General features: G+C 42.6%; 2 protein-coding genes across 7 annotated transcripts; one reads left to right on the top strand and one right to left on the bottom strand.

Annotated features, from left to right (window-relative positions):
* Positions 1-3,387: 3,387 nt before the first annotated feature.
* Positions 3,388-69,141, top strand: KIAA0930 (KIAA0930 ortholog). 3 transcript variants are annotated; one of them, XM_044450830.1, is made up of 11 exons: positions 3,388-3,581; positions 3,683-3,951; positions 44,755-44,903; positions 52,183-52,287; positions 53,795-53,872; positions 54,327-54,428; positions 55,142-55,282; positions 57,334-57,528; positions 58,597-58,759; positions 59,691-59,846; positions 62,137-69,141. In XM_044450830.1, the coding sequence occupies exons 2-11, from the start codon at positions 3,804-3,806 to the stop codon at positions 62,175-62,177; spliced, it is 1,278 nt and encodes a 425-aa protein (XP_044306765.1). In that variant the 5' UTR covers positions 3,388-3,581; positions 3,683-3,803; the 3' UTR covers positions 62,178-69,141. The 3 variants fall into 3 exon arrangements, with proteins under 3 accessions (XP_044306765.1, XP_044306763.1, XP_044306764.1); XM_044450828.1 differs by having other exon boundaries at positions 52,180-52,287; XM_044450829.1 differs by having other exon boundaries at positions 3,562-3,581; positions 3,703-3,951; positions 52,180-52,287.
* A 3,276-nt stretch (positions 69,142-72,417) lies between these two features.
* Positions 72,418-94,849, bottom strand: NUP50 (nucleoporin 50). Of its 4 annotated transcripts, none has more exons than XM_044450827.1 (9): positions 94,831-94,849; positions 94,003-94,089; positions 88,386-88,466; positions 87,421-87,504; positions 84,494-84,683; positions 78,881-79,534; positions 78,387-78,465; positions 77,597-77,715; positions 72,418-76,888 (listed from the first exon to the last, which is right to left on the bottom strand). In XM_044450827.1, the coding sequence occupies exons 3-9, from the start codon at positions 88,452-88,454 to the stop codon at positions 76,686-76,688; spliced, it is 1,398 nt and encodes a 465-aa protein (XP_044306762.1). In that variant the 5' UTR covers positions 88,455-88,466; positions 94,003-94,089; positions 94,831-94,849; the 3' UTR covers positions 72,418-76,685. The 4 variants fall into 4 exon arrangements, with proteins under 4 accessions (XP_044306762.1, XP_044306760.1, XP_044306761.1 ...); XM_044450825.1 differs by lacking the exon at positions 94,831-94,849 and adding an exon at positions 94,753-94,815; XM_044450826.1 differs by lacking the exon at positions 94,831-94,849 and adding an exon at positions 94,454-94,562.
* Positions 94,850-110,943: the final 16,094 nt, after the last annotated feature.

The raw sequence follows: 110,943 nt of genomic DNA, 5'->3' as shown, positions 1-110,943 counted from the left end.
GCAAAAGTTGGCTTGAAACTCAGCATTAAGAAAACTAAGATCATGGCATCCGGTCCTCTCACTTCCTGGCAAATAGATGGGGAACAAATGGAGGTAGTGACAGATTTTATTTCCCTGGGCTCCAAGATCATCGCAGATGGGGACCACAGCCAAGAAATTAAAAGGTGCTTGCTCCTTGGGAGGAAAGCTATGGCAAATCTAGACAGCATACTAAAAAGCAGAGACATCACCCTGCCAACAAAAGTACGTATAGTCAAGGCTATGGTTTTCCCAGTTGCAATGTATGGCAGTGAAAGCTGGACCATAAGGAAGGCTGAGCCCCAAGTAATTGAGGCCTTTGAATTGTGGTGCTGGAGGAGACTCCTTCAAGTCCCTTGGACCGCAAGGGTATCCAACCGGTCAGTCCTAGAGGAGGTCAACCCTGACTGCTCTTTAGAAGGCCAGATATTGAAGATGAAACTCAAATACTTTGGCATCTAACGAGAAGGAAGGACTCCCTGGAGAAGAGCCTAATTCTGGGAACAACAGATGGCAAAAGAAGAAGGGGATGGCAGAGGATGAGGTGGCTAGAAGGAGTCATTGAAGCAGTTGGTGTGAGCTAAGTGGACTCCGGGGGATGGTGGAGGACAGGAAGGCCTGGAGGAATGTTGTCCATGAGGTCGTGATGGGTCGGACACGACTTCGCAACTAACAACAACAACTATAGCAAGGTGCTATTTAGAGGTTATTGCAACAGAAAAGCAGGAAAAGAAATGCTCCTTGTGTATAATTCAGTTCTACAATGAAACTAAAAGTAGTGATTAAATAAAGCTTCATGCAGAAAAGTTCAAACACATCTGGAGGATACCAGGCTGGGGAAGGCTGATTTAAAGCTTAAAAAAAAAAAAGAATTATTGCAAAGGCCCAATTGCTCTGTTTTCCTGGGAACTAACTCCAGAGCAAAAGAAAAGAATGGGGGACCTGTCAGGCTAAATTGTTCCCAGACTGGTGATTAGGCAAGAGCATGAATACAATTGTCCATCATGTTCACTATTCAGAGGTAGATTGACCCAAATTATGCAGGCACCATTCCACTATCAAGGCTATGAAGTATGAAAATTCCTCTTACCTGAAGGTATCATCACCACCACTAGTCTATATTACATAGCTATCCTACATTACTTTCTCTTGCATCAAACCCAAGATGCCTTATAGGTTTTCCTCCTTCATTATAACCTTAAAACAAGAACCCTGTGAGGTAGATTGTCTGGGAATCTGCAACTGGCCCAAAGTCTCTAGGTGAGTTTCATAGCTGAGTAGGGACTGGAACCCAAATCTCTGGAATCCCAATCTAGTGCTCTTAACCACTAGACCACCCTGGCTCTCAGTCCCCTTGCCAGCCATCTATGCCAGTGGCTGTTCTCAACATCTTGGGCAACAAATTCAATACACTGTATGTAGTTTCTGAAAGTATTTCCTTCGCCTTTCCTAAATTGGTGAAATTTAGTTTCAATTGGTGCTTCCAAGCAATCACAATACCACCTGTAAGACCATAATACTAGGGCCAGTTTCCAGCTATAGCTGTCCTTCCATCAGGTATCTATCACCTGGGTCTTATATAAATGCCCTGCGCAAAAGTCCCATGGACTGTCATTGTGCACTATTTTTGATGTGCTATAAGAAATTTCTGTGACTGCCAGAAAGATGAATTATGTGGATCCTAGATCAAACCAAGCCAGAGCTTTTGCTAGAAACAAAAAAGACAAAGCTGAGGATGTTGTAATTTGAACACATCAAGGTGAGGCAAAACTTCCTTACAAAAACAGTCATCCTAGGGAAAGGTCAAGAGCAGGAAAAGAAAGGAAGACCAATTACAAGATGAATTGATGCCATAAAGGAAGCTACAGTTTGGAATGTACATGGGCTTAACAGGGCTATAATGGAAAGTAGAAATTGGAGAGCTTTGGCACATTGCAGCAGTGTTATCAATTTACCCCTGCCCTAAACAAAAGTAGTTGTGTTATGCATAAAGACCCATTTAAATTGATAAATGTTACAAATGTTAATCAGGTGGTATTTGTGTTCCAGCAAAATTTGTTTACAACAAACCATTAAAACACAAACTAAAATGCACTGCAGAATAAAAAACGGGTGGGGGTGGAAATTGACACATTAAAAAAAATAAAGCCACACTTTAAACACATTTATAGTTGCTCCCTCCCATCAGGTCACTTCCAACTTATGGTGACCCTATGAGTGAGTGCCTCCAAAGTTTCCTCCCCTTGACAGCTCTGCTCAACTCGTGAACTCAAGGCTGTGGCTTTCTTTAATGGAATGGATCCAGCTTCTGCCTCCAACTTTCCCTAGCATGTCTTCTGCAGTGACTCTTACCTTCCCTTGATGTACCTGAACTACAACAGGTTCAATGCTGTTACGTCCACTTCTGGCTTGACTTGATCGAAGATGTACTCGTTCATTTTAAATACTGTGTGGAGGAAGTACTCTCAGTGTTCTCCCTAAATGATGGCCCTGGCTTATTTACTCAGTTACAGTACTCAGGTGTTCCTGACTATTAATGTCCTCCTTCCTTGGAGACTCAACAAAGCCTGAAGCAGTGCAACATCCCAAAATGTGTGAGCCCTTTTGAAGGATTCAAACTGAGCCTTGGTCGTTAGGGAGAATATAATACAACGCATCCGTATGACAGAACCGTGCGTGTGTAACGGCGATTCACTGCGTTTCATGTGGTTCACAACGAAAACAGACACCTCTCTGCCCCCAAGCAGTTTAAACACAACTGCTGCTGGTGACAGTTTGGAAATGAGGATGATTACATGGGTCAAGCGGGCTCGCATTATGCCTGTTCAGAGCCAGCAGTTCTATTATTACGCTAACAATCATATGCAGCCCATTCTGGGCAGGAGGCGACCTACACGTTCAGCCGCAGATACGGGCGCTCGGGGACCGGCGCTCAGCAGCCGCTCAAGGGCACTCGCGACTTCCTGGCCCGGAGTCTGGATACGGAATCCGAGGGGTACCAGGAGAACGCGCGGCCCTCCGTCAGACGCAGCGCCTTTGTCTCGCTCCTGAAGAGAGAGCGGGGAGGGCGCCCAGCCTCCAGGAAAGGTCCGGATGCAATGACTTCAGAAGCGGGGCCTCCACGCCCCTTTTCTTTGTAGAGGACTAGCGCCGCTCCCCCATTGGCTGGGAGAATCGAGGCTGGTGTCTCTTTAAACCGCCTCTTAGTGCTGCATCCTGCCCGTGTTGCAGGAAGTGGCATTGATTAGAAAGAAAAAAAGCCAGAAAGAAAGCAGTAACAAGCTGCTTCTCAGCTGATCAGCTCATGATGGGAGGCGGAAGTACCTCCTAACCACGGACGCTTTGCACACAAACGGTGTTGCCCATTCAGTTGCCGCTGCGCCTGATTGCAGGCAAGAAAGGGGGCGGTTGGGCTAATTTCTTGCTTTTTGCAATTATTTTAAAGGGCCTACCCCTGCACCGCTTCCCTTAATTGCTATGCTGGAGTACTTTGATCGGAGAAGAAATAGCTAGCCGATCGTGTCTGCACCCCAGTCCCGTATAGTAGTGCTCATCTTCAAAAGGTAGTTAAAAAAAAAAACCTTTAATTTAAAGAACTGTATAGCAGCATAGCAACCCTCAGCCTCGCTTTATCTCGCCATTCTTTATTTTTATTACGGAAAAGGACAAATTAATGTTTTCCAGCATCGGGAGAGGAGAGAGGAAGGGGAAGTCGTGCAGCCGCCGCCTGTCTGGCTCTGTCTTCCCAGGCAGTCTGAGATGAAATTATTTTCGGGGGCGTTGGCATGGCATCCTTAAAGACTTTCGGGCAGGCTGGACAGAGCGATGCCGAGGAGAATGGAGGGGACCTGGATCGATCGCTCCAACAGATGCTAAGGGCGATAGTGGAGGAGAGGAACCGTATTACCATCCGTCACGAGATCAGTGGGCTTGGTGAGTGGGCGGTGGCTTTTCGGGTGCGGGGTGGGGGGCCAGGACCACTGCAGGTTCCTTAACAAATGAGAGATCTCTGCCCCGATGCAGTAACGTAGCGGAGCACGATGCTGACATGGAACGGTTTTAAAGTGTTTCTCTTTGTCTGAGGCTTCCCTCCTTTTAAAACGGGCCCGGCTCTTGTCTTTAAGAGTGCGTTCTGCTATACACAGAAACTTGGTAGCGAAGCTTGATCATGTTATGGTCGTAAAGGGAGGGAGTGGGGGACTTTATTACGTTTTTTGTGTGCTAGAGCAGAAGCAAGATTAGCTTTTTAAAATAGTGTACCGGGTTTCTTCAGACTTATAGCTTTTATGGTGAACAGATGTTTGATTTATAGAAAAAGAAATACAAGTGCCCGAGTCTGTCAAGTACCAGTACTCAACACCATCCTTTCATATGGAAGTGCTTTCCCTGATAGGGGGATCCCCAGTGCACTCTGTGCCTGCTTAAGGGCATGAAAATTTTTCCTAATTCATATGTGTTGGAGGTTAAACTAGCATTAGAAACAGTCTACAGACATTATTCCTGATACAAAGGAGAACCATGCAGCTTGTACTTCCTTTTTATTTTTGAAATTTGTTGGGGATTTAAAAAAAATCTTAAAAATTTCAGCAAATCTTGCTTTATGGCAAAGTGCTGCTTCCCAAATTTTCTGCACAGCTGATAAAGGTTCAGCCACACTTTCCATCTCTTTTTCTATGAGGTTTAAGTTGCCTGTATCCAGTATGCCTGTTTATCAAGTTCATTTTTTTCCCTTCAGGGTCAATTAATTCTTTCTAATGACCACCACTTGTAAGCTATCTGCAGTTGTTAACAACTGCTAGAATATCCACTCTCCTAAAGTGTGGGTTGAAAGGAAAAAGGTGAAATCTATTCTGTAGCTGTTGGCAATTAGTGAATGACAGTAATAAGTGCTAAGTAACCCATATGAAATACTTTTAAGTATGTAAACTTGATAAGTTTTCAGTGTGCTAAGTGAATCTTAGGAACCCAGTGTTTGTCCAGAAATGGCTACCAGGCCTAATAGTTTGCAAGTCTGGGGTTTCAGTATTATTCACAGCTTCTCTATTCCCAGTGATACTTTTTGCAGTACAGCAGTATGTGAATCACTCAAAGCCTTTGAGTTGTGCTGGCAACCCTAGATGTGAAGCAAAGTTTGTTTTATTTGCCCATGCTGTGATCAGGTGCTTATTCTTTGGAGGGCTCAAATGGGCATTTCACCCATGGCAAGGAAGAATTCTCTCCAGTAAGCAAGACCTATGTAAACTGTGAGGGACTTGTGGTTTTTCTTTTCCTTTCAGTCTGTCTTTCTGTCCTGATGGCCTGCATTAGTATGTTCGAGCTACTAAACATTTTGCTGGGCTAGTAACCAGGATGAGAGAGAGAGATGGAAGGAGACAGCCAAGGAGATAGGAAATGGTATAGCTATGTCATTCCGATGGCTTACTGGAAAGCACTGCAGTATGGTACTTCAACTAAAATCCACACAGCTTGATTTTTACCCTTTTGTTACCACTGTTCACTTGTACTGACTCCACATAACTTGTATTTCTCCTTTTCAATATCCTTTTCATCTTGTCATGAAATATCCTGTCTTGTCATGCTGATTGCCATAATATATGGTGCATGGGTCCTATTGTCAAAATAGCTTGGGAGCAGGTACAATTTGTATGTGTGGACTGTCTTACAGCAGAGATCTTGCATCATGTTGAAATGATTCATTGCCATCTGTGAGGGAATTTGTTAAAGTACCATTGACTTCATTTCTTTGGGGAAGAACCCACAAATGGAATCTTTACGCAGAGAGAATAAAGCTTGCTGAATCCTTCGGTTTCTAGAATGCAATATGGGCAAGGGGCTCTTCCCCCCTCTCCAGAAAAGATACAAGATCTTTGCACAGCAAATCGGAATCCTTTGTAGGTTGTCCCTGTGTTCATTCAACACCTGTTATACATGCTGATACTTTGTGTTGCCACAGGATCTAGTCTAATCTTGGTGTAATTGGGTTAAGAGCTTAAAGTAATCTGTTCTTTATTTTGGCCAATGCCCTTTGAAGAAATTGGTCAACCTCATAGCAGCATTCTTTCTTTATACCCAGGCTTTATAAATAAGTTGTTGTAGAAGACCAGTAATGGCAGGCAAGCAAACTTGAAAAGAGAGCTTGCCTACCCTTCTGATATTCACATGCAGTGGGCAAAGTTTGGTGAGTTCTGGGCCCTTAATATTCACAGAAGTTGACAGTGAGGCCCCATAACCTACATGAGATGAGTGTGTGCCCTAGAATGCTTCCCAGAATGTTTGGTCATTTCTAGGCAGCCTTTCATAGAGTGATTTGTTTGGAAGGTATTGGCCAAAGGTTGAAAATTTGAAAACCAGTGATATAGAAAATCAGTTTGTCTAATGTTTCTGCAACAGTGTTTTATTTTAACACTAGAGGAGCAGTCTGTCTGTGGTTGGCAACTTTTTAAAAATATGTGCTTACTACATGTGCAAATATTTTCATAATTTAAAAAATCAGCCATACTCATGCAACCATGATCTACTTTTGATGTGAAAAATGGAAGCCTCAGCTGGGCAATGCCCTGGGGGTACCTTATGTCAAAGTGCAGCAGCCCCCAACACCTGACATTGACCCAGCAAAGCGTCAAGTAGGCCTTAAAAAACAAAAACAAAACAAGTGTCCAAAGGCAAGCTGTCAAAGGGGATGCAAAACTGAAAAGTGCAAAAGTACATCCTACTTACCTTCTGGGAGAAAGCTATTTTGACAGCTAGCTGTCAAACTCTGTCTCCTTTTTGACAGGGTTAGGGTTGACAGGACAATGGGCATTTTTGGCAGGGACATGTATCTCTCCTTGCAACTTATTTTCCCTTGACAGCTCAGTTTTGACAGCTCTTAAGAGAAGCAAGTAAAAAAGCCTTGGTCAACATGGGTGCAAAAAAAGAATAATAAGAACAGTTGGCTGCCAGGAACTGCCCCCTCCTGTGTATTGCTTCAAGGGATTGCTAGGGGGTGTCAAACTGGAAATATTTCTGAACAGGGATGAGCATTGGTGTGCATAAACAGCTTGCAGTAGCAGTGGAGGACACCCAGCCTATGACAGTTGCCCCAAAGTGCTGTTTTGGCAATTGTGGCATAGCTAGTGAGGCTCGCTTACCACTTCACTGGCATTTCTCTTCACCTATGATGGGAATTGTAATTTTTGCATTTTAACTTATGTTTGTATTTTTAATTTAATGTTATAATTATTTTTTAACTTAATGTTGTAAGCCGCCCCGAGGCTTCGACGAATGGGGCGGCATAAAAATGTTTTAATAAATAAATAAATAAAATGATAGACTAACTCATTCTGAATGAAACAGAAAAAGGCATGGGTTGTCAGGGTGGCTTGTTGCCCATGAACAAACCACCCTGCAAGAAATAATATGGGTTAACAGGATACAATAATCCATGGTGACTTGTTCTTGTGTGAACCCTGTCCCTTTCTGACCAGTGGTAATGGTTCTTCCTGCAACGGTAATTTTAAGATAACATCCTAGCTTACCTTTCAGTTCTTATACAGCAGTCCTTGTCCCCAACCCTGTGCCATTGTTTGCCACTGCAGTTTATTGTAAGGGCTGAGATTTCTTTTGCATATTGTGAGGAGTATAATAGGCTATGGACCTATGGTGTCTTGAACTCACATATTTGTTACATTATATGATCCTCTTTTCTTTAGCTGTTCTTCTCACCCTTACTTCTGCCCACCTCATTTGGACCCGCCATGCTCTGAATCGGGGGCTACATAGTGCCTGTCAAGATCTAAGAGCCCTGTGGAACTGTCTTTGTGTGTAAATTGATACTACATATTATTCTGTGCCTGTTTCTCATAGTGGTTCATATTAGGAACTCTGTTAAAGAGTACTAAAAATAGTAAGAAGAAATGTATGTGGCCTAATGCATTTCTTTTAAGAGCATGTTGGGAAATAACTGCTAAGGAAGCCAGTATGAGTAAGCTGGGATTCCGCATGCAGTACTGTATTTTTCACTGTCAAAGTGGCTCAGAGCATAAACTTGTTGTTGCTCTAGCTTTAGGATGGCAGTTTTCCAATGAAGGCATATATGAATCTGCATATGATTACTTGGGTCAAATATATTCAGACCTTTCTTTCAACCTATTTCTTAGACATTCAAGATCATGGTCTTCCCAAGATAGCTTCCACCATAAAAACAGTCCAGTCCAGTATCTGACAAACTATAAAAGCACCTTAACTGTAAAACAAGCCAGTTAGAATAAAATTCAATTGTAAATTAAAGTTGTATCTTAAACAGGATATGTTTATGTGTTTTTTCACCCAAAGACTGGCTTTCACCCAACTTCACATGTCATGTGGCAGATGTACATTCTGTCATTTTATTTATTTATTTATTAAAACATTTCTATGCCACCCCATTCGCCGAAGCCTCGGGGCGGCTCACAACATGAAATAAAATACAAAAATAACAATATAAAATAAATAACAATATAAAATAAATAACAATATAAAATAAGTCGCCCTGGCCAGATAAAATAAGCAAATACTGTTAACAATTAAAATGACGCTTAAATAAAAAGGTCTTCGCCTGGCGCCAAAAAACAAATAACGACGGCGCCAGGCAGACCTCTCTGGGGAGCACATTCCATAGATGGGGTGCCACCGCAGAGAAAGCCCTCCTCCGAGTACCTGCCCTCCTAATTTCTTTCACGGAGCGTTCCTGGAGAAGGGCCTCTCCCGCAGATCTCAAGGAGCGGCCGGGCATATATGGATGTAAGCGCTCCTTCAGGTAACCAGGACCCATGTCAAAGTCTGAGCTAACTATCAGCTTTACATTTTTGTTTAAACTATGTACCCAGAGAGAGGTAGCATGAAAAAGACTTAAAGTATTGTGAGAAATGAATGTTCAACTTTTATTCTATGTTTGCTGGTGGCAGGTCAAGAACTAAGTATGCCCAGGGATATTTGAAGATATACCTACAGGTGGGAATTTCATTTCACCTTTTCCCCACAGGGAGAAAGCCTGCCTTTTTCTCCCACCCTTGCAATACGTTCAGCTGGCACACTTGCTAGTGAATGGAATGCCCTGTATTGCTTGCTCCACTCATTTTTCAGGAGGGCTGTTGGCTTTTCAAAAAAAAAAGGGTGTTTGTGGAAAGCTTCACATCATAGAAAAGCAGGCAGCACTGTGACCAGTCTTATGGCAGAGCCAACTGCACTCAGGCCTCTTTCTGTCATGCCACTGAGCATCACATTCCCCACACCTTTGCAGTTCTGTGGGTTAAAATTTGCTCTTATACAAGGGGTTTCTTCTGGATGCCAAATTCAGTGTCCAGTGCCATGTGCATATTGCCTTTATATGTAGCATACAGGCCTTGGCCTGTAAACCTGGCTTTACTACCAGAACCTTGAGCCAGATGGGTGACTTCCTGTTTTAAAAGGCAAATCTGTTGTGCTTCAGAGCAGGTGTGAGTGGACTTCATTTTAAAGGCAAACAATGGGGGGTGAGCATTGTTGGACACTTCACCCACCATGGGCTTGCTTATTAATATAAAGCTTCTATATGTTGCCTTAGCAGTAATTTCAAGGCATACAAAAGAATAAGCAGACAAAACACCAGCTTAACAGTAAACTACTTAAAATTATGATTTTTCTGATATTTTTATGAATTGTGTAAACCTCCCAGAACTTTGGCTGTAGGGGATATAGAATGAAATGAATACTACTAGTACTACTAATAGTTTTACAAATGTGTCAAAACTGTTTTAAAGAAATTTTTGACTAGTGTCTGTCCCTTCATGAGGACATTCCAAAGCCACCTCTGAAACTCACCTCTGTTGGAGATGGTGTTTAAAGAGTACTGGTTGATGATTTTAAGGTGCAGGCAGCTTGGAATGGGAGGAGGTACTCCTTTCTGGACTTGGCCCCAAGCCATTTAGGGCTTTAAAGGTAAGCACCAGTACTTTGAATCTGGCCTGGCAGCAATGACTAGGCAGTTCTCTCCCAATCACTGTGGCATGATGTAGCTGGTCAGCCTTGATCTATAGTTCCAATAACACAGGTGGCTCAGAAGTTGTAAAAGCCGGGGGACCAATCCTAGATTCTAGCAAATGTTTCCATTAGATATATTGCCCTGCAGTTTTAGCTAGCAATGTAAAGTTAGCACACTAAGCAGAAAATGGCAACAAATTATCATCTGGTCCAACAAGCTGATCCAAGGTATACATAGAAACATAGAAACAGAGCGAGTCAGAAGGGCCTTCCCGGGCCATCTAGTCTGACCTCCGGCACCAGCCGGCTCCGCTCATGACATGCCCACCATGTGGACGTCCAGACTATCCTTGAACACCCGCACCGATGGGGCCTCAACGACCTCTCACGGAAGCCCATTCTACACCCTCGTGGTCCCAACTGTCAGGAAATGCTTCCTGTCATCCAAATGGAACCTTGGCTCCCTGAGCTTTGCTCGGTTGGAGCGCGTCCTGCCTTCCTCTGCAGGGGCGAACAGGTCTCTACCCATCTCTGTGTGACATTCCCTCACGTACCTGTATGTTGCCAAAATATCCCCTCCGAGTCTCCTCTTCTCCAGGCTGAAGAGACCCAGTTCCCTCAGCCTCGCCTCATACCCCATACCCTGCAAACCAGCCACCAACCTTGTGGCCCTCCGCTGCACTGACTCTAACCTGGCTATATCCTTTCTGTAATGAGGGGCCCAAAACTGAGCACAATACTCCAGATGCGGGCACACCAGAGTTGTATAGAGTGGTAGTAATACCTCTCTTGATCTAGAAGCCACAATTCTGGCTATGCAACCAAGGGTGGCGTTCGCCCTCTTGACCATAGCATCACACTGCTGACTCATGTTTAGCCTGCAGTCAACCAGTACCCCGAGGTCCCTTTCACAAGTGCTGCTCTCCAGCCACTTGTCACCTAACCTGTACTTATGACAGCTATTCCTATGCCCCAACTGCAAGACCTTGCACTTATCCACATTAAATGCCATCCTGTTGTCTCCTGCCCATTTCCATAGTCTGTCCAGATCCTTTCGGATCTGGAGTACCTGCTCCTCAGTTGTGGCCACTGCCTTGGTTTTAGCATCATCTGCAAATTTGATCAGCAGACTGTTCACCCCTTCTTCCATGTCATTGATGAAAAGATTAAACAAGATCAGCCCCAGGTCAAAGCCCTGTGGGACCCCGCTTGTCACTGGCCGCCATCCCGATGATTCCCCACTAATGGTTACCTTCTGCTTTCCGTCAGTCAACCATGCCCTAATCCATTGGACAGTACATTGGTCTATCCCAAAACTCCTCAGTCTCCCAACCAGGATATCATGGGGCACTTTGTCAAAGGCCTTGCTGAAATCCAGGTATACCACATCCACTGCATCCCCTCCATCTAGCCATCGCAAAACCTTGTCATAGAATTCCACAAGGTTTGTCTGGCAGGACCTGTTATTGTGGAAGCCATGTTGTGTGGACGCCAGCCTCCTTCCCTATCTAGCATCACTAGATCTCTTGCTGTTATGAGCCTTTTCATTGTTTTTCCTACAATGGACATAAGGTAACTGGTCTGTAATTCCCCATGTCCCTTCTACTACCCTTTTTGAAAATTGGGACCACTGATGCCACCCTCCAGTCCTCTGGAAGTTCACCTGTTCTCCATGAGGCCTCAAAAATGGAGGCCAGTGGGTGTGAAAGAACCCCTGCCAACTCTCTAAGTACTCTCGGGTGTAACCCGTCAGGGCCTGGCACCTTTGTAATGTCCAATGCCCTGAGGAGCCCCTCGACTTCAAGGGGGTGACTCTAATCTGTGCCCCTAAGTCCCCAGACTCATCTAATCTCCTATGTGTATATCCCCCATCCTGCTTTGGGGAGAACACAGAGACAAAATAGTCATTTAGCATCTGTGCCTGTTCCCTCATATCAGTCACTGGATCTCCTTCCTCCTTATTTAGTGGTCCCACCTCTTGTCTCTCCTTCCTCTTCCTATTTACATGCAGAAAGAAGCCCTTTTTGTTGCTCTTGATATTCTTGGCTCATAATCAGCCTTAGCCTTGCAAAGAATCCTTCTGCAACAGGCCTCCTCCTCCCAGTATACCCTTTTGTCTATTTGCCCCAGTACCCATTTCCTGCGCAGGTTCCTCTTGCATCTAATCCCTCTAACCACCTCCTTTCGCATCCATGGTGGCACTCTCCTCCGCCTCCCACCTTACTGACTAAAGGTATTGTCAAGGTTTGCGCCTCCAAAACCTCCCTTTTGAGGGCCATCCACCCCTCCTCAACTCGCTTACCTTCCAGTAACCTATCCCAGGAGACATTCCCCAGTCTGGCCTTCAGTTGGCCAAAGTTGACCCTCTTGAAGTCCCAGCTCCTATGCTCGACCTGCCGCATGTCCCCGGTCCCCTGATCTCAAAGCAAAGGATGGAGTGATCACTCGCATCCAGGGCTCCCCTAATCTGTACTTCACCTATCAGCTCCTCCCTATTGGTCAAGACCAAGTCAAGGATGTTCCCCCCCTCGTTGCCTCTCGGACCCTCTGTGTGAAAAACCCTCCCTCTATAGCTTCTAGGAAGCAACGTGACCTGGCTGTCACTGCTGAGTGAGTCTCCCAACTAATATCTGGGAGATTGAAATCTCCCATAATTACTGTGTCTCTCCCCTGAGATATCCTTAGAATCTGGCCTGTCAGGACATCATCCAGGGTCTGAAGGTGACCTGGAGGGCGATAACATACCCCCACTGTCAGGTCTCTTTCCCTGTCAAAACCCCTAAGTTTCACCCAGACTGCCTCTACCGAATCCCCAGCTGTGCTGCATTCTATCTCACTGCATCCTATCCCTTTCCTGACGTATAAAGCCACACCCCCATCCCTCTTTCCCTTCCTGTCCTTTCTAAAAAGGTGATACCTTTCTATGTTCACATTCCAGTCTTGCCTTTCATCCCACCAAGTTTCTTTGATTCCCACCAGGTCATACCCTCCTATTCCCAGGAGAGCTTCAAGCTCTTCCTGCTTATTTCCCATGCATGCCTCCCCAAGTGGCCTCCCCAAGTGGAGAGAACCTGTTTCCCAGCTCTGGATTGGTGCCAGGAGAAGGAGGAGTCTGTGCTGGCCTCCTCCTCCTGTGAGTGACATACTTCCATGTCTCCACGGCTGCTCCTCCTGTGGCCTCTCCCTCAACCCTCTGTCCAGAGTGGGGCTGCTCCCGGGTGGCCTGGAGAGCTCTCTCGGCCCTCAGGCACCTCACCTCCTCCTCTAGTAGGGTCACCAGCTTGCACCGAGGGCAAGTGTAACCCTGCCTCTCCCATGGGAGAAGGGCGAACGTGTCGCAGCTGTCGCAGCGGACAGCAACACCTGTGACTCCTGCCAAGGCCATCTCCTGGTCTGCCATTGGGATCCTTTCCGAGACCTTACCTTGGTCCCCTGCCTTGTTAGTCCTGCAGTTCCTCTCACTCGCCCAGTTCTCCCAGACAAAAACCCACTTGCACGCACACACAAGGATAAAATAAACTTACATTTATAAAATAAACTTAAATTTAAATTGGAGGAAAAACAAAGCACAGCACAGCACCAAAAAACAAAACAAAGCAAAGCAAAGAAAGAAGGAAGGAAGGAAAGAAAGGAAGAAGGAAAGGAAAATAAAGCAAAAAAAAAAAAAACCCTCTGTGTCCCAGGGAAGGGAGTCCCCAGACAGCCCGGACCACAGCTAAGGGATGCAGACAAGGGACAATGCCTTATCGGCCCCTCAGGCTGGTGGCCCTGCCTGTCTGCTTCCTCCTGGCTCCTCTAGTCTCTCTGGCCCTGCCCCCTTCCTCTCTGCTGCTCCTGGCCCTCTGCTCCTCTGCCCAGCTCCTACCTTGCCATCGCCAGTCCCCTGGCCACTCAACACTCTCTCCCAGCCTGTGCCTCTGCTGCTCTGACATCAGGCTATCCATCCAGTTTTTCCAAAGAAACATATTCTTGCCAGTTCTTAGATCTGGACTTCCCCATGACATTAATTTTGCATGTGAAAATAAACCAGAGAGCAACTGTTGTGGAAATATAGCTGCTTCTCAAGCTGCCGCAAGTGGAAGAGGCACTTTATCTATTTTGGTGTAATAAGAGCCCAACACAATCCATTTGGGAAGAGGATCCAAACTTGAAGCTTCTAGAATTGACTAGGCAGAGGAACTGACCAAAATCTTGTGCAAGTCAACTGACTGACCCAATGTTAGAGAAAGAGATCAAGGAAGCCAAATCTGCCCTCTTTGATTGAAAGTTGCATCATCTGTGGTAGAGAAGAATACAAATTTACAAAACAAAAGATTAAGCTTCTGAAAATACTTGTGAGGTATGAATAAAGAAAAAAATAAAACCGTCTGAGGCATTACATTCATTTTAAATATATTTACTCTACCCATAGACTTAGCTTCAAGAATGCCCCTCTGTCAATGTCCCTTGAGATCATATTAATAAGTAATTATTCAAATGAGACTTCAGACACCTTAAAAGGTAACACATTTATTCCAGCTTAAGTTTTTGTGGACGTTATCTACCTCGTTAGATGCATGAAGGAATTACTTCAATCTGATGATGTGTGTGATATTCTACAACTATTTATTTCAGAATAATTTTGCTAGTCTTTAAGGTGGCACAAGTCCCTTAGCTGTTTCCACAGCCTTGGGTAACATGGCCACCCCACTGGATATGATTCAGATGGCTAGCAAAAATAAGGTTCAGGCACCTACCTGACTTCCTCTGTTTTCCAGCTCAAAAAGAATTCCCAGAAGGGGACCAGGAAGAATGCATCACTTCAAATAAATTAGAAACTAAGTGTAGTCTCTCATTTTGAACCAGCAGCAAGACTGGCATCACTGCTACACTCCTTCAGTGGCAAGTCAGGAGGTCAATAATAGGTGTTGTGAGCTAGTTGCATTAATTTGTGGTGAGCTGATACTCCTATAAATTATTACCATGTGCTCTGATAAGTGGCCGTCAAGTCAGAGTATCCAATATGATACATCAGGTATCCACCCCTCTGTATCTGTCTCTCTGTCTCACACGCTGGAGATTCTAGGTCATGTTTGGGGTATTTTTAGGTCTTATGCTCACACAGAAAGTTGCTGATCTCAGCTTTTAAAGAATCTCTGCTTTCATATTAGAAATGTTTAGCCCATTTTGGTTTTAAATACAGATCTGATTGTGCAGACAACTGTCTAATGAAATTTCAGAAGCCATGAAAGTTGCCTGTGGAGCCTCACTGACAGGCACCTCAGCCCAAACCTAACTTCTTTCCACCAATTCATCTGGGGGTTCAAGCAGTTCTGGTAGCCTCAAAGACTTAGGAAGGTCAGAGTTGTATCCATCTGACTTAATATCTGAGGAGATGTCTTCTTTCTTTGCCAGCTTTCCCCAGTGTGGTGCCCTCAGATGTATTGTACAACTTCCATCAACTCCAGCCATCACAAATACCTGAAGTTCTGGCATTCATACAACTAAGGTTCTGATTCTTATTGGCTGCAATCGAAGACAGTGGCACATCATGGTGTCTGTTAGGTGCAATTGGTTTGCTGTCATGTGGTGATGGAACAGGCATAGAACAGAGCACAACTGGCTTATTTACAGATGCAGATGTTTTCGTGCATTTTTTCCACAGGGAACAACTTGTTCCCATCTTTGCAATGCATTCAGCTGACATATTTCCAGTGAATTGAATGGACCTGTTTTGCCCCCTTATCTCATGCATCAGGGGCCAACTGCTGTTTTAAAATGGGCAGCATAGCCTCATTGTGTCATAGAAATTAGTTAGCACTGTGCAGAGTCTCTTAGCTGCACCAATTAGACAATCATGTTCTGCCCTTTTTCTGACCCAATCCTACCTTGGTAGTCTTGTGGGCTAAACTTTGTCTCAAAAAAGAAAGGAAAGAAATATTTTCTGAATGCTAAATTCAGTGTACAATGCCCCTTGTATTGTATGCCAACATTTTATCCATGCACAAGTTGGTTGCCACATGACCCTTGACTCATAAACCTCCCATTTGACTGTGCCACCTGAAACCTTCCCATGTATGCAGGTAGTCAGGGCCAACCCAGCTGTTCTTGCTGCCAATAGACCACTAGGGACAACTTTTTTTTTAAAGGTCCTATTTCACCCTTCAGGCAACAACTCCTGCCCTTCCCCAACCCCCTTAGCAAGCTACCTGGAACAAACTGGCCCTGTGGGTACTCTTGCTTTGCAGTAACAATGGTACATTTAGAAATGTGAAAAGCCCTCAGGAGAGGCCCTAGCCTTTACCAATATACCACCTTTCCCTTGGTGTATTGTGTGATAGGATGAACATCTGTAGGGAGGGACATTTGTGCATGCAAGGGCTTCCATGCATGGATCTCCAGGGGTTTGTTCTGCATATGTGAATGCTAGTGGAAGATGATGATGTCAGGGTATGGCTGTTCAATGTGCCCTGGTCTTTGCTCCTTCTTTGCCATAATGCTTGAAATTGGATCACCTAACTATAATTCATCAGTGCAGTCCTACCTATAGCAGTATGCTCCATTGGGCTTTAGAGTTCTTACTCTCTAGTAAGCATGCTTTAAGTCAAACTACGGCCCAGGGGCCAGATCCGGCCTGCCATGCCCATTTGGACCTGCCGCACACGCTCCCGTGCCCATGTGCCCACCTCGCCCCACACACGGGGAGGCAGCGGTTTGCTCACTCAGAGAAAACGATCTCCAAGAGAGCAAGCTGCTGCCTCGTGCCCAGCCTCACCTCATCTCACCTTTCCTCACCATGCGCCCCACCCCTGCCTCAGTGTGCGTGCCCACACCGGCCATGTGCACCGCCGGCACCACCTTTCCTTCCCACACCCAGCACCGGCAGCTTTCAACTGGCTCCCTGGTTAAAAAGTTTGAGGACCCCTGCTTTAAGTTATATAACCTGACAGAAGCAGTTTCACTTACAACACAAACCCTGCCTCTCATTAGATCATATTTAATGAAATCAGTGGGAACAGATCAGGAAATGTTACTGTCATACTTATTCAAAGGCTGATAAAAATTTGGGATAAGAACATTGTTCTTTATGCACAAGAGTCTCTGTGGCTTGATAATCCACCAAGAGAACTTTAGCTATTGGGCAGTATAGTAATGGATTAAATAATAATACCTTGAACAGCTAAATAGTAGCCTGTAATTCAAAAAGTGCAGGATTATTGATGATACCCATTGTACTTCTGTGCCGTGGACCTCTTAAAGGCATAAAGTCTCTGTTAGAAAAATGGCAATGTGCCTCTTTTAAATTGAACTTACACAATACTGCATTCTGAACAAGTTAATTCATGCCTGCTTCTATAACATTGTCTCTTCTTCTCTGTCTTTCATTCCACTGCAACAATCTACAGATTTTATATTGTTGTATAAGCCAAATCAGCTGTGCTGCAGTTCAGGAGATCTGTTGTTTTGCGAGTCTCACATGGAAGATTGTATTGGATGAATTTTTGTCCCTTAATTCCATCAGTGTAGTCTGCTGACATAATTATTTATTTCTTATATCTAAACAATGGTAGCCATGTTGGTCAATGTATTAAAAAGATCAAAAATCTAGAAGTAAACCCTGGAGTTGGGCAAAACTATTAATAGGACCAACAAAAGTGCCACAAATGGCTACTCAAAGGAGGGCATTCTCTATGGTGGCACTCTATCTATGGAATATGCTCCCCAGAGAGGTTCGCCTGGCGCTGACGCTTTAGTCTTTTCAGTGTCAGGTGAAAAACTTTTTCTTTTCCCAATCTAAAATTTAGTTGGTTTTAACTGGGGTTTCATCTTGACTTACAGGATGCTGTGTTTTGTTTTGTTACTTTGTTTGTTCCTTGTTGTAAGCCATTCCAAGAAGTCAGTGGTTGGGCGGGGTACAAAAGTTTTAAATAAATACATGATTCTACAAACTTTTGAGCTTTCTGTTAGTGTTCATCAGTTTAGCTTACATAAGAAGTAGGAATGGGAGAAGTAACAGAAAAATCCAAAAATCTTGAGGCCTTACAGGCTAAAGTGTAGACTCAATTTCAGAATAATTACAAACTGAACAAGTTGCTGGTAGGTGTTGCTATCAAATAATACTGATATTTTGGGACAAAGAAGCCATGGCTGAGCCTAATTTCTGCTGCAACTCAGATCTCTCGTGCTGACCAAGATATGTTGGTCCCTGAACAGGCAGGGAAAAAATACAAGAAAAATGACAGTCTTCATATTGGCAAAGATTAGAGATTAATCTTAGGTGGTGTGATAGGTATAGCTGAATGTGAAAGAGCAGGAGGTGGTCATAAGGCAAAGGCAGCAGCAAAATTTGCCCCAGCATCTCTGGGGGGAAAAAGTGGTGAGGGGGGGGGAACCAATACAAAAACGTATGTTTATTCTTGTAATCAATTTGCTGAGAGCAAGTCCTGGTCAACCTTTTGCACAAATCTTCCAGAAGTAAAATTCATTGCAAGATCCAGTTTACACATCATGCTCCAATTCCCAATTGGTGTCAAAGGCAGGTCTCTCCCCCGCTTTTCTCTCTCCAGCAGACATAGACAAAACCTTAGAAGTGCAGTGCTTTATTTGAAGTCTACAGGTTATGAGCAGTATAAATCAATGCAGCATTCTATTTGAGCAGTGCCTGCCCACATCAAGAACTGAATCCACACTGAAACATCCCCTTTCAGAAAAGTTTTGACTACACCTTCAGGGCATCTGCTACTGCTGCACCTTTATGAATTGGTTTATTTGTGTCACCTTCCATTTCCTTACAGGGTCAAGGGACTCCCACTGAATGTCCTCCCCCTCCCTGTTCTGAAATGTATTCTTGCTTTTCTGTCTGAGTATCTTCACTTTGTAACTTTCTAATTGCAAAGTCATCTGTTCCTCTCTGTCCCATTTTGCCACTTTTCTGAATCTGAGGAATCCATCCCGGGGCACTAACTTGAGAGAGCTTTCAATAATAAAGTAGTGCTGAGATTTGTGTGCAAGTTGCTTTGTGTGAAAAGCCTTCATGGGGCTTACTTTGAGGCAAGCCTCTCCCTCTCCCTCCCTCCCTGTGTGTGTGCGAATGTGTGTGGTGGGGGGGGGCGGGGGGGAGAGTTATTCTTCAGGCCATAAACAACAACTGCTGGATATGTAAGTATGATATTTAGGTTAAGGGGTGTAACTGCAAAAGAGGCCGGGCCCTTGCTGTGTTTAATTTTAGAAATGGGAAGCATTGCATTTCCAAGGAACATCAGTCCTTTCCATCTGAGTAATTACCCTTTTGTGTCTCACGGTTCCATGCGCTTCCTCAGTTACTGCAAAGCTGCAACATCTTTCCACATGAGGCTGGGTCTTCTAAGAACTTATTTGGCCAGCTGTGTAGCCTCAGGCTTGTGTACTTCAGAGAGCAGCTGAATTCACACAACACGAGAACTCATTCAGGGTTGAGTGTGAATTGAGTGTGGGTTGTTGTTGAACCATGGATTATTGTGTTCTCTGTACTAGCTGTATTAAATAGCTATGTCTTGTTAATCATGAAAAACCCATGAAGGGAATCCATGGTTTGTGTTGTGAACAGTGAGTTGTTCACCATGGTTTGTTAGAATGGCTGTCTTCAGTAAACAAACTATCCCACGTTTCAACAACGACCCACAGTTCAACAATGGCTCATGCTCAGCCCTTGATTGTGGCTTGTTGTGTTGTCTGAATCCAGCCACACTTTTGTTCTGTTATGGCAAAGATGGATCAGTGTTTGTACCAGGTCCATTGCCTCGTCTTGAAAGCCTCTTCCCCAGTTCCAGATGCAAAGGAGCCAACTTGATAGTGGCCAGGGATGTGTTCTTGTCCTCCCTCTCTTCTGGGTTCTGTTAGGTGAGACTTCCTCTTGGCAGATGGCTCCTAGAGCCACCTTCCCAAGCCTGCCAGAGCACATAGTTGCACCATGTTTTACTGTTAATGGCTGAATGCATATGGAGCCAAGAAGGAGGGGCAAATGGATGATGCTGGTTTAATTGTCGTCGCTCTGTTTTCTATGTTTCATGTTTCTAATTTTCAGGGCACATTGTGAAATAATAGCAGTTCTTACTATGAGCAATTTTGTATCCCAGAAAACCACATTGTTGTCCTTAGCCAAGAAGCTAGACTTCACCACCGCTCTACCACTCAAGGTAGTGTAGGCGGGGAGATAAAAGAATAGGCTTTTGCTCTGCTCTTCCTTTGCTCTACAGAAGAGCAAATCTGTAATACACACAAAGGAAGCTATGAGCTTGCATATATACTGCAACAGGCAGTGGTGAGGTACGTGACAAGATCTTGCATATTGGAAAAAGTAGGTTAACGAAAGGGGATTTTTCAAAGGCAGGCAGCGTAACTGGCCACAAATTTGTAACTGTGGGATAATGAACCTTGATCCTAAAATTCGATCAGTTCAAACTGTTCAACCCTATCCAAAAAGTCTTGCAAGCTGAAACTGAATTGGGGTTAGAGCATGTGAAAGCACCCTTTCATAGCCAGGCTCACATATTAGCCTGTTGATAGCTTTTTCATCCTCAGAGACCAAACTGTTGATGTGAGTGGTGGTAACTATATCATTTTATACTTAGGGACAAGCTAGCAAAGCAGTACTATTGAACTTACTGTAAAAAAAAAAAAAAACAACTGTTTCTGGGGCCAGATGTTATCCCATATCTGAACTTGGACTGTTTTTATTCTGCAGCATTACCACAATAGTTAATGAAAAAGAAAATGTCAAAGATGCATTTCCATCTAAGAACATGCAACTATAATGTTATAAACACAAGTTTTCTTGCAGGCTTCTCAACATCTCAAAACATCCATATTAACATTTTGGTAATAGGCACATTTATGTAAATACAATATTTTTTTATTGTTTAAAAGCAGATGATGTGATTAGTTCATGGAGCCTATTCATTTTCATGCCATATATATTTATAATAAAGGAAAACTGCTGTTAATTTATTGGAAGAACAGTTTGAGCTTCCAAACTGTACAGAGGCATTTTTCATCCCATTTAAAGGGAGATCAGGGTGGAAAAGCTAACACATTTCAGTTGGTGGAAGGCAGCCTGGGGGTGGGGGAAATTTCCTTGCTTGCTTTGTCTCTAATGGCTTGCAGTATGCTTTTTATTTTAAAAAGAATGTAAGCAGGAAGTTAAGTTTGTCCTTGCCTGTCAATAAGTGTCCGTATGAAACCTTCTGGTGGCAGAATGGTGGCATAAAAGCATGCCATATCTCACTCCAGAGTCCCTAGTAGACATGATTTTAAATGATGTTGCTCAGCAGACAAAATGATGTCATTGTGGATCTTGACTATACACTGAAGTGTTGGCTTTGTGTGTATTCTGTTTTTGCTCAGAACTTTAATTAGACATGTGTTTCTTTGGATGATGTCAGAGCAGTGGTGACAAGTCCTGCATTCTCATCTTTGATCTAGACTAGAGCAAAGCTTAGGAATACTCAGTCGTTTTGTGCTTTGAGACCTACAGGAAAGGAACTGGCCAACTATAATTTTTACTCTTCACATCGTCAGTCTTCAGAACACTAGCCCATTCTTCCTGAAGATTAAAGAGAAGCATATCTGCCCTTAGAGCAAATATAATAAATAAAGACTAATTTATTTCTATTTTTTAAAAATCATTTCTGTGTCCTTACATCTCTCTTTCTGGGGAGTTCAAGCTGATACTTACTGTGCAGAATATTTTGCTTTATCCTCCTACATAGCTGATGAGGCATGAACCAAAGGTTCAAACTCAGTTCTTGCTGGGCCAAGCCCAGCCCTTCTGTCCATTAACTTTGTCTTGTAACTCTGGATCCTGGGCTCACCCAGTTAATTTCCAGATAGATGCAAGAAAGCACTTCTTCACCCCATGCATAATTAATACCAGGAATTCACTGTGGAAATATTAGTTTAAATGGCTTTGAAAAGAATTCAACAATTCCTTAAAAACTAGTACTAATGAGCACTAAACTGAAATTCTGTGTTCACAAATGATCCACCCCTGAATGCCAAGGACTGGGAACAAATAATGAGGAAAAGCTGTTCATGGACTTCCCATTGTCATCTGGGCGTCCACCGTGGTGAACAGGATACTGGATGCTCTGCATCGGAACTCCCAGTCTTGCTCTTCCATTCACTGACATAGACCCGAAACAAAGGTTTGGGGAGTGGCCTGCAGCACTGTGTGCCACCCCTGCTCTTCATGTCTCCTGAAGAATCCCCTGTACCATGATTTCTATTTGACCCCTTAAATCAAAGCAGGCATTTGCTTTTCCTTTAGTTCAGTTCAGCTTTATAAAGGAATATGATACGTATCCTCTGCCTTTTAGTCCAAAGACCCCTAAGCCTCTTAGCAGCAGCAGCATTTTTAAAAGAAATGCTCTGATGATGATGATGATGATGATGATGAAGCATAGCCATGGGAGAAATCCTGAAACATGACATATAAATAGAGGGAAACTACAGTCAACTATAATCCCAAATGTCTGCTGAAAAAGCAAAGTCTTCAGGGGAAACTAAAGCAAAATGAAGGACATTCTACAACTTGGGCAGCAAAACTGAGAAAACTCAGTCTTCTGTAACACCCTCCACCGTTGGCCTGAGTGCAAGACTAGGTCTGTATGGCAGGACACAGCCCCAGCCTTAGCACGCTTCTTTAATTTGGGCAGTAACCAGTGAGGCATGAGTGCTAACCTAAATTATGTCCTGCCAGCATAAGGCCTAGTTCAAGGCCAATAGTGTATCCTGGTATGCGGATATTCCCTGGAAAACTCCTTGTGCCAACTAGCTGTACTGGCAGGGCAGAAGAGGTTTCCAACATTAGTGCAATGTAATTTGCATTAGTGATCATGTAGGATACTGTCCTTCATAGCCTGATTTTCTGCTCAAAATGATGATCAAGTTAAATAGCAATAATAAAATATGAATTGAATGTGGAATCTTGATTAAAATGGAAGTCACATTCATTAAAAATCAATTTAAAAACAGGAATAACAATAAAATAAGCAGCACCCAACCAGTTAAGTCCCCTTTAAACTAGCTCACCTGTCAATGTCTTAGCCTCCCAGTGGAAGGACAATTAAAGGAGGAGCCAACTGAATCTTCACTTGCCTGAGAAACCCAGAGGACAAAAGCAGAGAAGGCCACTCTTAGGCCTGCACCAAACATACTTCTGACGGTGGCAGGACTGAGAAAAGTGCTCCCTGCAAGATCTTATAACCCAGGTAGGCTTGTATGGGTGAATGTGACATCCTGGCCTTGGAGTGTTAGGACCAGTTCACATTGGACACATAGTGGAGACAACATATCTCTGGAATAATGATGCACACCAGGTAATGGTCTGCCTGCTGCATTCTGAGCCAGGTGGAGTTTCTGCTGTATGTGCTTCTGCTTGTCGAAATCAGCAGCAGAGGGTTGAAGCAGGTGGAAAAGGCTTAGATAACTCATGATTATGTTGTACAAGCATGTAAATCATTGCTAGTCTGGTTTGCTGTGGCAAATAAAGATGTCTTCAAGGTGACTGAGCAGGAAAATGTGAGGTGCTTCTAGGCAAGGTCATTGCTCTGCATTACAAATGGAATTTTATGGGGGAGGGGTCCAAATGTCATAAACTTCTGCTTGTTATCCCTGCGTGTTTTTCTACTAGCTTCCATCCATTACTGAAGAAGATGGAATAGCTGCACTTTGCTTTCTGGTTGGAACATTAGGGAACTGACTTACACTAAATCAGATCCTTCTTCCATCTAGCCCAGTAGTTTCAACACTGATTCGCAGCAGCACTCGACAGCTTCATGCAGGATTCTTTCCTAGCCTGACCTGGAGATGCCAGGGCTTGAACCAGGGACCTTCTGTGTACAGAGCATCTGCTCTGCCACGGAGCTCTTAGCTCTTCCAGCCAGTGCCTTGCAGTATTAGGAACAAACTGTCTGGAAGCAGCCTTACTTGATTGTTTGTATTGTGTTCTTTGAGTGGAATTGTATAAATTGGTGACCTGCAACAACAGAAGTGGCCTTCTTGGCCCCTTCCAACTCTACTATTTTATGATTCTATGATTCTTTGACCAGGTGCTACAAATGACTAGCACAAATGCCTGTGGACAGACAAGTGGTGGCGGCGGCTGCTGTTTCTTCCTCTTCGTGGTGGGGTGGTGATTTAGTGGACTTATTTATTAACAAAGCTGCTATCCTGTATATCAAATGTTCAGAGTATTTAGCACATACTTTGCCTTCTTTGGACAATTTTGAATAATTTTTACCACATTGCTCAGTTAAAACCATTTGCAGAGCAGCTCACAAAGATCAAGAATAAGGCAGTCCTTTCCCACAGGTTTACTATATAGATTGCATAGATCTTAACTTAATAAGCTGGGATACAAGCAAGCCTGGTGCCCCTGTGCACGGTCCCTTGCCCTCCTCCCTTATTGGTGAGCAATGACTAAGTTTGGCAATCCTCAATTGACTATGTTTTTCCATTACATTCAAACCAAGAAACTGTGGTTTTCAGCCTCAGAATAAGCCTGGATCTTAAGCCAACTGTGTATTGGTCTTCTTTGCATGATGGTTGAGGCTTATTTTTGGCTGGTTCTTGTGTTGTATGAACCTAGCCTAGGTTAGCCACAATGGGTTGTGTTTTTTAATAACCTGTAAGGAGAACTCATGAACAGTCCTTGGGACTCTGTGACTGTGGTGGTTTGTCATGCTACTTGAACCTGGATGACACAACTCCCCATGAATTAAGCCAGATTGCAAACAAGGCACCTGACAGAACAGGCCAAAACTCCTTGCCATTCTTTCTAAGCAGCTACTTGGTGCCTGTCATTGCCAGCTGTTCCAAAAGCAGCATGTGGCAAAAGCTTCCTCCTTCACCCTGTGCAGTTGATCTGTTTCTGGCTCCTTGCAACTGTTTTGGCCCTTTTCCTCCATCCATCTTTTGGAAATCATGAAAGCCAGCTCCAGCTAGCTTTGACAGTCACTCTTTGACCACTGCGAGTTGCTGCCTGCCCATAGGCACCCCACTTTGGAGGAGCTACCTGTGGTTACCCTCCTTTTAAAAATGTGAGGGTGGGGAAAGTGACTGTATTTATTATTTTCCCCCTTAACATGATTTGCCTGATTTGTGCTCAGAGGGAGTCTGGGATCAGTGCTGGGAAGGAGGGGTGCCACTTGGCCAAACCTAGCAGGTACCCCTCCTCCCCATACAATGCCTACCCAGACTGCAGGTGAGTACTCTCCTCCCCTGCCCCATTTGCAAAGTGGTCTCGGATCACATTCTAAGATATACAAAGCCTCTGGAAGATCCTTATTTCTGAGCAGGGGCTGGTAGCTTCTGGTTGCACTGAATTATTTTGGTAAATACAGCTGTGGATTTCTTGAGTTATAAATCTAGCCCTACATCCACACCACAAGCTGATGTTTTATTAAGCTGTGGATTTGACCAAATTTTCCCAATTGTGAGGATCAAACAAAATACTAAATGATGAGGAAACAACCTTAGATTTTAATAAGGCAACGTAATCAGATTGTGTTACAGTGCTTATTTGTGAAAATCCAAAGTGGTTTCCTGATCATTTCTTGTACTTTTTAATAAGTGAACAATTGCAACAAAATATACATTTGTTGAAACACTTTTCAGGATCCAGTTCTAGTGTGTCCACTTATCAGGTGAATTTCAACCTCTCTACATTGGCTCAATGGTGGTAATTGGTGTATATTTTGTTGTAATTGTTTTACTTGGCAAAATTATTGGATGCATGGTCCAAAGTGTCCACCCTGTAATATTTGTGTTGTAAATGGATTCCAGGGAATAAGTTAAATAGCTTGAAGAGAATGCTTTTGATGGGAAAGAGCTATGTAATTGGGTAAGAAGGTCTATTAATGAGGCTCTTTTGTTCCTCACATAGTACGAGGCATTTTTGTTTTCGGCTGTCTTTCCTCTATTGCATGTGAACAAAGTTCACTTCACAATTAATTTGGTAGCTTATTGTTTCGGTTGGAAGCAATTGCCAAGGTTTTTCCCAAGGTTCTTCCCATATTAATGAAATCTGACTTTATAATCAGTGAGGCATATATTGTCTTGCAGAGTTATTAATTGCCTGTGGATAGTAAGATGAGGAAGAAAGTTTGTCCTTCTTCCATCTGAGCACATGGTTGACTTTTTTAGTATACGAATCAGAACCTTGAATATATTTTAAAACTATACTTAATCGGTGTGTGGATTTACTGCAATCCCTGCACATGCAAAGGAATGTTGATTGTGGTTGCTGAATTAAGTATCCTAAAGATAAACATGCTAGTTATTATAATTGTTGGTAGTCTTTACCCCTACATCTGTAAACAATATCATTTTATGAACACATTTTGTTTGGCTCCAAAGGTGAGGTTAAATACAAGGCTTTGTATGCCCTCAGTCTGTGTGACAGCAACAAGTGCCTCCAAATTTCTTATAGGTGAATGGTTTCCATTCATTTTGTTCAAACAAAGCACCATCCTTGGGCATGCTGCTATAGTGGTAGCAGTTCTCGTCATTGTTCTCCAACCTTGTACACTGATATGTGTTCTCCTGTGTGTCCAGGCACTCCTTACTGGTAACAGAATGTATTGCCAGCCTAGATACGTTGGGTGCACACAGGTTGCTGAAGACCAGAGTCCTTCTGTGGTGCTACTAAAATGAGCTGCACATTGAATGAGTAGGTGATCTTATTAAATATCACTTTGAATTTTCACATTATTTTTTGAGGAGGGTGCATGTGTACTGTTCATGCAAACAGGAAATCAAAGAAGTGGAGTCATCTGTTTTCAATACTATTGCAGCAATACTTTTTACTGTGATAATAAGGGGAATTTGTCATTCACTTTGGTTAATACAGCTTTATTTGGAAACATATTCAAAGGTGATTCTTTTGAGAAGGCCAGTGCATCACAGTGCACCTTAACTCTTTAGCTCTTTGTAACTTAATTCTATAGCTTTGTGTAACCTTTATTAACCCTTCAGAATCTGTCAGCAATTATTTGTTTTCAGGAAATGTTGAGTTGCCTAGGCCAGTACTATCTATCTCTGGTGGTAGTACAATGTCTGAGGCAGGGTTGGCTAAAGACATTTTGTTGCTTGAAGCATGGAAGTTACTGTCACCTTCTATTCCATATGCAGACTGAACTAGCAGCTGAATTTTCCTTCAATGCTGTTACTGGGACAGCATCCTCCATAACACCTGTAGCAGGCTTGCACAGGGACCGTAGAGCACCTTACAGGTCACACAATCCTCTTCCAGCACCTTGCTGCTACCTGCCAGCATTTGTCACTCGAGGCTACTGCCTCGCTTTGTCAATGGTAGAGCCAGACTTGGGTTGGGGTGTTTCTCAGTGGTGTGACCTGGTGCCAGATTTGGGCAGGGAACCTTCTATGAGCTTTTCTGCTAAGCTGCAGCCCATCTTATTTGGCACAATTATTCATCTTCTTCATGAAAGCGTTTATGCCAGTTTTCATTCAGTAGAAGGACTCGTATCCCTTCCTGGCAGTAGATTACATTTTATGTGCTATTAATGCAAAATGCTGCAAGTTCAAAGAAAAGCTCACAGATATCATGCAGTCAGCTCTGTGGTACAGTTTCCTGGGTTGCCTTTGGAATAGTGCCAGAATGTAACCATTATTTAGATTTAACCTCTATATTTAGCTATAGAAAAGTAGTGATTCCAGGGGTACCTTATCAAATTAGTAAGCTTCCTTTGAACTGGCAGTGAACTGATTGAAGGGGAATGCAGTCTTTGCAAGTCCAGTTACAACAGATGGTCTCTCTGGGTGTTAGCAACTCTGAAAATCAGTGAAGGAGCTAATGCTGAAAAGCACAAAATCAGTTATACAAATATTCTTGTAGAAGCTTTATAAGAATATGTTGTGATAAAATATTATTGTGTTATATTCTACTTTCTCCCTCAAGCGAGGAATCTTAGATGGCTTACACAGCTTTTCTCTTCCCTATTCTCTATAAAGGAAAAATATGCTTTCTTATATTGCATGATCTCCCTTGTGGAAACTGGTGTAACTTAGGCTTCTCCCAGGTTGCACATCAGTCTAAGAAGTGCATTTTATGCACAGAGGGTGATTTAGATGGTCATATTTTGACTTATTAAGCTGAGGTATAGTAACTGGAATGTGTCCAAGAACGGAGATGAGCAGAAAATACATCTCCAGCTCCATTTTTCCAGAAACCTTTCCATTGGAGCTCAGGCCCGATTTTGCAACTGAAACTGTCTTGGTTGCCCTATCTGATGTGTGTATGCACCATGCTTATTTGGAGAGGATGCTGCTTAGCACTCCAAAGAATGCTCATCTAAATTACTATGTTATATTACTGTTTATTACATTTCTGTGCCACATGTAGCCAAAACTCTCTGGAAGGGTCACAACATAAGTCAGTCATCCAGATTTTGACCAGGTTTAGCTTCCAAGATTAGGTAGGATCAGGCATTTCCTGCTATACAGAAGCTGTATGTGAAGTTATCTTGTCCTAGTAGCTGCAGTTAGTGCAGACTATGGCAGGAATAACTTATTACATGAATCCTTTCTCACTTGCTCTGGCTCCCTGTTAATTTCTAGGTCTGTTCAAAGTTCTGGTTCCAACCTAGAAAGCCTTTCATTGCTTGGGATCTCAGTATCTAAAGGAACACTTTTTCCAGCTGCACTTACATGTGCATTAAGATCAATGCTAGAGTCCCATCCTGGGAGTGTCTCTCTAGACAGTGGTCTGGAAAGTAGTCACAAGAAAGAAGGCCTTTTCAATATTCCCTGCCTCAACCACCTTTCCCTTGTTAGTGGAATGCTCTTCCTCGAGAAGCTAACCTGGTACCCAGTACAATGTCATTTTGCACCAAATTAAGGGCATAGTCTTACATATAAGGTTGGTTAGACAAAGAAGAGTGCTACCACTTCTGACAGCATGGATGGGTGGAGAATGCTGGAAGTTGTAGCATAAGATTGTGCTTCTTGACATTTTATTTTCTATGGCTATTTAAACATGATTTTAATAATCATTTTATTATTGGTCTTTGCTGATTATGTTACTGGCTGGGTGTGTGTGTGTGTGTGTGTTCATTTATATGACTGATCTTAGTGGTGTTGGCTTGTGCTTTATCTCTTTGTCTTATTTTACGTTGGATTTGGGTTACATTGCTTCTTGTACTTTTATGGCTTGAGTTTTGTTCTGTATTTGTTTTTGTGTGTTGCTAGGGAATATATTTTATAAAGCAACTAATAAATGTAACTACTTTCCATTTCCGCTGCAAAATGGTCCTCCAGTAAGATTAGTTCAAATGAGGGTTTCCAAGTTAATGTAAACAGCTTTCTCTGTGACTGAGGGGGTAAATCAGTCTTTTTGGCATCATTCCACTTGGCAGTCTCTGCCCCAGAAGGAGAACCTTGCTGAAGGGCAGTGAATATTTGAATTTGATGCCAAAGGATGCATGCAGGTTGTGGGGAAGGGGATGTGAGTGAAATTAATTTTGCTTACTCCTGCTCTGTATGTCCTTTCAAAAAGCTCATTTGTGAAAGAGAGCTCATTCCTGATAGTTCTTCTTCAGTTACCCAAGTGCTTTTGTGTCTTATTGACTGTAGCTCAGTTTTAATTTTGTTACCTGGATTATTACTGCTGATTCTAAGTTGCTGAGGAACATAATGGATGTGGTTTATATTGAGGTATTTTTATTGTCCTATATCAATTTATCTATTGATATAGGGCAGGTTAGAAACATTTTAAGAAATTAAGTATACTATAATTTTAATGAAGTGATTGCACAGACCTTTCACAACCCTCTATATTGCAATTGTGAATGTGCGGAATAACTTTAAAATGCATTAATTTTCCCAGGTTTTGTTTGCTAAGAAAATTCTCAGTCTCCATACAAGATGCTTCCTTACCCAATTTCAGTATGCATACAATTTACTGAAACAGAAAAGGTGCTCAAAAGCATACAGTCAAGAAAAATCACATTAATTTCTGTTGGGTGACAGAAGGTTGACCATCTGAATCTTCTCTGTGAGACATTTGAGGTATCTTTACTTATTGTGTTAAATGTCTCCCAATCTTTCTCATTCACCTTACAGTCCTCTCAGCCTGTCTGTGTCAACTGGCATCTGCTAAGGGTGGCCAAACTCTTTCTGTTCCTAACTCCACCTATGCATAAATTGAAGTGTAGTGAAATCTATGTCTACAACTTCACAGCTGAGAAAAATAATAAGCACATGTGCTACATCACTGAAAAGGCCTTACTGCTAGAAGTGCTGACTTGCTTATGCAGCCAGACTGTTCATGGAAAGTTGCTTTCTTGTGAAATGTGCTTCCACTCCCTGGAAGGAGAATAGAAGTTGACCTTTCCTGATTTTTAAACCAACAATCTCGACAGTAAGCAAAGTGGGTTAGGGAAGACTATATTGGGCAAAGTACCAAGAAGTACACCAAACATGGGGAATAGAGTGATATTTATTGTGGGAATAGCTGGTGGAGGTGATGGAGGCCCTGTGCAGAGTAGAGAGAAACAAGTGGAAGGCCAAGGAGCTCCTGCTTTTAATACTAAAAATTAAAATTCTCACATAATGAGAACAGGTCTGAGAACATCAGAGAAGCCAAAAGCAATTCTGCAATGCCTCATAAACTACTACCCAGAGAGCTTTGGGTATTGGGTTGTATAGAAATAGAATAAATAAAGTGAGTAAATTAATGAAAAAGCAATGCCCTTTCTTAAGGAGTTAACACTAAATTTTAGATGTGCAGACTATGCACAGGGAAACATAGAAACAGAGCGAGTCAGAAGGGGTCTCCCAGGCCATCTAGTCTGACCCCCGGCTCCAGCCGGCTCCGCTCATGACATGCCCATGATGGGCATGTCCAGCCTATCTTTGAACACCCTCACCAATGGACCTCAACGACCTCTCGTGGAAGCCCATTCCACACCCTCGGGGTCCTAACTGTCAGGAAGTGCTTCCTGGCATCTAAACGGAACCTTGTTTCCTTGAGCTTTGCTCCGTTGGAGCGCATCCTGCCTTCCTCTGCAGGGGGGAACAGGTCTCTAGGAAAGCAACAAGAGATGGACTTGGTCTGCACTTGAGCTTTGATTCTGTTAGACAACCTTGTCCAACCTGGTGTCCTCTGCATGTGTTAGACTTCAACTACTATCATCCCTAGTCAGTGGACATGCTGGGGAAGTGTGCTGTAGACCAGTTCATCTGAATGGCACCAGACTAGGGAAGGCTTCTCTAAATATTTTTAATTTTTGACTTGCTAAAAGGGAGAAATTGGAAGCCTAATCTTGAAACTTCATCATTGCTTGCTGGGAGATCTTTTATGTATGTTTTTAGATTAGCAACATCCTCCCTTGCTCTAACTATTAGATTTTAGTAATTCAGTTTGGCAGTTCAAGTTCTTCATGATTGTGAGATTTGTGCAAAGTGCCCATTTGAGAATAGCATACAGACTGGAAGGCACTGAGTGAATGTCCTTCCTAAGGTCTGTTTCAGCTGGAATTTTTAAAACTTTTGTTTTAAACTTTCAAAATTTAGCAATTGTCTTTTAAGTCTATTACTGCTTTTTCAATTAGTTCAGGTTTATGTAATTATGTGCTTTCAGATACTTGTAAACTGATAGATTATAGTAACATTATCTGTGTATTCTAAGCCACTTTGGGTATAAATGCTTTCAGAAGAGAAGGAAGAAAGTTCAATATTTTTTTTGCTTCAAATTGTTTCTAAAAAAAAAAAAAATCCCTACCCTATGTAACAAAAGTTCGGAAAGGGTTGAGTCAAATTGCAAGCAGGATGAGAATTAAAATGTTTGGGATAAGGAGTGATTTACATTGCAGGAGAATTTTAGCTGCCATGCTTCAGGGAGTAATTTGCACCTTATGTTATCACTCAAGGATGCCAGCCTGGGAACTGTCATCCCCAGAAAATAATGGTGAGATTGCAAAAAGCTAGGAAAGTTGTCACCTCTGGATTGGTAATTCTGGTAGACTCACAGAACTGCATCTGACTCCAATTAACTTGTTCCTGCAGCAGCAGGCACAACATACTGGCAGTGGGTGCTCCCCCCCACCACCCCACCACAGTCTTCCCCCACCACAGTCTTATAAGTTTGGACTTGTGCATCCCCGTTATTACTCTGGCTGCTTTATTCTGCACCAGCTGCAGCTTCCAAACAATTTTCAAGGGTGGTAGCACCACATAGAGTGCATTACAGTAATCTAAGTTAGAGATTTCCACAGTGTATCTTTGTCCAGATAGGGGCATATGCATAGCTGGTAGAAGGTACTTCAACCCACAGAGGTTGCCTGAGACTCAAGTGACAAAGATGGATCAAGGAGCACCCCCAAGCTATGAACCTACTCCTTCAGGTGAAGTGTAATCCCCACCTAGAACAGGTTGAACACCCACCATCCGGTTAGGGGATCCACCCACCAATAGCATCTTGATCTTGTCTGGATTGAGTTTTAGTTTGCTGGCCCTCATCTTGTCCATTGTCTCAGCCTTATACTGGTTGCACATCCACTGCCTTACCTGCTGGAGATGAAAAAGAGAAATAGAGTTGTGTATCATTAGCATACTGATGGCAATGCCCTCAAACTCTGGGAGACCCCATTCAGAGCTTTCATGTAGATGTTGAATAGCAAGGGATCAGACTTCTGAGCAGTATTCCCCAAGCACCACCCTCTAGAGATGGCCCTCCAAGTATGAGTGGAAACACTACGACACAGTACCCCCACTCAGATAGTCCAAAATGATGCCATGGTTTTTGGTAAGAAAAGCTGCTCTCCTGACATGGGTCATCATATAGGCAACCAAAGCTGTCCCCATGCCAAAACCAGGCCTGAACCCTGACTTAAATGGATCTACATAATCAGTCTCGTCCAAGAGTGCCTGAAGTTGATTGGCAGCCACCCTCTCTAGAACCTTGCCTAGGAAATGGATGCTTGCTACCAGCCTAAAGTTATTAAGGTCTTCCAGGTCAAGGGAGGATTTTTTCAGAAGTGGTCTCACTGCTGCATGTGACCACTCCTGCTTACTTCCTCTCACAAGGAGACATTAATCAAATCCCTGGCCCAGCCAGTTGTTCGTTTATTTTTTTTTATTTTTTTGCTGTTTTGTGTAAGCCAGGAGGGGAAGGATCAAGTACACAGGTAGTTGCATGAACCTGTCTAAGTACCTTATTCACATTCTGGAGCTGTACCAACTGAAATTCAACTAGACCAGATTGTTTTCTGGATATCTCCACAGATTCAGCTGCTATAACTCTATAAGTCCTAGTGGATGCAAAGGATTTTTTTCCTGGAAGTGCCCAGGAAAGTGAGTACTCACTTTACCCAGTGAGTACATTGCAGCAGATGATGGTTCCAAGATATAGAATCATAGTACAGCAGAGTTGGAAGGGGCCACAAAGGCCATGGGGCCAACCTCCTACTGCTGCAGGACACCAAGTTACACCATCCCACTCAGATGGCTGTTAAGTTTCTTTTTGAATGTCTCTAGCATATGGGAAAGCCTGCCACCTTCCTAGGCAGCTGGTTCCACTTGTATTACTCTGACAGTGAGGAAGCTTTTCCTGATCTCTAGCCAAAAAGTATTTTATTTATAAAATTTGTATGCTGTCCAATTACTTGCGTCTCTAGACAGCTTACAACATAAATAAATTGACCATCCACACTGGCCACAAATTAATAAAATACAACAATAAAATTCAATATTCAAACATATTAAAATATTGATTAAATAAAAAGGTCTTGACCTGGCGCTGAAAAACATATAATGACGGCACCAGGCAGACCTCTCTGGGGAGCACATTCCATAGTCAGGGCGCCACCGCAGAAAAGGCCCTCCTCTGGCTACTCTGTCTCCTAACTTCTTTCACAGATGGTTCCCGGAGGAGGGCTTCTGTTGCTGATCTCAGGGGGTGGGAGGACAAATAGGGAAAAAGGGGTTCCTTTAAGTATCCTGGTCCCAAGCCATTTAGGGCTTTATAGGTAATAAGCAGCACCTTGAATTGAGCCCGGACTTCGATGGGAAGCCAATGGAGCTGATAGAGGACTGGGGTTGTATGAGAATAACACCCAGTCCCCGACAGCATCCTGGCAGCTCTATTTTGAACCATCTGAAGTATCTGGACAGTCTTCAAGGGCAGCCCCACATAAAGCGCGTTACAGAATCCAACCGGGAAATAACCAATGCATGTGTTACTGTTGCTAGGCAACAGTATATCCTGGTATATCCCCGAAACCAGAATGTAATAAGCCCCAGGCAACCTTGAAAAGCTTCTGTTGAGCAGCAAAGGGAGCATTGACTTGAACATTGAATTGAGGAAGTAAAATATTTTGTCTTTGCTACCCTCAGTGGCTCAAAATATATCTGATTGTAGGAACATACCAGGTATCTGTTGCATTCACTGGGAGTTTTCCTCCATCTGCACTCAAGCCATCCCCTACAGTGTTTCATTGTTCTCATCTTTGGGGTGTACCAGGGAGCCATGCAACAATGCAATCAATCTAGACAAGACGGAGGTCCTGTTGGTAGGTGGATTGGGCTTCGGGGAAGGGGACCTTGTCCTGAATGGGGTTGCACTCCCTCTTAGGGACAAGGTCCGCAGCTTGGGAGTGCTCCTCGACCCAGAGCTTTCACTTGAAGCTCAGGTGACAGTGGTGGCGAGAAGCGCTTTCTTTCAGCTTCGGCTGATCCATCAGCTGCGTCCGTACTTGGAGAACGACGGCCTGGCAACAGTGACACACGCGTTGGTAACTTTCCGATTAGATTTCTGCAATGCACTCTACGTGGGGCTGCCCTGGAAGACGGTCCGGATACTTCAATTGGTGCAAAATAGAGCTGCCAGGCTACTGATAGGGACTGGGCGTTATGTTCACATGACTCCAGTCCTCCGTCAGCTCCACTGGCTCCCCATTGAAGTCCGGGCCCAATTCAAGGTGTTGGTTATTACCTATAAAGCCCTTAACGGCTTGGGTTCTGGTTACCTAAAGGAGCGCTTACGTCCATAGGTGCCCTTCCGCTCCTTGAGATCAGCGGGAGAGGCCCTTCTCCGGGAACCCTCCATGAAAGATATTAGGAGTGTGAGTACCCGGAGGAGGGCTTTTTCTGCGGTGGCACCCAATCTATGGAATGCGCTCCCCAGAGAGGTCCACCTGGCGCCGTCGTTACGTTTTTCAGCACCAGGCCAAGACGTTTTTATTTAAATGGCATTTTAATTGTTAGCTTATTTATTGATTTTATATCTTTGGCCAGAGCGTTTCCAATTATATTGTTTTTATATGATTATATGTATTTATTGTTGTAAGCCGCCCCGAGGCTTCGGCAAATGGGGCAGCATAAAAGTTTACTAAATAAATAAATAAAATGCTGTACAACAGAGAGGGTGCTTAGGAGTGATAGTGTCGGCTGCCAAAGCCATTTCTGCATTCCACAGTGCAAGCAAGGCTTCAACAGGAGTGTCAGTCTTGCCAGCCAGAAAAGTACCAAAAGTCCTCTAGAGTAATTCAGATCCATTAGCCTCTGGGGGCAGACCATCTTAATAAGTGCCCCACCCTTGTGAAGGGGAAAAACTGCTATCAGCAGGTGGTGATCTGACCATGACAAAGGGACTGAATTGAAGTCCCCCACTCTTAGAGCACCATCCTGCTGGCCAACAAGAGGCCAATTCTCCAGATGAGTTGTGGGATGGACAAATAACCTGGAGAGTGAAAGTGAATCCTTATAGACTATGGTAACCCCTCCTCCCTGGTCTGCCCTGATGCTGAATCAAGTGCTGAGGAGAGCACAGGTTATACATGCCAGATTGGCCATTTCATCTGCAATTAAATTGTGCATGAGTGAAGTTTTATTTTGCACTGCTCTGGCATTTAAAATCAGTATCTGGAGACAGTGGAGCAGGCTGAAGGAGGATGGGAACTTAGTATAGCTATTAGCTGTCTGGGTCACATTCTCCTTACCTGACTGGTCCTCCCGGCTGGTCAGTACCCTAGTGAGCTGAACTGCAAACAAGGAGTGCAATGACTAGAATGCTATGGCTAACTTGGAGCTATACTTAACCAAGAAGAGAAATATATTAGCCCTAACTGTGCATCAGAGGAGAGGAAAGTGTGATTCTGTGCATATGTGTGTAGCTATGTATATACAGTGCTTTTTTTGTCATAGAATGCACCGGAATGGAATTCCGGCACCTGTTTTTGACGGATTTTCCAAGTTTTAAAAGTAACTTTTGAAAATTTTATGTTTGGTCCACGTGGATTTGAATCGCCCTGTCGAGCGTAGCAGGTTGGCAGCAAAATCATTCAAATGGTGCATGCTGGCTGCTTGTGCGTCAAGTCTGATGCATCCGTACTTCATCCACGCTGGTTGTGATGGTGCTGCTTGGCTTGTGGTGCTGCTCAGCTTGTGACTGGTCGTGTGGTTGCGTGCTGAGTCTTTACTGCGGGTGGCGACCATTATGTTTCGTTACACTATTGACATGTGTGGGTGTGTGTACAGTGATTGACTACGTGTGAAAGGTAAATGATTTCTTTATTTTAAAAAAAATGTTGGTGAATTGAAAATCTTTTTTTAATTTTTAGTGTAAAAGTGTGACCCCAACTTTAAAAATGAAAAAAATTACTAATTACTTCTCAACCACCGGTCCTGCTAATAAAAAGGCCAGAATATTAACAGACACAACAACAAAACACATAGATACTAACAGCAGGGAAAGGAGTCGAGAAGATTTGTCAGACGAGAATTGGACAAAACTTTGGAATTTACTATGAACATTTGCCTTAAATACAATAAATTAAATTTATGTTAAGAACTGAATATATAATTTTTTAAACAAAAGGTTGCCAAGATGTGAGTTCTGACACCTTTTTTCTTACAAAAAAATCACTGTGTATATACATTCATTTATATATAAACATATATAATGTATATGTCTGTATGGCTTTGTTTAGTTTTAATTTCATATCTGACATAGTGCTATTATTTCTGCTGGGCAGACCTACAAACAAGCCATTCAGAGCACCATCCTGGAACCATGGAAAAATTTAGTCCAAAAGGTAACTGCTGAAATATTTGTTTTGGTGTCCCCCTCTAAAATATTTGACTTCATACTCTGACTTCATCATCCCAGTTTCTACCTGCTGACTTCTTCATTGTGTGAGTAACAAGCTTGGAGCAAAGTGTGGGAGGGTGTTTGCCAGTGACTCGTATACTACAGACAGGTGGAAATTGGACTGGCATACTAAGCAGCGGAGGACCAGAGCAGGTCAGTCTATTAAACACACTGGAATGATGAGCTGCCATGTTGCCAGATAGGCAGGGCTGGCATATATAGATGGTGCGAGAGTCCTGCTCACAGCAGGGTCTGTTTCCTGCCTTTGGCAACTGCTATTTAATGAGATGCCAAGGATTTTCTTGCACAACTGTCCTTCTGAAATGTGCATTTTAAGCTGGGTGTCTACCTTTTGTCAAAAGGGTTTTTAACACATGACTTTTAGTGTGGGGGTGTTTAGATAAAGTATTGCACAGTGGGGCTCTGTTAGGGTTTTGAAGCTGAAAAGGTGCTGGGGAAGGGGAAAGCAGTACTTCCCCTCACAATGTAATTACAAACATAGTCCCCTTTATCCAGTTCTGCTTTCTGTTATTGTTTCCACTGGTTGCCCCTTCACCTGCTCCTCTTTCCTGGTTACTTGGACTGTTTTTCTTCTTGGACCAGTCATATAAATGGGCCCAGCCAGTCAGAGAGCATGCTGTGGAGGGGCTGCCAACTTATGTTTTGGCTGTTAAATCCCACCTTCTCTAACAACATTAGCTAGGGATGATGGGAGCTGCATTCTGATAATATCTAGAGGGCCATGTGTTTCCATCCCTGCACAAGTGTCACATGAGCATTTGGATAACTGAAGGAATCACACTATGATATTTCTAGGTAAACAGCCCGAACTCCAGACTCTGGAAAAAAGAGAAAGGCGGCAGAGGGGCAGGTGGCAGACTTCAGAGGAAAATCAACATGTGAGAGGTCATGTAGCTACCCTAGAACTGAGCGGGCTAGAATTCCCACATTTCAGACTTGCATGGATCCCATAATGCTCAAATGAAAACAAAAAATATTGGGGATTACCTCATCTTTATCTTGAATAAAGAAAGGACAACAGCAATGATCAGGGGGCTGGAGCAGGTACAGCAACTGGGACTGTTTAGCTTAGTAAAAGGGGAGAGTAAGGGGAGATGTGATAAAGGTGTTTAAAATAATGCATGGTGTGCAGGAAGTGGAGAGGGTCATCCTATGAAGCTTATTGGTGGGAGGTTTAGGACAGATAAAAGGCACTACTTATGTCTAGTTAAACAAGGAATTTGCTGCCGCAGGAAGTGGTGACCAACCTAGATGGCTTTAAAAAGGGACTGCATGGATTCAGGAGGGAGGAGGCTATCAGTGGCTGGCTACGTGCTACTTCCTTTACCAGAGCTAGTATGCCTGTGTACACCAGTTGCTGAGGAGCTTGGGCAGTTGGTTTGCCATCATGTGAACAGTGTTGGACTAGATGGACCTTTGGTCTGCTTCAGCATGGCTTTTCTTAGTTCTTATGTTCCGTCTGAGGCAGGTGCCAAATAACTACTGGCCCTTTAAGGGAAGAGTGCCACTCATACCCAGTTCTGCACCAGGCAGAAAAGTGTCTTGAATAAATGTCTTGGGCTGACTGTCATACAACAGGAAGAAGGCAAAGAAGCAGCTTTGGCCATTTGTAATTGTTACAAGAGGTTTATGTGTGTTAGTGTACTTTGTAGTGAGAAAAGCGTTGCCTTTGTTTTTATGTGTGAAGCGTTGGAGGATATGATACAAGGCAGGTAGCAGTCTAACTCTGCCTTGCCTAAGCAGTGAGTCTGTACCTTTGCTTGCTCATGGTGCAGTTCACTTAGTTGGCCTACTACTGCCCTGAAGCTGGTGTGAATGTGCAGAATAATTGCTTGCCATGCTTCATGAAGTATCAGAGCAATGCCCTCTGAGGTTATCCTTGGAACTCAGCTGAGATTCTAAACCATAAATAATAATAGCTATTGATTCTTTTTTTGCCTGCATTTGCCATTTATTGGCATCTCTCCTTTCTTATTTAAGCTGTCCTGAATAAATAAAGCATCTCTTCTGCAGTAATTTCTCTCCCAATACATTTTTCATAGAACAGGAAATTGTTTTATTCAGCTGATACAGAGTTAATTTTCTTGAGCCAGGAAAACCATTTATTTTTAAGCCTGATCTTAAAAGTAAAGTTTTATTTTCTTTCTGAAAATTAATTAAGGGCAACCTAAAACTAGGCCCCAATGCTGGGAATAATTGAAGACAAAAGTAGAAGGGGATGGCAGAGGTTGAGGTGACTGAATCAGGTCACTAGGGAGGTGGGTGTAGGGTTGGGTGGACTCAGGGGGATGGTGGAGGAGAGGAGAACCTGGAGGAATGTTGTCCATGGGGTTGCAAAGAGTCAGACACAACTTAGTGAATGAACAACAAAAAATAAGATTAAATAAATTAAAGTTGGGACTATTGCAAGGCAGTGTACAAAATAAAATCCACACAAATACACAAGAATCAGTAAGTACATGTAGGAATAAAGAACTCAGGATCATATGCAACTGAGAACATTTTCTTCCTATTGTATCTATTCAACCCAGATTTCCTCCAAGAGAGCTTTCCCTGCTCTAGTATCTGCCTTCCCTCTCAACCCCCTCTATGATTCTCACAACAATACTCTGAAGGGTAGGTAAGATGGAAAGAGGGAGCAACCCACTGGCACCCAGTGAATTGAATTTTTATGCTGATTCAAGACATAGTGCAAAACCATGGAGCTGTTTAGCCTTATGGGTGTACTCCATGATAAGCGTTGAATTTATTCTCCCCAGACTACTGTTTTAGCATGACATCTGAATGAGGTTTATCTTTGAATCTTGATAGTGACTGACAACTCTACAGACCTGTTTTTAATGTATTAAACAGGTTGAGTGCATTCCTTGCAGGAAGAACTGCAGCTGGATTCAAAAAGGCAGTAGGTATGCTGGACTGTACTTAAGGAACAGATAGTATATGGTTTGCGAATACAACATGCAATGCTGCTTTTCTGTCATGAGGGGCCTCTGGTGCTCAAGAGAGAGAAAAGTAAGTTGGAAACTCATCTCAGGACTTCTGAACATAGAAAGCTACCTTAGGCCAAGTCAGTCAGATCTCATCAGTCCAGGATGACTGGCACTGGCTCCCCAGCAGGGTCTTTCCCATTCCCATCTACTTCCTCCATTTACCTGGAGATGTGAGGGACTAAAACTGAACCTTTCATGGAATGTGTGTCCTGTCCTGTCCTGTCCTGTCCTGTCCTGTACCCTTATTAGTGGTGCTGCCTTTGACGAACCTGTGGATCTAAGTGAACAAGCAATCTGTGGGCCAGAGATCCTGCATGCATAAGTAGATCCTTGTGTACACTGCAGTTTGATTCAATGTTTTTTTTCTGGCAGCATTATTATCAGGTGTGCTATCATCCCCACAGTGCCTCTGGAGCAATATTCATCATCACATAGTGCTTTTCCTGCTGAGGTTCCTATAGTTACTCCTGAAGCATGTGAGAGAGAACCTTAAGACCCTTCACTGACTTATCCTAAGAGTAAGCCTCCATTCTTCCCACTCCCCCAAAATATTTTTTTTTATGCCACAAAAGTTTATATACCACAAAAGTGAGGCAAGCCCCTCACTCCTTGTCCCAAAGACTGCTGAAAAAGACTAGCTGCTTTACCACAGTAGCTGCATAAGATTATTTCGTCTTAAGGGGCCACAACAAGGTTGATGAAAGTGCTCTTGGTGTGGCTTCCTGTAATAATGCATCTGTGGTGGAGATACAAGTGCAGCGTGCGCAGGCTGGCAAGGGGGTGGGGCAGGGCGCATGTGTGCAGGGGGTAAGGCGGGGGCAGCAAGGCGGGGTGGGGACATGCGATTGCTCGCTCAGAGATCATTTTCTCTGAGCAAATCCAAAATGATCTCTGCGCGAGCAAGTTGCCACCTCCCTGTGCACACGGCGAGGCAGTGGCAGGTGCGTGCAGGGCAAGGCGGATGGTGGTGGGCTCATGCACGGTGAGACCAAAACCCCAGGCAAGCCAGATACTGCCTCCAGGCCGTAGTTTGAAGAGCCATGGTTTAGACCATCCACTGCTTTATTGTTTAGCCCAGGTTCCCCACAGGTCCGTACTCATGATAATGCATTACCAGGCAGGTAGAGGTAAACTCGATTGTGAGTTTTCAATACAAGTATAGGGTATTTTATACTTTCCTGGTCATGTACAAGGTAAAGAGCAATTGATGCCAGAATGCAGATATTACAGTAAAATTCTGAGGTCATCATATACAGGACAGATAAAGGAAGATCAGCCAATCATACAAGTGAAAATAAGATTGCACTATTTCTAATTGCAGTGTATTGACATTTCAGTTGAGTAACTTCCTGAGACTTGAACCCATCTCCGGATCTGCTTAGACATGTAAATTCAGGCTATTGAGAAATCTTCCCTGAAATCATAAGCCCCTGTGTTACATTCCATTATCAGGAAGGCTGAGACCCTGAGTAAAGCATAGCAAAATAGATACTTCCTGGTAAACTGTACATTCCTAAAGAGATTATTTAGCTACATTGTGAATGCATATAATGTATATTCTACTGAATGTCCTATCTGCTCTGGCTTACAGCTAGAGGTGAGAAGAAGAGCAAGAGAAAGGAGGGGGGAGGGAATGCTATTTTCTTAAGGCAGTCAACAATATTAAACAGTGACTTAGCTTGGAAAGCTGGTGCTTTTGAGAAAGAGTGCAGATTTGATTTCATAACACAAAAGCACACATAAGCAACATTTTTCTGCCAGGATTTATCCAAATTTTCCCAACAATGGAAAACACAGATGTCCTGAAGGGAGGACAAGATCATGGAAAGGCCCCACCAACTTCCTTGACTAAGGAGCCATAAGTGCACAATTAATGTCTCAGGCAGAGAAGCCTAAATATGTCTGTCTTACATAGAAATATATTGGTTTGGAGCAATTGTATGCAATGTATAGTCCTGTTTCAACAATAAACAAGGTGTGGTTTTGGAATTCTGTTCTGCTGGGGGTTCTTTTAGCTGTGGCTGCTTCTTGCTATCCATCTACCTGGAAATGAGGTGAGTTATAGCCCAACATTTATGGATATTTATGAATATTGTTAACTTTGGAGTCCTGAGTGTAAGTAAAACAGCTTTATGAAAACTCTCAGTAGCCTCCCCGCATTGGCTGCAAAAGTCAGTGCAGGAAGTTAATTCAGAGAATGCTGTATGTTTGATATATGTGTTGTCAACAAGATAGTTCCTTTTGCTGACCATGAAACATTCCAGGCAAATAAGGGAAAAGTGTGTTGACTTTCTAGAATAATATTTAGTATTGATACTCAGTCTTTATGTAACACTGTTCAAATCTTTGAAATATTTTACTTAGGTTGTCTCTAACCGATAAGAACATGGAGAGCCCTTCATTTGTAAACACAAATGTGGTGTCTAATTTAAAAGGCTTTCTGTGGCCCTTTCTCATTCATTTATTCATAGTTACTCTCATGCTACGCACATGCTCTATTCACAAACAAGCGCTGCATTCACACTCAGACTGGCACAAGAAGTGCTGTCTACCAATTTGCCAAACCCCTTTCTGTATGCAACTCCATCGGTCTGTAGGCTTTGTGTGCTAACAGCTGGGATGTGCATAACACTTCCATAACATCTTTGTGTCCAAGCCAGTGGTTTGCTTCAATTGAAACCAGTGTTTTCATTGTCAGTAGCTATGCAATTTGAAAACTGACACTTCAATTTACTTCAAAAATTTTTGAACTTTTTCTTTAGCATTTGCTCTTATAACCAGGCCTCTGCTGCTACAAGGCCATTTACAGTGAGAAAAAGAAAATGGCTGTAGAAACAACTTTTGAGACCTAATTCAAATAAGTGACTCCAGTGGTACCTCCCCCCACATCCAAACCCCAACTCTCTATCATCAACAGTTAATGTTAATGTTACATCAAGAATGTTCAAAATTGATTTAAGAACTGTTTCTTTTGTTTTTTCAATATTGTATGCCTGCACACATGCACTCAGATTCTCTCTTCAGTCCCTGTAATTACTTTATTATTACTGTTTTATTATCTTTTTACAATGCTGCATTGTGTTTAAGATGTTTTAGGGAACATGGAAGTGATTCTTAAGTGTTTTATATGCATAGACAGGTGAAATATATACATATATTCCAACAAGTATTTGGATTACTTGTGTGATCCATCTTACATACAAATTTGACTTAAGGACATTCTCAGGAATGGAATTTGTCCATAGCAGAAGAACTACCTGTAATGCTAATGGACTGCCATAAAAAGTACCTTCCATATAGAACAAGTATTGGTGGATTGTCTGCAAGAAGGAGCATTCAAATATCAGCTCTTTCACTGCATCCAGCCTTCAGCCTGAAGGAAGATCATGATTTGAGCTTGTGAGAACAGGCTGGGGGCAGGGGGTGCTACTGGTGCAGCTTCAGTGTGGGTGTGATCATCACCCTCATTCATCCTCCAAATGCTCCTGTTTTTATTTCTTCTGGGTATGGCTTTAGTTGTAAGAAGGGTTCCAGCCTTTCTTTCCCTTTGCCATGCAATTTTGGTCCCTGTAGAGTAATTAAGAGGGGACCTTTTCAAGGAAGGTGGGCATTTCATGTAGACTGATGCAGGAGTGGTAATTACATTATTTGCTTTATGAAGAGCCCTGCCAAACTTCCTTGGCAGGAAGCTGCAAGTCTCTGTCACTGACTGACAAATTTAAGCCATAAATTGTAGTAAATAGTGGTAAGAGCTGCATTTTAAACAAATTTCAGAAGGTGCCTTTCTAATGATATTTACCTTTTCTGCACGCGCTCCCCCACCTTCTCTCCCTTTGGAATGACAGGACTGAAGTATATGAACAAATAGAGATACATTTCAGGGAAAGGGTGCCCATCTTTTGGTCCCGAGGAAGCTGTTACAAGTTGTACAGCAATGGGGATCTAGCCACTGAACACAGCTATAAGGACAGCACAGCCATATTTTTTCCATTTTTTTCCTGGGAAAAACATAACCTTCTAATCTTCCCATTATGAAAGAAGCAGCCATATTTCCTCTCTTTTCCATTCTTCTCTCTCAGATTAGTATGCCTGTGGCAGCTGAATCTCTTTGTAGACATCACAATGAAGTTGTTTACTAATGCAGTGTATAAAGTTTATGATGTTCATCTTATGATACCAAGAACTAATAATTGTAGATCAGCTGTAAGTTCTCATCGACACAGGCAAAGACACTGAAATAAAATGTGTTCTTAGATGTTAAATGATCTGCAAGATGGTACCTCTGGCTCTGTCCCTTACAATGCACAACTTCCATTTTTCTGGACTCTGCCATCCATGCATTGGTATGGGTGTCTGAAATTAAGAAGCCTGCATGCGCAAGTTCCCTGGACTGCAGAACTCTGCTCATGCAAAGTTTGGGGTCATGGTGATCGTCCAGCAAGGAATCTGAGGATTATTTCACATTGGGATGGGTAACCTGCTTTTATTTCTGACTGCTGGACAGGACTCATGTGACTGAATGTTCCTCCACACATCACAAACAAAAATGTTGCAAAGCCACATTGGTCCCTATCTCCAATGGCAACAGCAGTTCTTAACTTTTATCATTTTTTCACTTTTTAGGGTGTTTCAAAGATGACCGCATTGTGTTCTGGACATGGATGTTTTCCACCTATTTTATGGAGAAATGGGCTCCCCGGCAGGATGACATGCTGTTCTATGTACGCAGAAAACTATCCTGTGTCAGTGGAGATAATACAGATGGAAAGAAGGTGAGTCTGGTAACAATATTACATCTAAAGGGCCTCTGTTCCTTCTTCAAGTTATGGCTGAATGTGCTTAGAGGTGATGTGGAGAGATGGTGTAAGTTACAGTGTGCAATGTAGGGACTCATGACTTGCACCTAGTAGGAAGGCTTATAACATTAAATCTATTTTTAAAGTTCGTTTTTATTTTCTTCTATAAGCTTTTGTGGGCTTTAGAAAGGAAAATAGAAGAAAATAAAGTAATGTGCTCTAGAATGCTTTCACACATTATAATATTTAGACTCTTGGGGCCATTAGGTATGACATTTGTGTTTGCAGTCATGGGGTGCAACTGAAGTTAAGTAATCATGAATGTATGCTATAAAATTCCAGTGCAAATGTGAACTACCTAGCTATGAACTGATCATTGTCTTTCTAGTGTTTCCTGAATATAAATACTGGGAAGTTGGCCACAGTTGCTCTTATATGCACCCCAACCCTAACCATTTTTGAAGGATGAAAATTGTTTTAAAAACCTAGAATGCAGTTCGCAAAAACAATAGTGGTTATATCATACACCTTTTTATTCTCACATAAAAAACAATTTCATATGTAAGAGAGGAGCAAATGAACACATATTACAATGTGGTGAGATGGGAAAATTCATATATAAAAAATAAATTTCCTGCCTGATGAAAAATTTTACTTAGGAAAACTGCATTTTGATGAAGGAATTGGTTGCAGCCTGCTCTTATATTGCTGTTGCAGAACAGAAAGAAGTTCTTGTTATATCTGGTAGAGAAGTTTCTGTCTCTGATATAGTAATTTCCTGAGGCAGAGGAGATTATGGGCTTCCATGCCTGGATATAAACCTGATGAGAGTTATGTTGGTCTGAAGGCTTCACCCCTGGGTGATGGAAATAGGCAAACAATAGATTAATCAGATAATAAAAGAAACCTGATAATAAGTCTGGCTAATCCAGGGACTTTACACTGTGAGACCAACAATTGCAGGGGGCAGTGTTGTGCATACCTTCTTTCTTTTGTGCCCAACTAAGTGCACACAATCCCAGGCAGTTCAGTAAAATGGCACCCAGCCTCCAACTAAATAGTTCTTGGGTCAAATCCCAGAATCCCTGAGACCTTCCTGCTGAAAGCACCTCTTCCATTGTTTGTTCAGCATTCATGTCAAATAGCATTTCATCAAGCTTGAAAAAAACACTGTAAAAATATTAATTTGAATGCTTTACTTGGGATTCAATTCAGTTCAAGTAATGTATATTGGAGCAAAAAAAAAAAAAAAAAAAATCCCAGCTTCAGTTATATGCTGATGGGATCTGAACTAGCAATGACTGAGTAAGAAAGGGATCTTGGGGTAATAGTGCACAACTTGATAAAAATATCATCCCAGTGTGCAACCATGCTAGTATAATTAGGAACAGACTAGAAAATAGAACTGCCAAAATCTTACTTTCCATGTACAAATCTTTGAATATTTTGGAATATTGTGTTCTGTTCTGGTTGCCTTACTTGAAAAAGGACATTATTGAGTTGGAAAAGGTCCAGAAAAGTGTAACAAAAATGACCGGAGCAGCTGCAACAGTTATGACAGCTTCGAAAGAAGGTAGATACAGATTTTTAGAATAATGCATAGTGTGGAGGAAGTAAAGAAGAAGACATTTTTCTCCCTCTCCCATAATACTCAAACATGGGTTCATCCCATTGAACCTAATTGGTGTGAGATTTAGTACAGATTAAAGGAACTATGTCTTCACACATCATCTAGGCCACCCTTGTAATATCATAAGATTTAGTCTCTGCGGGATGTTGTCACTGAAACTCTCTGGCTTTCCTCAGATATGGGTAAATGCTGTACCATGTCAATAGTTTCTAATTCAGCTCCATGACAGCTTTTGTTAGGATCAGAGTATCTGCTATGAGCTAATCCACTCAGGCCACATCCTGTACTACTGTTACATTGGTACACTCTCTTCTGGTTGTCTTGAGACTGGAATGTGTTGTGTATACCTTGCTGCTGGCAATTCTGGTTCAGTCACATGTGACCTTAAAACTGTGGCTTCTGTTGATGTGAAGGCTCTACTTCTTCATATGTACCACTCCTTAAGTATTAAAAAAAAGTACTCTGGAATGGAAAATCTGACAGTTATACCAAGAAAAGGTGATTCAAATAGCAGAGCATTTTATTCTATGTTATTGTTATACAAATAATCTTCCAGACAGGTAGCTCCCATCTGAACAATGTTGATGCAAGTTAGGTTAGTATTTGTGTTTTCCCCTTTAATACTTCTAGAACATTGAAGTTGTGTGTGGTTTGTTTGTTTTGTTTTTGATATATAGTGATCGTAATAAATTTAATGTTTATCTCTGCATTAGCGTGCAGCTTTTCTCTCTCAAGGCTGCATATGATTTTGCCTTCTATAGTGGGATGTTATGTGTGCTATGGTATGTGTGGCCAGAATTTCCTCTATTAGTGTTGCTCAGGGGCGAGTGTCCAATTTTCATGTAGTCAAACCAGCACCTCTCATACACAAGGAGGTACCAGCAGGTGCATAAAACATAAAGGTTTGAAGAAGTGAAAAAAGAACTTTAGGCAATGATCTTAAGGGAGATCCTCCCTGTATGGAGGACTGAGCATGTTCATGGAATCCTGCCAGGCTTGGGGGAAGTCAAAAACTGAGGTGGAACAGCAATGGAATAGAGTTCTGTGGAATACTGACTATCTGGAACCCGCAACACTGCTACATACCCTTGCTGATCCCACCTATTCTATTGAGTGTGATACTTATGTTCCCTCTTGATTATGCAGTCTGTTTGAAAGCAAAACAGAGATACCCCTCCCTCCAATGTAGTTGTCTCCAAGTATTCAGGGGTTCCCCTATATATTCAGAAATGTATTAACTTGTAAATTGGAAAGGAAAATAAAATTTAAGAACCCTAAACAGTGACCCTCACATAACTTCCAGAGACTACAGAATGTAGTTGAAGCAGTGAATGAGAGTATGAGGGTAGCATGAGGGTAGAAAATTGAAGAAGTGGAGGAATCCACCTGTTTTATATCCTAAATCATTGCAAGGTACCAGAAGTAGATTGGGACTGGCAGAGAATTCATTCCATGTGGTTAAAATTCTGTTCCTCGTACTAGATAGGTCCGAGGGAGAAGGAAAACTTCACCTAGCTGGTACTCTAGATACAGTGGTACCTTAGCTCATGAACTTAATCCGTTCCAGGACTCTGGTTGTGACCCAAATTGGTCACGAGCCAAGTCAAATTTCCCCATGAGGGTCAATGTAAATAAGGTTAATCCGTTCTGCAACTATTTTTTTACTCAAAAAAATGTGAAGCAAAGTGACAAAGAACAACAAAGATTGCGGCCATCTTCTCCCACCCTCAGTGATCGTGCAGGGGGGTGGGGGGAGATGGGTATTATCATGGGCGCGCTGTGGGGGGAGGTGGGTGCGTTCAGGCAGGGAACATGGCGCAATCGCAGCCTTCTCCCCTGCAGCACGAATGCAGCCATCTCCCCTCACCCAGCCCAACCATGATCGCACCCATTCAGGGAAGGCAAGAATGCTTGATGCAGTGTTCGCGACCTGCGGCAAAATTTTTATGAAATGTCTGTTTGCAACCCGATTTGGTCGTGAACTGAGACGTTTGTGAGCCAAGGTTCCACTGTATTTTAATGTTTCCTATTACGGTATGTCTGGCACCTGGGCAATTTACCAGTCAATGGGTTTACTAATTGGAGATGGTTGGTCTTTTGATGACCTCGTTTGCATCCTTAAGCCAGCATCTAATATGTAAGATGCTGTCTATTATCACTTTTTTTTTTTCAGGACAGAGCTGATTTTTATTTTTTATTTTTTGTAAATCTGATTTCTTCCTCTTAGACTTGAGTAACCTGACCAGTTTTTCTTTTTGGCTAAGATGGATCTACGATCTGTATCTTAGACTGCATCTTTGTCAGCAAAAATCTTCTGTTTTGTATCTGTTGCACCTCAGTGACTCTGCCTGATTCAACTGTCTGCTGAAGATGTAAAGCAGCTAATGTTTCATTTAAATGTAACTTTTACTGTGATTTCAATAAGAAATGTGATTTCTTACTGAGAATAATATCCAGTGGGCGCTTCTTTTGCAGAGGAGGTTACTTCACAGATGCTGTTTGGAACAGCCTTTAATATTTACTAATATAGTAACTCTTAAATAAATTACCTGTTTCACAGAAATTAACAAATGCTCAGCATAAATAGATCTGTGCCCTATAATAGGTAAAAGACTGATATTATAGCAGTGGAATTATAAACATTCAACTCCTATAATGCCATGGATTGAGGACCTTGATAACACTTCCAGTACTTGAACTGGTGTCATATAGTCTTCTGTATAGCCTAAAGTGCCTGTTCCTGTTTATTCTTGGAAGTTTAAGCAGGGTTGGCTCTTGTTGAAATCTGGATGGGTGACTTAATGCCATGAACCGCCCAGATAGCTTTGACTATAGGCAGTATAGAAATGTAATAGTAGTAGTAATAATAATGATAATATAATAAAGCTGTTTGTGTTTAATTTGTATTCATTTCTATGGACATACAGAAATCCATGTACATTTATTTCAAAAATGGGAAAAAAATAAAAAGTTTTGTGAGTAGCCATAGGCACTATGTTGGGGAGCCTTGCTATGAAATTTTTAAAGCATTAGGCATTCATTCAGTGTGATCCCTTATGCAGCTGTCTTGAGTAATGGAGTATTCCTATCTTTTATTTCATGAGAGGGGGAGACTGAAAGAGTGCCTTCCCTGAGACCCCCTAGTGAGTTCACATGAATGTGAGATTCTAGTCAAGGGATTCTAGTCAAGGGTTGGTACTCTACCTCTTTGGATCAATCCAGATGAGGGCAACATAAAGCAGTAACTTTCAACCTTTCCTAAATGAAGCCTCTATTATTAATATCAGTCTTCAAGACAAGACAATTTACTTTCAGTCTGAATTGTCTGAATTTTCACCTATTTATGGGATGGAATTCTGTATGCTGGGTGCTTCTATTATTGACAGTACAAAAGGCACTGTGCAGCAACTCCATCTTCCCTGCCGTGTTGTTGCTACTGACAGACATAAAGATGGAAGACATGGTGGGATAACATAGGAGGTAGTCACAAATAGAAGATGACCACCCCCGCCCATAAAATTTGTGAATGAAGCATTCCAATTGTCACATCTGGAGGCATCCTCTCTAAAACACCGTGCATGTGGATAGCTGCAAGTAGGTTAAAAAATGTGAAAGCAATCACTGACCTGTTATTCACCTTCTCACTCTCTCTGTCTAGCTGATGCTCCCATGCTTGCAGAAACAACTTAGTCAAGTGATATTTTAATTGCAGATTGCTAGAGATGTGCAAATTAGCAAAACTCAAGCTTATCAAAATTCTCCAAACTCCACCTTGAAACTTGTTCTGACTTGAGCTAATATCAGATAACAAGTGTCATTTGTTCAAATAAAACCCATGCATATTTTTACAGATGTATTCATCAGTTGTACACATCATTGAAATATTAGATGCACATGTACTGTTGAATATGTTTTTTGTCTTCAAATAACTTGACAAGCTCAGAAATCTACAGATTCCTACCTCAGTTTGCAGTCTGGAAGGTGTGAACTGGGTAAATCCTAATCAGAAATGAACTGAAGCAAGTTTCTCATACATCACAAGGGCTGACTGGGAACCACTGGAGCCTTGGCAAGCAGCTCCTTTCAGTGCTGTTTACAGGAACTGCAAGCACAGGTTATTTAGGAACATAGAAACACAAGTCAGAAGGGGCCTCCCAAGCCATCTTGTCTGACCCTGGATCCACTCATGTAAACCCCAACATGTAACATTTGCTGTTACATAAATTTTCATCAATGTCAGATACATGGAGCATAAAGCAAAGTTTCAGTTTTTTAATACAGTGGTGTGGTGTGGTGTGCTGGATGGGGGGAGAATGGTAAAAGAAGTCCAGAAGGAAAATCAATGCAGAAAGTACTGATAGAGTCAACCCAAATTATTAGCAGTAGTCAGTTATAGAGAAGTTCTTGCTGCTGGTGATGGTGATGGTAAGCCAGTTAACACATGCCATGTGATAAAAGTCTGCAGTCTCAATTCTAGCAGTAGAATGCATCATTCTATTGCATGCATCAACAGATTTAATTCTATTGCCTGGGGCTGAGACTGGGAGGGAGGAAGTGTGTGTGTGTGTGTGTGTGTGTAACACACTACATGTCACACCAAAGTGTCAAACTCTGGGGTTAATTACAGCATGTCTTGTGTGGAGGGCTATTAATATATGATATAAATTAAACTTGATAAGCTTTCTTAAATCATGCTTGTAAATAGCAACTTGCCTGGTTGTCTGGTAAGAAAGCAGGAAGTTTTTCTCAGTTACAATAAAGCTCTGTTTCATTTTTCCCCCTTTGATGTGTGTGTCTGTGTGTGTTTGATAGCTTAATATAGATGGGTGTTGGCAGGAGTAGTGATAATACCTTTTGTAAGCTAGTTTACTTTATGAACTTATTTGCAAGTTTGGTTTGGATCTCTCCTCTCATTTAGTGACTCATGAAGCACCTACAGCTTGTATTGGGTTAGGTCAGAAATATGCTGGACCAGTACTGCCCGCCCAAAGCATCGGGTATCTCAGCCAGCCAAGGTTTACCTCCCTTGAATCCCTGAATCCATGCCCCTTTTCTCCCAGTGGTGCCAAGCTGCAGGCAGAGAGGAGGCGGCAAGGTTTCTAGCTGACAAGCATAAGCAAAAGTAGCTGCGGAAATTATGTTTTCAAGGAGTTCCTGAGGGATAATGGCGTTTTCCATGGCAATGTCTAGCCACAGCATAACCAGAAGGGGAAAGAATCCTTCCTGCTCAGGGCACTGCATGTAAGTGAGATAAAGGAAGGGAGGCGATTATTTGAGAGGAGCAGAATATGGGGGTCATAATATTCACCTTGAATGTTTGAGTAAGGGTGGCATCACTCATCCTGTTAGCCCCAGGAAAATGGGATGCCTATAAAAATGTGCAAAAGTTTTGGACCTCAAACCCAACTTTCAAAATGCCTGAGAGAATAATCTTTATGAATAATAAGCTGTGAATAATCTTTTCCCCTCTTTTGCCTCTCCTCCTACTTCTTGCTTAGTAAGACCTTGTTCTTATGGAGTTTCTGTCTCTGTTTTCAAGGTAGTCAACTTGTAGGTCCTCAAGAAATATTTTTTCTGCTACTAGTCAGCATTTACCTCCAGCACTCCTGGGTTTTCTCTCAGCAGGTTGAAGTTGAAGTGTACCGCAGGGATTCCAAGAAGCTCCCTGGCCTGGGAGATCCAGATATTGACTGGGAGGAGAGTGTCTACCTGAACCTCATTCTGCAAAAGGTGACCTTCTATTCTTCCTTTGCAGCTTCAACACTGATGAAAGGATAGTGTCTTCCACTGTATCAGGCTAGCTCAGGGAGCACAGGGCAGCCCCATGGGAGAAAGAGAAAAAAAAGGGCATGCTTTGAAGATGGGCATGGAAGGAGGAGGAGTACTACAGTAGCTGCTACAGTGTATGGTACATTACGCAGGAAGATATTCCATTTACAGGTTTTTATTACTTTTTGTTTATGGTTGTTAAGGTGCTGATTTAGATTTGGGTTTGATCTATGATTTTAACTTCTTGGCCACTCTATTATCAAGGAGGAAAGTCTGAATACAAATTCCAGTCACTAACTAAACTAAACACACAGATGGATATATTAAAACATATTTAGATATTTTAGTATGCTGCGGCATGTTTAGCCCAACAATCTATGATTGCTAAACTTATCAGCTAAATCAACTTTTGCTGAATTTAACTGTGCAATTTCAATCTGTGAAGGCAAATTTTGATTTGTACATGTTAAGAGATAAGGGGCTATATGTGTGTTTATGAGGCTGTTTTAATTCTGTGGTGCTATTATAATAGCATATAAAATATATTTTAAGATCTTTTGCTCAAAGCATAAGTGGTAACTTATGGTTTAATTAAAAAAGAAATCTGTCTCACAGTTCTATCAGTATCTCAGAAAGACCTCTCTATGGAGAATTCATTGAATGCATATTTATCAGTTGAAAAGCAGATGAGCAATCAGTTGTGAAGGCCTGACTCTGTTGACTAGCATGAGGTATTTTAAAATTTAACTTTCTTCCTTTGAGTTATGTTTCCTTTTCATCTTGTCCCTTTATAAAAAACCGAATTTGACTGTCTTCTTGCCTGGTACTCTGTGGTAATGCTCCAAGGGGTGTTTCAGTCATGGCAACGAACTCTTTGGAAACAATTGGCTGAGGGACAGGACAGGTAGAAGTGTCTTTGGCCACCACTGGCTGAGCAGCTCTGATTTTTAGGAAGGGCAAAGCAAGCAAAAGGGGTTGGAAAAAGCAAAAGGCTTGGAAAATAATGGGGGAGAAGCCTGAGGAGGCTGCAGACAAGGGAAAATTAGGAGAAGGAGGTTGGCAAAATGAAGGGCATGAGGGAAAAGGGAGGAAGGAAAGAAGAAATCAGCAAAGGGAAAAGAATACATGGCAAGGAGCCATAGAGGTGTGAGAAGCTGCTGATTTGAAGGTTCTGGCTGCAGAATTCTAGCTCAACAAACATGCTACTTTTGGATTAAATTATGCATTGAGAATGAGGATATGTGAACAGAAGTTGGACACTGAGAAGGGAAACAAAGAATAGGGTGACTTGCTTTTAAACGGTACCTTCTTGCTTTAAGAATTGAGTCAAAAAGGAAACTGGGGAGATGCTTATTTTTAGGTGGGCAGGGAGAAAACTGTTTTTAAAAGCTTTTAAGGCTTTCATTCTGCTTTGTTTATTTTGCATGCCTATTTACATTTTGTTTCCTACATCTTGATTTTGTTCCAGCTGGATTACATAGTGACATGTGCTGTTTGTACTCGTTCTGATGGTGGGGATATCCACATTCACAAAAAGAAATCCCAGGTGAGAAGTACTTAGTGTGATGCTTGAAAGGCAATCTCCTTTGCTGCAGCCACTTTCTGTTCAAATGACTTTACAAGAACTGAGGGTACTCTTCAGGGAACCAGTGCCTTCATTTCATTGTAGAAATTCCAGTCATTATCCGGGAGCAACTTGGGAAACAAATTTAGGTGGGTTTGTAAAGCTTTCCTTATGTAAAGCAAACATTACGACATCAAAAGATCAGCTCAGTTTAACATCTGAACCAATGAGGAATTTCAGCTTTCAGTCCATCTTTGCCTGCCCACCACCAAATCCAACCATTAATTTATTTGCTGCTCTGTTGGTGGAGCAGCAAATTCTCCCTCCCCTCAGACCAGGGGCTTCATAACATGTCCACTCCCTTCTAGCATTCATAGGTCTATGTGTCACTAACTGTGCAGCAAGTTACATAATATCTTCCAAATGTTTTCTTCAGCAAGTTTTCGCATCTCCAAGTAAACACCCAATGGACAGCAAAGGGGAAGAATCCAAGATTAGCTATCCAAACATATTTTTTATGATTGACAACTTTGAGGAGGTAGGTTCTTTATCAGAACAGATGTCATTTCTTGTGCCTTTCTTACATACCAATTTTTGTTGTGTTGGTTCATCTGGCTGGCTTCCAGCCAGCAGCCCTACTTCTTTAAATATATAACATGGAAAGATCCAAGCATTAGGACAAAGCTTAATCTGTATATGTATGTGTATGCCATGTTTCTTTAGAAAGCTTGGAGTAGCTCACCTAGGAATTCTAGTGGTTTCCCATCAGGGCTTGATCTATCTACTTTCATCCTATATAATCTCATGTATATTTTAATCATTCCAAATTTAGCACATGCAAAATGCTGGAAAGCAAGCCAAAAGTCTTAGAGAAAAGAAATTGCTAAATAAACCTGGTTAAATAAACTGCATATCAACATTCTGATATATGATATGTTCTATTAAGTATTTGGAGAGCTATTGTTCAATAGATTTTAAGTTTCTTTTTCATTCCCAATACTAATTATGATCATTTGAAATTGTTTTTCTTCCTCTCTATATAGTGATTTAAACGGTTAAAGGTTTCAGTGCTTCCAGCCCAACTGGGAGTTTACTTTTCTATAACAAAAATCCTGTGCTATGTACCTTGAAGACTTGGTTCATATTTATCTTTGCCTTATAATAGGTAGTGGCAGATGAGGTTTAGGTTATCTGCAACTAATGTTTTCATTTTATTTCCCTTATTATTTGTTTCTTTGATTGTCATGTTAGGTATTCAGTGATATGACTGTAGGAGAAGGTGAGATGGTTTGTGTGGAGCTGGTGGCCAGTGATAAAAGTAACACTTTCCAAGGAGTTATCTTCCAAGGATCTATCCGCTATGAAGCTCTCAAGAAGGTCTATGACAATAGGGTAAGGGTTATTTTGCTGATGGTTACTTTCCTGTGTTGATGTCTCTGGTCTGAACTAAATTTGATAGAAAACAACCACCCTTGTTGTTAACATGTCTGCTTCATAGCTGGTACTTTCTGTCCAGGCTGGAGACTCAAGTCAAGCAACTCTCTCCCAAGTCCAACTTAAGCTGTGTCAGCAACTCAACTCGGATTTGACTTGGGAGCAATGAGAGAGTGACTCAACGTGATATTTCTACATTTTTATGACCAAGTCGCTCCAGGGCTTATTGTGTGGCAGGATATCCTGGAAGGCAGACACAAACACAGCAGAGGTAGTGGGAGGGAGGGAGGGAGGGAGGGAGTTTCGGGGGAGGGGGGCAGTGGAGGAGGTTGTGATGGGGGAAAGGAAAGATTCAGCATTTATTTTTGGCACAAGGGAGGCAGTGGGAGGGATTTTCAGGGGAAGTGCAGGATAGGGAGGAGGGGGTTGTGAGAGGGGCAGGGGGTTGGTTCTTGAAACTTGAGAAGAGACTTGACTCGAAAATTTCTTGCAATAACTTGAGAGTTGACTTGGACTTGAAAGTCTTGAGACTTGGAGTAAAGAACACATCACTGCTTTCTGCAAAAAAAAAAGTGGGGGAGTATACAACTATGGGGACCTCTTCCTTTCTTAGACTTCCTTGCTTTTCTTGTCATGTTCCATCACTGCAGGCACTTTTCTCCCCAGTCTGACTCACTTCTCATATCAGAAACAGACTGGAAGAGAAGCGGCTGTGGGAGGAGAGGGTTCCCACACATCGCTTTCTTTCAAATCCCTGGTTCTTAGAAGGCAAGGTGTTCAGAGGAATCATGAACTCTTGCAGAAGAGGCAAAACCTTCTCAATCCTACCCACTATTTCTATTATTATTGCATTCTAATATGTAATGAATTGCAGCCCAGCCCTTACCTGCTTCCTGGTTCTCCCACCACTCACACATGCCCTGCACCACTTGCTGCCTGGTGCTGCCACTGCCTCCCCTTCCTCCTTTCGAGGCCCAAGACCCAAAAAGGCCCTAATGATAGTCTGTATTTGCATCTGCTCCCCAGTGGTGATGCTAGCGCTGGGGAGTAGCTGCAAATACAGATGAAGTGCCACTCACTCACCCGCTGCTCACCTCCTGCTGTGCAGCCCAGTTCCTAACAGGCTGGGGACCCCTGTGCTAGAGGGTAGACTCCTGGACCAGAGCCACCAAAGATGGTCTTAATGATTTTGCAGGCTTGAGTTTCATAGTTTAAAACTTGCACATTGGACTGCATCTAGAAACATCGTGGGAGTAAGTTACAATGTTGTTATGCTACTGACTTAATATGCATATAATAATTTTATTTTATGACTATTATACAACATAAACTAGTCTGGAGAAATACTGAATGGGGAATATTTTAATATATTTCTCCACATACATATATATGCAGGTGAACGTAAGTGATATACAATTACTGCTAAGACAGCCAGTTGATAATGGTTTCCATATTGTAAAGAGCTTTTAATACTGACAAAGTATGTCCAAGGTGAGCCCTGGTTAACTGTGTAGCTGCTGTATTCTGATCCAGTGGAAGTTTTCAAGTGGTCTTCAGAAAGATCTAAATTGGACAATACCAGAACATAATTAATGGCAGCAAAAGGGTATGTCTGTGCAGAGAAGGCTACAGTTGGTGTGGTGACCTAAACTAGACATTTGTCATGCAAATGTTACAGAAAACACAACAGAAATTTGTGGAACTCTGTAGCATAAATGTCATAACACTGAGCTGATCTCATACATCACTTTCTTAAACTGGTTGTGATGCCTCTAAAGCCATAAAGGCTTTAGTATAATAGTTGATAGCAACAAAAGCTGATGAGATGTGTAGAAGATCAGAAGGGCTGCATTCCTGTCTAAGATAATTTCAATGTTAAGAGCAGAGTGGAAGTTTATTTAAGTATTATTACAGGCATTTATATTCCGTTCTTTCTCCAAGGATTGAAATAGGTCCTGATAATGAGTGTTGACATTGTACATCACATAAACTTTTATTGTTTGTTCTAGGTAAGTGTTGCTGCAAAAATGGCACAAAGGATGTCTTTTGGCTTTTACAAATACAATAATATGGAGTTTGTGCGAATGAAGGGACCACAGGGAAAAGGACATGCAGAAATGGCAGTGAGTCGCATTTCAACAGGTGACACTTCTCCATATGGTACAGAGGAGGATTCAAACCCAGGCTCACCTCTGCATGAGAGAGTAAGTAGAGTATAAATCACACCTGGGGATCACTCTGAGGTGTGAGCATGACCAGAGCACAAACAAGCTAACACTGTTACATTACAGAGAGGAATAACTATCTCTTATAAATATACATATAAATTATTTTATCCTTTTAAATGAAACTATCAACAGAAATGTAACCCCCATGGATAGAGTTCTTGGGAGTCAGATAAAATTGTTTGTGGGGCCAGATACAGCTCCTAGATTTCCAGGTGGCCAACTGTGCATTAAAATATTTAATACTGGAGGGCAGAGTGATCCTGTGGTCCCCTAGATGGCATCTAGAGGACCAAAAGATCATTCAAATTCTGATCATTCAGAAAATATTTGGAACTCAGAGCTGGGGATCTGCATTCAAATATCCCTTCACTCTTGCCTGAAACCAGTATAGGAAGAATTGCATCAGCTGCTTTTCCTACATCAGCCTTTCCCAGCCTGGTGGCTTTCAGATGCATTTGGACTGCAACTCCCAGAATTCCCATCCAGTAGGGCCATTGACTGGGAATTCTGGGTTCTACGGTCCAAACATGTGTGGAAGACAGAAGGCTGGGAAAGACTGTCCTAGATCATAAGATGGACTTTGGAGGGCTTAAGAGGGCCTTACAGGAGAACAGGTACTTCAGGGGATGGCACATCATGGTGACCGTCCAGCTTCCTCCCCTTCCTATCTGAGGCACTGCTGCTAGATCATCAAAAGGGCCCGTCTGAATTATTAGCAGGACAGGAGGCGTGTGGGGGCAAAGTTTGTGTTGGATGCCCATAGTCCTTTGAGTTTGGAGGCTTGCCGGATCCCCATTGGATTGCCCCCTAACATGTGTTAATTTGTCAGCTAATGTGTTAGTTTCCATACATGGAAGTTCATTTGTTCAGGGAAGGGATGAAAATATGAATATTTAAAAATTATATTCCGAACAAGCAGTAATTTTTCTGCTTGTTGGACATGGCATGATATTCACAATAGAATGCAGTATCAGTCAAAACCAGAGAATTGATAGAAACCTCTTAGTGTTTCTTTATAAGTCATTGCTATGTTTTTCCCTTTAGGTCACTTCCTTCAGCACTCCTCCAACTCCAGAACGCAACAACCGCCCTTCTTTTTTCTCTCCATCCCTCAAGAGGAAAGTGCCCCGGAATCGAATCGCTGAAATGAAGAAATCCCACTCTGCCAATGACAGTGAGGAGTTCTTTAGAGATGATGAGGATGGAGGTGAGAATTTGACTGGAAGGGATGGCTGGGACCACTGGGCATCAGTGTGACTTAATCAGGCTTGCATTCTCTCAGTCCATCTCTGTGATGCGGAAAAATCAGCAGTGAGGGAATGAGGTGGTAGTTACACTGGGAATAGGTGTGCTGCACAAAGCAGGAGTTTGCAGACTACATTTCGATACACTTGCTTAGCATCAAGGCAGCACTTTGACCCCTGAATCTACATTATGTACTGTTGCCTCCAGGAGCTTCCATATGATGCCAGACTGCAGCATGTCTTAAAAGTGTTGAGGAAAATATTACCATATTAAGGCAGGTTACTTCTTAAGTGATTAGAAGGATTGGACAATAGATATTCTGGGGATGGAGCCACAAATGTGGCCAAATGAACTTTTACCATTTCAGACTGCAGCTAGACAGGACACTGTGTTTTTAAATGCTTCCTCATGTTTATGTCCCTTAGCACAGCAGGGAAAGGGCTTTTGTCTCCCTGGTGCACTTTTTCTTCTTGCAAAGTTTTTAAAGTGGCAAAAACTGAAGTGAGATATTTGATGTGGCTGCAGTCACCCAGGCCATAGTGACATTCCATTCAGATGACTGCAATGCACTGTATGTGGAGTTGCCTTTGACATGGCTCAAAAGGCTGTGGACAGACTGTGAACTGGTGACAGTTACAAGCAGCATGAGATTTCCTTGTTTCAAGCAGCTTCACTGGCTACTAGTGTGTTTCCAGGCAGAATTCAAAGTGGTGGTTATCACCCCCTTCTTGTGATTGCCCATCCTGCTTGTGAGCTTCCAGCTTTCAGCTACTACTGGGAAATACAGTGCTGCACGAAAAGGGTCTTGCGGTGTGATCCTTGTTCCTTGGGGGATAACCGCGTAGGTAGTAATATTTTATTCCCTTCCTGCAACCTTGTTCTGCTCTTGACAGATCTGCACAATGCAACAAACCTACGGTCCCGGTCTTTATCTGGAACAGGAAGGTCTCTTGTGGGCTCATGGCTGAAGCTCAACAGAACAGATGAAAACTTTCTACTCTATGCACACTTAACTTATGTCACGTTGCCATTGCATCGAATCTTAACAGGTGAGGCCTCATCTGCTTTTGTGTTAGAGAAACCTGGAGCTCACCAGGACATAAATCATTGACATAAATGCTGGCCTCTTCTGCAGGGCTTTGGTAAGGCCTCTGATGGGGCCAGCATCACAGAAGATTCCTGGTCAGGCAAGGATGAGCAATAAAAGTTATCTTTTCCAGTGACAGGGCATGACAAACAGACTGCTGTGTTCTGTGCATTTGTTCAAGTGCAGTTTTAACATCAAAGTTGGCATTGCACCGCATTGCATGTGGCTGGGTACCAAAATTCCTAAGTCTGGTAGTAGCATACAACATGCAGTATTGAGGCTCCATTTGTGTGTTCCTGCTGGTTAACCACTGGAAAGGAGATGAAATGTGTTTCACCTTTCATATGTCTGTCACCCACAGTGAAAATTTCTTACATAACAGCACATTTTTAAGTCAAGCATATAAGATCTGTAGTATTATTATTTATATTATTTATTTAATTTATATACCATCCAACAGTCAAGGTTCTCTGGGTGGTTTACAAGAGCAGATTAAAAATTAAAATGCACCATATTAAAACAACATTAAAAAGCTTGCCATACAAAATTTAAAAACAAATTTAAAACTGTATTAGAAAATTGTTGTTATTGTTGCTAGTCATGAAGTTGTGTCCAACCCATCGTGACCCCATGGACAACATTCCTCCAGGCCTCCCTGTCCACCATCCCCCTGAGTCCACGTAAGCTCACATTGACTGCTTCAGAGACTCCATCTAGCCACCTCATCCTCTGCCGTCCCCTTCTTCTTTTGGCATCTATTGTTCCCAGCATTAGGCTCTTCTCCAGGGAGTCTTTCCTTCTCATTAGGTGGCCAAAATATTTGAGTTTCATCTGCAGTATCTGGCCTTCTAAAGAGCAGTCAGGGTTGATTTCCTTTAAGATTGACTGGTTTGATCTCTTTGCAGTCCAAGGGACTCGCAGGAGTCTTCTCTAGCACCACAATTCAAAGGCCTCAATTCCTTGGAGCTCAGCCTTCCTTATGGTCCAGCTTTCACAGCCATACATTGCAACTGGGAAAATCATAGCCTTGACTATACGCATTTTGTCGGCAGGGTGCTGTCTCTGCTTTTTAGTATGCTGTCTAGATTTCCCATAGCTTTCCCTCCCAATGATCAAATGTCTTTTAATTTCTTGGCTGCAGTCCCCGCCTGTGGTGATCTTGGAGCCCAGGAAAATAAAATCTGTCACTACCTCCATTTCTCCCCCATCTACTTGCCAGGAAGTGATAGGACTGGATCCCATGATCTTAGTTTAATTAATGTTAAGTTTCAAGCCAACTTTTATGCTCTCCTCTTTCACCCGTGTCAAGAGGCTCCTTAGTTCCTCTTCACTTTCTGCCATTAGAGTGGTATCATCTGCATATCCAGTGTGGTATAGTGGTTAAGAGCATAGGACTGGGACTCAGACGATCTGGGTTCGAGTCCCCGCTCAGCCATGGAGCCAACTGAGTGACTTTGGGCCAGTCACAGACTCTCAGCCCAACCTACCTCACAGGGTTGTAGGAAAAAGGCAGAATATAAATAGAAAAATAAATAAATAAGAAAAAAATATTTGCCCCAGCCTAAAATTGAGTTTGTCTGGGTCCTGGGTCAGTATAGCAGTGGTTTAGGTGCTAGATAAGTTCACTTATGTAATGCTAGAAAATTCAGCTTGCCTTCTGCATGCCTAGGCACATTTCGATGGCTTATGGAAGTTTCCCCCCTCATGCTTCAGATCCTGAACTGAAGAAAGGAACTTGTGTAGCTGTCTCTGGTCTGTGTTGAAATGTAACCTTGCTGAATCAGATCTAGGCTAAGGAGCAAATGCACATTACATTAAATACATTCCCTGCCTGTTCTGCTACTTTTCTTTATGTATGTGCATGCATTCAGGGGGCCCTCTATGGATTGGGACCACCACACCTGGGGAGAGATGGATTTAAACATCAGTTTCAGCCAATTCCCTCCCCACACACCTCTTCCGCTCCCCCCCCCCCCGAGAGAGAGAGAGAGAGAGAGAGAATGTGTACCAATATTCCCTTTCAGGCTTTCAATGTTTCCTTTCAGGCTTTCTTAGTAATTAGACTTGGATCCAGTTTCTAGACTCTAGTTCACATGGAGGTGTCATAATAATGTCAGTGCCTCTGCAAATGGGAAGAACATGAGTGCCTTTGTGTGTTATAGAGAATATTTCATATTGTAGATAGCAAAAGGAAGTGTGGCTCGGAATCCTCTCCACCCGCCTTGTCATCCTTTCTTTTTTTATTTGCTCAGATATTCTGGAGGTGCGGCAGAAACCGATTCTGATGACATAGCAGAGAACTGGGCACTGCCTTGGAAACCTTGCAGCCAAGTGCCTAAAAGACTGACTACAGTGGTCTTCTGTTACAGCACCACCATCTAGCGTCAGGAACTTAGCATTACACTGAAAAAGGGATGTCTAGGAATTACCAGCCAGCCAAACAAGAAGTGCCTCTCCCTCCCTCCCTCCCTCCCTCCTTTGCTGTAATACTTATGCTCACTTTAAAAAGAAATGGAAAACAACTACGTCTCTTTATAGGTATGACTGGCAGGAGAATTCCAATGAATTAAAAGGAGAAAAACTACCACTGCAAAAGTAGGGGCTGTGTTTAAAATCAATGCTTTATGAACAATTTGTTACAGTGTTCACTTTGTAAATGGAAACCAACCTGTACAGAATGTATTAATCTTTATATACTTTATGAGAAATGTCCATAGGATTTCATACTGATGTACAAATGAATATTGTTTCATAGACTGTTGAGAACCCTCCTTGTGGTATAATAAAACAACTTTGTGTCTGTGTTTTAAACTTGATAGGACAGCAAAATAGTCAAGGGAAACTAGGGACTTGGACTGAGTGCCTGCTGGCTACATCTAGTAGTCCAACTGGAACTAGATGGCTTGGTTTTTCCCCTTCTGTCAAATGGTATTCTCCTAGGGCTTGCAGCACAAACTGATTCCAGACATCTTTTTCATCTACCAAAGATCAGCAAAAAGCCCAGCCAAAAATATCTGAAGGTTTGAGATGAACACTGAAGAGATGTACTTGCCTGGCCCCAGTCTGGCAAGTAAACCTGTCTCTAATAGCAAGTCTGCAGCAGAAAAGCGGGAAAATATGACCGTAAGACTCTAATACCAAAAATGCTAGTGGATTTCAGCCAGATACAGTATCCTGAATTGTTGGTAATTGGAGCTAATTGAAGTAGCTCCTAAATATCTTTAAACTTTTATTCAGTACTTGATAAATGGCCACATTGATCAGTTTAAGTTTTTGTTGTATTGGTGCTGCTGTGCTTTGATACAGAGAAGCCTAATTGTTATTTTAAGTTCTCAAAAAAAAAAAAAACAAAAAAACTGAGAATTATTCAAAAATCATGGATGGTAGAGAGATTTGATATTTGTTGGCTGAGTTTTGATCAAGTCTGCTGTATAATAAGATGCACAGAAAATACCATCTTATGTGTAGCAGAGGTAGTTTCACTGCTCTTTGTGCACATGTACTATTCTTAGCTGAGCTATTTCAAGCAAAAGAAGATTCTTCAGATTTGATCTGAAAAGTCTAGAGTTGGTCACAGTAATGTCACAGATCTTCCACATCCTCAGAACAGCTTTGCAACTTTCTTTTAGATGTTTGTGATTGTCTTTATAACTTTGTAAAGACGTACTACAGAGTAGTATTTACATACTACTCTGTATGTGCTACTTTAGAAGGAAGTAGTAGGCAGCTTGGCTAACTTACAAGCAGAGGGCTGAGAATGGTAACTGATCTAATGTCATGTTTCTTGCTGTGTATGCGTGTCATGGATGTTGTAATGCAGGGTAAGCCTGGATGTCACTGCAGGCAAAGCCCCCTCTGAAGTTTTCCTTTTCATTTAGGCAGCACCCAGTTTCATCCTGAAATTTAGCTTGTTCAGACACAAGTTCTTGACATGATTCTTGCATCAAAGCCTGTTCACTCTTCACCACTGTCATACTTTTTAATGCTATATCATTGCAAGAACCTAATCAAACAAATCAGGTTGGTGGGCAAGGTGGTAACAAAATTATGTGTGTTTGGAGGTGCAGGTATCCTGCTCATTGAAAATAACAATCCAGAAGAGGTTGGTTTCTTTTCTAGAGCAAATGCAGCAAGGTAGTAACTTAAATTTTATCTTTTGGCAGAGACAACGTTACAGGGGTCAGGAACATAAGTGCCACTCAAATCCTTGAACCTGCTCTCTGTACTGAGATTACTGGCACACAAATGACAGTCTTTCCATGACTACTCTTTGTTGTAACTTTACTAATAGCAGGAAGTAGTTCAGTCTATCATGCAACTTGATTTCTTCAGACATGTCTATATAACGGATTATGGTAGCTTTTTCTCTATCCTGAAAGGCATAATTGGATGGCCATTGTGGAATCTTTCTGCTGTGTTCAAACATGCAAAAAATCTTAATATTAAAACACAACAACCATTTTTGATCCCATTCCTACACTAATCAGAGGTGAGGCGGGAGCTATTTGAAAAGCAGCCTCAGATATAACTGTTCCTAGAGTGGACTACTGTGGGTAGAGGACCAAGTCTTTGACTTCAATCATGTTAAGGAAAAAATTCATCTTCCCTGTACATCCAAAAGCCTGCATGCAGGACAGAAGACTAGAAGCCATTCAGTATGTGCTGGGCCATTTATGGGGAGGGGAAGTATTCAGGCATCCAGTTCTCTACCTGCTATCTTAAAAGGTACAACCCAAATTAGACCATTGTGTAGCTTAGCTCCTGAAAGTGATGCTGCTTTAATATGGAAAGCTGCAAGCAAAACAGCAACTGGTTGACAAAACTTGCTATAAACATATTAACTTCCTACTACAAAGCAGGGGTAGGCCCCATAAGTATCTCTTATTTTTAATGGACAAACTACATAAAAATAGCAAAGAGCTGCTGCTGTAATTGACCTCTGGATGTCAATTTATCTGTGTTTCACTTCTGTGCCACTGCCCTGTACCTTTCCTTGCCCTTCGTCATTGCTCTTTAGTAAGTTAAAATGCATGGTAAGAATATGACTGGCATGCAGTGCAATCCTATGTCCTTTCCAAAGAGGTGAGAACCCTGCACCCTATTCAGTGGGACCTGCTCCTGGGTCAGCTCCCACAAAGCCATCCTTGGGGGAAGCCTCTTGGCCTCAAGGAAGGTGCTCCTGATCACGTGGAGGGGAGGCAGGCTTCTCAAGAATTCTTGATGAAATTCTTAATCATTGTATTAGAGTTCTTTATTATATTGATGAGAGATGGATTAACTTATGTACCTTTTTAGGCTCGTAATTTTTTGGTGAGCAATGCATTGCCATTTTTCATTATAAGCTCCTTTTCATTTCAGTCACTTCAAGGTTCAACAGGGAAGAGATGGTTATTGCTAGTTGCAAACTCGTGTCTAACCCATCGCAACCCCATGGACAACATTCCTCCAGACCTTCCTGTCCTCTACCATCCCCCGGAGTCCACTTAAGCTCATGCCAACTGCTTCAGTGACCCTATCAAGCCACCTCATCCTTTGCCACCCCCTCCTTTTGCCATCTATTGTTCCCTGCATTGGGAAGAGATTGTCACTGCTAAATGCAACAATTTAAATTTTATGAATTTTGTGGTTTGATATGCCACAGTTAATACATGTTACAATATATTCTAGTGGAGTTTGGTAGCTTGACCATCTTTGACTAGGTTTTGAGGGGTTTTTTGGGGGGGGCTGTTACCTCAGGAATGCTATATGTAGTTGAAATGTAAACTGTGTGAAAAGCTTGATACTAAAAATAGGTAGAAATATAATGGTATTTCTGAATTGTTCCAGCCTACAGCTATGTTCTGCTTTCAGACAGGCACGTGTTCCAGCTGGGCTCTGGTATACCTTGGCATTCTTCAGAGGGTTAGTGGGTTTTCTCTGAAATTAGCAGGAAGATCTTGGAAGCCCTCCTCCGTAAAGTGTAGATTAATAACTTGGGGTGTGGGGAGGGGGAAATCTGTGTTCACATGAGTTAATGGGGAGTGCTAGGTACTTTCTTGTATAAGCAGTTTATGGTTTGGGAGCTTTACAACAATCCCCTTTGAGTAAAGGTTGCTTTTGAAGGAAAAGGTCTCTTGTTCATCAGCAGGTTGCTGTTGCTCCATGATGCTGTGCCTTTCTGAACGTACCTCTTAATGTGGGACACAACATTTTGCTTTGCACAATGCATGTTCATCTGATGATGGTGCATAGGTGGAAGGCTTGAATGTGGAAGGCCCCCAGCATCCTACTGTATGTTGCATTCTGAGAAATGTGTGTCCTTGTGGACTGGGCTACCCAGTGCTGGGTTTTGGAGGCAAGTTTTTGCCTGCTTGCACAGGCTTTTCTGCAAGTGCAATCCTTTTTTTATATATATTTTTGTAAGGTGAACAGTTCCTTTGGGAGGCTCTGTATGTGGATTAGGGGATAAACCTGTTCTCGAGTGCTTCCCTCAGTTCCTCTTGAGCCTAGCTGCAGCTGGAGATCAGTTCCTTGTCCTCACTTGAGCAAAGAGGCAAAATGGCACACAGACTGTACCAGTAGAAAATTGGGTGACTTGTAATTGATCAGAAATGTTTGATTCTCAATTATCATGAACAGGTTGTTCTTGCATTAAAAAACATCTTACTCAAGGCAGGCCTTGTGTGAATCACATTTTTAAATTTGAGGTTCCTTTACCTCAAAAATCAGTTAATTGGTTACCTTAGACCAGACCAGTTTTAGCCTTGTTTTAGAAGAAGTGCTGGGCTGATGTAATTTAGGTATATATTTGTAATTGCATGTGCAAGTTGAGTCAACTGTACTGGCCAAAGTGGACTTCTTTAACCCAAGGGCAGCTCTTCCAGCCACCTGCAGAGTCAGTAGACTTTGTTGAAGGTGAACTGTGGGGAATCCCTTCCTCTTGTGGAAGGCAAAATTTGGTCCTGGATCCAAATGCCAGTGTGCAAGCGTACAGTAGGTGATGGTCCTTTCCTTCAGAGCTATTTTGGGTTGGGCCTATCTTCCTCTCCCTTATGCAGTGCAATAGCAAAATCTGGCTTAGCAGTCCCCAGTGTTTGGGTGATAGGCAATATACATCTTGACTGCACCAGCTTATTGTTTATGCAATGTTAGGAACTAGTTTTTTACATAGGTAAATATTCTAGCCACTGCACTCTTTTTTTCTGAAATCCAGTAACCAGAGCCAGTTGCAAACTAGCAATGTAGTTACTATAGGCCAAACATACATTCAACATTAAGGAATGGGTCCTCTGAACACATGCTCAAGTACCCAAGCAATCTCAGACCAGTTTGCATTTCTAGCATTTCCTGGTGCAACTGATTTGGTTGCTGTAGTCCTTGTAGCCCTCTGTGTCATTGGATGCCTTGCAAAAGGCACTGGCAGCTCCACTGCTTAGGGTGAAGCTCAAGTTCTCAAGATGGGAAGGCAAGCTGATCATTGTACGACTCTAGATGTTCCTTAGGCAAGCAGAATGATCAAAAATCTACCCGCAGTCTAGGTGGGTGTATGGAGACAAAGCAGAAGAAATGGTAGAAAAGCTGGAGTTTTTAAAGAGTGTTCCCAGCTTACTGTGGAAACCAGTTTCACTCTGCTTGAGACAGATTGGGTTCGACAGCAGATGTGGGAGCCCAGGTTTCCCTTGAGCTGCCTGGAAGTGACACAGGAACAGCTCTTAAACTGTGCTTTGCTTGTAAGGTGAAAAATAAACTTGGCAGTGAACGCTTCTCTCCTTCCCTCTCTTTTCCAACAAAGATATTTTAGTTCTGTATGATTAAAAAGTCCCCCTTTGGTTTCCTCTGTTTCTGATCCTCCCCTGCCTCCCAAAAGGAGAGCAGTCTCCTCTCCTGTATCAGCTCAGTGTTGGTGGTTAATGTAAACACAGAAGATATTCTGGAAATTCCTGAAAGAAAGCTGCTCCATTGTCCCTCTGCAAGAGCATGCTCTTCACCTCCCTCTGTGACACTAAGTGGAGACATGCTTCTGCACTTGCTTCTGCACAGGCATGTCACCCCAGCAGCAGCTTTTAATGTTCATTTATAGGGTGCTTTTCATTCCTTCAACAATAAATAGCAGAGTGTACCGGGAGTGGGGGGGGGGAGGGGGGAGAAGGAGGTATACAAAAAGCTCCTATTAAATATCGGTAAGGATTGAAGTGGCAAAGAAGAAACCTGCACTCATACAAAGCTAGGCAAGCAATCCAGATCTCCAGGTACCTGTTCACCGTCAAGCATTGCCAATGATAGGTTGCATGTTTAAAGACAGAAAGGGAAGTAAGGTCCTTAGTCCATTAGATAATTGATAGTGGGCGCTTGTCCTTTGATGCAAAACCATGTGGCACACACATGTGACTTTGATGGTTTTATTGTCAATCAGACTAATTCCAAAGTCCAAGGATGTAGGTACAGCTTAGTAGAGTCTAGGTGCACTGCAATTTACAGAAGCACAAGCCTTTGAGCCTAAGTCAAAGGTTAGGCTTCCTTTTAAAGTGTGATTTCTGATAGGTATGTCCTGAGCTTTGACAGCCAGCTGGCAAAACTCCATCCTCCCCTAAATGGGGGTGGCTTGCACTTTCCCAAGCACTGAGAATTTCTGAAAACACTGAACAGTGTGAGGTCACTGAAAAGAGTTAGGTCCAGCCAAAAATCCCTTTAAAACTAGAGAAAACTAGCTGTAAAGGGGTGATATTCCCACTGCTCCCTCTTGCAAGTGAAGATCTTTCCCAGCTTTGCTTCTGCTTGAGCATTTGCAATGTAGCTTCTCTGAGGCAACAGCCTGGTCAGCAGGCACCTCCAAGGACATTACCAAGGCAAAGTTTCCCATTTTGGACCCCCCCCCCCCCCACAGCAACAAATAAGTATGCAAGCCCATTTTTATTTTATTTTCTATACCATCCTGGATTTCTTCCACAGAAAAGATTAAAGTGTGGTGAACTGGTAAAAACCTCACAGAAGGAGTCACTTGGGTTACTCAGAGCTGCTGTCACTGGCTGCCAACTGATCTCTGGAAAAAAGGAAAGGTAGTTGCCTAGTCTTAGACAACATAACCCATAATGGGTTCACCAAGCTTAAGAATAAGCCATATTGGCCTAAGGCAAGCCACTGTATGGGATTTGTTCTAGATTCACACAAAATGGCAACCACAGTGGCTTGTCATCTGTGATGGAGTTCTGAGTCATGCAACTTCAGTAAATGATAGCCTAGAAATAAAGATCTTACAGCTTTTCTTTTTAAAAAGTTAACCTGTTGTTCTTGTACTTTCTTGTTGCAGTCATAATGCATAAAGCCCCACTGAATACAGTGAAGTTTGCCTCTGAGTAAGGATGGGATGGTGCCCTTATACTGAATCAGACCCTTGGTCCATTTAGCCCAATATTGTTGACACTGACTGGCAAGGGTAGGAGTCTTTTTTAACCTACCTGTAGACGTCTGGGATTGAAACTGGAACCTTTGGCAGCCACCCTCTTGTGTTCTGTCAAAGGATTAGAACCCCTCCAGTGTATAAGACTGCTCCGCTAATTGATGCAACTTCTAGAATACATGTTCAATGTGTATCTGACTTGGGAAACTGTTCTACAGAAGCAGCTAGCAGCTGCTTTATAAAGCAATGGAATGCTATCAAAAATATTTTTCAGAATGCCTGCAGTTAATTCAAATGTGTCATGGTTGTGAAACCTTGAGCACCATTTCTGAAGGTATGATGTAAATTTAAGACATACAACCTGCTTCCCCACTGCACTCACCACAAAAGTATAACTGCATTGTTTTATACTTGAGTTGTATTCAGCAAACAGGGTTTCTTTGCCCCAGTAGTGTGCATTATACCTGTTGAGATGATGTATGGTGCTGTTTTCCAGACTATTCTTTGTATAAAGCTTGTCCAAGAAATTAGTTGCCCATACTAATGGAAATCAGTTACCCATTAGTTGCTCATCCACCTTTGAATTTACTGTACTTGTGACAGCAGTATGCTAATATGTACAGTAGTAGCTGGAAATATACAACACAGTGAAGCTGCCTGTACCCAAAGCCTTTAATCGTTTTCTAGATCAGAATGTAATAATACTGAAACGTCAAGATCAAGAGACAAACAGAAACACTGTGGTCCTTATGCTACACATACCTGTGTGTGTTTAATATATAAGTGGATACATTGCATGGGTCTTTCAGCTTTGTAGTTCAATGAATTTCTTACAGCTATGTAGCTGCAACCACTGAGCAAGAAAATTGCAACTGGAAATTTTTGTACATGAGAATAACACAAATCTTACATATGATTAATAAATAGAAGATTCTACTTCCAGTAAATGTTTCCTAAACGTTTTATGTGCTGTGCATGTGCACATACTAGTTTATCTGAAAAATCATTCAGAAATCAGTTCATTTCTCAAATTTTACCTTGTGTGTATTTTTTGAAGTTAGGAAATGGACCATGGAAAGCAATTTCTGCTGCCATCAATTAGCATACATCAGCTGTACCATGACATTTAGAAGACATTAAACATCTTGATTCATCAAATACCAAGCAGTATTTCATCACTTTGAGTGCCGTTCTCTTGGTATATATTTATACACAATAAATACTACGGCATTTAAAGTTACTGAAACCCTGGAGCCAAAGAATTCTAGTTTTACATGCCTCTTTTCAACTTTTGTTTCTTATATAGCTAATCTTCCAAAGCAAAGCTTGTTTGTTTTGGGGTAGAGAGGGGTTGTCCAAACGATGAGAACAAGTAATACTTTAGCTACTGTGTACAGCCAAAGCTCTAGGAGTGCTGATGTCGCTTTTAAGACCCCCCCCCCATCACCACCCCGCCCCACAAACTCATAAATGAGAAAGTGCAGGAGTGCCCTACAAGAAGCAATTTCTTGAGTGGCAGCTGCTTCCATTGACCAGAATGCTTATTATAGGGACTATGGTGAATATGAAGGCAAGCTCACTTCAAACACATTAATTTAGAAGAGTTCAAAACCATAGGTGGAGGGTATCTGACTATAGTGTGTGCTTAGACAGAACAATTTAACTTTCCCATCTATTCAATCCCCTGAATCCCATGGGTGGGCTTTGCCAAAGCCGCCTGGTTCTTGCAAGGGGTCTGGAAATCTTGGGTGGAAAGTACCTGAACAACTGGTATCGAGGATTATTTAATCCAACATTCCCTTTCTGCAAACAGAAGGAAGTGTCTTTAAACATCATTGTGCAAGCAGTTTGGTGCTATTGCTTAGTTCCTGTTAGAATACGTCAACTGCCAAGATACTTACTGATTTTTTTATTCACCCTGACTTCACAAATAAATGCTGAATTTTGAAGTTTACATGCAACTACTCAAATTAAATTGCTGTGCCTCCCCTCACAACTTGCATAACTTATTTTGCTTCTGCTAATCATAGCACAATCTTCTTCAGTCTTGTGCCTCCCAGATCTTTGGAATGAAACTCCTACCATCCCTGACCTTGAGCCATGGCAACTAGGGCCGATAGGAGTTGCCAACATCTGTCAAGTTGCCAGCTAGGCAAATATGCAACGAGAACCCTCAGATGGAATGCTACATAGACTTAAACAACCTGGTCTTCTCTAGATACACTACAACCCCATGAGAATGTGAGCTGCTGAGCAATTTAACCCCAAATGTCTGATATTTCCTTTACAGCCTCTTCATAGTTTAAAAAGCAACCAAATATTCTTAAATGAATGCAGAACTTTTCCAGCCTTTGCATACCGGGCTGAACTCTACACTTAAAAATACACACACATCCCTGGTCAAATACTCCTGTGTATTGTAGCTAACTTTCATCTACAATACAGTGGATCTCCACTGTGAACTGTGGTTAAAAGGCATGTTAAACTAGCAAGTCTTTTTCAGAAGCATTAACAACTTTTAAAGATCTGTTAAGTAAACTGTACTGCCAGTAGTTTTACAGCTCCTTTTTTATCCCTCATATTCACAGCAATGTGATCCAGCTTCTCTAAAAACTACATTTGCCTCAAAAGGGTCTTGCAAGATCAACAACTTACACTTACAGCCTTCACCCTCTCTCCTTTCCCACTCCCCAACAGGTAATGTCACCTCTGAGTTTTCTGAAGGATCTTCTGTAAAAGTAGATAGTTGGGACTTTCACCAGGTGTTCTTCTAGGCCAGGGCTGGTCAAACCAAGGCTTGTTTTCCAGCTCATCATTTGTTGCTGCCTGTGGGTGCCCCCTTGTGGCTCAAACACCTGACATTTACTGTATGTGGCTTTTCTGTTGAGCAAGTCTGCCACCTTTCCCCAGGTAGGACTAACACCTGGTCCCTCTCAAGGCACACATCACTTGTAGGCCTACACTAACCACCATGACTGGCAACTACTCTGTAAGGTCTCAGAAGCTCTGCTACTCATGATCCTTATTTATGATAATGCTGTGGATTAAAGGTGCAAGCAGATGCTAAGTACACTATGACCCTTTTACCAGTTTACTCTTACAATCCTCTTCACATCCACATAAAGGCAGGTGCAATACAAGCACACACAAACAACAGTTAACATCTCCCAATCGTTTATTCACATTTCCATGGATTTTTGTACACTTCCTCAGAAAGCACGAACAGCAAACATCATGTGAAAAATGTTACAAGAGGGCAAATCCAAATTTCAACTGGTTTATCCTTTAAAATAATGTCCTATAGAGTGAGAACAAAAACAATGCTTATTTCAACAGTTAAGTGGGGGGAAAACAATCTGATTGTTCAGACAGCTATTAGTTAAGCTTTTATACATTATTTCCATGCACTATGAAATATATCAAATGATACATGTAAAGTATACAATTTAGCAACTTCTTCTAAAAATAATTTAAGGCATTAAAACAGAACAGTCTGAGATTTTTTTAAGGTTAGTTGATGTTGCAAAGGGAGTTATAGCAAGACTGAACAATTATTCTTTATATGTAGCTACCTGTTTTCAGTTTACAAACAACGAAAGTAGCCATGCTCATCTCACAATTTTCTGCTTGGTAAAAAAATCTACCAGACCTTGTAGTATGACAACCATTCCAAAGGGTTGGGAGAGTGATAACTTTCTCCTCTCCTTTGCTTTAGTTCTCACTGTGGTGATAAACCTGTGTCTGAGCTGGACTGCAGGTGGGGCCCACATGACAATGTTCCTCTTACAAAAGAACTCATTCAACATAGGATATTCGAGGCCAGTCAACATACATTCAATTGTCCACACTGGCAGCCTAAAACGACTGTCCCCAAGCTGCAGTTCCCAGATGTGTTGAGCTACAAGCCCCATCAGCTCCAGCCAGCATGACCATGTTGACTGAGGATAATGGAAGTTGTAGTCCAACACATCTAGAGGGCACAGGCTGGAGAAAGTTGATCTAGAGTGACAACAAAGGCCATATACAGGTTTCTATCTCAGTGAGAAGCTGGCCTTAATATTACTGTTCTGTGAAGACTATGCATGTGCAAAAGAGCAGTATCTAGCAACTCAGCAGATGAACTTGGTAGGCTCTCTACTTGTCACAATGCAAAAGTGATTTTATAAGTTCAGTCAGAAACCTTGCAAAGAGATAACACAGCAGCAGTAACTTAAATTTACTGCAGCAGTCAGACTACAAACACTTTGTCTACAAGGTGACAAATTATTGGTTTGCAAATTAAGACATCCCTTCATTATACAGCGTATACCAACAGACTAGTTTCAATTACAATTTTAAATAATTAAATAAAATTTTGTGCAAAAGAAAAAAAGATCCAGTTTTGTACAGACTTTTACACCTATTCAGAGATCCTGCAAAATCCTTAAAATGTTATTTTATTTTTCAGCAGGAACAAGCCAAACATGAGCTACATCTCAACCATAAAACTTTGCCTATGCACATGCCTTCTACTTTAGCAAGACAGTTTTGATCACCTTAACAGTTCAAATTGTGACTTCTGTAATAAAGTATGTGGACCAATAATGTTTATATTTAGGAATTAAAATTGAATAGTTTATGCATTCAATTTGTATGTGTAGGGTTTTGCTGGGGAGTAAGGAGTGCTTATTAAGCATTTGCTGAAATTGGCCATCCTGCCAAAATCCATTTTGCCATTATAAGCTCTGTGGCAAACACTGGCAGTATCGTGGACTTTTTAAAAACAGCACAAAAATGTTTTTAAAACATATGGGTAACAGCTTCAACACAAACATCTAAAAGGTCCCAAATCAGTTCAATGGAATGCCTACCACAGTGCCAGGGTAAAACAATCCCCTCTCCCTTACTCCAAAGGAGAAGCCAACATCACTAGCCTAATCTAAGTCATGGCTTCACTCCTACTTGCCTGCCCAGCATGATAGGACATGGTAGGGATGGTCTTCATGGCTGCACTCTCTACTTATGGGCCAGCCAAGTGAAGCTATTCAGGTACTAAGGTTGTATTAGAAGCTTCCTTTTGCAGCAAGGAAAATTGCACGTATTATAGGTCCCAAAGTATTTTGAACTAAACATAATTTCTGCACCTATTTAAAAAAATTCTTTAAGCCTTGACTTCTGTGACTTTTTAGGCAGTCATTCACAACTCATCAGAAACTGTTTTGAGAATTCCAGGGTTTCAAAAGCAGCTCATCACCTGGACTGCACTTTCTATCAATCTTTTTGCCCTACCAGTCCAACTTTCTCACTGTATTTTTGCTGGAATTTGGTACTAATACCAAGGATTCATAGTATTTGTAGCAACTGTTTTCACAAGATGACACAAAGTTTATTAGTTTTATTTGCTATACTGTGCATTGTGGAGTTAAAAGTTTTGACCTAATCTGATTAATCAAAGGTATTAATTGCTCTCTCAGATAGCACAATCACCCTCAATGTTTTGAACAGCTCTTGCAAACTTTTAATAGGTGTTAGGAATACTCATTCATTATTTTTGAATCTTCAAAGAGCAAGATAAAACAGCAATGTGGTAAATTGGAATTCTTACAGAAACAGCATCACACAAGATACAGCAAAGGGCATGAGAACAAACAGTATCTTACTGAACTGCTGTATGGTTTCTTATTCTATTCAATGACTGGAGATTCATTACACACATACAGATGCACTTTAGGAATCAAACAAGTGCAAAATATACAATAAACCTGTAATATTAACAGTCTCTCACTGTAAAAATTGTGGTGTGTGGGAACTAAACTACTGTCTGCTTACTAGAAGAAGCAGGCTATTTGCTCCCACAGGCTCCCGACCTGCCCCCACAGGCTAAAGTAAACAGAGGTTTTTAAGACACTATTTCTCAAAGAGAAGCGTGAGCAGTGTTCTCAAAGCTCTTGACTATTCAACTTTAGCTTCTACGTATTAGTCTTGGTATATACATTCCCATTTGTAACACTACTATGAAAGTTAGTGTTTCTGGTTTTTCACTCACCTGAATGCTAAAGGCATAATACAGTGGCATGTTCACTGGCATAGGTCCTCTAATATAAATGGGAGCTCACCTGCATTTCAGTAGGGCTCGTACCCTAAAATATTTCAGTGTATGTTGGTGGGCTCTTGAAATGACCTTATACATACCTTTTAAGAGGTTCAACACTGAAACCTGATGCAAAAAGGCACCAATTTAAAACAGGCTTTGCTTCTACAGCCTCCCAGATCCCTTCCAGTTTAAAGCTCTAATACCCATTAAAGATGCAAATGGTTCAACAACCTTTTAGAATACTACTAAGGATTAGTAAGACACCTGTTCAATTCACGTAATATCCAAAGTCTGACTGCAAATACTATGAAATGCATGCAAACAAAGTGTGAACATCATTCACAGCTCTCCTGTACAACCCTCTGACCTTAATGGGAATTGGATAGCATTTTCAAGCCTAAACACTGCAGTAAGACATTGACAGAATTGTACAGTGGATAAGAGCCTGCCCAAGCATTACAACAAAAGAAATCCATGTGACATCACCCAAGGGGCAGACTAAGCCAATCTTCCCTAAGCTGCACTGCAACTATTCACAGTCAGCACAGGTCTGCTGACTGGAGATGATGGGACCTACTCCAACACATTTTGAGGGTGCTGGCTTTGGGAAAGCTAAGTCATGTGCAATGGAAAGAAGATAGCCTCTCTGCATTCTCTATCACTCATTTTTCAATAGAATGCAAGCAACCACTATGCAGTCTGTCACTTTGGCTTCTCAGCCTCTTTGAGAGCACTTAAACAGGGAGGAGACACACCTGTGAAACTGGCATATAAGCACCATGATATGACAATTATTTTTAAATGAACTTTGCAGACAACATGCAATTTTTTCTGCTAAATCTCAGCCCCGATTTTAATGTTAAAAACCAGTGTTCTCTGGCAACTGTGTTACTCAAAATCAAAGTTATACCATCCAGTTTAAAACATTTCTTCACTATAATCCTAACAGTGATTTCACTTTGAGCACAACAATCCAGGATTAAATTTGGGAATAAGTCCCAGAAGTTTATATCCATTCTGTTCTTTCTCACAATTTCCCCCATACACAATATACAATGTGTGTGCTTTCAGTAATTATGTAAATGAAACATGTTTTATTTTTTGATATGCAAATTGAATTTAAATACAATTGATTTATTAGATATTTCAAAATAGAAGGGAGGAAAGATTTGATGCTTGTATTCAGTTAAAACATTTATTGGCCATCTTACTCAACCAAACCCTTCAGAATTCCTAAGACAATCCTTAAAATGTCAGAGAAGCAAGTTCAAAAGTTCCTAATAGAGTTAAGGGAAGAAAAAGAGCAGCAGTAGTTTGGCAAGTTTCCCTCATAACATTCAACAAGCCAGATTTTACACGTCTTTCTTTTCCAGTAAAATGTTATGCAACTCATCTGCATCCTCACTTGTTTTCACTCTTATTAACATAGGAACAGGGGTGGTGGCATTCTTCTCATCAATGGGTGGATTTGGAACACAGACAATGAGAACGTTGTTCTTCCCTGTTCTGGAGCATGGCATCTTAGGGGGCACCAAAATGTTCAGCAAAATGTTTCCTACAAGGAAGCAGGGTTTGGGGAAGCAGGTTATACAAAAAAATCAGTAGAACAAAATGCACTTATAAGATAAAGTTATTTAGGAAGTACTGGAGAATTATGATGGCATAAAACTGCCTTTTTAACAAATCAAGCAGTCTTTTATTGATCAACCTAGTTAACAGTCTATTTCATCTGGCACTGGTTCTCTAAGGTTTGTTCTTCCCACACTTTCTTCTGGAGAAAGTGTACATTCTCCTTCTCAGTTACAACTCCTCTCATATCACTCTCCCACTAGTTCTCTCATCACATCAAGCTACTATTTCTAAAAAGAGATAAGGTCTCCACTGAAAAACATTACATCTACACAGTTCCACTTAGCAATTAAAATAAAAGATGCACCACAGAGAACCAATGGCCAAGTACTACATAATGGGAAGGCCAGAGTGGCTAAAACGTTTGTCAGCACTGGTTTGCCTCAAAATATCAAACATGTTTAAGAAGTCATTCAGCTATGCACTACTGAATGCACACACCCTATCATAGCACAAATCACAACCTCTGTTGGAGGAAGCCATGGAAGCTATTTATGTGTGTAGCCCCTAAACTTTCTCACACAATTGAGCAAGGCACTAAGTAACTTGACTAGTTGGATAGAGTTAACAGTCTTCACTTAGCAGTGACTTTTATAGCACTTTTACAGATATATTTTTCAGAAAAGGCACATACCTAAATTAGTATCTGCCCGTATTAATAGCTGAGTCTTCTGATTCCCTGCAGGTTTTAAGTGCAGTGTTCCTACTCCTTTTTCTTTAAATTCATTATCTTTCTTGTAGAAGACTTTGCACCTGAAAAAAGGACACAATATAAAATGTGTGCAAATGAGAGGCTAATGCTGTATTTCACCAAACCTGAAAATATGGAAGAGGTTTAAAAAAGCATCAAAATAGCTTGCCAATTGTATGCAGCAATGTGTAAACAATATATATTCAAGTTCATGCTGAAATTATCAAAAAACTACTGATCTTTTGACTATGATCATATTATGTTAAAATGTTCTAAAACATATTGAATACTTTAAAAATACTGAGAATTATGGCTAGGATCTAAATAATTGCCATACCACTACTCCAATGAGCTCAGGGAGGGAGGGCTTCATATTTATATTGAAGCCCCCTGCACTGAAGCCCCCAATGCTGCATGTAAAACCACTCTGGAAGTTTAAGGAAGGTTTAACATTAGCTGTTCACAGAAAAAAGAGCATAGTCCTCTGAGTGGAGAAAAGCTAAAATAAGGACAACCCTTAACTTTCCCTCACCAGAGTGCATTGTTCAAGCAGCATAAACAGACATTGACACTGGCTGAAGCAGCAGAGCATTTCTGACTCTGTAAGTGTATAGATTACAGACTGCTGAGGTTTTTCATTTGCAGACAGACAAGACTACAGAAATCTGAACCTAATGCTTTACCTCATGGTAAGAGCATACTCACTGTCACAATGTCAAAGAACAAAACTCACTTCTTTGAGTAGAAGGCATCCTCTTCCTTTATTTCATTAACTACTGCTTTTGGAGGCTCCTCCTCCTCATCCTCTCCTCCTGCAAGAAGGATGATAGCAAACTATATTCTTAGCAGAAAACTGTATGCTACTCATACCAATCAAGATACCCAGATGTTACCCTATACAGATCTTCCAACATTAACCTTCTGTGTTAGTAGAAGAAATATATAAGCAGCCTTTAACTTTTTAAAATAATGGTTTGTAAGCTTTCCAAAATAGCTAGTTTACAAAACAATGTTCTAGCACACTTGATGGCATTCTACTTGATGGATACAATAAAAATTAGTTTTGATTTTTTTCTACTTCTCACAATATAGCAAGCAAAAAAGTACAATTTTAAGCCAATCAAGGCAGCATGTGATTAATTGCATGTGTTAATCACAGAAATCTCACCACATTGCAAGAGAGAGATTACACCTAGTTTCTCAATTACTAAAACAATTAATATTTACCTTTCTCTTCATTGACACCACTTTCTGTCTGCGTATCTAATGAATTGCTGGAAAATGAAGGAACAACTTTGCCCTGGTTTGCATCTTTTCCAAATAAACCTGTGCTTCCAGAGGAGAATGAGAAACTAGGCAATGCACCAGAACTTACACCAGAGCTGTCAACACTCTGGCTAAAAGTAAATGAGACAGATGAAGTAGACCCTAGTTTTGGTTCCATTTTCTTTTCCAATTCCATTTTCTTTCCTGATGTATCCTCAGATTTGTTGGTGTTAAAGAAAAACGTTGAACCTTGCTGAAGATTTGAACTTCCAGATGCAGAGCCAGCCTGAGATCCAACTGCCTTGATATTGTCACTTTCAGAGTCACCGCTGTCACTACTTGTTCCATGTTGTTCTATCTCAACTAAATATTTCTCATAGTCTTGGAAAATCGGCGTTAGGTCACAGAGTGGATTGGCGTTTACATGCTTTACTATCCAGTCACGCACAGAACAATTTAGGGCAGCTAACTGTTTATGATAAATATCAGAGCTGCATGCTTTACTTTGAGTGAATCCAGAAGATAGCAGCTGCCGGCTCTCACCGTTTGCTTCCACATTGGTAGGCTTTTTCTCAACCACAATATTATTCACTGAACCACTGGATACTACAGAACCTATTAGAAAGAAAAGCATTTAATGAACTGGTAATGGAGAAACCAAAGTCTCATGCTCCACAATCTGGACCAAACATACTGGGTGGGGAAAGCTGCCTCTCCTTCATGACCTGCATGGAAACGCAGGCTACTATTACACATTACAGCAGGCTGCCTAGTATTTTTTCATTCTTCTTGCTGAATTGGTTACACTGCTAGTAGCTTTTTAATGGCAAAACTCACATAAGAATACTAGGTTGTAGCAATGAGGGATTGGTTAGCCATAGCAATGATGTTTTACCAAACTTCAACCAAAACAACTACCATCCCGTATATATGTATTTTTCTAAAGAACCAAACATGTTTATTTTATTAAGCACATCTGTAAAAATAAAGACTGGATGGTTTAAAAGGGAAATCTAAAATAGTGGTGCTGGGTAAAAATTGTCCTCTTTCATAGGAATTTTGAGACCTGATTTTGAAGTGCTTGATCCTGCCTAATCCTGCAAGCTAAGTAAGATCAGGTCTGATTGAAATCTGGATAGGTGACTTAAAATGTGAACACCCCGGGGAGCATTGGGTGTGTGCAGTATAGAAGCTGGGCTTCCATGCAGCCTGAAGGGCCTGATCATGCTTCATCTTGGAAGCCAAGCAGGGTCAGGCCTGGTTGGAATCTGGATGGGGGACTTCAATGTTGTGAACCACCCAGAGAGCTTCGGCTATGGGTGGTATAGAAATATAATTAATAATAATAATAGTAGTAGTAGTTTTACCAAGTGGTTGTAAGAGTCCATTCTACTACCAGCAGTCCCTTGTCTCCCCCCACCCCCGCAACTAGTAACTATAATGTTAGCCTGCATTTTATTGTTGTCTGCCGTTTAGAGAGCTCGGTCAGGTTATTCAGCAGCCTATACATTTATTTTGTTGCTGTTCTTAGTTGCGAAGTTGTGTCCGACCCATTGCAACCCCATGGACAACATTCCTCCAGGCCTTCCTGTCCTCCACCATCCCCCGGAGTCCACTCAAGCTCACACCAACTGCTTCAGTGACTCCATCTAGCCACCTCATTCTCTGCAATCCCCTTCTTCTTTTGCCATCTATTGTTTCCAGCATTAGGCTCTTCTCCAGGGAGTCCTTCCTTCTCATTAGGTGGCCAAAGTATTTGAGTTTCATCTTCAGAATCTGGCCTTCTAAAGAGTAGTCAGGGTTGATCTCTTCTAGGACTAACTGGTTTGATAGCCTTGTGGTCCAAGGGACTCACAGGAGTCTCCACCAGCACCACAATTCAAAGGCCTCAATTCTTAGACACTCAGCCTTACTTATGGTCCAGCTTTCACAGCCATACATTGCAACTGGGAAAACCATAGCCTTGACTATACACACTTCTGCTGCCAGGGTGATGTCTCTGCTTTTTAGTATGCTGTCTAGATTTGCCATAACTTCCCTCCCCAGGAAAAAGCATCTTTTAATTTCTTGGCTGCAATCCCCATCTGTGGTGATCTTGGAGCCCAGGAAAATAAAATCTGACACTAACTCCATTTCTTCCCCATCTATTTGCCAGGAAGTGAGAGGACCGGATGCCATGATCTTAGTTTTCTTAAAGTTGAATTTCAAGCCAACTTTTGCGCTCTCCTCCTTCACCCACATCAAGAGGCTCTTTAGTTCCTCTTCACTTTCTGCCATGAGAGTGCTATTATCTGCATATCTGAGGTTGTTGATATTTCTCCCAGCAATCTTAATTCCAACTTGTGATTCATCTAGCCCCACCTTTCTCATGATGTGCTCTGCATATAAGCTAAATAGGCAGGGCGACAGTATACAGCCTTGCCGAACTCCTTTCTCAATTTTGAACCAATCAGTGGTTCCATGTCCAGTTCTCACTGTTGCTTCTTGACCCGCATATAGGTTTCTCAAGAGACAAATAAGATGGTCTGGTACGCCCATCTCATTAAGGACTTGCCACAATTTGTTGTGATCCACACAATCAAAGGCTTTAGCACAGTCAATGAAGCAGAAGTAGATTTTTTCTGGAACTCCCTAGCTTTCTCCATGATCCAGAGTATGTTGGCAATTCAATCTCTAGTTCCTCTCCCTCTTCGAAATCCTGCCTGTACTTCTGGTAGTTCTCGATCCACATACTGCTGGAGCCTAGCTTGTAGGATTTTGAGCATAACTTTGCTAGGATGTGAAATGAGTGCAATGGTGCAGTAGTCTGAACATTCTTTGGCATTGCCCTTCTTTGGGATGGGAAAGTAAACTGAACTTTTCCAATCCTGTGGCCACTGTTGAGTTTTCCACATTTGCTGGCATATTGAGTGTAGCACTTTTACTGCATCGTCTTTTAAGATTTTGAATAGCTCAGCTGGAATACTGTCACCTCCACTAGCTTTGTTGTTGCTCAGACTTCCTAAGCCCATTTGACTTCACGTTCCAGGATGTCTGGCTTGAGGTCAGTGACCACCCCATCGTGGTTATCAGGGACATTAAGGTCTTTCTTGTATAGTTCCTCTGTGTAATCTTGCCATCTTTTCTTAATCTCTTCTGCCTCTGTTAGGTCCCTGCCATTTTGGTCCTTTATCATGCCCATCTTTGCATGAAACGTTCCCTTCGTATCTCCAATTTTCTTGAAGAGATCTCTGGTCCTCCCTATTCTATTGTTTTCTTCTATTTCTTTGCACTGTTCATTTAAGAAGGCATTCTTATCTCTTCTAGCTATTCTCTGGAATTCTGCATTCAATTGGGTGTATCTTTCCTTTTCTCCCTTGCCTTTCACTTCCCTTCTTTCTTCAGCTAGTTGTAAAGCTTCCTGAGACAGCCATTTTGCTTTCTTGCATTTCTTTTTCTTTGGGACGGTTTTAGTTGCTACCTCTTGTACAATGTTGCAAACTTCCATCCATAGTTCTTCAGGCACTCTGTCTATCAGATCAAATTCCTTAAATCTATTTCTCACCTCTACTGTATATTCATCAGGGATATGATTTAGGTCATACCTGAGTGGCCTAGTGCTTTTCCCTACTTGCTTCAATTGAAGCCTACATTTTGCAACAAGAAGCTCATGATCTGAGCCACAGTCAGCTCCTGGTCTACTTTTTACTAACTGTATAGAGCTTCTCCCTCTTTGGCTGCAGAGCACATAGTCAATCTGATTTCTGTGTTGACCGTCTGGTGATGTCCATGTGTAGAGTCGTCCCTTCAGTTGTTGGAAAAGCATGTCTGCTATGACCATCGTATTCACTTGATGAAATTCTACCAGCCTGTGCCCTGCTTCATTTTGTACTCCAAGGTTAAACTTGCCTGTTATTCCAGTTATCTTTTGGCTTCCTACTTTAGCACTCCAATCCCCCATGATGATAAGGACATCATTTTTTGGTGTTAATTCTAGAAGGTGTTGTAGGCCTTCACAGAACCAGTCAACTTCAGCCTCTTCAGCACCAATGGTTGGGGCATAGAGTTGGACTAATGTGATGTTGAATGGTTTGCCTTGGATTCAAACTGAGATCATTCTGTCATTTTGGAGACTGTATCCCAGCAGTGCTTTTCCTACTCTTTTATTGACTATGAAGGCTACTCCATTTCTTCTGAGGGATTCTTGCCCACAGTAGTATACCTGATGGTCATCTGAATTAAATTCACCCATTCCTGTCCACTGATTCCTAAGATGTTGATGTTCAGTCTTGTCATCTCTTGTATGTCCACATCCAGCTTGCCTTGATTCATGGATCTTACATTCCAGGTTCCTATGGAGTATAGATCGTTGCAGCATCGGACTCTCCTTTCACCACCAGATACATCTGCAACCAAGTGTCCTTTCGGCTTTGACCCAGTCGCTTCATTCTTTCTGGCACTACTAGTACTAGCCCTCTGCTCTTCCCCAGTAGCATATTGGACATCTTCTGACCTGAGGGGATCATCTTCTGGTGCCATATCTTTTTGCCTTTTGGTACTGTCCATGGAGTTTCCATGGCAAAGATACTGGAGTGGGTTGCCATTTCCTTCTCCAGTGGGTCACGTTTTGTCAGAGCTCTCTGCTATGACCTGTCAGTCTTGGGTGGCTCAACACGCAAGCCCCTTCGTCACGACAAGGCAATGATCCATGAAGGAGGTTAGTTAGTTAGTTAATTAATTAATGCAATACAAACATATGAAAGCTTACTAAAAATTTTATTCTGGGCTTCCTGCTAGACCAATCGGCTGGCAGATAATAACAGGTAATGGAATGTAAACCTTCTTATATATTACCGGGATCATCCACTGAATCCATCATTTTGTGCTTCTACTTTATATCTTTCAGCCACATTACGTTACTAATATTTACATTTGTATCAACCAGACAGTTACAAACAGCTTTTTGTTTTCTGCTAGAAATGGTGGAGAAAAGCTATCCTTGCACTGCAGCACTTGTGTGCGTGCTGCTGGATCAGCTGGATTGCGCCATTTGCTATATAATTTCTAAGCTTGCATGCTAGGGAATGAATACACATGAAAATACCTTTGACTAGTGTGCACTCAATCACATGTGGGTTTTGCTGCCACCAATTTTAAGTCTTATTTCTTTCCCCCATATGATATGATGCATTTATGTATTGCAAGCTCTTTCAAACAATATGGGGCAGGCTTTGTAGAAATTCTAAAACCAATACTAGTTGTCTTGAGCCTTTGGAATCAGGCACGGTTCAGAATGAGTAAGTTAGGCAAAGAAATCAAATCAAGTCAGTTGGCCCCTTATTATTAAGCCATAGCAGGAATTCTCTAACATTTCAGTACTGCCACTTCCAAGACCTGGTACCCCAGAGCCTTTCACTAGAGTACTGGAGACTGAATCAGAACTGCAATGCCAGAGATACATGCAGCATTCACCTCCTATGACCCATATATACATAAACTTTTCAGCTTCCTTTTTTAAACATACATGTTAACAATTATTAATAGATAGAATTTTAAGACCACATCCACCAAGTACAAATTTTGTGGTAAACTTACTAAATGTAGACTGTGTTTCAGCAGCTGTCTTCAAGGTGGTAAATGAAGAATTATTTGTAACGCTGCTGCTGCCATTCGAAAGTCCTCCTAAAGGCTTAGTTCCCGTGTCATTGCCAAAGCCAGAAAATCCACCAGTTCCGGAAGGTAAAATGAAACCTTTAAACCCTTTAAAAGCTCCACCACTCTCGGACTGAAAGAGAATATAAATAACTTGTTCTCTCTCACTTCAAGCCCTGTTCTCTCACTTCAAGCCCTGTTCCCAGTTTCACAGAATTGTTCTCAAACAAGCACAACATGTATTTTCTTGCTGCTATTATCATACTGGTTGCATTCACATGAAACAATAAAACAGACTATACTGGCTCATCACTCATGAGCAGTATGCTAACACAAGCTGCCCAGCTGCTCCCACTTGGCTCTTTCTACTAGCAGGAGTGGATAAAGTAACCAGAGAGAAAAATGCTTAACATTACCGTGATACCTGGCTTGTCACTCCCAAATAAGCCAGGAATTAGAAACCCACTACAAACCCTGGCTTGTTACTGCATATCCTTGTTCACATTTATATGTGAATGCCTGTGTGATAGGAAGGTGGCTTAAATCAGAGATGAGGGTCAGATGCTTTTGATTACATTTGCCCAACCTAATGCCCTCCAGGTGTTGTGGACTTCAACCTATTAACACCAACTAATATGGCCAGTAGTCAAGAACTGTGAGACTGGTTGTCTAAAACATGTGGACACTAAGCTGAAGACTGCCTTACTTGATCTTGGCAGCCATGAAGATCTGGCCAATAGAGGTGTTAACCCAAGCACTAATTATCATGGGAGACTGGAGAGTCCTTTATCAGTGGCGTTCCTTATCCATTGCAGCTTTTATTGAGCTTTAAACATACCCCTGTAGATTAGTTGACAGAGTAGTAGAATGGCAATGGGACAGGGATTTGTATTTTTTCCAAATTCACCGGGAACAATTATTAACTTACTCATGGCATAAGCACATTCCATGGCTTCTGTGACTCTATGGGGATTTGAGCAGCTCATTATTCCTGGCAGCTTTTCAGGCTATGCCTTGCAGAACAAAAATTGACTTTTTGAGTCAAGCTATGATGGGTAAGCCAATCACATCCATGGGACACAATACATATGCTGGAGATTCATATGTTCTTTTGTAGCAGGCTTCAGATGACTCAGCAACAAACCATTCTGGTTTGCATGCAACATAAAGATTTTGTTTCCACATTAGCTTTTACCCATCTTCCCCACTCCCGCTGGTGGGATGAGCCAAACAGGAGCAATTGGGCAAATATCCATCTGCTTGTGAGCAATATGCCAAGACTCTGCAATTTTGGTTTATCATTATGTGTGAACATAGTCAATCAATATCCATGGTGCTTTGAGTACCCTAAGACCTTTCCCAAATATAACAGATCAAATTCATGACAGTGATTTTCTATTGAGATTGCTCTAGAACCTCTCTTTCTAGTTCTACAACAGAGTCAAGAAGTTAAATTACTAATTCTGAAAAAAACAAATCATTATGTCTGTTCACGTACATTGATACACACTCATTTTCTGTGAGGACAGCTTTACCTCCCTTTGTTAGTTGCGAAGTCGCATCCAACCCATTGCGATCCCATGGACAACATCCGTCCAGGTCCTCCTCCTTCCCCCGGAGTCCACTTAAGCTCACACCGACAGCTTCAGTGACTCCATCTAGCCACCTCATTCTCTGCCGTCCCCTTCTTTTGCCATCGATTGTTCCCAGCATTAGGGTCTTCTTCAGTGAGTCCTTCCTTCTCACCTTACCTCCCTTACTCAAGGCTTTATCTTCTAGGGTAGACTTCCCCAACTTAATGCCCTCCAGCTGTGTTAGGCTACAATTTCCACCATCTTAGTAAGCATGATCATCAACCACACTGTCTAGGGTTGATGTGTTCCAAAATAACTAGTGGACCCCAATTTAGGGATAGCTATTCTAGGGGCCACATTACATCCATGTCTTGTCTTGGAGTCTGTTCACTCACTCACATTCATCAAATGGTGAAAGATCCATCACTGGAAATATATAGACTTTTCTTATCACCAACATATATAGTTGAAGATTAGACTTAGAATAATTAAGTACTAGATACTGGAGAAATGTAAATCTATGTTTGAAACTGGTCATATTATGTTGGCTAATCATGACAATGATGAGCATGAGCTTCACAGACCACTTATTTACAGAGCAAATGCAACAACTCATCCTCTATCTATACAAAGTCTGAGAGCAGAGAATACATATTACTCCTGAGTCACCTCTGTATTACTTACCCTCTCTACACCAATACAGATGGCTCAGTAATAACAGAACGCTATTATATGATTCACCCAAACCCACAAGAAATACACTAACTTTTAGGCCATAATGTAACTAAGGAATTAACTGAGTAAGTTAACAAAGAAGGACCTATGCTAGCTGTTTCATACTGGTTTTTCAATAAATAGAACAGAAATCTGGAGATCTGCTTAGATGAATATGCCTAGTTGCAAATTAGCAATTAGATTGATTTTATTAATGGGTACAATTGTGCCTTTTTTAAAAAAAGGTACCAGTATGCATGCTTGTGATAGACGCAGAGGGACAAGGAAAAAATACCAACCAATGTGCCCCTGCCCAGTGTTTTTCCCTGCCTAAAAGTGTTTCTCAGAATGCTCCCCCTTTGGAGCCATTTCATAAAAATATGAATTTTCTAGATACAAGATAACATTCCTTATTTGAAGTGATTTGCATCAAAATATTCCAGCTATTTCAATTATGTGCTCAGTCAACCTTGTGCATTGTCCTTCAGTATTAGAATACCTTCTGCTACACAATGTATGCCAGTTTATTGTTAGGCCATACAGCTAAACTGAGCAAAAACAATGTCCGTTATAGAATTATACCTCAAACCCCACATTTCTACGCTTTGCCTTCTTAATTGCTCTGTTCTTCAAAACCTCTTCACTGGCCACTGAGAAAGTTCCCACCTGCAAAAAAATGTTAGATTCTTAGAACAAACAAGATAAAGTATTCTGAAAAATAGTACACTGGATGCAGTCCAGAAGAATTATACCCACCATAGGGCTTTTTAGCACCCTTTTCTTCATTATAACCCTTAAAGCCACCTCCTACAAATAAAAGCTGTAAATGGGATGGTGGAGTAATAACACTGCACAAAAGCCCCTCCTGCCTACTTGCACACAGGAATCTCAGGATTCCAGCTGCTGGGTTGTATCCAATGTTAGTCTTACTTAAGACTGGGCTTGCTGAAATGAATGTCAATTAAGTGAATTATGACTCACTTAAGTACCATTTATTTCAATTGATCTACCCTAGTGCTGGCACTGGAAATAAGCATTTCTGAATTAAGCATTATGTAAGTATAATTCTAAAACATAAATACTCATTTACTATTAGCACAAAGACACTTCAAAATAACTACTTCTGAATTATTTGCAGATAGGAATGGAAGAACCAAGTCAGATCAGACCAAAGGCCCATCTAGTCCAGTATTTCCTTCATATGGTGCTCTATCAACTACCTGAGGGAAGCCCACAAGTAGGACTTGAGTGCAGCAGTACCTTCCTGCTCACATTTCCTAGTGTGAGCATCTAGAAAACACAGACTCTCCTTATGAAGATTATATGAATATAATACTTGTTCCATGATCATTTCGTCCCTGGCTCTATGCTCCTACAAGAAAGGACACAGTTGACATAGTGCAATTTGTTAAGGCCTTTATGGCTTGACCATACAGCATTAATGTACAAATAATACGCTGTAATTTCTGCTTTTGAGACCTGCCTATTAATTCAGCCACCAACCATTTCAAATAGTATTGCCAATAAAAGCACCCATCATTAATTACCTCCTCAGTTTCTTCTTCTTGATCCCAGTTTCTATCGGTCAGCTCCTTCTCTGCCACTCTTTTAGACATCTTACAGAGCTACTGTGATGGAAAAAACAAAACAAGACAAACCAGCAGTAATCAGCAGTGCTTCAGGTTAATGCTTTTTCAATCACTGGCAAAAACAAGCAACTTACAGTGAGCGGCCTATATTATGAATTAATAACACAGTATCCAATAAATATAACCAAAGAACTTTGAAAAGTTAAAAGGTATTAGCTGCTTTATTATGAAATGTTTTAGGATCATTAAATCACAAAAGGAGTAATATAATTTATCAACATGACAACATTGCTTTATGAATCTCAAGTTATTACTAGTTCTTTCTGTCCCTTTTTCCATTTGACCAAGATAGGATTCTTCTGTCAGAAGTGTTGATCACTAACAGAAAACCTACCTAAATATCACCAGTTTACATATTTATTCCCCTCTGCTCTTACTTTTACACAGAACTTGGAACTGGAAAGAAATTAAAATAGAGAAGCTGACAGGCAGCCAACCAGTCATACAGTCTTGCTACAGCAAGGGTCACTTCTAGCACCTGCATTATCACTCTACAGCAGCCATTGCCTAGAATGCTGGCCAAAGGGGGAAGAGCCTATTTGTTGGCAGTGGGGGACACTTTTCTGGGAGTAGCAAACCACAAAAAATCTATCCCATTAGATCATCACTCCAGGAAGGACAAGGCCTGGGGTAATTAAATTTGATAAATGTGTGGATACAGGAGAGGATTTGTGTCAGGGATGGGCAATCTATGCCCCCCCTCCCGAAGTTGGATTGCGACTCTGATAGGCTGTACTAACTAGAACTGTTAGGAACTGCAGCTGAACATCAGGTGAATAACAAATTGCCTATTCTTGAGTTATGTGCCTATTGACTGTTAACAGTGGAATAGATTCCTTACCTTGATGCATTTCTTTAGTTAGCCAGGATCACTGGGTGGTTAAGTTTTAGTAGTCAATTCAGAAATGGGCAATCTGTGGCCTTCCAGATGTTTTGATTGGCAACTTGCATCTGCCCAGGCCAGCAAAACCAATGTGCGGGATCATGGAAGCTGTAGGCCAAAACATCTGGAAGGCTACCCATTTTAAATGGAAAAGGTTTTGGCTTTCCATGTTCTTGGATGCTCTAAGATTATTCAGCACCATTTTAGTCTAGTTTCTTGATTGCCCAAGCAAGTGACTTATACTCCCCTGATCTATTCTTAAGTATAACTCTCTTGACCACACAATGGGATATCATCAACCACAGTACTCTTCTCAGTTGCCCTGCTAGGGCAGGTTTGAGAAGCATGGACCCAGAAAGTGATGCTAGGAGACTCTTGTTCTATCCCATACACCTTGAGTTGTGAGATGCCTTACAATTTCCTTTTGTCTCCTTTTTTTTTTTTTTTTTTTAGCATCAACATGAAGTCACTCGGAAAATCATCCAGAAGCTGATAATACACAGCTCTACTTCACATTTCCATCTAAGAATCCTAGGGAAGCTGTGGGACATCTGGGTGTGATGGCAATATAGGAAAATCTTAATAGAGACATGTGAACCATGTTAGATCGTTGTACTCCCTCTTAATGATCATGTATGCAGTTAGGGATTATCCTGGACTCTGTACCATCAATGGAGGAGGGGGAGAATGGGTGACTAAGGCAAAATTTTATGGCATCTTATGACACAAAATGTCATGACTTAAATCAACTGAATAAAGAATACCCTCAGTTAGTCAATATACACACATGGTACTATAGAGGAAGCAAAAGTAAACAGTAGATCGAAAAGGACCTGAAATGCAAAGCTCAAATATATGCCAAGCAAATACAGTGATCATTCACGACAGCAGTAACTGCTGGCAGCAATCTTCCTTGCTTCAATGCTTCTGCGAAAATATATATATAATCGGAGATTAAATCCTTGGACCAGATTTAGACCTAAAATAGTTCAGTAATTTATCAATAAGCTTGAGTCTGTTCCTCTGGGCTTGATGTTTACACTGCATTTACATCTCACCTTTCTTCCTCTAGCAAGGAAGAATCCAAGGCAGCTTACAAGGTTCTCCTCTCCTTTCTATCCTCACAACAACCACCTTATGAGGTAGATTAGGCTGAGAGGCAGTGACTGGCCCAATGTCACCTAGTAGGCTTCATGGCTGAGTGGGGACTAGAACTCAGATCTCCTGAGTTCCAGGCCAGCACTCTGTTAACATAACAAAGCAAGGAAGAATGTGTTATCAACAGAAGTTTGTAATTGTACCAACGTAATTTATCTTATATGCATTTATGCTGAGCACAAAAATGCCAAACTACTTCTTACATTTTAAGGCACATATCACAACTCTCAATTCAGCTAGTTGCAATGAGGTGCAATGTAAATTTTTCTTATGCTTTATTTTTCAATGGAAAAAGCTCAGTTTCACAGGTTCATTAGTAAAAATGAATATTTGCCAATCCCAAGTAAAATTGTATGTAAGCTTGGTAATTTCAAAGTTGTGAGATTGTATGTATCTGAGAAAACACAAATATCATGAAAATACATAACCTTCTCAGAGTGAAATGGAAAGAATAGTGACAGTAAAAGTGGAAGTGCTCCAACCACCTTAGTGGGAGATTGATGAATTCTGTTGAAACAGATGAGTGGTTTGTTTGAGGGGATACTTGACTTATGATGAGGTGCTGTATCATCCCAATCCTGATTACTAATCCCACTGAGGGTTCAGGGAAGTGGTAAGTAAACTACTTGGCAAGAACAGCAAAAACTTCATGCTGAGTGTGCCTGGACCCACCAAGTGCCCAAGTGGTATTTTGGAACAAACATCACTTGTTTAGCTTCTCCACTTATAGCCCCATTTCAGTTGCTGACACTCCCCTGCATATCTTTCCACAATCTTTCCCATTTAGTTACAGTCCCTAAATGACAAACTGGAATGGACATCACTGGTTCATAATCTTGTTTTTTAGACACCAACGATGTGTACAAATATGCATAATTTTGGAGGGGGGTTGCTACTTCTGAGCTGTACAAATGCACACCTCTAATTAGTCCAATATCTATCCTTTTCTAAGATTCAAGTTGCACCCCACCCCATTTTTGGGAGCAACAGAGCAACTGCCAAAACTTAAAAAAAAAAACAAAAACAAAAACCAGAGCTAATCAGGATTTTTGACAGGAAAATATGCAGTTTTACAATCTTCATACCTCCAACTAGCAACCAAATACATTCATAAATAAAACTGTTAAAATACTCATGTGCATTTCTGGTGCTTAAATAAAAGATGACAAACTAATAACAACCATTCCAGTATGCTGCTCAGGCACTGACAGGGGGCTTTCACTAACTGGGATAAAGAAAAAGAATAAAGGGGAAAAGTTGCAGCAGAGACTAAAAGGTACTGTGATCACAGTGGGGAGAACAGACAAGATAGTTTCAGCCACCAAGTTCCATGAAATACTGTCAAGAGTACTGAAGGGGACAGGACAATCAACTCTGCAAATGAACTATATGGTGTAGGTTCTTTTGCGGACAAGCCAGTGAACCTAACATTCAGGCCATGAACAATCCACAGTGCATGGCATATTCACAGAGTGGGCTGCTGTACCACATAATTTAAACAAATCTTTCAATGTTCCCAAGTATTCCAATAACAAATGTATTATAAGTGCATTTCCCACAAATATTTCAGATCAAATACTTCTGGAGAAATGGAACCAAAAATTAACAAGGAATACTTTTCTTAGCTTTCTTTATTAAATAAAAGTAAACCAAATATGCAAAGTGAGATATCTCCAAGGCAAACATAGCCAATTTATGACCTACAGATGGAAGCCTTATGCTCCCATCAACTCTAGCCAGCATAATCAACTATAAGAAATGATGGGACAAGTTGTCCATCTTTGTTCCAAGGAGCTGGAATCTTTTCTAAGGCAAACTAAGAATTTTCTTACATAAACTACCTATACAAATGAACCTAATTTAAACCTTTTTAATATATAAAAGTGATTCATCTCTCTATGAAAATATCCTAATTTGTATTGGCATTTGTATTGAATCAGAACATTTTTTCTGATTCAAAGTTTTCTAGAAAGACCACATCACTGGCTACCAGAGAACTATCCCATAATAAATCTGTCTTTAAAGTGCCACATAATTTTTCATTATTGATGGAACATACTAACATGCCTAACTATATTCTGAAATAACTCAGAATGAAATCCTATGTCCTAAAACTTCCAGCATCATATAGCCAGTCATACTTAAGAGGATTACAGGCATTCAGTCCAAGGAGAAAGGTCACCACCATGATTCTCCCACCCAGCAAAACACTTATTTGGCAAAATACTTATTTCATTTCAATGTTGTGCTTTGGTGCACCCAGAAAGGATGCTCAGCTGCCATCAGGATACTTTGTGTTGTGTCAGTCCTGTCACCACCCACAAACTTAATCTCTGAGGTCATTCCTGCAACCTTGGAAATGGAACCAGCATAGTTATTTCTGTGCCAGCTGTGCAGAGCAGGGAGGATGCTCTGGGCTCCAAGACCCGGCTCCAAGGTCAGACACATTTTCAACTTCATAGCAGGTCTCAAAAAATCCTACAGAGCCTTCACTGTCTAGTGGCTATAGGAGTACACTATTAGTGACATTAATAATGTCTAAGTTGTCATTTGTTACTGTTGCTGCTTTGGGTAGTATGTGCTCAAAGGTGGGATACAAATATCTCCTCAATTCTATAGCAGTATAGTTACAAAGAAAACAACAGCATATACTTTGGCATAATAAGTCCATTCTTTAAAAAAATCATTATATGATCAAGTACTATGAAGTCATGTTTACCTGTAATAATAACTGTAAGCCTCCTGCTTATTAAACTATATTATTACAAGCTACCACTGTCTGATCTATCTCATAATCCTTTTGAAATGTCAGTAGATAAATAAAATTTGAAAGGTTGCGGTATCTCATATGGGTGGCTGATGGTTTCATAATGGGGTGATTGCAGAGAGGAAAGCTTCTTCTAGGTTCTGGGATGGCAGAAGTTACTCTGTTCATTCCAAAGCTCTCTACAACCGGTAACCTTCCAAGGAGACACTGCATAATCATTCCAGACATGATACAACCTAACCCACAGCCATTATGGCTCTGCAGGAATTTAACCCAGAACTTATTTTCTGAGACCAGGGTTAATATTGATGTTGTGTGTGTGTGTTAGTAATAAAGAACAAGTCCCTAACCATGCACAAGAAATATTTCCCCCACTGAAGAGTAATTGGTCCTACCACACATCATAGATCACAAGGAATGGCTCTGAAGTTTGAGGCTGAGACTGGCAGGCTAGCTGGAGCCCAGATATAACTCTCCCTCTTTTTACTAGTCCTTCTCCTGATGCCTCTTAACAGCAACATAACATGCAGAATTATACCAGCTGAAGCATTAATTGGCTGAACCCATGGTAACTTTATGGATTTTCTTTTAGCAAACAAAATCTAGTTGACCAAAACTATAGATACCCAACCCCATGTTAAGTATCTCTTCTTGCCACCCATAATCCCAGTTAGCCCTTATAAAGGTAACCAACCAAGCACACATACCTTTTAACCTCAGCAAACACACATTTACGGGGCAAAGTAAGCACCTCTTAAGCAGCACATGGACACATCTTCACATGGGAATATGCTCTAGACAGTAAATAAACAAAGACATAAGTATCAAAACAGGGACAAGGAGAGATCCAGCATGTCACCCCATGCCCTTTTTCTGCCACTCATCTTCACGAAAAGAAAAAAGTTTACCTTCTTAATTGTTTTTGGAGGGTTCAGGCTGCTAGTAGAACAGTAGCAATGCCAAAACAAAACCACCACACGCACACACACGGTAACAACCCTAGTCGCTATCCCATCAACGTATTCTCCCTTTCCTCATCGTCTCAGTTCTCCATCCGAATCCGCTTGCCAGCTTGCTGTTAAATCTACAGGAAAGCCGCGATGTCCCCTACTGCCCCGTACTACCTGGTGCTACCTTTTCCCAGGAAACCACTTTCACCTCTTCGCGCTCCCCTCTGCCCGGTTCCGTTTTCCGCTCTTCTTGCGACAGGGAAAGAGGCGGTAACTAAGATGGGGCCGGTCTCATTTCCTAGAACGGCAACCTGTCTAGGAATTAAACCAGACTTCATCTTCAAACAGACCCCGTCCACCCCCCCCAAACCGGAAGAAGCTGCCAGCGCCCGCCAAGGCGGCGCGGAGAGGCCGACCTCCCCTCCCCCATTGCCTCGCCCGCCAGCGCGCAGCGACCGGTCCCTCCAAGGCCCACTGCCGCCAAGCGTTATCAAACAGATGACCCGCCTTCCGTCAGTCGTTTCGGAAGCGGCCCTTCTTCGGCCGCAGGATACTTGCGGAGGGTTGCTGTATAAATATAGACACCTCGTAGCTGCGCCGCTCCCCGGGAAGAAAGGCGCGCACGCGCGCGCACCCACCAACGCTACTTCCGTTTCTGGCGCTCTACTTGCCCGGTGGGGAGGCGGAGCTTCTGCCTGCGGCCACCATTCGCCGCTCCGCTTACCACGCCCTCCCCGCCCGTGGAACGCCTTCCGCACGCCTGACTTTTCCTCGGAAAACCGTTGGGGAAAGGGGGAGGAGCTTGTTTAGCCTCTTTAAACAATACATTTTTCTTTTGTTATTGGAGTTTCAGGAATCAGTGTGCAAATAATCGTAACTGAAATCATTCGCCCGTTTTCTGAGACGCGAGGGAGGAGCAAGGCATGGCTTCCTATGGCGAGTGTAAGAGTTGGGGGCCGCGCGAGGGAGCGAAGGAAGAGCAGCAGCAAAAACTGCTTATCCGTCTTGAGCGCGCGCTCAGGAGTGGCCACGCCTTGAGAGGGGCTTTGGCTGGAGCCTTGCTGGTTGGGCGGAGCTCTGCGGGCTCCTTCGGAAGTCCCCGGGAACAGCACCGCGCGGCGGAGAGAACGCTGAGGGGGCAGCGCGGCCTTTGCCAACGTGGTGCCCTCCTGATGTGCTGGACTGTAACTCCAACAAACCTGGATGGAGAGTTGCTGGGCGTTGAGGTCCTCGCACTTCTGGAGTACATGTAGGTTGGGGAAGGCTGTTCCAGGACGTTGTCAGGACTAAATGAGCCAAAGTTCCGCCGTAACATGGCTGCAGAAAGCCTGCAACTGACAACAGTTTTAGATGGGCATTCTGATCTGATCAGGAAACTTATGTTGTTAGTCCTCATTCTTCGTGCACACCTGGGGTATATATGCTAATACACGTTTACTCGAAACCTTTTGTCTTTTGTCCCTTGTCTTAATCCATTCAACCTTTTGTTTCCAGTTTCCCGTGCCTCCTACAAACTGCTTATGTGATTTCCCCCTACTGCCAACTGTGTTAGTCACGAAGTCCGACACATCGCGACTCCATGGACAACATTCCTCCAGGCCTTACTGTGCTCCACCATCCCCTGAAGTCCACCTAAGCTCACATTGACTCCATCAATTCACCTCATTCTCTGCCGTCCCCTTCTTCTTTTGCCATCTATTGTCCCTAGCATTAGGCTCTTCTTCAAGGAGTCCTTCTCATTAGGTGGCCAAAGTATTTGAGTTTCATCTTCAGGATCTGGCCTTCTAAAGAGCAGTCAGGGTTGATCTCTAGGACTGACTGGTTTGATCGCCTTGCGGTCCAGTGGACTCACAGGAGTCTTCTCCAGCACCACAATTCAAAGGCCTCAATTCTTCGACACTCAGCCTTACTTATGGTCCAGCTTTCACAGCCATACATTGCAACTGGGAAAACCATAGCCTTGACTATACCCACTTTTGTTGGCAGGGTGATGTCTCTGCTTTTTAGTACACTGTCTAGATTTGCCATAGCTTTCCTTCCCAGGAGCAAGCATCTTTTAATTTCTTGGCTGCAGTCCCCGTCTGCAGTGATCTTGGAGCCCAGGAATAGAAAATCTGTCACTACCTCCATTTCTCCCCCATCTATTTGCCAGGAAGTGAGAGGACCGGATGCCATGATCTTAGTTTTCTTAATGTTGAGTTTCAAGCCAACTTTTGTGCTCTCCTCCTTCACCCACATTGCGAGGCTCTTTAGTTCCTCTTCACTTAGTTTCTGCCATTAGAGTGGTATCATCTGCATATCTGAGGTTGTTGTCCCAGCAATCTTAATTCCAACTGGTGATTCATCTAGCCCCACCCCTCTCATGATGTGGTCTGCATATAAGTTAAATAGGCAGGGCGACAATATACAGCCTTGCCGAACTCCTTTCTCAATTTTGAACCAATCAGTGGTTCCGTGTCCAGTTCTCACTGTTGCTTCTTGACCCGCATGTAGGTTTCTCAAGAGACAAATAGGATGGTCTGGTACTCCCATCTCTTTAAGAACTTGCCACAGTTTGTTGTGATCAACACAATCAAAGGCTTTAGCATAGTCAATGAAGCAGAAGTAGATGTTTTTCTGGAACTCCCTAGCTTTCTCCATGATCCAGTGTATGTTGGCAATTTGATCTCTTGTTCCTTTCCCTCTTCGAAATCCTGCCTTTACTTCTGGTAGCTCTCGATCCACATACTGCTGGAGCTTAGCTTGTAGGATTTTGAGCATGACTTTGCTAGCATTTGAAATGAGTGCAATGGTGCGGTAGTTTGAACATTCTTTTGGTGTATTTGACTATGACATTATAAAAACCTCTTGCACAGCACATTTTCTTGTATCCTCCTGTGTACATATGTTGCCAATTGCAGCAGCCCAAAACACCCCAAAAGTAGTTGGCCACAGGAAGGCCACATAGTAAAAACACCACGGTTATACTGTCCCAGAAGGGAGGGCGGATAAGACCAAAATGAACTTTGTGTAACCCACAGCTAACACACTAGCCTGACCTCAAATACAGTAATCAAAGGGACAGTGGAAACTGGTTCTAGCAGCCATGAAAGTTGCAAATGTGCAGGGAGTAAGAACATGGCAACTCTGTGTTAATTTTGAGCAGATAAGAAATAGACATGGGAAATGTCTGGTCCTTGACAGAAGAAAGGACTCTTTCTCCAGCATGGGAGGGTGTGCATACATTGATGTATCGATGTATTAGATGTGTATTAGGTGACCTAATTGGTTATCCAGGGTATAAAATGCATGGATTGGGGTGCAAATTTCAAGACACTGCTTTGGGCTGAACACCCCCGTTTGTCTCCCTTTATTCTATAGTGCACTAGAATAAAGCTGGTTTTGGCTCTAAGTCTAGTCTCAGGCTCCTTTTGACTTGGGTCTGGGTCCACCCAGGTTTGCCCTAGCTGTTGACTGGCTGAGTTCAGTAACAGTTTCTGGCGCCCAACTTGGGGCACCGAGTGGACTAAAGGTGAATTTTTCCTCAAAATTCTTAAGCCTTCTCCCTCAAAGAACCTCTTTTCGGACGGGTGAACGACTGGCAATAGAGAGCTCTCCCTCAGCATCTGGGCTGAGGCAAATTTGGCCGGGAACCTCCGCCAGCCGTGAGCAGGGGTTGAGGAAAGGTGATTGAGAGAAAAGTGAGACTAAAAGTGCCACCCCTGATCGAACAAGGAGTCCCCAGGTAAGGAGAAAGCCTCTGTTTGAAAGGGCCACTGCCTGGGGGAAGACCTGGTTCCTAAAGAAGGGGGGGGGTCTCTGATTAGAGTCCAGTGCTGGTTAGAGTCCAGCAAGCTGTCTTTCCCTGCCTGATGACCGGTGACTCCTGGGTAGGGTTGGACCCTATGGGAGGAGGCAAGATTGAACAAAAGGGGGTACTCCTTGGACGGAGGGGATTTTGGAAGCCACACAGGGCTTCTAGAAACTCTTTGTACAGATGGAGTGAAGTCAGGATAGAGTCCAGTCCTGGTTCAAGTCCAGAAAGCAGATCCCGCATAAGTGTGTGAGCACTTCTGTTGCCAATTGCAGCACCCCAAAACACCCCAAAAGTAATTGGCCAGAGGAAGGCCCCAAAAGTAGTTGGCCACAGCAAGGCCACATAGTAAAAATACCACAGTTACACTGTCCCAGAAGGGAGTGCAGATAAGAACAAAATGAACTTTGTGTAACCCACAGCTAACACGCTAGCCTGACCTCAAATACAATAATCAAAGGTACAGTGGAAACTGGTTCTAGCCACCATGAAAGTTGCAAATGTGCAGGGAGTAAGAACATGGCAACCCTGTGTGAATCTCGAGCAGATAAGAAATCGACATGGGAAATGTCTGGTCCTTGACAAAAGACTTTCTCCAGCACGGGAGAGGGTGCATACATTGATGTATTGATGTATTAGATGTGTATTAGGTGACCTAATTGGTTATCCAGGGTATAAAATGCATGGACTGGGGTGCAACTTTTGAGACACTGCTTTGGAATGAATGTCCCCTTTTGTCTTCCTTTATTCTATAGTTCACTAGAATAAAGCTGGTTTTGGCTCTAAGTCTTGTCTCAGGCTCCTTTTGGCTTGGGTCTGGGGTCCACCTGGGTTTGCCCTAGGTGTTGACTGGCTGAGTTCAGTAACAGTTTTGTCACCCAGTGTAGGGCACCAAGTGGACTAAAGGCGAATTTTGCCTCAAAATTCTTAAGCCTTCTCCCTCAAAGAACCTTTTTTCGGACGGGTGGACGACTGGCATTAGAGAGCTCTCCCTCAGCATTTGGGCTGAGGCAAATTTGGCCAGAAACCACCAGCCGTGAGCAGGGCTTGAGGAAAGGGTGGCTGAGAGGAAAACGAGACTGAGAGAGCCAACTCCAACAAGACATGGAGTTCCCAGGTAAGAAAAAGCCTCTGGTAAAAAGGGTAACTGCTTGGGGGAAGACCCAGTTTCAAAAAAAAAAGGGGGGGAAAGAAAGGGCCTCTGGTTAGAGGCTGGCAAGCTGCCCTTCCCTGTCTGATGGCCGGTGGCTCCTGAGTAGAACTGAACTCTATGGGAGTAGGCGAGTTCAAGTAGAAAGGGGAACTCCTTGGGTGGAGAGGTGAGTTTTGAAAACTCTTCTTGGTACATTACTCTGGTTTGATAAGTACGTGAGCGCTTTTGATCAGGGACGCCTGGCAGAATTGACAGAAGGAAAATCAGAGAGGTCTGCGGAAATCCTTCTAAAGGTCTTCCGGGGAATGCCCAGCACATCATGGGTCAGGGTAAATCAAACAAATACATACGCCTCTGGGTTGCCTTTTGGGAAATTGGGAAAGGTTCAAAAGGAGATTCCATCTCAAAGAAAAAACTAAACATCTACTGTAATTCTATTTGGCTCCAGCATCAATTGGACGGTGGGGCAAAGTGGCCACCTGGAGAGTCTATCGATTTTCAGACTCCCCAACAGTTAGAACTTTACTTTCAACACGTCAGTAACTAGCTCGAGCTCCTGCACAAAGGGTTGTTACATTGACAGTCTGAACTTGCGGGAAAAGTGCAGACTGGTCCCCACTGGGGAGCACAGAGAAGAGAAGAGAAGAGGTTGAGTAGAACTCACTCTCTCCCCTCCTAAAGCCTGCAGCGCAGTGTGGGTATGGCTTTGTGTGTGTGTGTGGGGTGGAGCTCTGGGGATTCTGCCACCATGCCTGGGTGCAGTGGTAGCTTTCATGGCCAGGAGCACATGAATTGGTGGTTGAATCCTAGCAAAATGGCTGCAGTTTGGAATCACCAGACCTTCAGTCCTTCAAACTGGCTACCTTTAGGATCCAGGAAAAAAAAGGAGGGGTTTCTCAAGCTAGCAAGTTGCTCCCTCCAAGAAAGATGGCTCAGCTTGCCATGAGGACTCTGTCCATCTGTGCTTAGATTAGCTACTCTTGAGAAAGCCATAGACCAGCCAGCCTCCTTGTTTGAGGTCTAGGGTGGTCAACAGGCTTGGAATTTGGTGTTAAAACTCTCAGTTGTAATCAGCGCTGCTATCCACTTTCCTCTTCCTCTTTGTATGTGTGCTTGTCTGTGCATGTGCTATTTTAAAATCCCCCCCACTTCTTTCTGTTTTTGTTTTGCTCAATCAAGTTTTGTTCCCCAAGCACTTGGGTGCCTGTGCACTAAGCACTGTGTACAACTCCCTAAGAATGTTGTGGGGGGTGAGGTGCAGTTTTTGGAAACAGCTAAGAAGATGTATAGTTAAAAAGCAAATGTACCAAAAGACAGCCTGCAAATGGATCTGATGGCAGTGGTGATGAAGGAAGTGCTGCAGCACGAATGGGGAAAGGCAGGGAGCGATAGAAGGTCCCAGCACCGCCAGCCAAGATTGGCATTTCATAGGTGTGGAAGGAATACTTGTGTGTTGTGCAAACCAGAGCAACAATGGAAAAGGGACTGCCCCCAGAACAAGGCCTGGGCTGTCGTGGCTGCTTTGGGGGCCCTGGGGGAAGAATAGGGAACTCATGGGAAGCATTCTATGTCATCCCACAACCCCAGGAGAGAATGATGGTGGGAGATGAGGACATGGATTTCTTGGTGGACACTAGGGCAGTCTGCTCAGTTGTGACTTTCCCAATTGGTGGGAGGGACACAACAGGGATCCTTGACGATGGGAGCACATGGCATCAGGCCACCTGCCCAGTTGTGGGGCCCATGGAGTGCTTCCTACGGAACTAATTCTTTTTGCCTTCAAATGAGAATGCCAGGATGGAACAAAGAGCCAGCTGTGTTGAACCACCCTCTCTCAGAGGAGGAGGGAATTCACTCATCTTTCTCTCAAGCACTGGCTAAGGACTTGTCTGAATGGACTAGAGACACTAATGGTGTTTTTACTGCAGTATGTGCACAATCTTTTAATTGCCACTGAGGCCACAGACCAGTGCACATCTGTTGGATTTCATTGGGTCACCGCGGAGAAGACGTAAACCTCACAAGAACTGGTGCAGTATTTGGGGTTTCTGACTTTCAGGGTGGGGGGGGGATACCAGCTGCCTCAGGAGAGGAAGGAGGTGGTTTGTCAAACTCCCTCAAAGCTGTAAACGCAGGCTTGGAAAAATGGCAGTCAGTGCTTTCTTGGGGCATGCATGGCTGTTCCTCAACACCAGGGCAACTCCTGGCATGGAGGTACGAAGGGGTGGGGGCTGGGGCTGGTCCTCTCCAGCTCCAGTCCTGGCAGGCACCTCTCTCCACCCTTCTGTGATGCTGGCTAGCTGGCTGGCATCCCTCCTTCTCTAAGACCAGAGCAGCCATGCTGGCTGCCTAGCTGTGCCTGACTGACTGTCTGACTGACTGACTGATTGACTGCCTGCAGTGTGTGAAGCTGTGGCCACTGGCTGGTTGCTGCCTGCGGCTTACAATGGCACAGGGGAAGGGGGGGCTGCCAGTTTACATCAGCTGACTTGCCTGAGACTGGACTGCCTGGAGATCATTGATGCAGTGGACGGACCATGCCCAGATGCACCTTGCTACACAGCAGTGAGATCTGAGGGAGTGCCTACATGGGGACACTACACCAGGCTGAGGAAAGTTCCAAAACCACAAGGAGACCGAAGGACCGTGGAACCTATGGAGGACCTGAAGTTCTTGTTCAAACACCAGCCCTGCAAGGAGGGACCAGTGGCGTAACAGTCCAGGATGAGAAGAAGCTGACATCAGGGTCAGCCAAGGGCCCACAACTGGAGGGGGCAAGGGAGAAGAGTCCTGAAGAAAAGCAGCCTATCGGGGACCAGGATCAGGTCCCGGCTTGAAGACTGAAAACAAAGAGACTTGCATTTGCCTAACGCTAAGTAGCCTAGATAATAATGCTGAAGGGAAGAGGGGGAGTTTCTTGGAGTTGCAACTCTGGCTGCCTCTGTTTACTTCTGTTAATTTTGTTACTCCCTTCTACACCATATGTCCTTGTGGAAAGAAAACAGTGGACTTCCTCATTCCTAAGTTTTCAGTTTTAGCGTACTGGCTCAGTGTGCAATAGAATGCTTCTGCTTCAGTAGTACTGGTGAAAACCCAGCATGGATTTCCTACACCTGGAAATGTCACATGTCTAGATCCTAACCAAAGACCAGGTAACACTGACATGCATATTGCAGAAGGGTGGGCAGTGCCACCCCAGATCAGTCAAAGGAGAGTAAAAAGAAAATTCATATTTGGCTTAAAAAGGATTCCATAGGTCCCTGGGAAAAACAATCTCCATGTGAGGCCACTACAGGCAAGGACCACTGAGGCACAGTGGTCTTGTTTGGTGGTGTTGGTGCACTGGCAACATCTCTATAGCACCCAAGAGAGCAACAGCCAATTGGCACAAGCTGGAATAGGCCCCTGTGTGTGAGGGAGAGTTTGGTGCGGTAGCTAGCGTGTAGCTTTGTCTTTGCTAAGCTGGAAAGGTCCTGCCTGCAGCTGGAGGGCAACTACTTGTGGATGCTGCCTGCTATGCATCATTCACACAAATGGGGCTGCTAAGTGCCAAATGGTACAGCCTTGAATGCACACTATGAGTACAAGAGAACTTGGTGCTGCCAAAAGATGGAAGTCAGCAAATATGCCTAGCTCAATGGCCCACATTGGACATAACTGGCAAATACAAAACTCCACAGGAGAAATCTTCTACAGGGGATCTCTGCACTCAGCCTCACAACAAAGGTATGCCTTTCAAACATGGAAACCACCTCGGGACCTATTGGGTTAGTAGCCAGAAGGCTTTCATGGCTTTCCCTACAGAAGGATAGGGCACTGGATACCTTGTCCTCAATCTCTGAATTACTACAGAAGTCCCCAAGGGTGCTTGCCCAAACCGCAGAGAGGTAGTTCAAACATTGGTGGAAGACATTGCCAAAGCGGGGTAGGCTACTCATTTCTCTGTGCCATTCTTCCACCAGTTGGGGGTTTCTCAAATCACCATGACATTAGAGTGTGAGCCTCTGCATTCTCTGTGTTTCTAGTGAAACAGCTGATGCCATTTCAGACACACAACAAAGTTAGCTCAACTGTAGAAACTTGCCATATAAAGTTGCTAGACACTGCATTGTTAGCAAGCCAGGACAGGGTTTGCAACACTTGTAGAAGACAAAACTGTTTGTTTCAAGCATTGCATTCAAAAGCTCAATGCTTTACAACCTGCTTTAAATTTCATTCTGGTAAAAGTGGATTGGGAGGATTGTTGTTTTGGTTCTCCAACTGAGGCTGGCTACAATAACTTGAAACTTTATATTTGATTTTTAATGCTTTTCCTCCTTGTTTTGCTTTCTGTTGCTGACAGTGTTTGTCAACAATTATTCATTCTAATATTTCTCAGACTTGCACATGGTAGGCATGTCATGAGTGGGGCCGGCTGGGGCCAGGGGTCAGACTGGATAACCCAGGAGGCCCCTTCTGACTTGTTCTGTTTCTATGCTTCTATGTTTCTCTGTTCAAATGGCCCTCACCTGCACCAGCAGTCTGCACGTTCAAGGCAAAGCTGCAAAGGCTTAGTAACCTATCTCCCTAATCAAGAGGAATCTGTCTTTTAATAAGAAGATTCCTTTGAAGGGGGGAAACTGTTGCCAATTGCAGCAGCCCAAAACACCCCAAAAGTAATTGGCCAGAGAAAGGCCCCAAAAGTAGTTGGCCAGAGGAAGGCCACATAGTAAAAACACCACAGTTATACTGTCCCAGAAGGAAGGGCAGATAAGAACAAAATGAACTTTGTGTAACCCACAGCTAACACGCTAGCCTGACCTCGAATACAGTAATCAAAGGGACAGTGGAAACTGGTTCTAGCAGCCATGAAAGTTGCAAATGTGCAGGGAGTAAGAACATGGCAAGTCTGTGTGAATCTCGAGCAGATAAGAAATAGACACGGGAAATGTCTGATCCTTGACAGAAGAAAGGACTCTTTCTCCAGCATGGGAGGGTGTGCATACATTGATGTATCGATGTATTAGATGTGTATTAGGTGACCTAACTGGTTACCTAGGGTATAAAACGCATGGACTGGGGTGCAAATTTCGAGACACTGCTTTGGGCTGAATGTCTTCTTTTGTCTCCCTTTATTCTATAGTGAACTAGAATAAAGCTGGTTTTGGCTCTAAGTCTCGTCTCAGGCTCTGTTTGGCTCGGGTCTGGGGTCCACCCAGGTTTGCCCCAGCTGTTGACTGGCTCAGTCCTGTAACAAACTAATAGGAGTTTTAGCCTTGTCAGGGGGAAATGCTGCAAATCACCTTTTGCACAACTTGCAAAAAGTGATCAGTCAAGGTTGCTCCCAGCAGTGAAATCCGCACTGCAAACTCCATAAACGACATGGCAGAAGGTGGCCATTAGACCTATTTGGGAAATGAGGAAATCAAATTATAATGCCTAAACACTGGTATGCTTAATCTTCAGATACCCTAGGCTCTCTTACTTCTACTCTCCCTTCCTGAATTGTGATCAAGGCTGACATTTAAATCAGTGCAACCTGAGTAAGGCCCTATGTTAGTTTCACAAGCAAGGTTCTGAAAATACTTGACTAAGTCCTGTGCAAAGGGACTTAGTTGGGAACATACATGAAATGAATGGCTTCTATATACCTGGGAGTAGAAAGACTTGATTCCAGGCTCCCCTACTGGCCTTCACCCAAGTATGCCTGAGCTGATATAAAGCATGCACATCTAATTATTATTATTATTATTATTATTATTATTATTATTATTATTATTAACATTTCTATGCCGCCCCTTGCCAAAGCCTCGGGGCGGCTTACAACACAATAAAATACATTGAAATACAATAGAACATAATAAATTACCAATAAATACAGAAATACAAAAAATACACTGAGATACAATAATATAAAATTAAAATTAACAGTATAAAATAAGTAAATAAAGAATATAGGAGGAGGAAAGAGAAGGAAAAGGAAGTTGCCCTGGCCAGATCATATATTTTAACAATTAAAATGATGTTTAAATAAAAAGGTCTGTACCTGGTGCCGAAAAACCAGTAACGACGGTGCCAGGCGGACCTCTTTGGGGAGTGAATTCCATAGGTTGGGTGCCACCGCAGAGAAAGCCCTCCTCCGAGTACTTACTCTCCTAATTTCTTTCATGGAGGGTTCCCGGAGAAGGGACTCTCCCGCAGATCTCAAGGGGCGGTCGGGCATATATGGACGTAAGCGCTCGTTCAGGTAGCCAGGACCCAAGCCGTTTAGGGCTTTATAGGTCATAACCAACACCTTGAATTGGGCCCAGGCTTCAATGGGAAGCCAGTGAAGTTGACGGAGGACTGGAGTCATGTGAGCATAACGCCCCATCCCCCTCAGCAACCTGGCAGCTCTATTTTGCACCAATTGAAGTGTTCGGACCGTCTTCAGGGGAAGTCCCACGTAAAACGCGTTACAGAAGTCTAGGCGGGAAGTCACCAGCGCGTGTGTCACCGTCGCCAGGCAGTCGTACTCCAGGTAGGGGCGCAGCTGATTAATCAGCCGAAGCTGAAGGAAGGCGCTCCTCGCCACCGCTGTCACCTGAGCTTCCAAAGAAAGCTCCGGGTCGAGGAGTACTCCCAAGCTGTGGACCTTGTCCCTAAGAGGGAGTGTTGCACCATTCAGGACCAGGTCAAATCCACCCTCTCCGAAGCCCGATCCGCCAACCAACAGGACCTCCGTCTTGTCTGGGTTGAGTTTCAGTTTGTTGGCCCTCATCCATTCCATTACCTCGGCCAAGCACCGGTTCAGCACAGCCACTGCCTCACCTGGATTAGTGGAAAACGAGAGGTAGAGCTGGGTATCATCAGCGTATTGATGATTCCGCAGCCCACATCTCCTGATGACCTCTCCCAGCGGTTTCATATAGATGTTAAATAGCAGAGGGGATAGAATGGAGCCCTGTGGTACTCCATGGCATAGCTGCCATGGCGCAGAGACATAGTCCCCCAGCGCTACCTTCTGGAATCGACCGTTGAGATAGGAGCGGAACCACTGCAAAGCAGTGCCTCCAACCCCCCAATCCCGCTAGCCTATCCAGAAGGATACCATGGTCGATGGTATCGAAAGCCGCCGAGAGGTCCAGAAGAACCAACAGGGATGCACTCCCCCTGTCCTTCTCCCTGCACAGGTCATCGTACAGGGCGACCAAGGCAGATTCAGTACCGTACCCAGGTCTGAAGCCGGACTGAAAAGGATCCCGATAATCAGTTTCAACCAAGAGTGCCTGGAGTTGTCCCGCCACCACTCGCTCCAACACCTTGCCCAGAAACGGGATATTGGCCACAGGTCTATAGTTAGTGGCCATCTCTGGATCCAGTGACGCTTTCTTCAGGACCGGTCATATTACCGCCTCCTTTAAAGGGGCAGGCACTCAACCCTCCCTCAGAGAAGCATTAACCACTTCCAAGATCCAGGTCCCAATCCCATGCTTGGAGTTATTTATTAACCAAGACGGGCAAGGATCCAATAGGCAAGTGGTGGGACGTACTCGTCCAAGCACCTTGTCCACATCATTGGGCCGCAATAATTGAAATTCCTCCAATAATTTTGGACCAGACGGTAGCATTGGCGTCTCCCCAGAGACCTCTGATTCATTAGTGGAGTCCAGCTCGTGACGAATCTGAGCGATTTTCTCCCTGAAATGCCTGGCAAAGTCGTCACAGCGGGCCTTTGAGGGTGGCATCGGATCTTCCTTAGGACCCGGGCGAACCAGGCCTTGTACCACTCGAAAAAGCTCCGCCGAACGGCATTGTGAGGAAGCAATGGAAGCGGAAAAAAACTTCTTTTTCGCCGCCTTCACCGCCACAGCATAGGCCCGATAGTGGGCTCTCAAGTGTGTTCGGTCAGATTCATCCCGTGATTTCCTCCACCTACGCTCTAGCCGTCTCCCAACTCGCTTCATCGCCCGCAATTCAGGTGTATACCAAGGGGAAAAGCGGACTCTGCCCGGTGGGAGAGGACGCTTTGGAGCGATCGTGTCCACAGCCCTGGTCATCTCTCCGTTCCACAGTTCGACCAGAGCCTCGACAGGAGCACCAGTCTTGTCAGCCGGAAACTCCCCCAGGGCCTCCAGGAATCCATCCGGATCCATCCGGCTCCGGGGGCGGGCCCATACAATCGGGTCCGCACTCTTATAGAGGGAGAGGCTGCTCTCAAGCACAAACCTCACCAGGAGGTGATCTGACCATGACAGGGGAGTCAAACATAAGTTCCTCACCCTCAGGTCATCCTCTTCCTGCCCCGTCGAGAAAACCAGGTCCAGAGTGTGTCCACATTCATGGGTCAGGCCGATGACGTGTTGAGACAGGCCCATGGCCGACATAGAGGCCATGAAGTCCTGAGCCGCCCCGGTCAATCCAGACTCGGCATGGAGATTGAAGTCCCCCAGGACCAACATCCTGGGGGTCCTCAACACCAGGTCCAAGACGGTCTCTGTCAGCTCAGATAGGGAGACTGCTGGGCAGAAGGGTGCACGGTACACCAGTAGAATCCCCACTCTGTCTCGTTCGCCCAACACCAAGTAGAGGCACTCCAGCCCTGGTCTCGAAGGGACCGGAAGACCCATGAGAGAGACGGAGGCTCGGTAAACCAACGCGACTCCCCCTCCCCTCCCTTCTGGGCATGAACAGTGTTGAACCAGATTTTTTACCTACATGGGACCACTGAAAAACTTGTACAATAAATTCAAAGAAATGGTCCATTGACAGCTTGTAACAGAGTTTGTAAGTTACCAATAATGAAAAACTAATTTTTTCCTCATTCTTTCTTAGAAGTTTTGATTTGATTCAATTTCTTTTATCAGTTTAATATTGTGTGTGCCTGCAAAGTCCTTTCTGAGTTGGGGAGGCAGATTAAAAAATCCATAGTATGTACTTCAATGTAATGTACCCATTGCAATCAATGCTAGTATTTCCACTGATATCACTAGGAGACATTTAAGCATTTATTTTAATGTCTTACTAAAAGCATTGAAACTCCAGATTAATTTCTTGAGCATGATATTTTTGCATTTCATTTGCCTACATCAAGTGAAGCACTAGCTTCATTGTTTTTCTTGTAACCCTAAAAAAAAAGTGAGTTAGGTTTAGTATACAGGTAGCGTCTGGGTTGAATGAGTTCTATTCCTGAGAACATCCTTCAGTTGAATTTGTATGTAAGTTGGATCACATGAGTAAGCCAAATGTTTGTCAGAGTATATGTATATAAAACACTTAAGAAACACTTCCATATTCACTAAAACATCTTCAACACAATACAGCATTGTAATAATGATGATAATATGGTGATAATAAGCAACTACAGGTACTGAAGAGAGAGATAATCTGCATGTAGGTATACAATACTGCAAAAAACAAATAAAAGAAACAGTTCTGTAAACAGTTTAGAACATTCATGGGCTAATATTAAGCTTAACATTAACTGATGATGATGGAGATGGACCTGGTGATGGAGAGTCACCAGTAAATGTATTGATCTGAATTCAGGTTTTTGCAGCCCCACAAATGTGTCAAAACTGAATACTACTTTTTAAAAACAATGTCAGAGACATGTTTGACCAGAGGTCCTTATTTATCTAAGAGTGTGGGGCTACTTCAGTGTAGGGTCAATCTACACAATGTTTTGATGGTCATGGCTCCAATTCTTTTCTAAATGTGTCCTGCATTACATAATGCATGGTGGTGTATGCCAAAGGCAAACAATTCTCTTCCAAAAAGTTCTCATAGGTCGCATGTTTATTTTCATCCCCCAAAGTGCTTGGCTCCCCTTTATCTGGAAACCTGGAGCTGCATCCAACACTGGTAGATTCAGTCTAAGTGCTGAATGTAAAGATTATAGCTTTGCCTCTGCAGGGAGTCAAGGGGACATAAAAAGAATGGAAAAGGTAATCCAGAACTGTCACAGGAAGGCACATTCTATTTACATTGAAAAGGTTACTACCCAAACTATTTTCATCAGCTATCATACCAGGGCTGCTGAAAATCTTAGGTTTCAATAGGTGGTCTCTGACTCAGGGCAAGTTATTTCAAGAGCAGATTTCCTACTTGAATTCATTAAAACGAGAAACATCACTCCAAACAGCCATGCTGAGATCTAATAGAGAATACAGAGGAAGCATTCTGATGTATTTTGTGGGCAACAGAGATACATTTTCTTCCATGTTTGTAGAATTTATTTTTCTGGAATTAGCTTTTAATCCACCTTAGCACAAAAAATTCTAAGTGCTTTTCTTGTCAACTCTTTGTATGATCAAGATCAGCTGCGACCAGTTTCAGTATGGTCCGCTCTTTCTGCCTTCCTTGTTGTTCAGCCCTCTGGCATTAATACATTTCTCTATTCAAACTTCTGCTCCTTAGGACTTCTGAATTCTTGTGGGGTGCACAGTATTTTGCTACACAAGCTAATCCTCCACAAGCACTCAAGTTCTGAAAAGCTAGTGCCATCTACCAGTAAGGGCTTCACAACTGTGCCTGAGAAAAAGCTATACAAAGAGACTATACAATTGTATATACAAAGAAATGCAAGCATTAAGGGTTGTATCCAATGTTGTATCCAATGAGTTAATTTGCACCTCAGAAATAGGCAAGCTCTGCTCCTCCTTAGGTTATGTTGCTAGAGGTATGAAGCTATGCTGGAGTTTATAATCCAGATGAACCAGCTTGGCAATATAATCCAAGTGCTCACGAACAGTTTGGATAGTCTGGCTGGTCAGCATTCAGCACTCCTCAAGCAGCTCCACAGTTCTGTCTGGCTGTCTCTGTTCAGCAATCAAAGGAGTTTAAGTATTCATTTTATCAACTTTGTCCTTTATTTTAACACTAAAGAATGTTTGTTCAGCTATTTTTGTGTGTGAATGAGTGAGACAGTTCTGTAAGGGGACTGTGGCCTCTTTGGAAAGCAGAACATAATTGTCCATTCTATTCTGCTTGAATGTTGCTGACTCTGAATCCCCATCCCCTGTGTCTCCTCCCTCCTTGTATTCTCATTTCCCACAGCTAAATCCAAACACACTGTCCTTGCAGAACAATTCCTCATAAAAGAATAGGTAATGTTTTGTTTTGTTTCTATTGTTTTAGTGCCTTTTAAATAACCAGCACATCCAGGGCACAGGAGTAGGAGCTCAGGAAAGACAAATGCACCCTGCTGCTCGCAGCACCTTCTTTATCTTATGAAGAATTAACTATAGTAAAACTAAGATATGGTTTGGTGAATAAGTGGATAATCAATGGGCAGCATGTAGGGCAAGTAAAGCAGTTTAGCTGCTTAGGTATTATGTTCTCTTCCTTACTTCTTGGGCCCTGCATAGACATCCTGCAGTGCTGGTGGCACAGAATCCCACCAGTTCAGGTCTTTGTAGGGAGGGCTGATACTAAAAGGGTGCCATGTATTCCTGCTGCCTTGTAGGTATTCATAAAAATCTTGTGCCACTGTGAATTCAGGAATTTAATCCAATAGCTGAGAATGCATCTGCTAACTTCCTTAGCTCACTTTTTTGGTATGCCTAGATGTGTGTCCATTACAGGCCTATGGCTAGAGGAATAACATAGAAACATAGAAACAAACGAGTCAGAAGGGGCCTCCTGGGCCATCTAGTTTGACCCCCAGCTCCAGCCGGCTCTGCCCACAACATGCCCACCATGTGCATGTCCAGCCTATCTTTGAGCACCCTCACCGATGGGGCCTCAACGACCTCTCGTGGAAGCCCATTCCACACCCTCGGGGTCCTAACTG

This window comes from Varanus komodoensis, unplaced genomic scaffold (assembly GCF_004798865.1).
Source record: "Varanus komodoensis strain SLA01 unplaced genomic scaffold, ASM479886v1 scaffold69, whole genome shotgun sequence".
NCBI classification, from domain to species: domain Eukaryota; kingdom Metazoa; phylum Chordata; class Lepidosauria; order Squamata; family Varanidae; genus Varanus; species Varanus komodoensis.
The sequence above is the reverse complement of the archived record's forward strand: the minus strand, read 5'-3'. Positions and strand labels throughout refer to the sequence as shown.

Bases quoted from the DNA above. Each gene is read 5' to 3' on its own strand.
- KIAA0930 (XM_044450828.1), top strand. From the start codon at position 3,804: ATGGCATCCTTAAAGACTTTCGGGCAGGCTGGACAGAGCGATGCCGAG. The intron at 44,904-52,179 runs GTGAGTCTGGTA...GTTTTCTCTCAG, and splicing joins ATAATACAGATGGAAAGAAG to CAGGTTGAAGTTGAAGTGTA. The intron at 54,429-55,141 runs GTAGGTTCTTTA...TTGTCATGTTAG, and splicing joins TGATTGACAACTTTGAGGAG to GTATTCAGTGATATGACTGT.
- NUP50 (XM_044450827.1), bottom strand. From the start codon at position 88,454: ATGTCTAAAAGAGTGGCAGAGAAGGAGCTGACCGATAGAAACTGGGAT. The intron at 84,684-87,420 runs GTATAATTCTAT...ATTCTCTTTCAG, and splicing joins GTAGAAATGTGGGGTTTGAG to TCCGAGAGTGGTGGAGCTTT. The intron at 76,889-77,596 runs GTATGTGCCTTT...GCTTCCTTGTAG, and splicing joins ACGGGCAGATACTAATTTAG to GAAACATTTTGCTGAACATT.